General features: G+C 39.9%; 5 protein-coding genes, 1 long non-coding RNA gene and 3 pseudogenes across 18 annotated transcripts; 6 read left to right on the top strand and 3 right to left on the bottom strand.

Annotated features, from left to right (window-relative positions):
• Nucleotides 1-313: 313 nt before the first annotated feature.
• On the bottom strand, nt 314-3,599 carry LOC148847965 (putative arabinosyltransferase ARAD1). 2 transcript variants are annotated; one of them, XM_088950709.1, is made up of 5 exons: nt 2,954-3,599; nt 1,544-1,840; nt 1,349-1,444; nt 901-984; nt 314-818 (listed from the first exon to the last, which is right to left on the bottom strand). In XM_088950709.1, the coding sequence occupies exons 1-5, from the start codon at nt 3,428-3,430 to the stop codon at nt 726-728; spliced, it is 1,047 nt and encodes a 348-aa protein (XP_088806835.1). In that variant the 5' UTR covers nt 3,431-3,599; the 3' UTR covers nt 314-725. The 2 variants fall into 2 exon arrangements, with proteins under 2 accessions (XP_088806835.1, XP_088806834.1); XM_088950708.1 differs by having other exon boundaries at nt 314-984.
• Nucleotides 3,600-36,151: 32,552 nt separating this feature from the next.
• On the bottom strand, nt 36,152-37,053 carry LOC148847966 (short-chain dehydrogenase reductase 3b pseudogene; annotated as a pseudogene).
• A 5,163-nt stretch (nt 37,054-42,216) lies between these two features.
• Nucleotides 42,217-43,299, top strand: LOC148847967 (arogenate dehydratase 3 pseudogene; annotated as a pseudogene).
• Nucleotides 43,300-47,701: 4,402 nt separating this feature from the next.
• Nucleotides 47,702-51,691, top strand: RS41 (RNA-binding (RRM/RBD/RNP motifs) family protein). Of its 3 annotated transcripts, none has more exons than XM_088948131.1 (7): nt 47,718-47,911; nt 48,857-49,000; nt 49,771-50,114; nt 50,341-50,453; nt 50,560-50,795; nt 51,002-51,268; nt 51,442-51,691. In XM_088948131.1, the coding sequence occupies exons 4-7, from the start codon at nt 50,358-50,360 to the stop codon at nt 51,470-51,472; spliced, it is 630 nt and encodes a 209-aa protein (XP_088804257.1). In that variant the 5' UTR covers nt 47,718-47,911; nt 48,857-49,000; nt 49,771-50,114; nt 50,341-50,357; the 3' UTR covers nt 51,473-51,691. The 3 variants fall into 3 exon arrangements, with proteins under 3 accessions (XP_088804256.1, XP_088804257.1, XP_088804258.1); XM_088948132.1 differs by having other exon boundaries at nt 47,817-47,911; nt 49,555-50,114; XM_088948130.1 differs by lacking the exon at nt 49,771-50,114 and having other exon boundaries at nt 47,702-47,911.
• Nucleotides 51,692-56,389: 4,698 nt separating this feature from the next.
• Nucleotides 56,390-57,198, bottom strand: LOC148847969 (protein translation factor SUI1 homolog pseudogene; annotated as a pseudogene).
• Nucleotides 57,199-61,318: 4,120 nt separating this feature from the next.
• Nucleotides 61,319-64,812, top strand: LOC148847970 (uncharacterized). Of its 7 annotated transcripts, none has more exons than XM_088949253.1 (4): nt 61,319-61,450; nt 61,640-61,816; nt 62,039-62,095; nt 62,935-64,812. In XM_088949253.1, the coding sequence occupies exon 4, from the start codon at nt 62,980-62,982 to the stop codon at nt 64,657-64,659; it is 1,680 nt and encodes a 559-aa protein (XP_088805379.1). In that variant the 5' UTR covers nt 61,319-61,450; nt 61,640-61,816; nt 62,039-62,095; nt 62,935-62,979; the 3' UTR covers nt 64,660-64,812. The 7 variants fall into 7 exon arrangements, with proteins under 7 accessions (XP_088805379.1, XP_088805381.1, XP_088805382.1 ...); XM_088949251.1 differs by having other exon boundaries at nt 61,329-61,542; XM_088949255.1 differs by having other exon boundaries at nt 61,320-61,450; nt 61,640-62,095.
• Nucleotides 64,813-71,618: 6,806 nt separating this feature from the next.
• On the top strand, nt 71,619-72,714 carry LOC148847971 (uncharacterized). The gene is made up of 3 exons (XR_016100649.1): nt 71,619-71,845; nt 71,925-72,100; nt 72,178-72,714. It is a non-coding gene; the product is annotated as an uncharacterized LOC148847971 (long non-coding RNA).
• A 6,131-nt stretch (nt 72,715-78,845) lies between these two features.
• Nucleotides 78,846-85,335, top strand: LOC148847972 (peroxisomal membrane protein 11C). Of its 4 annotated transcripts, none has more exons than XM_088948983.1 (9): nt 78,846-78,929; nt 79,041-79,102; nt 83,634-83,843; nt 84,061-84,135; nt 84,227-84,301; nt 84,381-84,461; nt 84,582-84,656; nt 84,768-84,941; nt 85,100-85,335. In XM_088948983.1, exons 3-9 carry the CDS (start codon nt 83,652-83,654, stop codon nt 85,133-85,135), a joined length of 708 nt encoding a protein of 235 aa, XP_088805109.1. In that variant the 5' UTR covers nt 78,846-78,929; nt 79,041-79,102; nt 83,634-83,651; the 3' UTR covers nt 85,136-85,335. The 4 variants fall into 4 exon arrangements, with proteins under 4 accessions (XP_088805109.1, XP_088805110.1, XP_088805108.1 ...); XM_088948984.1 differs by having other exon boundaries at nt 78,924-78,960; XM_088948985.1 differs by lacking the exons at nt 78,846-78,929; nt 79,041-79,102 and adding exons at nt 79,126-79,287; nt 81,461-81,516.
• A 13,077-nt stretch (nt 85,336-98,412) lies between these two features.
• On the top strand, nt 98,413-100,481 carry LOC148847973 (protein DETOXIFICATION 49-like). The gene has a single exon (XM_088951913.1). The coding sequence runs from the start codon at nt 98,538-98,540 to the stop codon at nt 100,185-100,187; it is 1,650 nt and encodes a 549-aa protein (XP_088808039.1). The 5' UTR covers nt 98,413-98,537; the 3' UTR covers nt 100,188-100,481.
• The last annotated feature ends 21,415 nt before the right edge of the window (nt 100,482-121,896 follow it).

Raw genomic sequence — 121,896 nt, forward strand, 5'->3', positions numbered from 1 at the left:
TATTATATGGCATGTCTCCCTTCAGAAAACCATTTCTGCCAACTAAGATCCCTGCTCCTTATTGGTCATTCCAGACCTAAAAAATTCATCCTTTTGCATATGTGAAAACTCACTTCTAAAAAGGATAGCAGTGCACAAGGCTCCCACCAATGCAAGGCCTGGGGAGGGTAGGTATGCAGCCTTACCTCCACAGATACACAGAAAGGATGTTTCCAAGATCTGAACCCAAGTCACAATGGAGAAACCCAATTGTTGTGTTAAGGCCTACCCCCTCACTTCTGCATCATTAAAAAACAAGTAAAAAAAAAACAAATGAACCTGTCAAAGGATTATCAAGATTTGCCTCACTTTGAAAAACAATTGATGGTTACACTCAAGAGGTAATACATTTGAAAAATATATCATTGCGGAAAAACAAACTAGGTGGTACATGATTAGAAAATATTGACTGCTACTGCAATGTGATCTCTCCATGCAATTATTCCCCTTTGAAGGGTTGCTAAAATGATGAATGATAAATGTACAGTGTAATAAAAGCAGAACCAATGGTCACTGATGTCATCTCCTTCGGCCCCACCAATCTGGGATTTTCAGCCTTCGGTTTCTATGTTCTGCAAGCTTGGCTCCAGGAAGCTTGTGTCTAACTTGTCTCCACAACATGTTGACAGCATCCCCCCTCTTAGGGGGATACTGGAACTCATAGTGATGGGAGATGTTCTTCAGCCTCATCCACATCTTGATCCATCTCTCTTTTGGGATTTGGCGAAGCTGCTGGACCATGTAACCAGGTTGTAGTGCTTCTTGGATAGAGAAGAAAACTGAGAATTGGGTATAGTCAAGCTCGTCCTCATAAGGAAGTTCAATCCGGTCACTCACAATGACAGGAACACAATGACTTACAATGGCATCAAAGAGGCGGCAAGAGGAAGGGGTGTCTCCTGCAGGGTGCAGACAGAACTTCGACAAGCGCATCCCTTGTGAGGACTGTTACAACAGTGTAAGAGAAATAAAGGTAGCACAATATAAGTTTACAGTGTAAACACTACAAAAAGATACAGGTAATATACAAGACTCAATGTGCAAAAATTGCACACAACATGCTACTAAATATGTTTGTTGGTGACAAGTCAAAAGAGAATCTGAACTTCAAATGATAAGAGATTAGAGATTAGTAGATTACTAACATTACAGATTTTACAGCAAAATTAGGACAAGTGCATCCAAGGTCTAAATATTGCAAACAGTAATTACTGTGTAGATTGGAGAACAACATTCTCCTTGGTGGATGAAAAATATACCCCTGACAACTTAACTGAGAATATAACAATAATATTATATCACCACTTACTGCTTTTATGCTTTCTCCTGTCGCAAAGCTGTTTTCATAATGCACATCATCATAACCAGCTAGTACCTTAGCTAATTTTGCCCGGACAATTCCTTCCTATAATATTACAAGAGACATAGTCATTCCCCAAGATGATTTAAAAATAACAAGATTACATGGATGTTGTTAAGATATCAATAGGCTAAATATACATACATCTTTTCTGAATGTCCTCCCCCTAAAAAAGAGAAGTGTGGTACGAGATTCAAATGGATCTGGAGTGTCATCATCTATAAAGGAGTCAACAACATGTACATATGGGGCCACCACATCTTTGCTCAGATATGACATGCTTTTTGGATAGCGCCCAAAATCTGCAACAACAAGAATAGATGCATTCACCTGATCCCGAAGAAATCTGAAAGCATTTGGGTGATGCATAGGAATTACATGGTCTCGGCCCCCAGACTGCTGCCAATACTTGGATTTCCTCAGAAACTCCAGCAAGTCAATCTAGAACCACAAGCAAGTCTTATTTGGGTCCAAGAGAAAATCAGGGAAATGATTCAGAGAATTGGTATTACATAATATTTGCTAATCAAACAACTGCTCTATCCAGAATGATCAATGGATAAGAAAAACGTGAATAAAAGAAAATTATTATAAAAATAGGTTTGTAACGCACTATGTCAACCAAAAGAGACCCACGCTCTCCTTTCCCAGATGGCTGGGATCATATAACCACCAGCACTCTCCAGGGGCCATGCACAAGATATTTTTAATTTTTTATATAGCACAGACAAGCTTAGTAAGATGTTCGTTTTGAATTATCTGCCCTGTAGGTTAGATAACGTTGGTGTTTTCTCTTTTCCTTTTATAACTCCAGGTTGAATGCCACAAATTTCCCTACAAATGTAACTTAGGGTCCGTTTTGTTCGTGGAATAGGGGTCTGGAATCAGAATCGTAATGACCTATTCCAATTCCAACTGTTTGATTGTGCGGAATTGGGACCCATTCCCGTTCCTGCTAGAATGGCATTCCCCATTTGAGGGAATGGCCATTTCCTCCCCCTCCCTTGTGAATGAGAATCCATTCCAGCTGATTCCCATTCCGATTTCAATTCCCGTCTGAACCAAACAGGTGGGAGGAACAGACCATTCCGATTCCAACTGTGAACCAAACGGACCCTTAATTTGGAAGAAATTCAAACTGAATTAAAACTCAGTTGTCTGCGATTCTGAACTAGAGACAGATATCCTACTGGCAATACCAGCTTCCCCATTAAAATCTTAGTGTTATCCAACTTCACTTCAACAATACGCACTAGTAATTCGAAATTCAATATTTCAAGATTCTCCGGTTCAGAAAATGGGATCAAAAGGATATCAAGTTAATGGATTTAGAAGTAACAACATGTGGAACCTACAGATTAGTGTACTGAACTGAACCCATCCTATAATTCACACACAGACTCACACACCAAAAAGAAAAAAAAGGAAAGAAAAAAACACTCGTTCTAAAGTAAAGTTTTTTGCATCCAAGTTCAAACAATTCTCTAATCAAATCGTCACAACAATTAAAAAGAGTAAGAACGCTACGATGATGAGAATAAGAATAAGAAATACCTGAAGTTGTCGATCAATCTCTGTATCGGGATCCGTCATGTTATGCCCGTGCGTATTGAAACTCGTCGACGAGAAGAAGGGCACAAAGAAGACATCCGCCGAGTCAGGATCCAAAACCCTAACCGCCTCCCTCGACTCTTCATCTCCTTCCTCGTAGAGAAGCGACGCCATCATCCAGTATTCAACACTGTGCTGCCTTTTGAGGCCGGAACTAGACGGCCAGGAAGGCAAATTCTGGGCATTGACGGGCGTGTCGTCCGAACTCCGGCGGTCGATCATGCCAATATTGAATCGACGGGGGAGATCATACATGTAGACTCGGAGAGGAGGTGATCTGGTGTGGCAGGAAGGAAGTTGATGGTAAGGTGAGAGGGGCGGAGGTGGGAAGTAGGACCTGAAATCGACGGTTCCGATGAAGAAGAAGGTGACGAAGAGGAAAATGAAGAACACAAGGGACAGTAGAGCTTTCCCCAGCATTTCTCTTCTCAGATCTGTTCGTTTCTCTGCACTCTGCTTTTCTCTGTCTGTCCGTCTTGTCTTTGCTAGGTGGTTGTCAATTTGTCATTCATCAACCAACAACGGCGGCAACCAACCTGGCGTCTTACTTCGCGTACGTGAGAAAAAAAGAACTTCTGACTATTCTAATGCACTCGTCGTAGCTTCCGCTTAGATTGTACCCTTCACATCGTGATCACGTGCAGCATCTTACTAGATCAGCATCATTTCAACTCGGTCCGATCTAACGGCTTATAACAGGACACGTGTTGAATCATAAGAATTCATTTTATGTACTGACTACCAAAGCTATCTGCTTCTTTTTTACTTTTTAGGCTTTAGAGCAACCGGATATTTTAATTACATTTCCACGTGTTAAAATTCTATTGAACGTAGTTGTACAAAGGGGTCCATGTGAGTGAGGTGGATCAACCCACCGCCTTCTCATTAAATACAACCGACACACCCTGGGAATTTGGTATTTGGATCGTTGGATCGTGATATAAACTCTTGGATCGGGAGCTTTGTCCATCATCAGGCTATATATGGTTGATTCAAAAAACGGAAAATTAAGGATACGTAAAATGCAGATTTATGATTCTCACCGGAAAGCTATAAACATTTAGAAGTTCCAAAAACCACACTTTATGCATTCATATCTGCCCATAAATTGGTATCAATTGCGAGCTGGCACCTGTACTAAATGTATTTTGAGACCCTCGGATTATTAGTCATTCTCCCAATGGGGTATCGTTTGGGTGGTTGAGGGTTACCACAAAGCTAGGGCTGGGCTAAATCTTATAATTAATGGGTGCTAAGCCCAGTCCAGTCCATCCATGATCACTTTAGCCCGGCCCAAGCCCTGGATAGATTATAATAGATGCTAGGCCCAACCTCGAGCCTAGTCCAACCATCGGACCTAGATCTTGAGTTTGAGTCCGACATTATATAAAGCTTGAAATTCGGGCCCAAGCCTAAAGCCCGACTTTGATAGGCATTTTACAATGTATTAATTATATATTATTAACAATATGTTATATAATATTTTATATATTTAATAAAATCATACTTTTTTGCTATTAATTATACTATTATATAATATATATTATACATTATAACATTCATATTATATTTCTATTATAAATATAATATCATCAGGTCGAGCTTATTTGGGAAAGCTTGAGCCCGAGCCTATGGCTTGTCCAAATATAAAATAAAAACTTGAACTTTCAACAATTCAAAGAGTAAACGATAATGAGTGAAGACTAAATAGTAAAGATTAAAAAGTGGCAACTTCTAACAATACATAAATAATCCCAATTAGTCATGGCAATCGGGTCAAAGGTTGACCCATGACCCAAGCCAACCCAACCTAGTTTTTTTCAAGTTGGGTTGGGTCGGGTCATTCTCAAATTCGAGTAGCTAAATATGAAACCCTAACCCTGATTTTTCGGATTGGGTTGGATCGAGTTTACGAGTTGGATCAACTTTTTGCCAGGTATAATTTTATTATTTAATTATTTTATATACAAAGAGACAAAACAATAAGTGACTAACTCCTCCAATACTATCCTAAGTGAGAACCATGTTTTTTTTTTCTTTTTTTGAAAAGTAAAAAAAAAACATTAAAAGAAAAAGAAAATATAGAGGAAGGTAATAAGAAATCACCGACTTAAACACTTCATACACTAGATAATAGCCAACAAAAGACTCGGAAAATGAACAACTAACTAACTCCTCCAGCACCATCCTAGAACAATCATAAAGGTCAACTGCAACGCGAGCAAAGAAGAATCTAGCAGAAGAGAGAATTCCCCAACAAATAGCTCCTCTTAGATGTCACTATCTTCATCCCATCTCCCTCCTCCAAATACCATTTTTCTTAATATTTTTTCCTTTTTTTGTTCCTCTCAAACTCTTCTCATGAAAGAAGATTTGGCCCGACCTCGTAATCATGCAACACGTGGCAAAGGCAACAGCTTGGCACAATAGTATGCCTAAGGCGCGAGCACCAAAGGGAGGAACCAGCGGTCCGAACTCCCTATCAGCAGCCCGAACTCACTACTGGGAACCCAAACTCTCCCTTGGGCCCTAAGTCAAACCCGAACTGGCATGCCTTATAGCAGTTCGGGACACCTCACCAAATTAGCCTGCCTTATAGCAGTTCGGGACACCTCACCGAACTAGCCTGCCTTAGAACAGTTCGGGACAAGCCTCACCGAACTGGCCTGCCTTATAGCAGTTTGGGACACACCTCACCGAACTGGCCTGCCTTATAGCAGTTCGAGACTCACCTCACCAAACTGGCCTGCACTATGGCAACACAGGACATACCTCAGAACTCAAGACTTCACCTCGCTCACCACTCCAGCACTTCGCCTCTAGGACGCCAAACTGAACAAACCGTACCATGCCTGACACCGAGGAAGTTCGTACCCAGGGGCGGCGCACCTGACTAACTTGGGATCTGATACTTGACGGCCACACTTCAAACGGTCACCTGCCACCGCCACTTGACACCGCCATCTCCAGTTACAGAGATACGTCCAACAATGAGCAGTGGCGGTTCTATCCCGGCAGAAAGGGTGACACCCGAACTGGCAGAAACAGAGATAATCATACCCGATCTGTCAGAGGCCTCGGAGTGAGTGCGCGAAGTGGTTATAAAAGGCCCCCTACCCCCCAACAACAAGGTATGTGAACTTTGCGCCATCTGGCCTTTACTCTGCCTTTGAGAGAATACTAACTTGAGCTTCGGAGTTATCACATCGGGTTCCCCCCGGAGTTCCCTCATCTTCTCCGTTTCAAGCTCCCTGTTGCTCCAGTCAGAGGCAAAATCGTTGACAGCTAAGACCGGCCGGATTGCGCTCCATCAATTGGCGCCGTCTGTGGGAAAGCTTCCAAAAGCCTACCTCTAAATCTCTCTTACCTCTCTTACCTATTCTTCTTCCAAAAAACTCCAGCACCCATGGCTTCCTCCAACAATGCTGGACGTGGCACAGAAACGAACACCACCGGGGAACAACCCCAAATTCCCGTGGTGTGCATCGAGCAGTTCACCATCCCCCTTTCAATGAATGGGATCCCCAGCCTGAGTGCGCCACAAGCAGTGGCACCCCTGAACCTTCCTGCCTTGAACACCCCTCTGCCACTCCCTATTGAAACAAACTTCGTTGAACCAACTGTTGTCCCACTCACGACCCGCCAGAACCAGTTGGACGACCTAATGCAATGCATGTGGGCAATGCAAGCCCAAATGTAACAATTCCAATAGCATCAACTCCAGCAACACCAGGTACTACACCACCTCTCTCAACACCATTATCAGCAGCAGTTCCCTCAGCTACCCCTAAACCAGTCACTGCTTCCCCCTGGCACCCTGTCCCGAAACCGGTTAAGGCCTCCCCTCAAGGTGGACGCCCTCACCGAGGAGAAGCTTCCCAACTCCAGAAACCCCCTAATAGCCAGGCCTCATCCCCAAGCCGAAAGCAAAGAAAAATCACCCCTGCCTCGCAGCTCGCAAGTGGGTCGGGAACCTCGCCCACAAAGTCACCTCGGCGCTCCAAGCCTGAGTTCCCACTCACAGAGAACCGGTTCAACGCCCTAGCAACAGACTAACATTCCGAGCCCATCGAGCTCGGCAACACGGAGGCCAGCAGCGCTAGCACCAGGCCCGCTCAGCGAAGGTGCCGACGAAGTCGCCGAACTGCTACCCGTGTCCTACCTGAGCTCAAAGGCAAGGAAGAGACAAGCTCGAACGAGGTAAAAACTGTCCCAATTCTCTCAGTTCCTTCCCCCCTCGCATCGGAACTTCTGGCAGTCCCCATGCCCAAAGACTTCAAGCTTCCATCTCTGGACAAGTATGATGGGTCCTTTGACCCCCAACGACCACGTTGACGCTTTCCAGTCACAAATGCACCTCGCTAGGGCCAGTGAGTCATGCATGTGCGTGGCCTTCACCACCACCTTCAGGAGGTGGCCCGCACATGGTACCGGAACCTAGCTCTCGGGTCAATAAGAAGCTAGGCCCAGTTTGTGCAGATCTTCACCGCACACTTTGTTACCAGCAAGCAATGCCCCAGAACTGAGGAAAGTATCTTCGGGGTAATCCAGAGTGAAGGATAATCCATCCGGAGCTACATCAAGCGGTTCAATGAAGCATGCTTGCAGATACCGTGATTAGACCCTGCGGTACAGCTCGCGGTGGCCAAAAGAGGGGTAACACACAAAGAGTTCAAATGGCACATAGTGGCCAGCCAGCCAGCAGCCATGGCCGATTTCCTCAAGCCCGAGGTTTCAGGTCGGCTGACGAAGTGGGCCATCGACTTCAACGAGTACGACCTCCAGTACAAGCCACGAACTGCCATTAAGGCCCAAGCCTTGGCAGATTTTATCGCTGTGTGCACATTCAGTCTCGAAGCCCCTGAGCAAGTTGAGCCTGAGATCCCCAATTTGGGTGAACCCGGAGCTCCCAAGCCAATAGAGTCTGAACCCCGTGAAGTAGCAGCCAGTGTGGCATCTCTCCTGGTTAGGCCGAGCGCGAACTTGGATGAGGAGTCCTGGATCCTTCACGTAGTTGGCTCCTCGAACCAGCAGGGCAGTGGGGCTGGAATAGTCTTATGCGGCCCGGGTGGCACAAAATTGGGATACGCACTACGCTTTGAGTTCGCGGCATCCAACAACGAGGCAGAGTACGAGGCACTGATAAACGGGTTGAACCTAGCGCAAAAGGTAAGAGCAAAGCACATAGTCATCTGTAGCGATTACCAGCTCGTGGTCAACCAGGTTACGGGTGAGTACGAAGCATGCGAGCTCTCCATGATCGCATACTTAGCAAAAGTAAAAGAGGCCCTGCTCAACTTCCAGTTACACTTCATCAGGCAAATCCCGAGGTCAGAGAACACTGAGGTCGACGCTCTGTCCCAATTAGCCAGCACGAGTCACAACACCATGAGAACCGTGTACATAGAGGACTTACCTTGGCCTAGCATTCTCGGTGGGGCAGAGGAGGTCGCTCCCGTCCTTGAAGCAGAGCCGAGCTGGATTGACCCACTCGCGAGATTCTTGCTAGATGGAACCCTCCCAGCAGATCGCAATGCAGCTAAGAGGGTGCAACGCCAGGCAACCAAATACGTCATAATAGACGAACGGTTGTACCGACGGTCCTACACGCTCCCCTACTTGCGTTGCCTGCGACCTGCCGAAGTCGAGCTCGTACTCCGCGACACTCATGAAGGTCTGTGCGGCGGACACCTGGGGGGCAGAGCACTTGCCCAAAAGGCACTTAGACAAGGATACTACTGGCCAACGATGAAGGCAGAAGCCATCAAGCTCGTTAGAAAATGCGACAAGTGTCAAAAGCACGCCAATATCCACCATCAACCTGCTTCCGATCTCAAATACCTCACCAGCCCATGGCCCTTTGCACAATGGGGCATCGACCTGCTGGGACCACTCCCACCAGCAACAAGTGGGAGAAAGTTCCTAGTGGTGGCAGTAGATTACTTCACAAAGTGGGTAGAAGTTGAACCTCTGGCAACAGTTACAGCCCGAAACATACAGAACTTCTTTTGGAAGAACATAGTATGCCACTTCAGGTTACCTCGGGTACTGATCTCCAACAACGGCAAGCAGTTTGAGGATATCAAGTTCCAAGAATGGTGCTAGAATATGGGAATTCATCAGAACTTCACATCAGTCGCACACCCGTAGGCAAACGGTAAGACAGAAGTAATGAACAGAGTCATCATGCGCGGACTGAAAGCACGTCTAAACCGAGCTAAATGGTTGTGGGTGGACGAGCTACCAAGTGTTTTATGGGCTCACCGGACTACAGAAAAAACCACCACGGGAGAGACCCCCTCCAACCTCACCTACGGCACTGAAGCAGTAATCCCAGTGAAAGTCGAAATACCTACACTGCGACTAGAAGCATATGACGATTAGACAAACGGAGACGAGTTACTTACCAACCTCGACCTACTGGACGAGGTAAGAGACCTCGCGCACATCCGGACAGCGGCCTATCAGCAGTAGGTAGCTTGGTACTACAACGCCAGAGTAAAGAAGCGAAGCTTCCGAGTTGGCGACCTGGTTCTCCGTAAGATTATGGTACCCAAACCCGGCATGGGCAAACTTGGACCAAATTGGAAATGGCCCTATAGAGTAAAGAGAGAGCTTGAGGGGGCATACGAGCTCGAAACCTTAAAAGGCAAACAAGTACCTCGAGCGTGGAACATCGTTAACTTAAGGCGATACTACCTATAGACCGCCAATCAAAGCGGACTAAGTACTAAACACTGAAACAGATCGGGCATATTATCAGTTCGGCAAAATATCAGTCAAAAGACTAAGGCGAAGTAGAGACTAAGTATTAAACACTGAAACAAGTCGTGCAAGTGCAATAACCCGGGCAAGAAACAGATCGGGCATATTATCAGTTCGGAAAAATATTAGTTCGGGAAAAAGAACAACACTTAACCGGAGCTACTTCTTCCTCGTCAGAAGGCACTTCAACGACACCCGAAGGTACTGTCTCGCCCTCGGAATCCGGCTCGCCATCAGCAACGTTGGCCATCTCCTGAGTTATACGCGAAGTGGATATGACACTAATATTGAGCTCGAGGTATGTGTTCTGGATCATCCATCGGCTCAGTTTGAATCCCCTTCTGTAAGAATCCACCATCAGGTCGTCAAAGCACGGCAAAGCACGGCGAGGCGATGTAGTCATCAATGGCCTTCTTCTTGGCATCTTCGATACCTTGGGAAAAGATCTGTGTTTTCTCTCTTATGTCCTCCTGAAGATATTCGACCTGATGCTGCAGGTCCAGCCTCAGGTCCGCCATATGCTTCACAACCACCCCCATGGTCTCAGCATCCCTTTGAGACCTCGCCTGCCTGGCTATAGCAACGCGAGCATCCTCCTCGGTAGCATGAGCAGCCGCCTCAGTAGCTCGAGTAGTCGCCTCGGCGGCACGAAAAGCCTCTTCGGCAGCTCACGCCTGCCTCAATCTCCTCTCCACCTGAGCCACTAAGGCGTGAATAGAAGAGTTCACCTACCAAAAGGAACAAGTGATCAAGAGAACGATCACAAGAAGGATAAAAACAAAGAAGACTGATAAGAAATTTTGACTCACCACCATAGCATGAGTTGCGGCACGGCAGGCGATCTGGTTCAAGGGAAGATCGGTCCACGCCGCGATCTCCGCGGAAAAAGTGGCCTCCCTACTCTTCTAAAGAGTGTAGTTCGGCGATAGCACGCTTCTGAACTCCCCTTGAGCTCCCGAGCCCGAGGGCCCAGCTCGCGTATGAGCAGACCCAGAGTAAGCAGGAGCACTAGAGTAGGCGGGAGCACCCGTGTGAGTTGTCTCGGCATAAGGGGCCCCTGCCGCTTCCAGCATTGAATGAGCCACCTTGGGTTCCCTAGGAAGATCGGTCCACGCCGCGATCTCCGCGGAAAAAGTGGCCTCCCTACTCTTCTAAAGAGTGTAGTTCGGCGATAGCACGCTTCTGAACTCCCCTTGAGCTCCCGAGCCCGAGGGCCCAGCTCGCGTATGAGCAGACCCAGAGTAAGCAGGAGCACTAGAGTAGGCGGGAGCACCCGTGTGAGTTGTCTCGGCATAAGGGGCCCCTGCCGCTTCCAGCATTGAATGAGCCACCTTGGGTTCCCTAGGCAGATCTTCTGACGTGTAGTCTGGAACTTGAGGCTCCGCATCTTGGGGCAACTCGGTACGAGTTCGCTTGGCGACCCGCTTCCTCCTCTTCATGCCTTGGAACAGGCGCCCGCCACGAGTCCTCTCTAAGTCCATCACACCTGCAAAAAAGAGCTCGGCATCAGAAAAAATGGAAGAACAAAGCAAAACAAGAAACCTCTGAGCAAAGAACCTACCCGAACTCAGGCCAGCCGTAATAAGCTTGGCCTCCATTAGGTACTAATGACATTTTCTAGCCGTGCCCATTGTTAGATGCCCTTCACCATCTCTTTATCGAGAGTGACACCAGAATCAGGGGCGGCCTCCCCACACCTGGTCTGAAAAGGCCACCCTTGTGCACTTCACACCCCAAAGTAGTCTCGCTTCCACGTCAGGACTTTGTGTCGAAGTTCATGCAAGAACTTAAAACCCGGGCGAGGAGACAGGTAATACGCCCGCCTACCCCTGGGAAGAGAACCAGCTTGTTTCTTGAGCATTAAAATGGAGGAGAATATCTCCAAATCTGAAGGGAAGCCCTGTTCGCAAAAAAAGAGAGATTGTTCCCACCAAGTTACGAATAGAGTTCGGATGAAGCTGGCCAACGGTAACTCCGAAGTGGTTTATGACCTCGACGAGAAGGGGGTGGAAAGGCAATCGCAGCCCCGCAGCGAGCTGCTCCCGAAATATCACGTCTCATCAGGACCGTGTTCCCAAGGAAAGCTACCCGAATGAACGAAATAGGCGTACCCCCCAGGCAAATTGTAAGAGATAATAAGAGATTGGAGCCCCTCGGGCGTCATGGTCGAAGGACCAAACCTATCTAGCATCCGACCTCGACAAGAGGTAGACGCCAAATTGCCCGAAGCGGCTCGACCTACGGTTCGAAGTCATCCTCAAGTTCCACCTCAGGATCACTAAGGCCATCGGGGAACGCGACTCAGTTCGTAGAACCTACACCAGACCTACTTGAAGAATCGTCTGAGCTATCCAAGCTAGACATCGAGGAGAAAAGGTGGATTCAGGAAAGTACTCACTCGAAAAAAGTTTTGAAGGCTCCGGAAACTGGAACAAGCGAAAAACCTTGAAGGCGAAATAACAAGCCTAGATGCGAACTGAAAGGCTTGGACGCGAGCTGAAAAGTTGGACGCGAGCTCAAGAAGCAAAACGCATAAGTGACAAATCAACTGGGGTCCCCTACTATTTATACCCACAGTAACCGAGAATCAACAGTGTAGATCAGAGCCAATCCGATGGCCCGCATTCACACTGACCGCACGTCCCCTGAGACCGAGATGTGATTAGCGCATGTCTTTCCAAAATTGATGAAACATCGATGCACGTCTTTTTGAAACTGATGATGCACCGGCGCACGTCTTTCTGAAACTGACGATGTGCCGGTGCACGTCTTTCTGAAACTGATGATGCGCCATGCACGTCTTTCTGTAACTAACAACTGCCAGTGCATGTCTCCTCGCCTTTCAAACGGCAGCGGCGTGCTTTTTCCAAAATCAAAAGACATGCTGTCACGTCTCCCAACGGCGCGCTTTTTTGAAATTTGAAATAAGTGTGCGCCGCCACGTCTATCAGCATTTGTAAGCAGGTAGGCACGTCTCCCGCCTTTTGGACACTCGAGAAAACTAAAGAACCCCAACAATGCACCTCGCGCTATCAAGATCCGAAGTACGGGACAAATCCACCTACCACCTCGCGAAACTCCCTGCGCCAAGGCAGGACCCTTAGCACGAGGAGTGGGGGGCAATTGATGAAGGAAGATTTTGCCCGACCTCGTAATCACGCAACACGTGGCAAAGGCAACAACTCGGCACAACAGCACGCCTAAGGCGCGAGCACCAAAGGGAGGAACCAGCGGTCCGAACTCCCTACCAACAGCCCGAACTCACTACTAGGAACCCGAACTCTCTCTTAGGCCCCAAGGCAAACCCGAATTGGCCTGCTTTATAGCAGTTCGGGACACCTCACTGAACTAGCCTGCCTTAAAACAGTTCGGGACACGCCTCACCGAACTAGCCTGCCTTATAGCAGTTCGAGACTCACCTCACCGAACTGGCCTGCACTATGGCAACACAAGACATACCTCCGAACTCAAAACTTCACCTCGCTCACCACTCCAACACTTCGCCTCCAGTATGCCAAACTGAACAAACCGTACCATGCCTGACACCGAGGAAGTTCGTACCCAGGGGCGGTGCACCTGACTGACTTGGGATCTGATGCTTGATAGCCGCATTTCAAATGGCCACCTGGCACCGCCATCTCCAGTTACAGAGGGCTCCGACAAGGAGCAGTGGCGGTTTTGTCCTAGCAGAAAGGGTGACACCTGAACTGGCAGAAACAGAGATAATCATACCCGATCTGACAGAGGCCTCGGAGTGAGTGCGCGAAGTGGTTATAAAAGGCCCCCTACCCCCCAACAACAAGGTATGTGAACTTTGCGCCATCTGGTCTTTACTCTGCCTTTGAGAGAATACTAACTTGAGCTTCGGAGTTATCTCACCGGGTTCCCCCCGGAGTTCCCTCATCTTCTCCGTTTTAGGCTCCCCGTTGCTCCAATCAGAGGCAAAATCGTTGACAGCTAAGACCGGCTGGATTGCGCTCCATCATCTTCAAAGGCTGTTTTTGGTGAATTCCTCACCTCCCTAAAGGCTGCTTTTGGAAACAATGCAAATAAGTGTGAATGTAAATATGTAGAGTATAAAACTGTCCATATAAATTGTAAAGTTGGGTTAGGTTAGTTTTGCACTAACAAATTTACTTTCTTACCTTTTAGATATAATGGATGCAAACACAAATTTCAATAAAGCATGTTCCTTTTTACTTCTTTTTTATTGATGTACTTTTACATTTATTATCAATATAAATATGCATTGGTTTGTCATTTGTCAATGCAAAAATCAATGTTGCCAAAGTGAACCTAAGTGTAAATTTACCATGAACCGGGATCAAATGAAACCAAAAGAACAAACCCAAGCTTTTCCCAAAGGCTTTCTTCCTTCTTTTTCCTCTCAAACTCTTAAAAGGCTTTTCTAGCCACTGCCTCGAAAGAAAAACTACAATTTTTCTCTACCTTCTTTTAGAGACTTTTAGTAAGGTCTATTACAGTAGGAATGAAATCCTTCTCAGAAGCACCATATTGAGCAACATGTTCTTTTACAAATGCATGTGAGACCCATAGAAAAGATACATTCCCCCACATAAATAATTTAGTTGTTTACCTGGGAAAATCTTATCCACACCAAATGTGGGTAAATTACTTTCCCATCATGGAGAGAAATGGACCAACTTTAATCAGACAAAAATATCTCTAAAATATTATCAAATTGCATTTTTTTTTTAAATTAATGACTCAGCTAGTCTATTATGTGGCTGAAACTTGAAAAGGCTAAAATTGTTATGACATAGTTGCAAGCATAATGACAATAATCTTGAGGATTACTGCTATATTGGATAAGGTTTTATTTAGAATGGACTCATTATAAGCCATTAAATAGGTTTCTAAAACAAAAGGTCCAAAACCGTTTTGGGCTTAAACAATGATCACCTTACTCAGGACAGTGAGTGAGGCAAAATAACATGGGTAAGTTAGGGTGTCTCATTTATTTAGATAAATTTCAACAAAAAAAACATGGGAAAATAAACTTCACTCAATCCCTCAAAGTATGGGATCAAATCCACATGACTGTAAGCTCTCCATAATACATTAGTAGGGATGGCAGTTTTCCCCATCTCTGTCAAGTACCAGACCCCACCGGGTTAGGGATAGAGAATGAAGTCCCTGCTCCATCCTAATCCCAATTATATATATATATATATATATATATATGATATTTGTTATATTAATACATATATACCAAAATATATTTAAAATATTATTAATATGTTAAACTTTCTTTTATTTTACAAAAAGAGTCCCCGTGGAGGACCCTCCTCTGTCGGGGATTTGGGGTGGAGGACAATTTTATCCCCAACGGGGATTGGGATTGAAAACAGGGATTTATCTCTAAATCGTAATTGAGGACAAAGAATATGATCCCATTCCTGAACCTGCCCAATCGCCATTACTATACGTTAGTGGATCCACGTGCCCTCTACTCTGCCCATGGGTTGGCATGGCCCACAGTGCTACATTGCTGTGATGTACGAGGCACGGCCCACACCCCTGGGCTAGGCTGGGGGGGCTAGCGGTTGAGGCCCACTGTAATGCAGGTGGCATGACAAAAGTGGGCCGTAACCACATTATACCTATACATCTCTTTTAAAGTTTCCCATAAAAATGGCAAACAGAATGATAAAAAATTTGTATTAGCATTATCTTGTAACAACCTAGTCTAATATTTGGATCTTTGGAATGCCATTAGGGCAATGGACATCCGAATCAGTTTGCTTCATTGCTTCCATTATCTTGTAGTATACGAGTGTGACTATGATTAAAGCTGATGGATAGGGGTGTTTACGGTTTGGTTTCCGAACCGTGGGCATTTTTTTAACTGAATCGGTACAAACTTGTAATCGAAATTGAACAGAAGTCAACCGGTTGACTGGTTTGGTTAGCTATCGGTTTTTTGGTTTTTTAATTTTTATAATATATATTCTAAATATATATAATAAAAAATTATAAATATATATAAAATATTATATTTTAAATAATAAATAAAATATCTTATATTATAAATATATATTTATATAATGCATATTTATTAATTTATAATATATATATATATATAAAATATAGAAATATATATATCGGTTGGTTCGATTATCTGTTAGCTTTCTATATTGGTTAATCAAAACCAAACTGACTGGTTCAATTAATCGATTTTTCGTTTTAGTTTCAATTGGTTTGATTTTTTGATTTTTTTGCTCACCCCTACTAATGGATAAAAATGGATCAAATAGTATGGCATTAATTGCAGAACATATTGTTTTTGGAGAGGGAGAGAGATTGTTAAATGCCCTAGGAGTATATTTTACAAAAAAAAAAAAAAAGATGAAATGACATTGAGTTAAAGTCATTTTTATCATTTAAAAGCTATTTTTTATGGGACCAGAAGAACGCTTGATATAAAGAAATTATATCATCCATTAAAAAAAATCTAACAAGGCTCCCGTAGAGGTATCTAAAAAATCAAGAGAAGTTTTAGACATCGTCAATAAAGTTAGGGGAGGTTTTAGATAATCTTCCCTAGTTTGATAACGAAAGTGATTGATCAGGGTTGATTCAAACAAACCCAAAACTGTCAGAGGCTCAATTTATTGCAAAATGCAAAGCCTCAAGTATTACGGGATACATAGCTGCTTGATGACAGCTGAAATAACTGAACTGAATAAAACAATTCTATAATAAAATATTTGAGGATATAGTAATGAATCTAATTGAAGCCTCAAACCCTACTTAATAGCTAAATCACTAAAAGACAAAGCAACAAGTAATTCATCTCAGCCACTTCAGCTGTTATTAAACCAGCCCCTTAATATATTACTTGGTAATCATCCTTGGTTCCACAGCTCAGAGTATCCCTTTCACCTACCCCAACTACCATGCTATACAACGTGATATTCTGGTTCTGATGAGTAATTATCTACCCACGGTTAAAATGAAACTGCAGCTAGATTCATTTTTGTTTTGCTAAAAATATATTTTAATTGAGGTATAGGTAAATCTGACCCAGTAACATATATCGTAGATCTGATCGGGTCTTACAGGTGGTGATTCAATTCACATACGTTAAGAATGTTGGATATTCAAATATGATTTGATCCGATTTAATTTTTTGAAAATTTAATAAATTATAAAAAAGATAAAAAACAAAAAAAGTTAAGTATTTTTTCAACTATTTTTATTATATATTTATTTTTATAAAAAAGTTACAAAAAACACAATATATATATATATATATATATATATATATATATGTCAGATAAGATTAATTAAATTCTTTTGAATTGAATAGAGGGTGATCTGAATTGGATTCCATTTTTTCTATGGCATCCTATTATCCCATCTGATCTATTCAACGATCTGAAGGAGGAGGGGTATCCGACAAAATAAAATTAGAACTGGATCGAATCAGATCGTGATCCGGTTTATTTGCACCCATGTTACAAATAGAATAAGTGCAATTCATTTGTTATCTTTCACTTTCGCGTCCAAAATGAAAAAGTATATCTAGGAAACAAATCAAGTTCCACCTCTCAAACTAGTGATGGACTGTTTGGCAGGTAGCAAATTAGAACATCATAATCGATATGACATGCCAGTGGCTGAGAGGGAGAAGAATGTATAGAGCTTACATCCATAGAAAATAACATCAACCAGTACTGGATAAGGATCTCTTAGCCAGAACAACTCTTACCTTATCCCCATATCCTGTCCCGGAGTTCAATTTTGCTAATACGTGGTAAGGACTGTATTGGGTTCGGATTCGAATCGGATCTCTGTCTACGTCTTCATCTGCATCTGATTATCAAACTTTGCATCGGATTTAATCCACATCTGATTCCATTTACGTCTGCACTGCACCAGCATCCAAATTCAGGATTGTGGATAGGATCAGATTAAATCGGCATCCATAAAATGACAAAATAATTTTAAAATTTATTTATATAATTATATATAATATTTATATTGCATAAGATTAATCTGCATTAAATTCAATTATTAGTTAAATACAAATTATAAATGCAGCCTTTGATGCATTTCTCTGGCCACCGGTCTTATTTTTTAATTCAAGGTGGGGCCACTACAATACATCCAAGGCCCAGGTGGGCCCAAAGCCACCACGGAAAAGCCCTCCCAAGCGGGCAAAGAATATTCCCAAAAGAGGCCACATCTGTTGCGACGTCCTTGATGAGTTGATGTGGGATCTGTGATTAATTCCAACCCAATGGTTGAAGTAAAAAAAAAAAAATCCTACCCAATGATAATGGAATTTTCATTGGCGCCCCCACATACATCCCAACCGTGTAGGGGAATATTTTCAATAACAATTAGGGGTCAACCTGTGGGGCACACTCTATTGGGCACCAATGTGAACTCATGATAATGGGCCATACATCAAATCTCTTATTCTGTGTCCAATGACTGCTGGGCACACTCTATTGGGCATCAATTCAAAATTATAAACAGCTTCACCTATAACATTCAGAGACGATATCGGATCTGCTACTCACATTGGACGCCTCAACCCACCTCACATGCACATCTTACCATGCATTAGGAACATTTTTCATACTTATAAATTATTATTCACGGGAGATATTCCCAATGCACGGTAGATGTGCATATGAGGTGCCCCTGTGTGAGGAGCAAATCTCGTTCCTAAATCTATATTCGCTCGTAAATTGGCATCAATTCTGACCTGACACCTACCCCACCTGTATGGTAGAGCTGGGAATTCTAGGGGTGGACTAACCTAAATTCAATTCTAATCCAAATCATTTTTTCCCTCGTCTTAGACTCTAGGCTTAGTTTAGAAGGGGTACAAATCAAGGTCTTTGAACCATTGTTGACTTGGTCAGCAACTTGCTGACCTGGTCGAACTATGACCAATTCAATTTGGACAATAATTTTTGGCCATTTTTTATTTTAATTGTTTTAATTATTATTTTTTTAATTGCAACTAGCCATTCATTCAGACTAGACTAGACGGTTAAACTGCTGACCTGAAAATCGATGGCCAAAAGCGTTATGGTTTCAAGTAAAAAAAATAATTAGGATAAAATAGTAATATATTCAGATATTATTAATTGTCAACAATTATTAATAATTACTGTTAATATTTTTAGAAACAATTACTTTTAATTTCTACTAACAATATTTAATATTATTAATAGTTATAATTTGTTTAATATATTTTATAAAAAATATTAAAATAATTTATCGTGGGAATGATGGTAATATAATAACACTAATTATGGTGAATTATTATTATTTTCAGATATTATTATTAATAATTACTGTTAATATTAAATAGTTTTAATAATAAATATTAATTTATATTTATTAACAGTAATTTATAGTTTACTTATTATACTGTGTAATTATCCAAAACTTAAATGGATATGTATTCGGTTAAATCCATACCCATATCGTACCCGATTCATTTAACTTAATCCACATCACTGGTTAAATGGACAGGGTATAATATGGATATATGAGTATAGTCCGAACCGTACCCAATCCATTTTAATCACCATCTTTACCCGTTTTTGTGTCTACATGTTCGCTCTATAGATTCAAATGGGACTTAAACATCACCTATATACCTGATTCAATTCAGCCAGGTATAAGTTTGGAGCCCCCCAAATTTTTTTCTCTATCGGATTTACGCTTCCTAGAGCCCCCATAGGCTAGTGAGGTACTTCAGCTCAGCAGCGGGTTGGTGGTGGACGTTGGCGTGCCTTTGACACTTCTCGCATCTTTTGACGAGCTCAAGTGCATCTGCCTTCATCGCGGGCCAGTAGTACCCCTGTCGTAGCGCTTTCTGGGTGAGAGCCATGCCCCCCAAGTGTCCGCCACACAGGCCTTCATGAGTGTCACGGAGAACGAGCTCGGCTTCTGAGGGTCACAAGCAGCGTAAGTAGGGGAGTGTGTAGGATATTCGGTACAGTCGTTCGTCTATTATGACATACTTGGCTGTCTGTTGCTCTATCCTTCTAGCCGCAATGCAATATGCAGGGAGGGTCCCATGAAGCAGTTAGCTCGCGACTGGATCGATCCAGCTCGACTCTGCTTGTGCAACATGAGCGACCTCTTCTGCCCTCGATAAGGCTGGGCCGAGGTAGGTTCTCTATATACACGGTCCTCATGATGTTGTCGCTTGTGCTGGCTAACCGGGACAAGGCATCGGTCTCAGCGTTCTCGGACCACGGGATCTGCCCGATGAAGTAAGACTGGAAATCGCGCAGAGCTTCTCTGACCTTGGCTACGTAGGTAACCATGGTTGGCTCGTGAGCTTCATATTCGGCGGTGACCTAGTTGACCACGAGCTGGGAGTCACTACAGATAATGATGTGTTGGCTTGTACTTCGTTTGCTAAAGCAAGCCCAGCTATCAATGCTTCGTACTCCGCTTCATTATTGGACACGGTGAACTCGAATCGAAGCGCATACTCTAGCTTCACCCCGCTTGGCCCGTACATAATGATACCAGCTCCGCTACCTTGTTGATTTGATGAGTCATCCGCATGGAGGATCCAAGGCTCCTCATCCCAGGTTGGCATTGCTCTAACCAGGAGAGGTGTCACGCTGGTTGAAGCTTCCTCTCTGTGCTCGAGCTCAATCGATTCAGGGACGACAGTGCTGAAGGTACATTCCGTGACAAAATCGGTTAAGCCTTGGGCCTTGATAGCTATCCGAGGCTCGTACTAGATGTCGTACTCACTGAGCTCAATGGCCCACTTCGTCAATCTACCAGAAACCTCGGGCTTGAGCAAGACTTGCCTCAGAGGTTTGTTGGTGGGGATGACGACAGTATGGGCTTGGAAGTACGGTCGAAGCTTTCGAGCTATGGTGACTGATGAAGGAAGATTTGGCCCGACCTCATAGTTATGCGACATGTGGCAAAAGTAACAGCTCGGCACAAAAGCAAGCCTAAGGCGTGAGCACCAAGGGGAGAAACCAACGATCCGAACTCCCTACTAGGGCCCGAACTCACCCTTGGCCCCAAACCAGAAAGTAATCCGAACTGGCCCGCCTTGCAACAGTTCGGGACATACTTCGCCGAACTGGCCTGCCTTGTAACAGCTCGGAATACCCCTCGCTGAACTGACCGACCCTATACATACCTCCAAACTCAAGACTTCGCCTCGCTCACCACTCCACTACATCACCTTCAGGGCACCAAAACCAAACAAACCGTACTATGCTTGACACTGAGGAAGTCCGTACTCAAGGGCGCCGCCCCTGACTGACTTGGGATCTGACGCTTGACGGCCACACTCTAAACGGCCACCTGCCACCGACTCCGGGCACTGCCATCTCCCGTTAGAGAGACGGTTAGGCAGTGGCGGTTCTGTCCCAGCAGAAAGGACGACAGCCGAATTGACAAATGCAAGGGTAATCGTACCCGACCTGACAAGGGCCTCGGAGTGAGTGCGAGAAGTGGTTATAAAAGGCCCCCTGCCCCCAACAAACAAGGTATGTGAACTTTGCGCTATCTGGTCTACACTTTGCCTTTGAGAGATTACTGACTTGAGCTTCGGAGTTATCATACCGGGTTCCCCCCGGAGTTCTCTCATCTTTCCTGTTTCAGGCTCCCCGACGCTCTAGCTCAGAGGCGAATTCGTTGACAGCTAAGACCGATCGGATTGCGCTCCATCAATTGGCGCCGTCAGTGGGAAAGCTTCTAAAAGCCTCCCTCTAAATCTCTTTTACCTACCCTTCTTTCAAAAACTCCAACATCTAAATGGCCTCCTCCAGTAGTGCTGGACGTGGAACAGAAACAGCCACTACCGGAGAACAACTTCATGTTCCGGTGGTGTGCATTGGGCAGTTCACCATCCTCCTTTCAGTGGATGGGATCCCAAGTCTGAATGTGCCACAGGCGGTGGCACCTCTGAACACTCCCTCGTTGAACATTCCCCTTCCACTCCCCATCGAAACGAACTTCGCGGAACCAACTGTTGTCCCACTAGCAGCCCGCCAAAACCAGCTAGATGACCTCATGCAATGCATGCGGGCAATGCAGGCCCAAATGCAGCAATTCTAGCAGCACCAACTCCAGCAACACCAGGTGTTGCACCACCTCTCCCAACACCATTATCACCAATAGTTCCCTTAGCTACCCTTGAACCAACCACTGCTTCCACCCCGGCACCCCGTTTCAAAGCCGGTCAAGGCCTCCCCTCAAAGTGGACGACCTCACCAAGGAGAGGCTTCCCGACCACAGAACCCCCCTAATAGTCAGGCCTCGTCCCCGGGCCGTAAGCAAAGAAAGATCACCCCCGCCTCGCAGCTCGCGGGTGGGTCAGAAACCTCGCCCACGAAATCACCCCGGCGCTCCAAGCCCGAGTTCCCACTCACGGAGAACCGCTTTAGCACCTTAGCAGCAGGCCAACATTCCGGGCCCATCGAGCTCGGCAACACGGAGGCCAGCAGCGCCAGCACCAGGCCCACTTAAAGAAGGCGCCAGCGAAGTCACCGAATTGCTACCCGTGTGCTACCCGAGCTCAGAGGCAAGGAAGGAACGAGCTCGGGCGAGGTAAAAACCGTCCCCATTCTCTCAGTTCCTTCCCCCCTTTCAGTAGAACTTTTGGCAGTCCCTTGCCTAAAGATTTCAAACTCCCTTCTCTGGACAAGTATGATGGGTCCTTTGACCCCAACGACCACGTCGACGCGTTCCAGTCGCAAGCGAGTCGTGCATGTGCGTGGCGTTCACCACCACCTTCAGAGGGGTGGTCCGCACCTGGTACCGGAACCTAGCTTCCGGGTCAATAAGGAGCTAGCCCCAGTTCATGCAGATCTTCACTGCACACTTTGTTACCAGCAAAAGGTGTCCCAGAACCGAGGAAAGTATCTTCGGGGTAATCCAAAGAGAGGGAGAACCCATCCGGAGCTACATCAAACGGTTCAATGAAGCATGTTTGCAGATCCCTCGGTTAGACCCCGCGGTACAGCTCGCCGCGGCCAAAAGAGGGGTGACGCATAAAGAGTTCAAGTGGCACATGGTGGCCAGCCAGCCAGCAACCGTGGCCAACTTCCTTAAGCTCGCGGACAAGTTTATGAGAACAGAGGAAGAGATCAACCAGAGAAACGTAGGCGGGGTTGAAAAAAGAAAAAGAGAAGGCGAGCTCTCCAACCCCAGCGACAGAAGAGGCCAGAACCGAGAGGCGAAGCCAAGTCAGCCGTCCCGAGCTCCCTTAGCAGTTCGGACGGATTACACGCCATTGAACACAAGGCGGACCGAGATCCTGATGACGATCAAGGATGCCTCTTACGTAAAGTGGCCACCTCGCTCGAAGAGCAACCCCAACGAGAGGAACAAAAATTTATATTGTAGTTTTCATAAAGATCACGGTCATAGCATCGAGCAATGTAATAATCTCCGCGATGAGATAGAAGGACTCATCCGTTGCGGGTACTTAAGAAATTTTGTACATTATGAAAATAGTAATAAAGCAGGCCGACAAGGGGAACACGGGAAGGATGTCCCCGAACCGAGCAACAGGCCGGCTGAAGCCTTGCAGCGACCTCCCCCAGAAGAAAGGCCAGCCCGGGGAACCATCCACGTGATAGTTGGCGGTTCGGTGGTGGCAGGATGCACTTCGACGGCAGCAAGGACGTCAGTTCGCGAAGCAGCTCGAGAGGAGCAGAACCCTCCCAAGAGACTGAGGAAGGAAGAACCAATCTTTTTTACAGAAGACGATGCGCGAGGTGTTCACTACCCCCACAACAACGCGCTCGTCATAAAGCTAAGGATCAACGACTTCGAAGTTCGGCGCGTACTGGTAGACTCAGACAGTTTGGCAGACATCCTATTCAAATCGGAGTTCGACCAATTGCAGTTGCAGAAAAGCAAATTGAAACCCACGCACACTCCTCTGGTGGGTTTCAGTGGAGAGGAAGTCAGGCGGGAAGATAACAGTACCTGTGGAAGTCGGCACATGGCCATGCGCGGTAAGACTCAACCACGATTTTTTAGTGGTCGCGACCCCCTCCCCATACAACGCCATAATAGGGCGACCAATTACGCATATTTTGCGTGTTGTAGTCTCCACCTATTATCTGGCAATGAAGTTCCCAACGGACTTCGGTGTGGGGGTAGCGCGGGGCGATCAACTTGAGTCCCGCAAATGCTATGTCGCCGCCCTAAAGGGAAAAACCAAGGTAGCCGACAACCTCGAACTGGAGCAGCCTGCAGAGCAGGGCAAGGAACGAGCTTCGCCCACTGAGGAAATAGTCGCAGTCCCAACCTCGGCTACAGATCCGGTGCGAACACTCCAGATCGGTGCCTCCGTCAAGGTGCCTTTGCGAATTGAACTGTCAGACCCATTAGACAGAAGAAATGCAACTTAGCCCTGGAGCGCTGAAGGGCGATCGACGAAGAAGTCGAAAAGCTCATCGCAGTGGACTTCATAAGGGAAGTTCATTACCCGAGCTGGGTAGCCAACCCAGTGCTTGTGAAAAAAGCCAACGGCAAGTGGCGCATGTGCGTCGACTACACCGATCTGAACCGAGCTTGCCCAAAAGACTGCTTCCCCCTGCCCCAAATTGACCGCCTAGTGGACGCGACCTCGGGACATGAGCTGCTAAGCTTCCTGGACACCTACTCAGGCTACAACCACATCAAGATGGACCAGTCCGACCAAGAAAAAACCAGCTTCATTACCGAGTTCGGCCTGTACTGTTACAAGGTCATGCCCTTCGGGCTAAAGAATGCTGGTGCGACCTTTCAAAGACTTGTAAATCAACTTTTTCGGCCTTTAATTGGCATGAAAATCGAATGTTATGTAGACGACATGGTTGTCAAAACATAGTTTTTGCAAGAATTAATAAAAAACTTGGATTCTGTCTTTCAAATTCTGCGTCAATATAACATGAGAGTAAACCCAAACAAGTGTGTCTTCGGTGTCACCTCGGGTAAGTTTCTAGGGTACATTGTCAACCGGCGCGGTATTGAGGCCAACCCTGACAAAATAAAGGCCATCCTTGATATGAGACCACATCGGAAAGTAAAAGAAGTTCAAAGGCTAAACGGCCGCATAGCCGCTCTTAGCCGCTTCATGTCCAAGTCGGCAGACTACTGCCTGCCTTTCTTTAAGGCAATCAAAGGCAAAGGGTTCGAATGAACCCGAGATTGCCAGCTCACGTTCGATGAGCTAAAGACTTACCTCGCCACCGTACCAACCTTAGCTATACCCGAGGAGGGCGAGGTCTTAGAACTGTACCTCTTGGCCAGCGACGAGGTGGTCAGTTCGGTATTAGTAAAACAAGTAGACCGGGTCCAACGGCCTGTCTATTATGTTAGTAAAATCCTGCAGGGAGCAGAGACGAGGTACCCGCAAATAGAGAAGATAGCCTACGTACTGGTGATATCAGCTCGGAAACTCCGCCCGTACTTCCAAGCTCGTACAGTCATCGTCTTAACCGACAAACCCCTAAGGCAAGTCTTGCTAAAGCCCGAGGCCTCCGGTAGGCTGACGAAGTGGGCCATCGAACTCAGCGAGTACGATCTCCAATACAAACCACGGACCGCAATTAAAGCCCAAGCTTTGGCAGATTTTATCGTCGAGTGCACTTTCAGCCACGAAGCCTAACAGGTTGAGTCCGATGTCCCCAGTTTGGGCGAACCCGGAACTCCCGAGCCAATAGAGTCTAAACCCCGTGAAGTAGCAGCAAGGCAGCGGGGCTGGATCCTTCACGTAGATGGTTCCGAGCTAAGGAACCCTAGATCCTTCACGTAGATGGTTCCTCGAACCAGCAAGACAGCGGGGCTGGAATAGTCTTATGCGGACCGGACGGCAGAAAATTGGAATACGCACTACGCTTTGAGTTCGCGGCATCTAACACCGAGGCAGAGTACGAAGTACTGATAGCCGGGCTGAACTTAGCGCAAAAGGTAAGAGCAAAGCACTTGGTCATCTGCAGCGTTTCCCAGCTCGTGGTCAACCAAGTCACGGGCGAGTATGAAGCACGCGAGTTCTCTATGATCGCATACTTGGTGAAAGTAAAAGAGGCCCTGCTCAACTTCCAGTCACACTTCATCAGGCAAATCCCGAGGTCATAGAACACTGAGGCCGATTCTCTATCCCGGCTAGCCAGCATAAGTCACAACAACAACATGAGAACCATGTACATAGAGAATTTACCTCGGCCTAGTATTCTCGGGGGGCAGAGGAGGTCACTCCCGTCCTCGAAGCAGAACCGAGCTGGATCGACCCACTCGCGAGCTTCTTGATAGACGGAATCCTCCCTACAGAACGCAATGCAGCCAAGAGGGTGCAGCGCCAAGCAGCCAAATACATCATAATTGATGAACGGTTCTACCGACGGTCCTACATGCTCCCCTACTTGCGTTGCCTGCGACCTGTCGAAGTCGAGTTCGTACTTCGCGACACTCATGAAGGCCTATGTGGCGGGCACTTGGGTGGCAGAGCACTCGCACAAAAAGCACTTCGACAAGGATACTACTAGCCAATGATGAAGGCAGAATTCAGCTCTCCTTGGCCATCTTCTATGCGGCGGGCACCTGCCTCTCCTTCAGAATCTGGCTCGCCATCGGCAGCATTGGCCATCTTCTATACGCAAAGTGGATATGGCACTAACATCGAGGTCGGGGTACGTGTTCCGGATCATCCACTGGCTTAGCTTGAACCCCCTTCTGTAAGAACCCACCATCAGATCGTCAAAATGCGGAGAGGCAATATAGTCTTCAACGACCTTCTTCTTGGCGTCTTCAATGCCTTGGGAAAAAATCTGCGTTTTCTCCCTGATGTCCTCCTGAAGATATTCGGCTTGATGTTGCAAGTCCAACCTCAAGTCCGCCATGTGTTTGACGATTACCCCCATGGCCTCGGCATCATGCTGAGACATCGCCTACCTGGCCATTGCGACACGAGCAGATTCTTCGGCAGCATAAGCGACCACCTCAGCAACTCGGGTATTCGCCTCGGCGGCACGAAAAGCCTCTTTAGCAGCATGGGCGGCTGCCTCAGCAGCTCGCACCTGTCGCGAGCTCCTCTCCACTTGGGCTGCTAAGGCATGAATTGAAGAATTAACCTACCAAAAGAAACAAGTGAGCAACAACAGCAAAAGCGATAGAAAATGAAGGTAGACGAAATTTGACTTACCACCATAGCGTGTGTTACAGCGCGGCAGGTGACCTGATTCAAAGGAAGATCAGTCCACGCCGCGATCTCCTCAGGGAAAGTAGCCTCCCTACTCTTCGGAAGAGCGTAGTTTGGCGTCAATACGCTCCTGAACTCCCCTTGAGCTCCCGAGCCCGAGGGCCCAGCTTGCGTATGAGCGGACCCAGAGTAAGCAGGAGCACTGGAGTATGCAGGAGCACCCGTATGAATGGTCTCAGGGTAAGGCGCCCCGGTAGTTTCATGCATCGGCGGAGTCACCTCGGGCTCCCTGGGCAGATCCTCCGGCGTATGGCCTGGAACTTGAGGCTCCTCATCCGGGGGCAGCTCGGTACAAGTTCGCTTGGCGACCCACTTCTTCCTCTTCATGCCCTGGAATAGGCGCCCCCCACGAGTTCTCTCTACATCCATCACAACTGTAGAAACGAGTTCGACATCAGAAAAAATGAAGGAACAAAGAGCAAGAAACCGCAGAACTAGAAACCTACTCGAACTCAGGCCGGTCGCAATAAGCTTGGCCTTCGTCAAGTACTCATGGCACTTTAAACCTTGTCGTGCCCATTGCCGGAGGCCCTTCACCGTCTCTTTGTCGAGAGTGACACCAGAATCCGGAGCGACCTCACCCCACCCAGTCTGAAAGGGCCATCCTTGCGCACTTCGCACGCCGAAGTAGTTCCGCTTCCACGGCAAAACCTTATTAGGAAGATCGTGCAGAAGCTTAAAGCTCGAGCGAGGAGAAAGGTAATACGCCCATCTTCCCCCAGGAAGAGAACCCGCTTGTCTCTTGAGCATCAAGATGGAGGAGAATATCTCCAAGTCTAAAGGGAAATTCTGATCGCAAAAAAGGGAGACTGTCCCCACTAGGTTCCGAATAGAGTTCAGGTGAAGCTGGCCAATGGTAACACCAAAGTGGTTTATGACTTCGACTAAAAGGGGGTGGAAAGGTAGTCGCATCCCCGCGGCGAGCTGCTCTCGAAAAATCACAATCTCGTAAGGACCGTGTTCCCAAGGAAAACTACCCGAGGGAATGAAATATGTATACCCCCCAGGCAGATTGTAAGACATGAGTATAGATTGGAGCCCCTTGGGCATCATGGTCGAGGGACCAAACCTGTCTAGCATCCGACCTCGGCGAGAGGTAGATGCCAAACTGCCCGAAGCGGCTCGGCCTACGGGTTCATAGTCATCCTCAAGTTCCACCTCGGGATCACTAAGGCAGTCGGGGGATACAGCTCGGTTTGTAGAACCTGCATCAGTCCTACTTGATGAGTCGTTTGAGCTATCAAAGCTAGACATCGAGAAAAAGAGGTGGATTCAGGAAGGTACTCATCGAAAAGTCTTGAAGGCTCCGGAGACGGGAACAAGCCAAAAAAACGTGGAAGGCTAAGTAACCAGCCTAGACGCGAGCTGAAAAACCTGGATGCGAGCTTAAAAGTTGGACGCAAGCTCAAGAGGCAAACCGTAGAAGTGACAAATCGACTGGGGTCCCCCACTTTTTATAGATACAGTAACCAAGAACCGACCGTGCAGATCAAAGATGATCCGATGACCCACATTCGCGTTGACCGCACGTCCCCTGAGGTCGAGACGTGATTGGCGCACGTCTTTACGAAAAGAACGAAACATCAACGCACGTCTTTTTGAAACCGACGTTGCGCCGGTGCACGTCTTTCTGAAACTGACTGCGCCGCATGTCTCCCTGCAACTGACAAAACCGCCAGTGCACGTCCCTTCAAAATGACAGTGGCGTGCTTTTTTCAAATTTAAATGACCCGCTGTCACGTCCTAGCGGCGCGACTTTTTGAAATTTAAATGCCTGCGGTCACGACCGTCAACATTTATGAACAGTAGGCACATTTCCTGCCTTCTCGGAACCGAAGAACCCTAGCAAAAGCAACTCACGCAGTCAAGATTCGAAGAACGGGACAAATCCACCTACCACCTCGCAAAACTCCCCGCACCAGGGCAAGACCCTTGGCGCGAGGAGTGGGGGGGCAATTGATGAAGGAAGATTTGGCCCGACCTCACAGTTATGCGACACGTGGCAAAAGCAACAGCTCGGCACAAAAACAAGCCTAAGGCGCGAGCACCAAGGGGAGAAACCAGCGGTCCGAACTCCCTACTAGGGGCCCGAACTCACCCTTGGCCCCAAACCAGAAAGTAATCCGAGCTGGCCCGCCTTGCAACAGTTCGGGACATACTTCGCCGAACTGGCCTGCCTTGTAACAGCTCGGGATACCCCTCGCCGAACTGACCGGCCCTATACATACCTCCGAACTCAAGACTCTGCCTCGCTCACCACTCCACTACAACACCTTCAGGGCACCAAAACCAAACAAACCGTACTATGCCTGACACTGAGGAAGTCTGTACTCGAGGGCGCCGCCCCTAACTGACTTGGGATCTGACGCTTGACGGCCGCACTCTAAACGACTACCTGCCACTACCTCCGGGCACCGCCATCTCCCGTTAAAGAGACAGTTAGGCAGTGGCGATTCTGTCCCAACAGAAAACTTGGCTATGAAGGCCATTTTTTCTTCATTGGTAGGGTCCATCTTGATCTGGTTGTAGCCTGAGTATGCGTCTAGAAAACTCAGCAACTCGTACCCTGAGTTTGCGTCCACTAGACGATCGATCTTGGGAAGTGGGAAATAATCCTTTGGGCAAGCTCGATTTAGGTCAGTATAGTCGGCGCACATGCGCCATTTACCGTTGGCCTTTTTTACCAAAACGGGGTTAGCCACCCAGCTCGGGTAATGGACATCCCTGATGAAATCGGCTACAAGAAGCTTCTCAACTTCCTCGTCGACTACTCTCCAACGCTCTGGGGCTAACTTCTTTTGGAGGAGCATAGTATGTCGCTTCGGACTACCTCGAGTGTTTATCTCTGACAACAACAAGCAATTCAAGGATATCAAGTTTCAGAACTAGTGCAATGAGATGGGGATACAGTAGAATTTCACCTCGATGGCACACCCTCAAGCAAATGTTCAAGCAGAAGTCATGAACAGGGTCATCCTTCGTAGACTGAAAGCACACTTAGCTCGAGCTAAAGGACTATGGGTAGATGAGCTGCCCAATGTACTATGGACTTATCGAATCACTGTGAAGACCGCCACAGGTGAAACCCCCTTCAACCTCACCTACGACACGGAGGCAGTAATCCCATCTAAGATCGAGGTGCCTACGCTATGCCTGGAGGCATACGACGAAGAGACAAATGATAACGAGCTATGCACCAACCTCGATCTAGTAGAAGAGGTACGGGACCTCGCGTACATCCGGACTGCGGCCTACCAGCAGACAGTGGCTTGGCACTATAACGCCCGGGTCAAGAAGCGGAACTTCCGCGTTGGAGACATGGTTCTCTGCAAAGTCATGGTGCCTGAGCCCGGTGTTGGTAAGCTCAGACCAAATTGGGAAGGCCCTAACTAGTAAAGCGGGTGCTTGGGGAAGGTACGTAAAAGCTCGAAACCTTAGAAGGAAAACAGGTACCTCGAGCATGGAACATCGGCAATCTAAGATGATATTATCTGTGATCATCTAACTGGAGAGTGGAAAACAGGTACCTCGAGCATGGAAAACAGGTACTATGAGTCACTCCTAGAGCCTAAGGGCCAAAATACCAAACTAGCGAAGACCTCCTCACCATATAAGTCCCAGTCGCCTCTTCGGCATGGGCAAGATTAAGGAGGGTGGATTGCAAGTCACTCCTAGGAGTCTAAGGACTAAAAGTGCCAAGCTGATAAAAGACATCGGCATTATATAAGCCCCAGTCGCCTCCTCGGCATGGGTGTATAAATCCCAATCGCCTCTTTGACTTGGGTGATGAAGTCCCAGTCGCCTACTTGGCATGGGCACATAAGACCCAATTGCCTCTTCGGCATGGGCATATAAGTCCTAGTCGCCTCCTCGGCATGGGTGTATAAATCCCAATCGTCTCTTCGACTTGGGTAATGAAGTCCCAATCGCCTACTTAGCATGGGCACATAAGACCCAATCGCCTCTTCGACATGGGCATATAAGTCCTAGTCGCCTCTTCGGCATAGGAAAAGTTCTTCTAATGCCTAAAGTGCAGACAACTCGAGTGTGGGCCCTACGATGTTCAATCCACTTCGGCATATATCAACAGGTTGGGCCCATTAGGGACAACCGACACTTAACGAATAGCTCGTGCGCGGATAGTCCAGGGTAACAAACACTTAGATAACCTTTTGCTTTGGTTACCCTTACTTGTTGTCCAATTCAGCAGCTCGACAATTCGGGTAACCTATATATTAGTTGCATAGACCGGGGCTCACTCATAGTTAGAATTATTTTGCACACAGGTTACTTAGAAACATTGTATTTCATTGATGAAAGAGAAGGCAAGTACAGAAATTTTGTCATAACCCAAGCTCAGTGGCTTCGAGGTGTACATCCATGATTCAAAAAAGGAAGAGAAAAAGAAGAAGAAGCTATCACGCAGGAGGACTGCCAACCATATCCGAGGGGTCCACCATTTTGACCTCCTCATCGCTCTCCTCCCCTAACAAGTCGGGCTCCTTGTTCGCCGCCTTGGCCACTCTGGGGGCTAAGCTCGACATCGTGATGGCACCGAGGTTGAGATCGGGGAACTTTTGTCGGACCATATACCTATACAGCTTGAACCTGGAGCGATAGGAGCTTCATCCATATTCAACTTGGAGAGCATGAAACTCCAAGGACTCCTTGAAGCACTCAATGTCCTGGTTCCTTTCTTCTGTTTGCGCCTCCTGGATGGCGGTCTCGAAGATCTAGGTACACTCTTGGACCATCGCCTCGAGGTTTTCGACTTCTTGTTGAAGCCATGCATTCTCCTCGATCATTGTTGAGATCAACTCCTTTTGCTTTGCGTTCTCCTCGGTCAGCGTGGAGGTCTGCCCCTCCTGGACCAAGATCAGTTGCTTCTAGCACTCGACTCCCTTTTTAGCCTGAAGTGCCTCGCCCCGAGCTAGGTCCATCTCATGATGGAGCTTCCATACCTCCACCTTGGCGTCCCGAGCCTCCTTTGAGCGGATCGCAGACTGGCAGGCCATTGCGTGAAGGGCATAATTGACCTATCAAAAGAAAATCGAGGTAAGTAAAAAAAAAAAGAGCGAAACTGAAGGTAGAATACTTACCACCATGTAGTGGCTGGAAGCTAATCCCAAGAGTCGGGCCAAAGACATATCAGGCCATCGCGCGACCTCGTCTGGAAAGATGACGTCCCGGCTCTTGCACATCGCGAGCACGTGAGTCATGATGCTTTCTCTCTCGCTCACGGGGGCGCTCTCTGGCTCGACGACTGGCCCCTCTGACGCAGACGTGTCCTCTAGTTCCTGAGGATGAGTATCCTCCTCGCGACCCTCGTCCACGACCACTTCTGGCCACGCTGGTCGGGCCTCCTCCCTAGGGGGCTCAATGGAGATCGGCTCCACGACCAGGGCCTCAGTTGGTCCAGAGTTTGAAGGCCCAACTTCCCGGCGAAGTCTCTTTGCGGCCTTCCGCTTCTTTCCCTTCTGGGAGCTTCTCAGAAGGCTCTCCATGTTGACCTCTGGCATTGTAACTGCAAAAATTGGGACTGTTAGTCAAGAACTTAAAGGGCATTTTAAATAAATATCCGAAAGCAAACCTACTGGGAGGGCTCAAACCAGCTCGCACAAGCGCGTCGTCGGCCAAGAAGTTTTTCATCTTGAGGCCGAGGTCTCTCCACGAGTTGATCACCGCCCTGATCTTTGCGTCCAAGCTCACCATGGGGTCTTGAGTAGCCACCCTTCCGAGTTACGGGCGATAAAATATCGCCTTTTCCAAGTCGGAACCTTGTTCGGGTAGCCGAGCATAATTTTGAATCCGGGCCTGGGAGAGATGTAATAGCTCTGTCTGACGTCCCCACGCAAACAAGCTGAGTTTCGCTTGATCTCACAGATCGAGCTAAAGATATCTAGGGTCAAGGGTTGGCCGTAGGCATGGAACAGGGAAATGGTGCCAACAATGTTCCTAATAGAATTTGAATGAAGGTAGTTAATGGTAATATTGTAAAACCTAACTATTTCTACTAGGAAAGGGTGAAGTGGGAAGCGCAGCCCTGCCACAAGCTGCTCCTCAAAAATAGCAAGCTCATTGTGATCATGAACCCAAGGGTATTGACCTAAATGTAGGCTAAAGACCAAGCTATCAGGGAGATGATAGTGGGACACTAAGTACAACAATCTGTCCGAAGACAGTGTGGAAGGACCGAAGTCATCAGGATCCCGACCTCAGGAAGAAGATGGGGCCCCCGATCTGGAGGACAGACCCTCTTCTTGAGCTTTGGTCTCCCCAAGCCGAAATGGCTCGACTTCAGGGTTAGAGGTTCCCTCTAAAGGCCGGAGAGGGGAGGCACCTTGCTGCGAGCTGACTTCCCCGGAAGGAATAACAGCACCCTCCACCTCGCTAGCACTATCTAAGAGCCTATCTACACTAGGACTCAACATGATTGAAAAGCATGAAAAAACTAAGGAACAAGGACTCACCGAAAAGGAAAGATGAAGTGGAAAACAGAAAGAAGACCGAGTTGGAAGACTCTGACGTGACCTCGGGAGAGCTCAATCACAGAATTTGTGGCAAGAAAAATGAATCGCAGACCCCCTATTTATAGCTGCTATGTTCGAGAACTAACGGTCGAGATTGAAGCAATCCAACGGCTCCTAGGAAAATCGGTTGCGCGACCCCCGAGGATAAAATCGGTTTAGCGTGTTTTTTGACGTCCGCAGAGTTTATAAATTGTGTGACATCCGCACGTAAGCCAGACGCAACCTACGTTTTCTTGGTTGAGCTGGGTGGCTGAACAAGTCCGACCCGTGATTCATCTGGTTAGCTGCCCGAACCTCGGACCAAATTCACTTGGCTCGTCGTGAACTCCCTGCACTAGGTCAGGACCCCTAGCTCGAGGAGTGGGGGGCAATTGATGTAGGGTGATTTGACCCGACCTAGTAATAGGGGGACACGTGGACACGACCAAACTGACAGGATGACAACTCACTTCGATGCATCAAGTCTGCAATGGACCAAGCTCGGATAACTGAACCACCTCGGGGCAAGTCCACCTCGGAACACGATCGCATCAGGACCACCTCGGTTCCAGGGCACTTCGGCATTCGTATCAGGTCGGATCCAAAGGGCACTAGCTTGGGTAATATTGACCGACCTCTGCATAACAACCCCGAAGATCTTGCCACCAGATTCCACACTTTACGGGATCACGCCTCGTATCCCCATCCTATTCGAGCAGTAGTGATAAGCCTTATCGGCTAGCAGCGTTATCTCCTGTTAATACGGAAACGGGCCTTATCATGGCAAGAATCCCGGAACCACTCTGAAAAACCCGCGAGGACTCCAGTATATAAAGACCCCAACTCTCCAGGGGCGAAGGTATGCGTAATCTCTGCCCTCTAGCTCTCTTGCCTTCTTAAGCTCTCATAAACTCACAACTAGATACTGACTTAAGCATCGGAGTGACCTCACCTGGCAAGTCATTCCGGGTTCTCTGATTCTCTTTGTGCAGATTAGCCAAATCCGTCGTCTACTGAAAGCCAAGTTATCACCAACTAAGAGCAGTCGGTCGGATTCAAGTACATTTAATTAGGTAAATCATTTAACAAGATGTGAACGAGGCTTTAGGTCCCCAAGCTTTCATTTATTTAAGAGACAAATGACGGTTGAAAGAAATAGAACATGTACCATTGTTGGTTCTAAACAATTCTAAAAACTGACTCCATTCTACCTAATTCTTCTATAATGGATCTGGGAGCCCAAGTATTGGTTTGGGGGTGGGGGCAAAGAGAAAGAGTATGTTCTCTAAGCTGGTTAGAACCAATAATGACAGACACTCTACATCTTTCTTTCGTCTCTCCTTTTTCTTTAACAAATAAAAATAAATAAAAAGATAGGGAAAAACTAAAACTTGGATTTTATTTTAGAGAGATGTAATAAAAGAGAGGGAGTCTTATAAAAATTCAAAACTAAAACAATGCTAAGGCATGAGCAGAGTGTTGGAATTTGAAAGTATATGTTAATTTTCCATTCCTAATCAAAATTCAAGGAGCTAAGTGTCATACCCTAGAGTACAAAATAGTTCTTTATATTTTACTAAAAAACGAGAGAGAAATACAATATGATGGGTATGATAAAGGAGAAAAAGAAATAAAATATAAAGAATTAGAATAAATGTTCTCTATTAATTCAATGAATCATCACAACTCGTCCTTAATCAAGTAGATCTATAGCAAACCTTTGATCACAACAGAAACAAATTAATAACAAGAGAACAGTGGTGATCATGCCTACTAGTATACATCCTGGATTTGGTTCGAGGTTGCTTGTAGGTCAGCCAATGTATCTGTTCGCAACAATGACGATTCTAATAGAAGAGGAGAGGGGCTGAGAGAATACATCTGCTAAGAACGTTATCACACAACTCTCTTCTGACCCAATGAAACATAACATTACGTCAAATGCTTTTTACTTTCCATCGACGGCATTCCAGTGTTTGATTTGGGGAGTGCTGCCACGATAGTCGCAATAGATTTGGGTTAAAAATGTTAATTGTCATAGTGAATTCACGGAGATTGGATTAATGGGTTACATGTATTTTATGACTAGTATGGGACATTATCATTGATTCCATAATCTGCTACATGACCATCATATTCATCTAGTCCATATACACCTAAAAGGGTTTTAAAACAAATGAGAGGAATGTAAGCAATTGCCATTGATTTGCCACAAACCCCACATCTAACTAACATGGTGTTTGGTTCGAGTCTGGATCTCCTGTCCACACAAACTCTGCCCATGTTTATCCCACTCACACATGGAGAACATCTCATCCTCTGCATAGTATTATGCAGGGGGAGATGTTCCCAATCAAGGTTTTTAAGAACGAACTGAAAACAGAATTGGTCAGGGGATAGGTTTTTGGTTAAACGGTTTAACCATTTGGGTCGAACAGTTCGACCCGTGATATCATAAATAAATTAAAAATAAAAAATATATTTATAAATAATAAAATAGCATAAAATTAAATAAAATACAGAAAATAAAACTATATAAATAAAAATAATACAGTACAAAACACAGAAAATATAAAAACAGAATACAGAAAATTTCTAAAAATAAAGAAAAAAACACAAAAAAAAAAATACAGAAAAACTTCAACAATAAGTGGAGTAGCTATGACTAACGACTGTGAATCCTCCTTCTACAGCCAAGTTATGCCCACTGGCATAAACTGATTCGTCTGAAGCAAGAAATAGAGCAGCCTCTGCTATATGGGCGGGCTTTAACATAGTGCCTTTCAAGTTGGCTGCAGCACAAGTGACAACTTCCATGCTATCTGGGTCCAGATTGTAGGCATTGCAGGCCAATGCGACTCCGAAAGGGGAGATGCAGTTGACCCTGACGCCATGAACCCCCAACTCACTACAGGCTGACCAGACCAGCCCCACCATTGCGTGCTTAGAAGTGGTGTATGCATGAGGAACAGAGCCACCCAAGGCCACTGCCACACTTGTAGTGCAGATGATTGAGTCACGTATCTTTCTCTCCACCACAGCCCGACCTGCGTGCTTAATCGTCGATGCCACCCTCGCACATTGGTGAGCATGGTGTTGTCGAACTCTTCCATGTCCATCCTTAGAATGCTGCTCAGAGGACCCAAGGTCCCTGCTGACTGTCACAGGTGATTGCTGCTACAAGTGCTGCTGCAACCGTTACTGCCGCTAGAAACCCCTGCCCACCGCTGCAAACTCGTCAGCCACCCAACCTGTTATTGCCGCAACTGTTACTGCTGGAGTAAATGAAGCTTACCACTGTCGCGGGTTGCTGTCGGACACCGTAGGTCGTGGCCGCCGCAGGTGGTTGGTTGGGTGTGAGGACTGAGAGGAAGGAAGGGTTAGAACGAAAATGGGAGTTCTAATATTGGTCAAACGGTTTAGTGGTCCGACTGCCCTGGTCAGCGGTTTTTTGACTTTTTCAACGGATTTTAATGCCTTATCGGTTTATAGTATAACTGAACCTTAAGGGCCTGACCAATTACCACTTTTTCCAATCCCATCATCTGGTCCAATCCAATTTTGAAAAACCATATTCATAATTTACAAGAATAATGTGTGTTATCATATACAAGAGATCCGGAGTCGTTTGGTTCTACCTTATACGCAAGCTTGTATTGGGGTATATAAACTAATAAACACAAGTTCATAATTTACATCCATGTATTTAATGCCAATATCTAAAGATGCAACGAAGAGAATTGGTTTGACTACCTATATCGGAATTGTGTACAGTAATTTAGGGATCTTTAATAATTTGTAGGATTGTCAATGTACTCGATCAATTAAATTGAATCAATCATATTTGTTTTGACCCAATTATTAGTTAATAATCTATTACAATATACTAAAATAAGGATGGTTATTAGTTAATAATCCATTACAATAGATGGTCATGTACAACGGCCTCTTCTTACTCTATTACAATATATTCAAATAAGGATGATCATGTCGAATGGCCTCTCATTATTTTATTACCGCAATCCTGTAATTCTAATTCTAGAGGAGTAGAGGAGGTTCACTATTTACTTTCAAAACTAGGAAGTTGCCACCATGAAAATCTTCTCTGTTTTGTCACAAAAAAAGAAAGAAAGAAAGGAAAATATCATGACAGAATATGAAAGAAAGTTCATCACGTTTCACAATCATGATAAAATAGGAAACAAGGGACAACTATATATATTCTCTATATTTTCTGATGGAGCACAACTCGACCGGTCTTAACTATCACGAATTCGTCTCTGAGCTGGAGCGTCGGGGAGCCTGAAACGAGAAAAATGAGAGAACTCCGGGGGGAACCCGGTGTAATAGTTCCGAAGCTCAAGTCAGTAATCTCTCAAAGGCAAAGTGTAGACCAGATAGCGCAAAGTTCACATACCTTGTTTGCTGGGGGCAGGGGGCTTTTATAATCACTTCGCGCACTCGCTCTGAGTCCCTTGTCAGGTCGGGTATGATTACCCTTGCGTCTGTCAACTCGGGCGTCGTCCTTTCTGCTGGGACAGAACTATCACTGCCTAACCATCTCTCTAACTGGAGATGGCAGTGTTAGGAGGCGGTGGCAGGTGGCCGTTTAGAGTGCGGCCGTCAAGCGTTAGATCCCAAGTCAGTTAGGTGCGGTGCCTTCGGGTATGGACTTCCTCGGTGTCAGGCATAGTGCGGTTTACTTGGTTTTGGTGCCCTGATGGCGATGTGGAGTGGTGAGCGAGGCGAAGTCTTGAGTTCGGAGGTATGTATAGGGCAGGTCAGCTCGGTGAGGTGTATCCCGAGCTGTTACAAGGAAGGCCAGTTCGGCGAGGGGTATCCCAAACTGTTACAAGGCAGGCCAGTTCGGCGAAGTATGTCCCGAACTGTTACAAGGTAGGCCAGTTCGGCGAAGTATGTCCCGAACTGTTATATGCAGGCCAGTTCGGATTACTTTTCTGGTTTGGGACCAAGGGTGAGTTCGGGCCCCTAGTAGGGAGTTTTGACCGCTCGCGCCTTAGGCTTGCTTTTGTGCCGAGTTGTTGCCTTTGCCACGTGTCGCATAACTGTGAGGTCGGGCCAAATCATCCTTCATCAATTGCCCCCCACTCCTCGCGCCAAGGGTCTTGCCTTGGTGCGGGGAGTTTTGTGAGGTGGTAGGTGGATTTGTCCCGTTCTTCGAATCTTTACTGCGCGAGTTGTTTTTGCCAGGGTTCTTCGGTTTTCTGGAGTGTCCGAGAAGGCGGGAGACGTGCCTACTGCTCATAAATGTTGACGGACGAGGCAACACACGTTTATTTTAAATTTCAAAAATTTGCGCCGCTGGGACGAGACAGCGGGTCATTCAATTTTGAAAAAAGCGCGCCATTGCCGTTCTGAAGGGGCATGCGCTGGTGGTTGTTAGTTGCAGGGAGACGTGCGGCACGTTTGTCAATTTCAGAAAGACGTGCGCCGATGCGGCGTCGGTTTCAAAAAGACATGCGCTGACGTTTCGCTCTTTTCGGAAAGACGTGCGCCAATCACGTCTCGATCTCAGGGGACGTGCGGTCAGCGCGAATGCGGGCCGTCGGATCGTCTTTGATCTGCACTGCCGATTCTTGGTTATTGTAGCTATAAATAGTGGGGGACCCCAGTCGATTTATCACTTCTGCGGTTTGCCTCTTGAGCTCGCGTCCAACTTTTCAGCTCGCGCCCAAGTTTTTTCAGCTCGCGTCTAGGCTGGTTACTTAGCCTTCAAGGCTTTTGGCTTGTTCCCGTCTCTAGAGCCTTCAAAACTTTCTTCCGGTGAGTACCTTTCTGAATCCACCTCTTTTCCTCGATGTCTAGCTTTGATAGCTCAGACGACTCTTCAAGTATGACTGACGTAGGTTCTACAAACCGAGCCGTATCCCCCGACTGCCTTAGTGATCCTGAGGTGGAACTCGAGGATGACTATGAACCCGTAGGCCGCGCCGCTTCGGGCTGTTTGGCGTCTACCTCTTGTCGAGGTCGGATGCTAGACAGGTTTGGTCCCTCGACCATGACGCCCGAGAGGCTTCAATCTATACTTATGTCTTACAATCTGCCTGAGGGGTATACGTATTCCATTCCTTCGGGTACCTTTCCTTGGGAACACGGTCCCGATGAGATCGTGATTTTTCGAGAGCAACTCGCTGCGGGGTTGCGACTGCCTTTCCACCCCCTTCTCGTCGAAGTCATAAACCACTTCGGTGTCACCATTGGCCAACTTCATCCGAACTTTATTCGGAACCTGGTGGGGACAGTCTCCCTCTTTTGTGAACACAACTTCCCTTTAGACTTTGAGATTTTCTCCTCTATCTTGATGCTCAAGAAGCAAGCGGGTTCTCTTCTTGGGGGAAGACGAGCGTATTACCTTTCTCCTCGCCCGGGCTTTAAGCTTCTACACGATCTTCCTAATAAGGTCCCGGCGTGGAAGCGGGATCTTCCTAATAAAATTATAGAAAATGATATATATAATAAAAATATTATAATTCTTAATTTTTTACATATCAAATAAAAAGTATTTTTATATATAATTTTTTATTTTTATAAAATATTTTTTCTCAAAATCGAGCTCGAGCTTATGAATTTTTTACTCGAACTGAGCTCGAGCCTTGTAGAACAATCTCGAGCTAAGCTCAAGCCTTGTACTATTTGGCTCGGCTCGGCTTAGCTCTATTCCTTGTTAATAAATATAATTAGTGTTAATAATAAATACTGTTATTTTTTTAATATTTAAAGTATTTTTGTAAAATTTTAAAGTAAATAATGTTAATAAATATAAATCATAATAAGATTGTTAATTAACAATAAAATTTACCAAAAATTATCATCACTACTTATTGTAAAGGTAAGTGCCAAATTTGCCAAAAAGTACCATAAATAGTATAACATTATTTATTTTAGCTTCTTTTTAAATAATTTTTGGTTGTGTTAAGTAATTTTGGTGATAATTTTTAAATTAAATACGGTTAATAGTTTAAAATCCAATGAATATTGTCTATTAATAGTAAGGGATTACCAAAAATATTTTATTTAATAAAAAATGTTAATAAATATTATTAATAAAAATTACCAAAAATATTATAATTTTGGAAAATTTTTATTTAATAAATAATATAACTGTATATTTATGATTATTTCTATATTGTTTTGAGTGACTTTTTGTACCTTTTGGTATTATGTGAAGTATTTTTGGTAATTACTAAATACTGTTAATAATTATAAATTTATTTATAAATACTGCTAATAAATAGAAATTTAATAAATATTGTTAATTAATATTGCTAATTTTTAAGTAAAATTACCAAAAATGTGAGTAAAATTACCAGATGGGTGGTGAGCTTAATGCATATATTTATAAAAAATTATCATAAATTTGTAGACATTTTCAGAAATTAGCACAAATTTTCTTGTACATCACACGGGCCCTCTGGTTTTCTAGTTTTTTGTAACTTTTATTTTATTTTATGTCTAAAAGGACAAACTTTGATAATTTTGATTAAAAATATTTGATTTTTTAACATACAAATAATTTTGCATAAATAATTATAAATGTCATGATTATAATTCTGTCTAAGTGGATTAGATTAGGGGTGATCATTTCAGCCTAGCCCGGCCGCAAATTTTAGGGCTGGGCTTGAGCTTAATACTTGAAGCCCAGCTTGGCCCGCATGTATTTAAACTTACAATTTTGTGTATAAAGTATACATATGTATACATGTTATTTTACATTATATTATATATTTTATATATAAATATTATAACATGACATGTATAATTTAAATTATATGTAATATTTTATATTATATAATGTATAAAATAAGTTTATATGCATGTTATGTCATTTAATATATAGATATGTAATGTTTTATATATGAGTGACATTGGCCCAGAATCAGCCTGGCTCGGCTTGGGCGGGTATATACCCAGGGTAGGTCTTATATTTCAGGCCTAGAACCCTGGACCTAAACTATAACCCTTATCATAAGTGCAAATCCCGGCCCGTCCCATGAGTACCCCTAGATCAGACCCAATTAACTTGATTAATAAATATTCGGTTTTAGTGTATGATTTTGTTGTCCCGATTAATAATCAGCTCAAAACGAATACAAGTTGACCCGAACCAAACCCGACCCATTTATATCATAGCCCAAACTTTATCCCCAGCACCAATAATGGGGAATCAGAAATTAATATCAACTCAGCACCCATCATGGGATTTATCGAATTCAGCCTCACATCCAATCCAATTGAACTTTGAACGTGATAACAAGTTGGGAGCCAAGTAGGTGAGCTGAATCAGATTTAATTGGTTCATGTACGATTCAAGGTGATGTGCACAATACAAGTCCTCAGCCTATAATATCTATGAAATAATGCATAGGATATTGGAAAATGAACAATTGAACATCAGCGTGGGGGGTAAGCAACACGCTCATTTATTGTTTGATTAAATGACGCACAGAGCACCAAGCAAGGGAGCAAAAACAATCCCTCTGAGATGTGGGCAACCTCTTATTAACTCTTTCAAAATTAGAAAGCTCTCAAACAAAACCTCCCTAGTTGTGTTATTGATGGTAATTGCTTCATATGGATAGCATGAATAAACAGCCTAGACCTAACCGACTGGTTATCTATTTATTTGATCACTATAAAAACCTGAACAGATACAACCCACCGCCCCAATTACCATCTCCTCCCACATGCTTCTCTCTTCTTCTTCCCTACCTTCTAAGCAGGACTCATGGCCTGTGCTTCCCCATTTAAACAGGTTGACCAGCATAGCAAGGAGAAACAAGTTACGGGTTTCCCTAGCTCAGATCAAGAAACAGCAGACACAACATGTTTTGATTCTGAACTCACTAAGTGGAGCAGTAAGCACCACCACAAGTACAGGAAAACTCCGGGTGGCATACCAAGGTGTTCCTGGGGCATACAGCGAGTTTGCAGCTAAAACTGCTTGGCCTGATTGCATCACTGTCCCTTGCAGGGTTCTCACTGATGCCATAGCAGCTGTTGAGACCGGCCGAGCGGACGGAGCTGTTCTTCCGGCCGAGAGCACCAAGGAAGGGACTGCTCTTCAGAACTATGGTCTCTTGTTACGCCATGATGTGTCCATAGTGCAAGAATTGAACCTTTTTGTCCATTATTGCCTGCTGGCAATACCTGGTGTGAAGAAAGGAGAGCTTAAGAGGGTGATCAGCCACCCCATGGCACTAGCTCAGTGTAATAGGACCTTGGCACGGCTTGGACTTGACTGTGAGTCTGTAGAGGACACAGCTGGTGCAGTTAAGCTTCTCCTCTCTCACAAGATGCTTGACACAGCTGCCATTGCCAGCTCACGAGCAGCGTCACTTTATGGCCTCAACATCCTTGCTCATGGATTGCAGGATGAATCATGGAATGTAACCCGGTTCCTAATTCTGTCCAGAGTCCCCAGAATTCTGTGGGAGAACAGATTTAGAGTTAAAACCAGCATGGCTGTTGCCCACCACAATGAGACTCTAACTCTGCTTCTTAAGGTTCTTTCTGCTTTCTCTTCACGCAATATCAATCTCACCAAGCTGGAAGTGAATAATCCCTCCAAGGATGATGGGCTTGTCATGATGTTGGATGTTCAAGGAGGATTCTATAAGGAATTCCCCTGTGTTCTTTATGTTGATTTTGAAGGATCAATGGCTGATCAGAAGGTGAAAGATGCCATAGCTGAAATCTCTAAGTCACCTGTTTTCATTAGGATATTGGGTTGCTATGCTGCTGATCCTAATATCTATGGTCTTCAGTAATCCTATTATATGTGCCCTTTTCCTTCAATGATTTATTTCGATTAGATCTGATTTGGAATTTATTAATATAGGCTAGAAAATTTGTGTTTTGGTTTCAGAATCATATATTTTTCTGTCAGCAGAAGTTAACTCCTAAAATAGTCTTCATATATTTGAAGGATCAATAGCTGATCAAAAAGTGAAAGATGCCATAGCTGAGAACTCTCATGAGTTACCTGTTTTCATTCGGATATTGGGTTGCTCTACACTGCTGATCCTAATATCTATGGCCTTCACTAATCTTATTATATGTGCTCCTTTTCTTTCCATAATTTATTTCAATAAAATCAGATTTGGAATTATAGACTACTATGCAAATACCATTATTGTGGTATATACCTATAATGGTATTTTATAATTATAGATTACCATTATTGTGGTTTCAAAATAATCTATATATATGCTATCTATACTATCTATACAAAGCAAGGTGGTCCACGCCACATAACCTCTCCTTTCTCTAAACCCCTCCTTGCTCTCTCCTTTCTCCATTATTACCCCCTTCCTGCCCTGTTATATGTTAAACTTTGCAAAATTAATTAGTTAGTTAATTAATGTTAGAAATTCATAATACTATTCATTTAATTACCATTTATAATAAATTACTAATTTTCAATTTTAACAATAATAACTGTAAAATTAATTACAAGAATATTATACTTAATTTATAATAACAAATTATAACATTATTAAAAATCTTAAACAATAGTAAGCTTAGCATAACATCATAACTTAAATTAAACATCAATAGCAATTTGCTAAATACATTAAAATTGATTTAAATTCAATTTTAAAATAATGAAAAATAAACGCAATAAGCTGGGTTCAATATGGGTTTGCCTTCACACTTATTTTTAATAACAAATTCTAACATTATTAAAAAATTTAAACAATATTATATTTAGCATAATATCGTAATTTGAATTACACATCAGTAACAACTTACTAAATAAATTAAAATTTAATAAAGGTAAAAATTACTGATTTGAAAATGATTTAAATTCAATTTTAAAATAATGAACAATAAACACAAATCGGATTCAGTATGAGTTTGCCTTAACCCTAACCAGACCCTCCCATGCTTCTACTTGAACCCAACAGAATGACATACAATTTCTGAACCTGACCCAACCCTATAGGGGTTCAACTCTGTACCTACCTGACTTTCATCCGTTTCAATTGCATTTTTCTATAATACATTTAAAAACCCAAGTAAAGATGACAATCTAACCTGCCCCCACCCTATCGAGGCAATTGTTTTAACAGTTTATCGGGTTTAGGATGGATTTCAGGGAAGCCCAAAACTTGGTAACCAAGGGTAGGGTGGGGTGGTATTTGCCCCAATGTATTAAAACTGACTTAGACCAAAACCGTTTTGGGTCTTTTGGCCACCAATTTTTGGATCAATGATTCGACCATCTTATCTAAACGAATGACCCATTGTAATTTAAAAAATAAAAACAACTAAAAACCATTGTTTGGGTTTAATAAGTTGATGGTTTGACTGCTCGGGTCAATGGTTGCTGACTAAGTCAACAGTTTTTGACAAAGGAATATTTTCAGGGGTGAAACATAATTGGTTGCCTGGATGTTTTCTAGGTTGATGGTTCGATTGTTCGAGTCAACAACAGTTCTGAAACCATGATTAATCTAACTCACCCTGAGCTTGACACTAACCTCCAAATAAATAATGTTTGTGATATATTAGTTTATATTGTCTTTTATATTGTATATATAAATATTATAAAATGACAACTATAATATACATTTGTATATAATATTTTATATTTCTTGTCATAAACTATAATATTTTATATTATGTATTGTATGAAATAGACTTTATACAATACACAATCATGTATAATCCATGGTTTTTGAACCATCATTAACTTGGACAATCAGACAATTTGGCCCGAAAATCATCTAGACAACTAGTTCCATTTCACCCCTGAATCGTTCCTTTGCCAAAAAAACGTTGACTTGGTCAGCGACTCACTGACTCGTATAATCGAACTATCAACCCATTTCAACTCGAACAATGGTTTTTGGTCATTTTTTGCTTTTTATTTTATTTTTTTAATTACAATAGGCCATTTCTTCGGATTTGATGATTTAATCATCGACTTGGAAAACTAGTGGCCAAAACAGTTCTGGTTCCATGTTGATTTTTAAAACATCGGTATAATCAACCTCAATAAATATTTAATGAAATTCAATACAGCTTTATCAAACAATGCATACCACAAAAATAATGTTTTCGATGGATTTAGTGTGACTTAACCCAATAAGGAATAAGACTCCTAGCTCAACTTCTTATAACAAAACTATGTGAGTCCTTACTAGTTTATAAATATTTACATGGTGTGTATCTTATAATTTTTATATATTTTTATAACTTATTAATTAATTTTTTAAATTACACTGAATAACAAACACATTTATTATTCAAAAAATAAAATTTTGTTTACAAAATAGTTGAAAATATAACATTAACGTGAATCTATCAAGTACACTAATCTACATTTATATACAAAATGGTTTCTTATTTCAGAAAATTTATAAAAATATGTGTTAATAAGGAAATAATTATTTAGCAATTAAAAATTATGAATTTGTTTGTGATATGTATCTTAGAAATTTTAACAGATTTGTTATATTTTAAGTTAAGATTATATATTTTTATATACTATTAATTGATATTTTATAATAACACATTTATTGTTTTGAAAAAAAATAAAATATTGCTTAGTTTAGTTAACATTTTATTAATGTTGAAAAGTAAAAATCATAAAATAAAAAATTGATATAATAATTAAAATATAAAAATTGCATATGTTTTGTATCTTGGAGTTACATAGAATGGCTTTGAGCATGCATTAATTGTAAAAATCTATATAATATGAGTATTGGAGTCTTGAATGATTCATTATTGATAAAATTGTATATCTATGCACTCAACTATATTAATTACAATATATTTCTTTATATATATTAATATTATTTATATTTTTGTGACTATTTTGACCTTAACTTTGTGTTATTTATATATTTACATTTAAGTATTTCCATATTTTTTTATCAATAACAATATATTTCAATATTAATACGTAGACTGTGTTTGGTTACAGTATATTAATCTTATTTGCACTACTAAAAATACATGGGAATGAAAATTCTGTTTTAGGTTTTACATCATTGTATTTTACATGGTTTTCAAAATCGGACCAAACCAGAAAATTGGGAATCAGTGACCGGTTCCGTTTTACCCTAGAACCATTATTTCCCTAAAAACCATTGATTTGGTCAGCAAACTGATGACTTGGGCGATCAAACCATTCAACAGTTTGTTTGGTTTTAATTTTTTTATTCATTTTTTACCTTTTTATTATTTTGTCAAAACAGATCATCCGTTCAGTTTGAATGGTCGAACTATTCGACTTGAGAACTAGACCCCTAACCGATCATTGACCAATTCGATTTTAAAAACTTTGGTATTTTAGGTTGTATTACCTCATTTGTGCTGCAATCAAATAAAATAATTAAAAATTGAAAGAAAAATAAATCAGAATTTATACCTAAATCGTTTTCTTTTTTTTTAATGGAAAAAGGTGAGCTACATAAGCCGAGGGGTAGCTGTTCCCCTTACATCTGCTTCACAAATAAAAATAAAATCACATGTCCCTAATGATACATATGCTTGAATCTGATATTAAGGTTAAGAAACTCAACAAAATTTCGACATTCCCTAATGATACTAATTAATCTCCATGGGTGAGATATGACCATTGAAACAATCAATAACTAGTTTAGAGTCTCCTTTGATGGTGATTTGATGGTCCCTATTGTGATATTAATAGCCTCCCATGCAGACCACACTTTCTCAAGGTTGATTGTCATGATATCAATCCCAATTGTGCATGGGTCTTGAGGATATAACCTTGACGGTTCCTTGGATTATAAATCCAAATATCTAGAGTACAAAACCTCATATTTTATATCTATTTGCACTGTTCATACTTGCATTTGTACTCTTGCCAATACATATTCATTTGAATATATTTTTTTGCGCCCTTCCTCTAAATTATTTACTCAAAGAAAAACTCACATGCGTATTTGTCGGATAAAGAAAAGTCTTGCATGCGGAGGCGCTTCAGATTCGTCTAGGCTGTAATGCTACACGTGTGGTTTTGCAGTGATACGGTTCTAGTATCAGGCAACACGTGGGCACCCGAATTAATCGACATTTAATCTAACCAACGGTAAGAACAGGCGACGCGTCGGTTTCGGTTCTTACCCACCTTGCATCCATACCCGATTCAATGGACTCACCGTGACAGGAACAGGACCCTCTAGTAGGAAATCCGGCCGTTCAAAACTGTGCTGCACGTGAGAAGACCTTGACTCCAAAACAATCCGGTCATTTCATTTCCATTTCCTCGGAATTATTTATTTACATGTTTCACGCCAAATCTTCTTTTGCTCTGTTTCTCTCCTAAAACTTTCCTACTTCTTATTCTTCACTCTCATTTTGGGGCTTTTAGGGTTTCTAAATCTCTGGTGACTAGCCTTTGAGGTAAGATATGTGAATCGAAATCCTTTTTATTTGCGATCTTGAATATAATAGCGGTTGTTACTTGCAGATCTGACGTACAGCTTTCTCATCTTGCTCTGAGATTTCGCTTTCCTTGATGTTAGATCTACTTTTTACGCTTTTGTTCTTGATTCGACATGTTTCTGGAATTGGTTTTTTGGTTTTGATTCCATGTTCTTCTGGAAAGCGTTTTGTTGCTCTTCTATTTTTCCTCTTTTCATTTCGTCGTGGAAAGAAAAATCCTTCCATCTAGTTCCCAGTTTGTGAAAATTTTGGCTATTATCTTAGGAAATTTAATCTTTTACATATACAGACTGTTAAAAACAAATATGTTCTTCCTTCTAAAGCGAAATTGTTCTGGTCGGAATCATCCTTGTCTCGACCTCATGGCTATGGTGATCTAACTTGGGCTTTTTAACCTCGAAAGTAAATTATTTGTGATTCTTCTCTTGTTTTTCTCTGGTACTTGCCTTACTGGTTTATTTGGTTGATAAACTTTACTTACTTTACTTGCTTACTGATAACCCTGTAATAGATGATGAAAGCAAACTCCTTGTCTTGGTTTGAGTTATCTATCTGGGCAATCTTTGTTAAATTCCCTGAACAATAGCCTAAATTGAAATATACCTGGTTATAGTTCTTTTTTTTTTTTTTTTTGTATTGAGGTCCAAGTTACTTTTGTTATTTTAGAATAAACTCTAAAGATGGGTGTTTTTACTATTTTATACTGTTTTTTCCCATCTTTGATTAAAAATATGGCAACGAGTTATGCAGAACCTTATTGAACATTCCTTTATCTCCATTTGTAATACAGTGTGTGTGTGTATATATATATATATATATATATATATACACCTTCCCATATTTACCTTTCATTGATCTTCAATTCTTAAATTTACCTTTTTTATTCTTTCTGCTACATTGAAGGTCCTAGAAAAACATCTGTTCTTTTGCGCTTTGGGAAAATGAGGCCCATTTTCTGTGGCAACTTTGAGTATGATGCACGCCAATCGGATCTTGAGCGACTGTTTGGCAAATATGGGAAGGTCGAGAGGGTGGATATGAAGTCTGGTTAGTTGATCTACCATTTACATCTCTCTCCCTTTCTGAAGGCCATTGTTCTCCAGAAGCTATTATTTTGCATTGTTTTGCTGTTTGAGATTCGTTTGTTTATTTATTGGTCATTCTTTGTTGCTCCTCCCCTGCCTCCTTCCTTCTCTTGTCGTGGTTTTGATGTTGAAATTATTTTGTTACTTTTGTAACAACTAAAGAAATATCAATGAGTATAGTTGAATCCCTTTGTAATACATGTACTTAGACCTTTGAGGTATGATACTTGGATACCATGTGGATTTGGCATTGATACAGCAGAGAGATACACTTACACTAGAAATACTGGACATGGATATGCAAGTGATGATCATTTTGAAGAACTGTGGTATCATATGCACTCATGCTTATAGTGAATTGATTTATTTGGTCTTTAGTGGTAGTGTTCATGCGTTAGTTGAATTGCAACCAAAACTGCCTATAATACATGCATTTGACATGCAAATTGAGGGAAGGCCATTTCATGTACTACCATAATTTTATATTCCAATTCTACGTGGCGGTGGGTCCTACAGAAACAAAGTGATTCTGCGGTGGATAAACTGTCAGAAAGGTGGTAGCTTCTTGCTGCATTGATTCTTCAGTTACAAGGGTGCAACATTGTCTGGACTTTACACACGGCAACGGCAATCCTCTTTTCGAGATCTAGTGGGGGTTCAGGATATATTTAAGAAAAGCAAGTCTGTTTTTTGAAGTGTAGGCCCCCATACTCAGCAATTTCTTTGGCGCAGGATTATCTTCGAACATCCATGCTCTTCCTGGATGATGGATGGGCTCTTCTGCATTTTCTTTCCTGCCCGTGCCCGAGCTTCATCTTATTGTGTTTTTCAGAACTGCCGACCTGATCTGCAATGGCACAACCACTCTACATTTCCCCGAGACACCATTGCCTTTCATCCCTCATGACCTTGGCCCAGTCTTCAATTTCAGAAATGTCTCAAGGTATAACCCTTGCCGAACTCGAGGTCAGAAGCAGCAGAATGGATGGAGATGGCACTCTCTGTTCGGTGACCTACCATGAGAACACCCACTTTTGGATTCTTGTTCATTGACATCATTTAATTCACCACACAAGGTCTGTTTCTGAATTTTCTGAGTCACTTAGTTTGTAGCTTTCACAGAGATGTGCAGATGTTACTTTTATATTTCTTGACAACACTTTCATATAATTCCTGGAGCCGGCGAAGCCATCAGATTTTCGGGAATCCTTTGACGGGAGGATTCATAAAATTGTCTTAACGTTTGGTTGGTATATGTGATATCCTTGAGATCTTATTATTCATTATGGTTGTGGGATTTAGGGTTTGCTTTCATCTATATGGATGATGAACGAGATGCTGAGGATGCTATTCGAGGACTTGACCGGTCAGAATTTGGCAGACAGGGGCGCCGCCTTCGTGTTGAGTGGACAAAGGTTGTGAGCTTATTCTCGTTTCTGTGTTAGCATTAGTTTAGGAAAATCTGTTGAACCTGTTAGGTTAAGACATCTAATGTAAAGCTCTTTCAAATTTGCATTGCAGCATGAGCGTGGTATTAGAAGGCCAGGTGGTTCAAGAAGACCTGCAGCCAATTTGAGGCCAACAAAGACCTTATTTGTTATAAATTTTGATCCAATACGCACTAGGACAAGAGATCTAGAGAGACACTTTGATCCATATGGAAAAATATTGAATATAAGGATCAGAAGAAACTTTGCATTTATTCAGTTTGAATCACAGGATGATGCTACCAAAGCATTGGATGCAACAAACATGAGGTCTTTTCTCCCTCTTTGTTCCTGCATTTGCATCAAATAAGGTCTTTGTTCTGCTTAGAAGATATATTTAGAATCTTAATTGCCATCTTGGCTTTTCCATATTTGATTTCTGGAGTCTTATAAAAAAAATTGTGATTTGCCTTGGAAATAATACATTACTTGGCTTGACCCCCGGTAACATTTGTCTGTTTAATTTGGGTGCACAGCAAATTGATGGATCGGGTTATTTCGGTAGAATACGCAGTCCGAGATGACGACGAAAGAAGAAATGGCTACAGCCCTGATCGTAGAGGTCGTGATAGGTCTCCTACTAGGAGCCGAGATCGGGGGCGATCACCGAGTCCTTATCGAAAAGAAAGGGGTAGCCCTGATTATGGCCGTGGCCCCAGCCCCAGCCCATATGCCAGGCCTGAACCAAGGGGCAGTCCTGATTATGGTCGAGCAGAGAGCCCAGCGTATGAGAGATACCGCAGGTATGTATTGTTGTCAGGAAAATCCCTCTGCTGTGCCAGTTTATTCTTTTATATATATGATATGAAATTCTTATCTTTTGATGCCTTTTTCTGCGTTCTTTCGCTTTCTGGTTTTTACTACTTGAAAAGAACACAGAAAGATCATTATTTGATCTATTCTGCTTGTTTTTCAGTCGGTCGCTCCCAGCAGAGGAGAGATCATGATCTCAAGAAGCAATGCAGTAGAGTGGCTACAAGGATTTTGTGGGATATTGTTTTCTTTACGCATCTTCTGATAGGGAACTTAGCATTTTCATTTTTATTCTGACTATTGTTGTAGGAGTGAACTGTGAAATATACATCTAAAACTGCTGAAATAGGTGCTAGGCTGAAGGAATACTTTTTTCTATTTTTGGCAAGAAGACTGCAGATTATGTTGCTCTTTTTCTTGTGTGGTTAATTTATGCCTTTGTGAAGGGTCTAGATTGTTGACTACAAATACCTCAATTGATCCGGGTTTGAGTGCATTTGAGTCCCGTTTAAAACAGGGTTGGGATTTCAAGGAAAAGGTAGAGAAACCTATACAAGGTTTGTAAGGAACGGGATCTCACACTTGGGCTCCTCACATGCACATCCACTGTGCATTGGGAACAATTCTCGTTAAAAATAACTTATAAGCAAGGTTCAAAATATTGATACGCCTAACGGGCGAATCGATACTCCTTTTGGTGGTTTTTTTTTCAACTGGTTCAGGGGAGTTGGAGGTCTTTGCCAATCGGTCTGACCATAGATGCTCATTGTAGATGCGTATGGTGCGGTATCGGGATCAGTCGATACGTGTTGATACTTTGAACGATGCATGGTAGGATGTGCGTGTGAGGTGCCTTATGTAAGGAGCAATTCAGTCTTGTTTTTTTACTTTTTTTTTTTTTTTTTTTTAATTTTTTCCCTAAAATCAAATACAATCGTAAGGTCTATCAAATTTGAGGCTTTATTGGGTAGTGCTTATTTTATTAGTGCTTAGAAGCAAATGTTTAAAAAATTGTTATGTATCGACTTATACGAATTGTATCAGGAGCACCCTGATGTGCCCCTATAGAAAGTGTATTGGGGTTTTGACCGGCTTAGAGGTGGAGGAACCCCTTGATTTGGATTTGAAATAAAAAGTAAAAAAATAGTATCAATATTGTTCGATATGCCTCTACCTAGGGGGTGAGCAAGAACAATTGAAAAATCAAATTGATTGAAAAAATATATTGAAATTGAACAAAAAAAATTGGTTAATTGAATCAGTCGGTTTGATTTTGGTTAACCAATATAAAAAATCAGTGGTTAATTAAACCGACCGGTATATATTTATATTTATATATTATATATATTTATGTATATTATATATATTTTATATATCATAAATTAATATATAAAATTTATAATTTATATATAAATATATATTTATGATTTTTATTATATATATATATATATTTATTTTTATATTATATATTATAAAAATTAAAAAACCAATAAACTGACGAACCGAATTGATGTACTAAACTAGTCACCCAATTAACCAATTGGCTTTGTTTTGGTTTTAGATACTGATTTTTCAATAATTAGTACTATTGGTTTGGTTCCAAAAAATATCCACGGTCCGTGAGCACCCCTATTGGCGTATTGGTATTTAGAACCTTGTTTTGGAGGTGTTTTTTTCAACTCTTTATTCTTAAAATAAGCAATTAAGAACTTTAATTATCACTTTAATTTTTTTTCAACTTTTTATTCTTAAAACACATTTAATATTCGGGGCATTATGTTGTAGGGTTTTTATCGTGTTTTGATATATGGGTATTACCTAATAATAGGTCAAATGATGGGGGACATATTTATAATTAAGAAAAACCCAAAACAAGTGCTTATTTCATAAACACTAAGGCCATGCTTGAGAGTGCTTAAGAACAAGTGTTTATTTGGGCAATTAAGCATTTATTGGTATTTGAGAAAAAAGCCTAAAATAAGTGTTTATTTTAAAAATAAGGGTTTATTTTAAAAATAAGGGTTATTTTTTAAGCCTGATTTTCCAATTTTTTTAAGTGTTTATATAATAAGCATTTATTCATATTTTTCTTCCAAAATTATCCCTAGTTAAATTTTAAAATACCACTTATAAAATTATCCCTAGTTGAAATTTATAAAAATACTTTTATGAAAGTACATTTAAAGTAATTTTCTGAAAACATTTTTACAAAAGCACTTTTAGAAATATACTTTTATGAAAGTACTTTTATGAAAACACTTACAAAAGTACTTTTGTTAAATCACTTTTACAAAAGTACTTTTATGAAAGTATTTTCATAAATGTACTTTCTTAAAAGTGATTTCAAAGAGTAAATTTTGAAAATTTGAAAGAAAATGAAGGACAAAATAGTCACCAAAACTTATTTAAGTGATAATTAGAGAAAAAGACTACCAAACGCCTAATATAAAATAAGTACTTATTTTTTAAAATAAGCATTTGAAAAAGTTGGATGCTTAATGCAAATAAGTGTTTATTTGAATAAGCACTTATTTTTAACTTAGGCACTCCCAAATATTGCCTTAGACTTATTTTTAAAACACTCATTTTTAAATGCTTATTTTCGGCTATTTGTGGTTAACAGAGATTTCCTTCCCATTCCAAACTTTTTTGATATTTTTATTAAAAGAAAATCGACACTTGGAGTTTATGAAATTAATTTTGCTGTGTGGAGAAATTCCATTATCATTTCAACTATCCAAATATTGTATATCAACCATGTTTTCGTTCTTCTCGAGCTGAAGATTATTCATCGGTGGAGGAATAATCTATTGTCATTGCAGATGAAAAGATTACTCACGGTAAAACTGAACAGTAGGGGAAAGGCTGAACATCGGTGGTTGTAGGATATTGGATTGAACGAGGGAGGAGAAGTGAGAAAGAGGCCTAAATGAAAACAAAAAGAAAACTGGATTTGGAGTCAAACTGGTAAATGGGACCAATGACGTGTTCAATTATTATTGGTGGGAACAACGATGTGAGCTCCTCATTTATGGTGTCTTGTAGAGAGTTGTTCCTATGTTTAATTAAAATAACACAAAGAGAATCAGAATAGTCAAACCAGCCTCATCTTTGGCAAGTGATTTGATTAATATTTAGAGAAATTGTGAAAGAGAGAGTTTAAATACAATTGTGAGAGTAGTACACAAAGAATTCAAATACAGCTTGACGGAGTTCAAGTTGGACTGTAACATGGTATTTGCTGACTTTGTACAGGTGTCCGAATGTTATTGAAGACGTTATCTTGCCAATGGGGTGGGAAGCTAGTTGCAGAGGACCAACACAAGAACAAATGTTCAGATTACATCTCTGTAGCAACTAAACTGATATACTAACAAAGCTGATCAATTGATTCTTTTCGATACCATTCAATCTCTGCATCTGGCAAAAGTTTTCAATCAAGTCTCATTGAAATAGACCTTTATGCCCCCTTAGTTTTTCATTAAGTCATTTACCCACACTGGGTATGGGTAAATGTATTTACTTGGATAAGTGTTTTTCAGGAAAGATTTATGTGGATAAATGCATTTATTCATGTTCTTTTATTTTCCATGTAAATAAGGCAATGATAATCTTATCCGTAAAAATTCTATTAAAAAGGGTATTTTCAACTTTCACTAGTTCTCACATAAATCTAAAAAAAAAACATGAGTTTCTTAATAAACGCCATTGCTGAAAGGACTAAAAGCCCTTTTGAAAGACTGATTGTCCGTGGCCCATGTTTGAATAGAGTTGGCAACGCCACTGCTGCTCGAATCTAAGCTTCTTTTGAAAAAAGGACAAAAAATCATTTTATCTTCTAGACTTGGGCGTTGACTGCCGTTTAAAGAGATTGAGTAGCAGAGGTAAAATAAGCTGATTGTTTAATAGGATTTACCCAATCAACTGGGAACAACTTTGTTGGTTCATGGAGGGGATTGGCGATGCTCTGTTGGGTGGACAGTGGTTGAGCATAGCTTAGTTCTTTTGTCTTCATCGGCTGAAGTGGAGGAGAAGAAAGAGAGAGAAAGTGGGGAAGGGAGGAAGAAGAAGGAATAAAAAGAAAAAAAATGGAAAAGTGAAGTTTTTGACTTTTTATGATTCAAATAACCAGTTTCTGTGGCACAAAGAGAACTTGGTTTTTGAGGATATAATAAATTGCTACTTACTCATTAGTTATAAATTCAGGACACCCACAGAAGCGTTATTTAGGACACGCTATTTCACCATGAGCCTACAATTCCTCCTCTGCAACTCCACCGTGCTATTCTTTTTTTTGTATGGATTTTTGCGTGGAAAGGTGTTTTGAAAATTTGAAGAATAATAAAGGATAATTTAGACAATTTAACCATTAATGGGTGACATAATACTATGCTAATATTCTTCATGTATGGCTATGATAAACGTTGAACAGAATTCTGATGAACAGGAGACCCGGACTCACTGAAAGGAGCACTACCTACCCATAACCACAAGACATTGCAGCTGTACGTCGGATACATCTCCCATGTTATTCCTGGGAGGTATTCCTAAGAGGTATGGAGAGTTGTTCTCTTATTGGTAGAGTCTGCGAGTAGCAGATGCGGAGTCGTCACTCAATGATTGTCAGATTCACTCAAGGATTTGCTGTGTTCTACACGCATGGCACCCGAATCATAAAAATCTCTCCTATATTTTTATTTTAGCAAAAGCTTCCGCTAGATTTTTAAAACAAAAACCTCCCTTCCATCAATGTCCAAGATGAAAAATACTAAACGGAAAAACCATTTTTTTCCAAATACCTAGTTTACCCTTTTTAAATTAGTTTGCATATATTTTTACTGAAATAATAACGTTACTGACATATACTCTTTCCTCTCCCGTCGACCTTTTTACCCTTGAACTCCATCGTCTGAAGAATATAGGAACACAACATTGATTTCACCAATCCAAATCCATTATACAGCTCTCTTTTCTTCTCCTCCCTCCTCACCGTCCCTACACAACACACCAAACCGCCATTGGAACCCCCTCTATGTGGAGGCAGTTCCTTGTTGTATTCCAACGCATAAAATTAATCCATCTCTCTCTTTTAACTCCGAGAACATGAAATTAATCCAGCCGTATTCCAACTGAATAGAACATGTAATCTGATGAATCTTTGATTGAGATTTGAGGGACCATACACTACTATACTGGAAAAGCGGAGGTTGCAGGTTAATCATCAGTTTTCTTGCAAACTGCAATGAAGATTGAAGAATGATCATAACTCATAACATAACATAACCTTTCTCTTTCTCTCTCTCCTTTTGGTGTTTGAATCTGACCAACGGTTGTCACCATCGATCTGAGTGCAAACTTGACAGCTTGTCTTCTTCTTTAGGTGACGCTTGGTTGGGAATGGCGACCACTGTGATTCTGACGGTGGTATTGTATTTACGGTGGAGATTCGGGCTGTATGGGGGCAGTTCGATGCTATGTAGGGATAGTGGTGAAATCAATGTTGCGTCCCTCCTCTTCGGACAGTGGAATTCTCTGCTGACATGCGTAAAGTTTGATAACAGAGGGACTGGTCTGTTGCTGCTCAAAAACCATGAATCTTGATATGTTCCTTCTTCACAATTCCGACCTGAACGAGGAATGTCGACACATTCTTCTATTGATCACCTTGAAGTTGAATAACTTGGCCTAGCTTTGGGTCCTAGACAATAGTACCATTGCATCAAAATTCCTTCTTCAAATCCTTGAGTATTTTGAAGTAACTGAATTCCTTCCTCAAACCTTGCACTATTAGGATTTTCTGACCATTTCTCTATTGTATACGCACATGCACATACTCCTTTGCCCCAACGACCAAGTACTTAGCATTTGCTTTTGTAAAGGGATGGAAGGTTGTAGTAATCTAGATGTTGAGTTCAGACATGAACCTTGGATGCTGAAAGTGGAGGACTACAAATGGAGTTTCTAAGGTATGGCCAGTTGAAGAAGAAAGAGATCGACGGGAGAGGAAAAGGGGATAACATGCTGATAGGGGTAAAATAGGTACTTAGAAAAAATGATTAATCAATATAATAATTTTCGTTTTGGTCATTGACAGAAGGGAGGATTTTGTCAAATTCTTTAAAAATCTAAGGGAGGGTTATGCTAAAATAAAACTATAAGGGAGGTTTTTGTATTTTACCCTATTTTAAAATGAATTGTTATCACCACTTTTGGAATTCCCCGAACTGAAACTGAACCAAATCAAGTGATTAACTGGTTGTTCGGCTTTTGTTTTTGATTGGTTTAGTTCTTTGATTTTTTTTTTATTTTATCTATTGATCTCGGAAACCGTTTATTCAATTAGTTCTGTTTTATCTAAAACCTGAAATATGGTAAAAAATCGTTGAAAAAGTCAATATATCGTTGACTTGAGTGGTCAAACCGTTAATCCATTCAATGATTTTTAATTATTTTTAAATTTTCTATTAAAATGAGCCATTCGAATAGAACGATTGGACCATTAACCTAAATGCCGATGTCTAGAATGATTCCATTTCCAGATGATTTTTTAAAATGTTGATGCAAAACACTGTACAAACGATGTGAACACGGTCTGGTAAGGAATAAATCCGATTTTATCTCGGACCTGGCATGGACGTGGAAGTAGAGGTTGGGCTGTAACAGTGTAACCTGCAAGTCGGGTTACATGGTTTCGGGTTAGGGTTTGGGCCATGAAAAAAGTAACAAATTCCCGACCCAAGTTGCATCCGTAGGCAGATCCACCGACACCCTTTTCAATTTTTGCAATTGCAAGAGATGCCGTTGTTGGATTAAAGACGATGCAACTCCGTTTAACAAAAGCATGAGTAAAAATAACACTTTTAAGGAACATATCTAATCTTTACTTTTAAATTTGATTTGATAACAAACTCACTTTACAACTGATTCTATCTCCACCAACAGGAAAGGGAGATGAACCGCCATGTTTGAAACTTGGAACCATCAACTAACAATCCCTTGTCCCCTGTCATCATCATCTCTAATTAAATTTGACTATTATTTGCTTTATTCCTTAGGTGGAGTGGATTAACAATTTTACCTTTTTTAAGCGCACCCCTCCCTCCCTCCTTTCCTCTACTTTTGGTTCTTTTATTTCTCAACCTTTCTCTTGGAATATTTTTCTTTTTAATATATGTAAAATAATGAATATATATTGCTGTTTGGTAGAGTTCAACTAATCTGTATTTATTAATATTAATAGTACATTAAATCTAAATCTCAACCAAGGTTATAACCATTGATACAGGTTGATACACCAGATGGGGTGAATTGGCCTTTATCTTTTTCTACTTTTTATTTTTTATTTTTTTTCCAAATCGATTCAGGGGTTGGTATAAGGAACTAGGTCAAACCCCAAAATGGTTATTATAGGGACATATCAGCCTGTATCTTTGGCTGCTTTTATTTGCCGCCACGTTTTAGATTCCAGTTTATTGGTCTATTGTTTTTTTGGATACCATTTTTTTTTTTAATATAGTAGTCGAACTCATTTTCATATGATTGCTGTAGGGGTGCATCGGAGGGTTACCAATACAATACATGTCAATCAATAGGTTGTAAAATTTTAATCCTTAATTTCAATCAAACATGTTAAAGACATCTTATTTTTCATTTCATTACTTCACGCTTTCACAAAATATACTTTTATGTCAAATGATATATTCTTCAATTCTAGGGTATTAAGTGGAATATTTTATAAAATTTTATCTTTTACAAAAAATTAATGCTATATATATATATATTTTAATAAAAATATAAATTATAGTGGAGGATGTTAGTAATAATGATAATAGCATTACCTATATAGATATAATAAATAGGGGTTGAAATCTGTGTTCAGGGTTGAGACTCGATCATCATTCACCTACCGAGTATCAACTACCACCCTCCAATATTCCAATATCATCCCCTCTTTTTATTAAAATGGACAAAAGACAAAACATTTCTTGGTGGGGCAGTTGAGGTTTGTGATTTTGCTGTGACGCGACGCCTGACCTACCATATCACATTCACCCACACATGGAGCTTCAGAAAGCTTTGCTGATGCTGATGTATTAATTTAACACCCCAAATCACCATCACACTGCAGTGCGAAGCCCTGGCTCCATCCTGTAGTGTAGCCACCCCTTCACGCCATTACACCATTACGCTTGACGATTGCTTGTGGGAGCTCAACCCACTTCTTTATCCATCTCATTCATCATCATCGTTCATGCCTTATCTTAGTTACATGGAGTTTGTTATAAAAATTTTATTTTGTTAATATGTTCTATTTAAAATTATATCTATTGATCAAGTTTCAAAATATTGAATTGTCCGATATGTTGGTAGGGGTGTATCAGACAAATTGAAATTGTTTTTTTTTTTTTTTTTTTTTCTGAAACCGGTTCAAGGGAGCCGGTTTAGGGCTCCTCCACACCCTAAATCGGTCAGACCTCTGATACACTCACTATAGAAACGTACCGAAGGGGTCTCAGAATAATACGTATCGGCCGATACAGACCGATACGTGTCGATATTTTGAACCTTGTTATTGATAAATTAAAAGTGATTAAAGGGGTGGACAGGCTTTATACCGCCCCCACCCGAACAGGTTTGAAAAAATTTAAAAAATAAAAAACTCCCAAAAATACATGCCGATGTAGCCCATCCGACATATCGGCTTATATAAATATAAACTTACTTTTAGTTAGCCCTATCGATTTGTAAAAATCACTTCTTCTAATGGGTGTTGTTGATAGTCTTCTTTTAGCTGTCTCATTGCAATTATTAATTCTAATGGCCAATATTGAAAGAACCGGGTTAAAATTGAGCTTGCAAATGTCAAGACTCAAGAGAGAGAGAGATTTCCTTATCGTCTGAAGCTCAGTGGACGATCCATACAGTCCAAGAAACACTCGGGCCGCCTCTGGATCTGCTTGCTCTCATTATTTATTTCCATCGTACATGTCAGCTCTGTCTCGGACTCTCGGACTCGGAGGGAGTTGTGTTTGAATTTTTGGGCCGCCTTGCTAAGTTATACATGCCTTTTCCTCCGAGTCAATACCATAACGGTTCAACCATTTGGCCCAACCCCGTGATATAATAACTACAGAAAAATTCAAAAAGCTGACAACCTAAAATGATCTAACCATCTGAATTAATAATGGCCCCGATTTGTAACCAGGGTGAGGGGTTAATGGTCCACCAACAAAATTCTTGGATCGTTTGAGCTGAACCACCAGAATTTCCAACCAATCGACCCGATCCCAAAATATGGAACACAAAGTGGCAGAGATGGTGGTAGGTAGACCAATTTAACTTTGGCACGGTCTCAAATTAGAACTCATCTCTGCTTAAAAAATGAATAAATCAGGGCTCAGGATTCAAGAAATTGGCCTTGGATTCGGTTCGTTCCTGGTCCTACTTTTTGAACCTTGTCATTTGCGCGGCCGACACAACCAACCCAACGGCCCCCCTCTCCAAAGTCCAAACCTATTCTGCTATCCTTCCTTCGCAGGGACTGCGTTTGGAATGGTTACATTCAATTTATTTCATTTCTGGGGGGAGAGCTCATTTTTCAAATATTGATTCTTTGGGCCAAACGTATCCTAAGACTGATGGGCTTGTTTTGGTTACAAACAGAACAATCGCCCTTTCGAATTATAAACGCAGTGGCATTTTCGTATTTCATCACTGCGTCCGGCGCTTTTACGGATTTCAGAGCCCTCCTCCCAGGCCCAGCTCCTGCAGCCATTGTCCGACATTTCCACGTGGCAACTATATCGGCCGTAAATGACTTTATTTCCCGTTTTGAAAAGCAACAGTGGTTTCCACTTTTCACCACTCCCGAAATCCCACGTGGCTTTTATCCACCGTGGGGCCCGCAGTAACGTAAACATTTTCAAAATAATTACTTTCAAATTTTAACCTTTTCCTGCTCCGAACGGTCGGATCCTCTGTTGCCTCCCCATTTACTGCCGTCCGATCTATGATCATGTTCAACATTTAACCCTTGTACTACACAAACATAAGCAACGCTCTCTCTCTAAAGCTTGACGAGAGAGAAGGAGAGAGAGAGAGAAAGAATCTTCTGACAGGCTGAACTTTCCTTCTAGAGAGAGAGGGAGAGAGAGAGAGGAGATATGAAGAAGGTTTGATTTTTGAATGCGATTGTTTTTGTGCAGTTGTGCTTATTATTATTTTTTTATCCTGTATTGATCTGTCCTCTTGCGTTAATGCCCGGGTACTTACCTCCATTTCAAAAACTTCGTCGCTTCTGAGATGATTCTGCTCTCTGATGTATGCTTATTTTAATCAATCCGACCGTTTGATGTCTTCAGGGAAGAAAAGGGGGAGCTTTCTTTCGCGTTTCTGCTGGTACTACTCATGAAACAAAAGCTATCTGCGTCGCCGACTTGATCGAATGAGAAATGATGAGTGACGGAGTGGAGGAGAGTTGAACATCAATCCACCAAGTTGCTTTCCAGAAAAGAGAACGGATTCCTGGGCATCTAAAGGTTGGTCTTTGGAGCTACCCATCGTGCTTTCCTTGGTTGGTTGCTGTTTCGGAAAAGGATTTCCTTTTCTCCTTTCTTTCTTTCCCTTTCTCCCTTTCTTTCCCTCTCTCCGGCCTTCTTTTGCAAAAATGTTTCTCTCTTTCCTTTTCTTCTTTCTCTCTCACGTTAAGGGTTTCTGTATTTTGGGACTTTGGGTGTTTTTACCATGCAATCGTCTTGCAGACCAGAAAGCAGTTCGGTGCCCTAACCTTTGATGTTTGAAAAGGATAGTTATTTCAGGTATATACTTATTTTTATATTTGTTCTTCCTTTTTTTTATGGCTTTAGAGTTGCAGTAAGCTTCTATATTTCACACTTATAACCCATTCAACTGCAGAAAATAGGGTATTATCTTCCCTTTAAAGCAAATTCTCCATCTCTATTTGTCTCTGGAGAAAATTAATAAGAAAAATGGCGAATTTACAGTAAAGAAATGGCAATCCAAGTAGATTCGAACTTGACAGAGTCTTTTTTAAGAAATCTGTTCGTCAGATCCTTACGTTGATGGTTTCCTTCTGGGCGTGGTGACAAAATTTAGAAGAGTAAAGGTACTAGGCCTTGTCTTGGTAGAGAGAGACCAGATACGACATCACGACTGAAACCATTAGAAGGACTATTTTGCCCTTGAATATGTTCAACAACTTTTGACATGAGCGATGAAGAGTGAGTTTTAAAAGGGTGTTTATGTATTTTCACAATGGAAGTATTTGTTCCATCCTTTTCCATTTTCACCAACTGTTAATGGTGATTTCTCTTCTTCTGGAAATCTGGACTACTCTGGATGACTCTTCGTTTAACTTTTCGACAACACCCGTGTGTCATAATGGTACTTGGATTTCGTGGGTCGTAGCCTGATTTCACCAACGATCTATCTGTGATTTCCAAAGATGCTCTGAAACTCCGGATCTTGGCCCCTTCTCCACTGTGCTCTAGCTTTTTAGAATTTATTTCTTATGATTGCAACTGCTCTTCTTATTTATGTACGATCAACCTCCTGCTTTTCCCTTTTTATCTAGCAAAACAGCTTTCTCTTCCTCAACTTAGCATCTTCTTGAAGCTTTGGTTTCTCTGAATTTCAGCTCTGTGGCTCCCGTAATACATAGATCAGTATCCACATAGTAGTCATGGTGGAAGATGGAGGAGAAGATGTTTCAGTCGATACCCTGTCGACTGAAGAGTGGTTATCGCGTGCCCAGGAGCTTGTGCCGACAGCCTTGGACAAAGCCAAGGCAATCAAGAGGTTCCCAGGCCGCTGGAAGATGATAATTTCCAAACTCGAGCAGGTCCCTTCTCGGTTATCTGATTTGTCGAGCCATCCTTTCTTCTCAAAGAATGCACTTTGTAAGGAGCAATTGCAGGCTGTGACAAAGACACTAGCTGAGACGATTGAACTGGCGGAGGTCTGCGTGCAAGAGAAATATGGGGGAAAGCTTCAGATGCAGAGTGATCTTGATGCCTTGTCCGCGAAGTTGGATTTGAATCTAAGGGATTGTGGGCTGCTTATCAAGACTGGGGTACTTGGTGAGGCCACTTTGTCTTCGTCCACTGCTGCTAATTCTTCTACAGAACCAGACACTGCATGGAATTTAAGAGAATTGCTGGCCCGTCTTCAGATTGGACACTTGGAGGCTAAGCACAGAGCACTGGATAAGCTTGTTGAATTCATGAAAGAGGATGAGAAAAATGTGCTGGCTGTGTTGGGCCGAGGCAATATCTCAGCTTTGGTCCAGTTGCTAACTGCAACATCACCTAGAATTCGGGAGAAGACAGTCACGGTGATCTGCTCACTTGCAGAGTCAGGGAGCTGTGAGAATTTGCTTGTTTCTGAAGGTGTGCTCCCCCCTCTAATCAGGCTGGCTGAATCTGGGAGTGCAATTGGAAAGGAGAAGGCTACCATTTCCCTACAGAGATTGTCAATGTCTGCGGACACTGCTCGTTCCATTGTTGGTCATGGTGGTGTTCGCCCATTGATTGAAATTTGTCGGACTGGAGAATCGGTTTCACAGGCTGCAGCTGCAGGTACATTGAAGAATTTGTCGGCTGTGCCCGAGGTGAGGCAGAATCTTGCTGATGAAGGGACCATAAGAACCATGATTAACCTCCTTGATTGCGGATTGTTGTTGGGTTCCAAAGAGTATGCTGCTGAGTGCTTGCAGAATCTCACTGCTAGCAATGATACTCTTAGAAAGTCAGTTATATCAGAAGGTGGAGTTAGGAGTCTGTTGGCTTATCTTGATGGTCCATTACCCCAGGAATCTGCGGTAGGAGCACTGCGGAATTTGGTGGCTTTGCTATCAATGGAGGAAATGGTTTCACTTAGTTTTCTCCCATGTTTGGTTCATGTGCTTAAAGCTGGATCCTTGGGTGCAAAGCAGGCTGCTGCTTCTGCTATTTGCCGAATTTGTAGCTCAGTAGAGATGAAGCGATTTGTGGGTGAAGCTGGATGTACTCCTCTTCTTGTGAAGCTGCTCGAGGCAAAGACATATAGTGCACGAGAGGTTGCTGCACAAGCAATATCCAGCTTGGTGGCACTTGCACAGAATTGCAGAGAGGTCAAAAGGGATGAGAAGAGTGTGCCGAATCTTGTTCAGTTGCTTGATCCAAGCCCTCAGAACACAGCGAAGAAGTATGCTATTTGCTGTCTCTCATATCTGTCCTCAAGCAAGAAGTGCAAGAGGTTGATGATCTCATATGGTGGTATTGGGTATCTCAAGAAACTTTCTGAGATGGAAGTCCCAGGGGCCAAAAAATTGCTTGAACGTTTGGAAAGAGGAAAGCTAAGAAGTTTGTTTAGCAGAAAGTAGAGACATAAGTTTCCCGTGTAATGGAGTTCTAATATGTAACTTCTACTTGGTGTTTCATCATCTGTATGAAGCAAAGTAATTATAACTAATCTTATTAATGGATGCCAACATGCAACATATCAAAGTAATTATTAAACTTATCTATTATGGTCACTTAGAAACCACCAAGAAAGTGAGTTATGTCCTGCTTCATCGTTATCTATCGAACCAAAGTAATAATTAACTTGTGAAATAGATCCAATCCTTGTCCATCCTGAAATGAAATTACTTCTTTTTCATTGCTGTTTAGATAATGAGTTTTCTGCTTCCAGTTAGTAGGCAGGAAAGTTTGAGCATTGCAGAATTTCAAGAGATCAATACATTCTGCATCCATTTTTAACATCCAGAAATGATTCCCTTTTAGGTGAAAGACTATTCCAAGTTAAATGCTTTGAGAACCGAAATGAAATGATTTTGCTCCACCTGGCATCCAAAAATTCTCACGTCTTGTTTCAAGGCCTCAAAACTCCTTTTTTTTTTTTTTTTAATGAGAACCATCCTTTGGAAAATAACATATTCTCCAAATGAATATATGACGTAAAGATGAAAGTTCTCTTTATATCTTGTTAGCATAGATAACATATCTCTTTATATCTGTTTGTTTCACTTCTTCAATGACCATGATCAGTATTAGAAATTTACTTCATTTCCTTTTTGAAATTTTTGTTCTCATGTGCTTACTAGAAAATATTTCTTCTGAAATATGTTATATAGTGTCATTTAAGAAATAGATATGTTATCTATGCTATTCTAATTTTATAGTTTTCTATCTGATCAGCTCATTCATTTTTTTAAACAAATTTTCCATGTTATATTTGTCTAGTTAGTCTCTTCAGATAGAAATTTACATGCGTATTTGTTGGATTCTGATATCTGATTTTTATAGCTAATTTTAAGCCTTACCCATATTTCTTTCTTTTGTTGTATCTGTTTGCCATTGCAACATTTGTTTCCAAAAGTCGTAAACCATATGATGTCTTAGACATTGTTTGTTGTAGGAATTGTCAGAAGACTGATCCATTATTTGGTGTGAGATTATTTCCAAATGCTATGTTCACTGTTGTAGGAGTAGAAGCAATTTGAGAAACCAGTTGCTGATTTCTTGCTCTGGGAGTCATAAGATACAATTGGTGATCAGTTGTCTTATAGCTGGTGTAAACAATTGTTTATTCTATTTTTTTCTAGTCATAAGTATATGAAGCAACAAATCCAAGCTCTAGAGAAACAGTGGTTCCATGGAGATTATTATTATTGTAAATTTACTGTCTATAAAATAACCCGACATGGGTGGTTATCACTGCAAAAATCTTAATGTATTTTAGTCACTTTGTTCTGGTGATTTTCCATTAAACTGTACCAAATGATATTTACTGCTCACAATGTTAATGCCGTGAAATTTCAGTATTTCGCAAGCTTGGTCTCCGCCTCATATAGTAGAGAATTAAGGAGGAAAGGCCCAGCATAAATTTTACCCCACCCTCCAGTTGTAAAGGTGCTTGGAAAACAAACAGGGGAAAATGGACAGGGTGCAATATTTACCTGTTCTGCATTTACACTTCAAATAACTACAGCTTAAAGTTCCAAAAAAATTTGTAATTAACAAAGATGGAAAAGAAAAAAAAATGGTGTCATAGTAAAGCCTGTATTTTGCTACTAGTTGGGGCGTCTAGAATTTATGTTGGCCCTATTTTCAGGAGAATTGTGGTGATGGGATGGGAATTTAGGATAAATTTAGATCATTGTAAATCACAAGATGAATAATCAACAGGATTTATTTTCTTGGTGCAAGTATAAGTGGCCACTAGTGATCCATGTCTTTCTCATTGCCAGATAAAAAAATATGGACTGCTTGTTCTTGAGCTGTCAAGGATGTCAGTTAGCTGTGCCTAGATAAAACCATCCTTCATCCATTTCCATGGCATATAATAACTGTACACTCCAAACTTTGCAGCTGTTAGGGTTTTGGACCTTTTGGTCAGTTCTAACTTTCAGATCAGTAATTTGGAGCCCTTTAACTGAACTAAAATGGCTTATGCACAGAGGAAAGGATGATGATTTGGGTTCACAGTTTATGTTTGTTCAGATCCACCAGTTCCTTACCCACAGTACACCAGTCGTTGGTCCTGACTCAGATGTCATTGTCAGGCCAATTTGTTAAAGGTTGGCCCAACAGATTCCAATTGAGTGTTCAATCAATGAGCCATCCTAGGTTTGTTTATTGCCTTAAAGAATGGACCCATGCACATGCACAGTGCAAATGGTGGTACTCATTCGTCCCTTTAATGCCCCATGACTAATGAATTTGATAATAAGTTAGCTCAATGGCAACATCCTGGATCTGGTATAGCAGGGCCTGTCAAAACAGCATCAGATCAGCTAGATAACCATCAAACTGCACCCTATTATTTACAGATGGGGAACCCAATATTCCAGGATCTCACGGTCAAGATTAATTAATGATCTGTCAATTTGGCCAGTACCAGTAGATTTAAATGATCTCTCTGCTTTTAAACCCCAAACAAGTCAGGCAATTCAATTAGGAGTCACTAGACACAGTTAGAAAGGTTATTTCTTCAATTTGTTCTCTTTTTGTAATTTCCATCAATGTCTTTTTCTGGTAATCCTCTGATAATTGACCCCTAGAAAACACTGTTCTTACACAGTCAGCTAGCACATGGTTTATACAGACCAAAAGGAAATAAAGAAATCCATTAAAGATCAACCCAAAACGTTTCAGGTAGAAACAACAATTGTACCAAACACAACCTGAGACCATCTTTAACAACTTTCGAGTCTCTTTGGATGATTACAGTTCTGCTGCACCGGAGGTCTCTAGCTAGTGGAATGCATTTTCTTGCTGTTAATTCTTCCCCTATCAAGATGGGTACCTCTCCTGTGACATCCTATAGCCTGTTCACCAGATTTTATTTTCACAACAACATTAAAGTTGTCTTTCATACACAACATTGGTCATGGATTTGGATAACCCTTTTATCAGCAGTACCATGGCCAGCTAGTATCACATTCACTCTTTATTTTCTCATTGAATTCGTTGACAGCTATACAATTTTATTAATCTTTATATATGAGTTGTCCTATTTCCAAAAAAAAACTTGTTCACTTCTGTTAATCCAAATGGACCATAGTGTAAAAGTCACTTTTTGGCTAACAATCTTAGAACTTCTGTTCTCTATTTCATATATCGGATGCAAATTGACATTTGAAAAAAAAGGTGGCTTACTGTTTCCTTCTGAACCAAGCATATTATATATGAAGGGTGAATATTCATTCCTTTTTTTTGTCAATAGGTCTCACTGTAGGAACTTATTCTGAACTAGAAGACAAAGAAAGACCAGAATTTTGGACCAATTCTACTTTCCATACTTTCTCTAGTAATTTCTCTACATGATTTTGTTCTGTTCTGCTCTACTCATCAACATTGGGTAACTGGAACCCATCATAATCCATAGTTTGTCTTTGTGGGGTGTTATTGATATAGGGGTGTATTTTATTTGTTTTCATAACTGCTAGAGGTAGCCGATTCCTTAGCTGGTTATGGGATCCATCTACAATGTTATCTCTTTTTCAATTTGATTAATATCTTGGATTCTAGTGAAATTCCAGAGAGGTTTATCAATTACCCACTTGTCCAAGTTATAAAATTTCATTTCCCGATCATTCCCTATCTGCCATCTCATCACTTTCGTCATGACATCTTCACATTTAAGAATAACTTTCCGTCTCCATCACTTTCGTCATCACTTTATTTTTCAAAACAAATTACACTAACAAAATTAATTAATATATTTCTGATGTAGAAGTTGTTTTTTGTTTTGATAAACAGAAACCTTGCATGTTGGTGAATGCCCATTAAATAACCAGATGAAAACATGTTCGTTTTTAGCCAATATGGCAGTTAATTTTGGAAAAAAATACATATATAAAACCAAGAAAATGTTTTCTGTATATATTATTTTAAGAATCAATTTATTTTCAAATCAGCTGCTTTTGTTTTGTCTTTGGGACTCACAAGAAGAAAAACAATTCACATTGGTGAACACCCCCCTAAGTTGTTTCTACTAAGCCAACATACCTTAAAGAAATGGCAATTCTATGAAGAGATGTTGTGAGTCTTGTTTGAAGAAGTTCCCTCTAAAAATATTCAGAAGAAAGTTGCTTGTTCATCCAATTTTTGTTGTAGGCCCCCAGTCAGCAACTATAAGTATTGTGATCACTACTCATTCCAAGTAAATGTTTATAAATTGGGCATTTGTTTTGTGATGCTTGTATTTTAGGCTCTGTTGTGCCCTTAGATTTGGCATAGAATTAAAAATTCCTTGTGGAGGGCTGGAAGTAGGGATTCTGAATTCCACTTTTTGCCTATTGTTGGGGGCTTCATAACAATCATCTATAGGATAAAACCACAAGGTATTTGAAACAAGGGAAATCCAATAACAACAGAAATAATAAAATTTAAGCAATGACAAATAAAAACAAACACCACAAAGAACACAAAGATTTACGCGGTTTGGCATTATTGTCTACGTCCACAGGAGAGACAAAACATGTTCTTCACTATGAAAGAAAATTGAGAAACAATACAAGTACTTCGTGGCTTTCAACCCAAACCAATTCTTAACCCTTGTACATCCGTTCTCCCTTTTCTCTCAACTCAAAGAACAAAAAATAAGAGAAGAGAAAAACAATATTACACTAATAACACATTATCTCTTTTTTTCATTCTCTCACTCTCTCTCACTAAAAAACTACATACAAAAGAAAGCTTTTATATGTAAAATCTCTTTAATCTAAAGAGAGACCACACCAATTATTAAATTAAAAGGCAATCCAATGGTTGTAAAAAAAAGACACGATCCCAACAATCGCTACCTTGGCTTATTTTTCAACCACTTTGGAGATCTACCGTTTGCACTTCCACCTATTTGCAAATACCGCAAACCTCTATTAACCTTGTAAAACATCACCAGTTACACATAACCTAAATCATTAAGTTTTGATTCCACTTGATTCAAACAAAACGACCAATGTACCTGTGTTCAGGCTAACAATCCTAGTTAACTCCAGAGAGGGATTTGGATCATTCTCTTCATGCAAGAATCTTTCTCTCACCATCATCTGTACCTTGGATACTTGCAATACGTGTCTCCTCTCTATCCATAAAAGAGATTCTCCGTGTGACGATACTACCTTGCACACTCCATTTCTACATCCCATTGAGGTATTGGGAACCACTGTACTCCCAACCAAATGATATAGACCCTTGCATTTTCTCCTTTCATCAGGACCATACCGTCACGTGTGATTTTCATTGCTCCACCTGCAACAAAGACTTTGCAGCCCTGGAATCTAACCAGTTTAGTGATATTAGATTCCTACTCATTTTTTAAACATTCGCAACACCATCCAAACTGTGAACCACTCCATCAAACATTTCGATTTTCACTGTCCCAACACCCGTGATGTCACATGTACATCCAACATCCAAGGAGACAAAATCTATCTTGCTCTCTTGAAACGTAACAAAATATTCCTTCATGGAGCAAATATGCATAGAATATTCAAAATCTAAAACCCACTTATTTGGAGAAAAATTGCACATACTTTCGGAGACCATGAGAACGTCACCATCATCATTCGATGCAATTGCCACATTTCAGATTCATCCCCACTCATGTTTCATGAAGGATAGTCTCTCTTTATGTGACCAAATTCCTTGAATCTGTAACACTGTAGTTTGCTCTTTTCCCTAGCCTTAGATCTCTACTGCTCTCAAATCCTTTGTCAAACGACCTTTCCCTTCTGATCCATTCCCTGCATAACCAATGCAGAATCTTGCCCATTCTCATACTTGGGCTTCTTCTTAACCTCATTAGATAGAAGAAATATGGTGACATCTTCAAATTTCATTATATATTTTCCGTACAACAATGTTGTCACCATGTTTTCATACGAATCGAAAAATGAGATAATAAGCAAAATGGCATTGTCTTCTTCCTCCACCTTGATATCAACTTTCCCTAGTTGATCTAAGATACTATTGAACACATTTAGGTGTTTTAGGAGATTCCCACCTTCTTCTATCTTCACCCCACACAACTGCTACTTCAGATATAGTTTTGTGGTTAAGTTTTTGCCCAAATAGAGTTTCTCCAACTTGTCCCACAACTCTGGTGCAAAATCTTCCTTCATACATTATCAACCAAGAATAGTCAAATCTTACTAACACAACTTGACTCGATATCCTCCCAATCAAACCTTTCATGTCTTCTAGTTTCCCATCATTTTCCTTCAATGCTCTAACCAAACCTTGTTGAACCAGGATGTCCTTTACCCTCCTATTTCGTAGGGTAAAGTTGCCTTTGCTATCAAACCTCTCAATCTAATAAGAACTTGTGCCTTTTGTTGCCTCACAAACACCTTATAAACACAAATATCGAAGCTTTGATACAACTTTGTCGGGAGCCTGACAACAACCACTCATAGGATAAAACTACAAGGTATTTGAAATAACAACCAAGGGAAATCCAATAGCAATAAAAATATTGAGATTTAAGTAAAGGCAAATAAAAACAAGTACCACATAGAACAAGGGCTTATGTGGTTCGTTCTTACTGCTTACGTCCATGGGAGAGACGAAATATGTTTTTCACTATGAAAGAAAATTGAAAAACAATACAAGTACCTTGTGGCTTGTAACCCAAATTGACCCTTAACCCTTATACACCCTTTCTCCTTTTCCCTCTCAACTCAAAGAACAAAAAATAAGAGAAAAACACTCTTACACCAAAATCACCTCCTCTCTTTTTCGGCTTTGACATAAGATCATATTTTTATAAAATAAGAAAAATAAGCTAACTATTTTTTTGAAAATATCAAAAAAGGGCAATGACATCCTTTGTATTCATCCTCCCTTATCTGCTAGAACCCCACAAATGAAGAAGGTCTAGCAGAATCCCTTTTCGTCTCCCTTTCCTCCGCCTCCTCTTACCCGTATGCGTCGCCGCTACCGTCACCACCCTCGTCAGCGGAACCGACCACATTGTCAGAGCCAACCGCGGCTGGAACCCTGGAATCAACTATACACTCTGGGCCAACAACCACGCCTTCTATATCGGCGACCTCATCTGTAAGTGCCTCCCCCCCTCCTCGCAATCCCCGATAAAACCCCTAAAACCCCATCTTCAGATCTCACATTCTCACAACAGCTTTTAGGTACCAGAAGAATTAGTACAATGCGTTCGAAGTGAACGAGACTGATTATGACAACTGCACCACTTATGGAGTTGTTGAGAATTGGAGCAGCGGCAAGGACTTCATCCCACTTGACAAGGCGAAACGTTATTACTTCATCTGCCCCAACGGTTGCTATAACGGCATGAAGGTCTCCGTCCTCGTTCACCCTCTCCCTTCGTTGCCGACAGTTGCCGTTTCTCCTAACCATTCATCATCCCATGACAGATCCAGCCAAGATGTCTTCCGGCCGGGATTGTGGATTCTGGGGGCTCTGCGGTTTCGTTTGCCTCCATCTGGGTCTGAATCTAACTGGGTCCAGCTGGTTTAACTTCACAGGAATTCTCAGAAGCGCAAGCCACCAGGAGGCGACGGCTATGCGCGGAGGTGGTCGGGAATTCACCTGATCGATCGTTGTTGCAGTCATTGAAAGCTGAAGATGAATCACCAGATCTGAAGAGGGAATTCCGGCCTCCATCACCAGAGCTCAGCTACTTCATCAAATGTTCGGTCGGCTACAGAGAATTCGAGAATCGGGATTCCTTCAACTTAAAATGAAGTTGAAGATTCTTTAGAGCGACCTATTCAAGCAAAGACGCTTCCGTCGCCCAGTAGTTGGAAAGGGAGATAATTGAGAGCGAGAGAGAAAAGAACGAAGGGGCATAGGAAGACGATGAACAGTGTCATTGCCCTTTGTTTATATTTTTCAGAAAAGAAAACCTGATTTTGATTATTTTATAAAAATATTTTCAATCTTGCTGAAAACAGTGTCATTGCCCTTTGTTTATATTTTTCAGAAAAGAAAACCTGATTTTGATTATTTTATAAAAATATTTTCAATCTTGCTGAATGATATTGGATAAAATAAAAGAAGCCACCGTTTGAACAAAGTTTTTCTCAATGAAACAAAAATCGTAACCCTATAAAACGTCAAGGAAATTATTTCCCTTTTTAAAGAAATAAAAAAGAAATCGGCCTAGCGTTTCTTGTCTCATTTGGTAGACTAAAGATCAACCGGACAAGTTGGTTGATTTTAGTGGGCCTCACATGAATATTTTTAGGCCCATGGGCACTCCCCACTACGTTATTGCACTCGTCCATGAAGTCCTCACTCCTCGCCTGTATATTCATGAAAACAACTAGCATTTCTAAAGAGGGTAATGATTTTTGAGGCCCATGGGCTTCGTAACTGACAATTCCAATAGCTCGATACAAGTATAGCAAAGAGTTCTCATTCTTTTGAAATCTCAGTATTTTGAATGTTTTCTCTAGGAGTTTGGGGGTTCCTTTTTCAACTACAGTAGATTTCATGAGGGAGGACATAATGCAAGTGGATTTTTTGCACCTCCATTTGGTATTAATGCATTGACATGAATGCAAATTTGTTCAAATAGGAGGATGCAAACTCGGTTCAGTTTTGCACTGAGAAATTTATCGCGTCTTGTTTGATTGTGATGGGTGCAAAGTGCAAACATGAATCTTAACTCCAGAACCCATCTATTTTACATTGACAGACTTTGAATGCAAAATTTTGTTCCCACCTTTTGGAGCTAAAATTCTGTTCCCTTTTTGAATGCTAAAATGGTTGAAAAAATAAATTTATTTTACATTTGCACTCTTACCAAATGCAGCTCAGCCTCCATTTGGGAAGAGTGCAAATACAGTGTTTAGAAATAGTGTATGCAAGGTCTTGCACTGAACATATTTGTATTTGCATTACTTTAATTTCATATTTTGAAATGTTATTGCAGGTATCCACATTTGAATTGATATCCCGTGAGCTTTTACATCCCAAACCATATAGTACTGCACCTAGCAAATTCATAACCAACCAAAGGGTATTTTTTATTTAAATTTGTATGAGGATTTGATTGGTTATAATGTTGTAATACGTAGAGTATATATGTATCCTTTTAAATTTGTCAAGGGGGAAAAGGAAAAGCTTTTAATTTTGCATCCAAATCCCATCACTTTGACTGAAATTTCTGTTATAAGCATTCGTTGGTGATGAGGGGTGATTTGGCCTGAGTTGATAAGTAAAGGACACGTGGGCATGACGTACCTATTAGGTGATGACTCAGTGCCTTCGACCACCTCGGTGGATTGGGCCACCTCGGATAGCACCTAAGCCTGGGAACCTCGGATGACCAAATCTGTCGAAGTGACATGTAGCATATTCTAGGAGCTCGCCAACTGTCTCTGAGCCTTTCGGATCATACCGCGCAACCGTAGGCCTCATCCTCATCCCGCCCGAATCGGATGGAAGCGATGAGCCTTATCAGCCAGCACGTTATCCACCTTCCAAAGCGAAACAGACTCCTGCTGCTCGGGCCGAAGATCTCGAAGAGGTTTTGTAAGGCTTACGACAATTTAACTATATAAGGGCATCAACCCCTAAGACTCGGGTACGTGTGATTAAGTACATTCTAGCTCTTAAGTATACTGATTTCCAACTTGCAATTCACTACTAAGTAATGACTTAAGCATCAGAGTGACCTCATCGGATTAGCCACCTCGGGTATTCTGATCCATCTCTCTTGCAGTTCGATCGATCCACTTGGCAAATGACATCGGGCTAGCCTTCCAACTAAGAGCATTTAGATCACGCTCCATCAATTGGTATTCTTGTTTTTTTTTTTAAATTGTCATTTGATTGCTGCCATGAATTTAAAAGAACGAGAAGAAGAAGAAGAAGAAGAAGAAGAAGAAGAAGAAGAATTCTGAGCATTGAATTCCTTGACTCGTCAACGGAGACCACCTTCGAAGCGGTTGGGATGCATAGGAGGGAAATGTGAAACGAACACTTTGTGAATCTGAAAATCAAGCTTGTATTGAGCTAATTAAGCTTCCTCCCGCTTATGAGGTGCCAATGGATCATGTTTGGGTTGTTCAAATCAAAATTAATTTGAACAGTTGGATAGACATAAGAGATTAAATTAGACCAGTCTAGAGTTAATAAATAATAGTCCAAAGTATTTTATTGGATTGGACCTGGTCAGTTTGTAATGGATTTATATTAGATTGGTCGGATTGAATCAAGGTTCAAAGTATTAACACGTATCGGCCGATACGTATCATTTCGAGACCCCTCCGATACGCCCCTACAGTGGGTGTATCAGAGGTCCGACCAGTTTAGGGGATGGAGGTGCCCTAAACCGGCCCCCCTGAACCAATTGCGAAAAAAAAAACAGGTATCAAAAGCTGTATCTATTTGCCCGATACGCAGGTATGGACGTATCAGGCATATCGATATTTTGAAACTTGGATTGAACGAATATCTGTTCCATTGACAGAAGATAAGAGTATGGGTGTCAATGAAATGGCTTGTATTGGACCTAATCTAAAATTAAAACCAATTTGTACAAATTGAATGGCCCAAACATTGAATTGGAATATCTGGTCCGTTGACAGCTCTACTCCCATCTAGAAAGCTCTAACTTTGTTAGCTTCCACGAGTGGTACGTTTTTCACCATGGTATCCACAAGGGCTCCGCATTGTTGATCACATCACCGTGTCTCATCACGATCATGTTTGACGGCAAGGAAAGAAATGGATCTTGGTGTTGGTGGTGGCTAACTTGACCAAAGGGCTCAACAATGAGGTCATCATATTAACCAAGGTTCATAGTGTCCATACACCCTGTGTATCGGTAGACGTGTATAAGATTTGATACGATACGTCCTGTATCAAAATTTTGATGTTTGATATTGACTCAACTGTGGTGAAGAGGGGACAAAATGATTTGTGTTGCAGGTTGCAAGTCAAGGAAGAGATAAAGGAAAGAAAAGAAAAAAACAAAAAGACCAAAAAGAAGAAAGGAAAGAGAATGAGAAAAGGGTGGGGATAGCAATTGTATGTATTTACGCTTTACATATTTGCATTTGTACTCTTTCCAAAAAGACTTATGTATTAATATAAAATCAAGTGTAAGATTTACAAAGAATATCGAAGAGGCAACTTAAAAAAAAATGTTCAGATACACTTTGAATATGAATGTGTATGGATATCCATACACACAAAAAAAAGGAAGAATAATATATATGGATATACTAGAAAATTAAGATATTCAAAGTTGGTGTGATTATGGCTTGAAACCTAAACATAACTAAAATTTCAAACTTTGGCATTTGCAAATGAATTTTCCATACATTAATATGCATGAATATAATATGATTTCTTTTCAATGCTAATTTAGCAAGATATTATAGATTTATCCAATGGCTATATGTTACCAATTACATATTAATTTTATATAGGAGTGGTTTTAAATAGATTTAAATGAAATTAATTGAGTTAATGGAGATAATTAATAGAGGTAATTGATGGTATAAGAGGTGTTAAATAATGTTATGAGCATTAAGTTTAAGATAAATGGTGAAAAATGAAGGGGGGTTTTAAGATAATAACCATTGCCTTTTCCATCTTGCTTGTTCCTTTTATTTTTTTTAGTTATTGTTTGTATCTCTTAAGAAAGGGGTTGTCTCTCTTTCCTTCTTTCTACTATCATTTTTTTCCTTTTATTTGTCTTATTAGAAAATAAAATTTAAAAAATTCCTAGGAATGACAATTTTTCCCATCACGGTTGGATATTGGATTGGGAATGTTGATTGTCTTGTTGGGAATGAGGGCATATAATATATACATTCACACATACGTACATACATACATACATATATATTAAAAAATTAAGAAATTTAGATTCCAACGAGAAACCGAAATATAGTGGTGGCATCATCATTCATAATGAGCATGGTTCCATGCTCTACTTGAGAGCTTAAAGTTCACTCTTTCTTTGGATAATTCTTCTGCAATCTTTGAAGGCGATGCTGCTACATTGATCAACCTCTTGTTGGAGGATCATTTGACTCTTCCATGGAGCATTCTTATGTTGATAAATATCTACAAGAGTATCTCTTGTCACGCCTTCCTCAGGTCCTGTATTCATGTTGCTCATAAAATTGCTCCGTGTGTTATATTTTGTACCCATGTACAGACCTGGTCACCACCAGATTTCCTATCTCTTGTTTTATTCTCTGATGTAACTGAGGGAATTAGTTGATGAATGCATTAGCCTTCTGGCTTATTTCGTTGGTTTTGATCATTTAAACATTCAAGACTTGGTAGGCTACGAGGTTCTTAAGCCTGTGTTTGGTTGTAATGCAAATAAATTTGCACTGATGCAAACTTTATCATTTATTTTCGTTTGATCACACTACAAATGAATTAATTTAGACATGAAGCAGAATAAAGTAAAATCCAAAATTAAATTAAACAAGAATTTGCATTTTTTTACATTTGTATTCCCAAGCATTTGTACTAGTGCAAATAAATTTTCACTGCAACCAAACACAGCCTAAAGCTTGATTAATTCTCAAGGGTTAATTGGTTTAATTGGTCGGACTGATCTCGTTGAAGCCAACTTCAAACCATCTTTGCTACCTCATTATGCTTAATTTGAAAAGAGTACAAATACAAATATATACAATACAAATACATATAAAATAATATAAAATATAAGGTTTTCACTCTACAAAATAATACAATACAAATACTTCGGTAGGATCAGTTTGGACGGAGTACAAATACAAATATGTACAATGCAACTACATACAAAATAATACAAAATACAAGGTTTTGCACTCTACATATTTGTATTTGTATTCCTTCCAAACTGGGCCTTAAGTGTTTAAGTCTAGGTAGGGCTGCAACTTGGGCAGGCTTGAGTTGAGAATTTGTTAAAATTTGAAAGAATTGGTACCATCACCCTCATCCAGCCCAATCCAATTCACCTAAACCGGATAGATGTGGATTTTGAACCCATATACAACCAAGTAAACGAGCTTGATGGGTGATGCGAGTTAAGGGCTGTTTAATATTGTTATTGGTAGGGGTGGTAATTTGTATTCTGATATCATATTCATGTCTAACCTAAATTAACACAAAATCAATCCAATTAATTATTTTTTTTAAATTAAATAATAAATAGATCTGAAGAAAAATAAACATTCAATAATTCATTATCTAAACAAATTCATAAAAATCAATCAATGTCATACTTATCACTTATATACCATAATGGTATTTCATCTAAATATACATGCATGACCTTCTACTTAAAGCTTAGGGTCATAAACATATCTTTTTAGAGTTAAGTGAATCATTTCAAAATTAATACATTCATTAATTTTGTTAAACGGGTTAATACTACTTCAACATGGACATGATGAAGGTAAACCTAAATATACTAATTTCTTATTATATTCACGTATCATGTCAAATATTACTAACTCTAGTCAATCGAGGATCTAAAGAATTTTAGGTTTCATGTGGATCTAGTGTAAAACGTTTTTAGTGTAAAAGTACATTGATGATGTTTTATACTGAACCATATAATAAGTAACCGTTGCATTTTGAAAATCGTTATAAAAAAGTATAAAGTTTTACATTGATAAAATCGATATAGTATTTATATCGATAATCGATATAAAACTTTATGCTTGATGATGTTTTACATCGATTCATGATATAAAACTTCACTCATCCAAATGCCAACAAATCTAAACAGGAGTGGAGTTTTACATCGATCTTTATTTACACTCATTCCAAATGCTAACAAATATAAATTTTTATATTATTCTTAATTTACACTGATTCCAAAAGCAACCTTAGGGTCATCAAGCTATAATCGTTGGTTTTTCCTAGTTTACAAAAAATATAAATATAATATACATAAAAAAATATAAAATACAAGGTTTCTTAATCTAAATAAAAAATTCTATTTGTACTCCTTTTCAAACTGAGACTTTATATCATAGTTGAACACGTGGTCAACAATCATTTTATCTTTTCCTCGCGTATTATTATTTATCAAGAGTGCCGAGTCTCGATAGCAATTTCATCCGTACCCTATAATGTCCCGCATTACATCCCACCTTGTATTGAAAACATCTTCTAGGAGAGATGATAAGACATCATCTGGGTAAGTTTCCGATATATTGTGGGGCGCAGATGTTAAGTCCAATTTCATTTTTCCTCTATTTTATTTTTAAACCTTAATATTTATTAATTAATTATTTTGTTTGTTTTTCAGAGCACACCTCGACCCAACAAGCCCTTATCAAATCCGTGACGACTTCTCGAGCACAAATGCCGGTAAAATCCGATAGAATTAAAAAACAATATATTTTCATTTCTAGTTTTGTACATATCGTCTGCGAGTGCCAATATCTTCCCCCCTCTTCTCTCCTTCTCTTCTGATAATTTCTTTCATTTTGGTTGTCTGTCTCCAAAATTCGGAATTCAAACCCTAAATCTTCTTTTAGTGGTTGCAGGATATCGTAAGAAGCTCTCTCTCTCTTTCTTTCTCTATCATTATCTTCATCTCTATTCAATCTCTTATATTTGTTTTCATTTATTCTATGTTAAGAGAATTTCAGTTCAATTCTTAATGGTGTTCATTTATGTATTACCGGATAACTCTGGATTCGCCTTTCCTGTTCGGTATTTATTTTATTTTATGTTGCTTAATTTGATTTGATTGTTTTGAGTTTTATCTCTGCCTTCTATTTATTGTTATTTTTCTTAGAGCATTTAATTGCGAGGTCTTAGTTTTTCAAAAAAAAAAAAAAGTGCGAGTTCTTAGTATAACTTAAGCTTATTGGCTAGTTATTTTCGTCGTCTAGAATATGAATAGACTCTGATTATCAACTTCGAGTGTTGATTATTGAGTAGTGGTGGTGCTGGGGCATCTCACTTTCTCACGGTCTTGTGTCCTCGAAGGGAATTCATGGTTGTGCGTCATGCTGCTTGTGGTTCCCGTTGCATGACCTCAAACTTGCAAAAGTTCAATTTGTACTCCATTCTTTTTTAAGCTTCCAGAGCTTAGCCCATTTGTGCTCCTTTGTTCCACCTAGAATTTCCTTCTATATTTCGGAAGCTCTTTTCAGGAGAATAAACACTTCTAACTCGAGTAAGAGAAAAAATTATTAGATGCTCTTACATCCCCCTTCATGTGTTCATTATTCGTCTTTTGAATGGGGAATCAACCACTCATCTGCCCTTTCATTGTGCTGACAATAAGCATACGCTTGGAAGATATTAATTGGATGGCCTTAGGCAGTTCTGTAGAGTGTAGACGTGTTTTTTCCTGTGTAAAGACCAAAGGTTGGCTTTACAAGGGAAGGTCTATTAGAAAGCTATCGTTCATGCAGTGATATGGTGATGCAGGGCCAGGTGAAAGTGGTTATTTCAATGGGAAGGTCTATTAGAAGGTTCTATATATGTGCTTCTCCAAGTTTGGATGGGCCTCAAAGTGGTTATTTCAATGAGATAGCAATTCAGTTTTTAACAAACCTGTTTGAAATTGGCCATATTTTCAATGGGCTTACACGGATAAACCTATAGGCCCAAGTCCAAAATGATCAATGAAGAATTTTCTCGTGTTTGGTTCTGACTCTCAAAAAGGAATCTAGTGGTCTTGACTCCATTAAGTTCTATATTATTCTAACAATAGGTACTATTCTATTGGTTGCATATTCCATTACTGAATGTGTTAACAGTTTTGGATCAGATCCCATTAGGTTCTATAGGAGGGAGGTTTCTTTTACTTTTTAAACCATGAGTTGGGAGTTTGATATCACCTCTAGAGGGTTTGGGGAGTTTAAAATGTTTGGAGGCTTGGTGTTCATTAATGAAGAAGAGGGAAACAAGATGTTGTACGCCAGATGAATAAAAAATGGATCTTGTCATAAAGGAAAGGGATTGTGAGTTTTACACACAAGAAACAACATGAAAAATGTGAAATAGATGATGTGGTAAGACTAGGAGAATAGGAGTCTGGCATCAACATTACATCACATAGATTCTTTAACCAGGTGAGACGTCATCCTCATGGCTCTGCCCCTCCCCCCTGCCCCAAGAAAAAAAAAATCCACCATGCAGCAAATTTATGCTCAATTTTGATGACTGTTCTTTAGAATCTATTTATTTCTTGGTAAATGGGGAAGAAACAAACACAACCTTGGGGAGTCTCATGATTTTGGTATCAATGGTTTTTCCCCTTGTGACCATGGAGGAGCTATTTTCCCCTCTGGAAAATCTGTTGACACCTAACTGGGATTTTGGGTTCCGTAGAGGCTTAAGGGAGGAGGAAATTGATTGCCTACCTAATCTACTAAGCCTCCTTGATAAAGTTTGGTTGGACCCTTCTAAACTAGATAAGCATCTTTGGACACCTTGGCCGATTGGGTCTTTTTTTTGTGCTTCTTTATTCAGGTCCCGTTCTCAATCCCCTTCGAACAAACCCTTCCCTTTTAAGGAAATTTGGTGTGAGCCTATTCCCCCGTAAGGTTATGGCTTTTTGTTGGGAAATGTATTATGGGAAAATAAACACCTTGGATATTCTACAAAAGAGAAGACCTTTCCTTTCTATCTCACCTAACTGGTGTATCCTTTGTACATCTCATGGCGAGAATTGCTGCCATGTACTAATATCTTGTTCCCTTACTGCAGAGTTATGGGAGTGGCTCTTCTTGATGTTCGGGTGCAGGTGGAATAGGCCAGCAGAAGTAAGTTTGCTTTTGATCCTTCCCATGGCGTCAGAAAAGAGGAAGAATCATGTGGAGGTGTGCTAGAGCGGCGCTGAAATGGACAGTTTGGGAAGAAAGAAATGCAAAATTCTAGAATCTTCCAAGAGAAGGAGAGGAAAATACAAGAATTGAAGGAGTGCATTTTATATAGGGTGATATGGTGGCTAACGAGTAAAGACCCTGGATTTATTCCACCAATTCTCCTTTAATGATATATGTAGGAATTGGTCAGCAGTAGCAAGCTGCTCCTCTTTAAAGACTAGAATCAATATGAGTTTGGAACCCCCCTGAAGGTTTTTTGAAGATGAATTTCGGTGGCAGCGGTCAAGGTAATCCAGGCCCTTCTGGAATGGGAGGGGTGCTGTGGAATGAATTTGGAAATGTGGTCCTTCTTTACTCGGGTCCTCTAGGGGCTGGGAACTCTACTAGGGCAGAATTGCTTGTTGCCATCCAGTGTCCAGATTGTAGTTCAGCTAGGTGTGGAACAACTAGTAATTCAAGGGGATTCCAAGGTGGTAGTGGGCTGGCTATAGAACTCATGTGGAGCTTTAAGAATGAAACTAAAAAAATTTAAGTGGCTGATGAGGAACTTGGCTGTAAGTACACAATGGGTGGGGAGATCAGCAAATGCTTTGGCTGATTGTCTAGCAAAGCAAGGGGGCAAACGGGGAATAGTTGTACTGGGCTCATTTGTAGTTTGAATTAGTGCTTTAAAAGGCGTGGGAGGCGTATGCCTGGAGGCACACCTCTAGGTGAGGTGCTCCCAAAACACCTTGAGGCGTATGCCAAAGGCACTGACACATCTGAGGCGTATGCCAAAGGCACTGACACCTCTGAGGCGTATGCCTCAGGTGCAAGAGGCGTATGCCTCATGTGCCTCATGCACATCTTATATAAAAAGACAGAGAAAAAAGGAAAGGAAAAGAAAAGAAAGGGAAGGGAAAGAAAAAGAAAGAGAAGAAAAAAAAAAGAGAAAAGGAAAGGGAAGGGAAGAAAATATAAGGGGAAAGAAAGTGGTTATCTTTCCAGTTAGGGGGGTCTTGCTCCGCTTTGGCAGGACCCCCCTTTCAACCAATGTTATGCATCTTTATTCTTCTTAATATAAAAGATTTTTATTTAAAAAAAGAAAAATTGAGATCCCCCCTTCCTCTTCATCTTCTTCCCCTTCCTCCTCCTAACCCCCCTCCCCCTTACACCTCACGCATCTAGGTAGTGGAACACCTCATGTCACGCCTCCACGTTTTAAAACATTGGTTTAATTTGTTCTTCTGTTTTCTGTTTCTTCTTGTTCTTTAGAGAGGGTGCAGCTCGTGCCTCTTCACGGAAAGCTTGCATCTCCAGTTCTCTTTCTATTAGTGAACTCTTAAATTATTTATCAAAAAAAGTTATTAGCACAGAGATTTTATCTCTTCTAAGGTCTATGCTTGATTGACTCTCTAGAGTTCTCATTAATGGAGGCTTAGTATTTGATAGGATGGATTAGGGATGGAGATGGGGACATGTGGGTGCTACATCATTATTAGTGAGGCTAAATCTGTTGCTTTTAGGGAGGAGTGGACAGGGGTTAGCTTTATTGTGGATCATCCCTTTGGGGATGCTGAATTATGAACTGTACACTTGTCACCATGTTGGATAGGGTCTTTTTTGTTGATGGTCTTATCTTGTGTTCAATATTTAGTCTTCCTTTGTACTAGGTTTTCTTTGGCATTATGATACAGTTTTTTTTTTTTTTTTTTTGCTGTTTACAATAGAAGATGTATAGATAGGTGGAAATGTAGGTGAAATAACAAAGTGCGAGGAAGAGAAGATAAAAACATGAAAAAAGGAGGAAAGAAAAAGGAAATAGAGTATCCGTGGGAAAGAAGACATTTTCCATGACTGATTTTCACATATGAATGTTATTTTCAATTTTGCATTTGAAGTTTAACTTTCATGGATTTTTATGCTTCTTCAAAAAACTTACAAAATAATTGTAGTTTAGACAATTACACTGCTGCAGTTTTTATGGACCTGATTAGCCATAATGCTGGCTATTTCTCATTGTTGTTGCTTACCGAGCTACTTGCATTTGATCATCTACTACCTTACCTGAACAGATATATTGAGGAAAAAAGATGAGTACATTAGACACAACCAGAGCAGAGCTTGCCCTTGTTGTCTTGTATTTGAACAAAGCTGAAGCCAGGGATAAGATTTGCAGGGCAATACAATATGGTTCAAAATTCTTGAGCAATGGAGAGCCTGGTACAGCTCAAAATGTTGACAAATCAACTAGCTTGGCTCGTAAAGTTTTCCGTCTTTTTAAGGTAGGTTTTTTCTTATAAATTTATTGGGTGCATTAAGAAGTTGCTTGGTCTTCTTGTTGTACAACTGGTTTCTTTGGTTGGTCGTCCATTTCTTTGATGTGTATGAGGTGTCATATGCTGCAATTGCTTCCATTTTTGAAGATTTGTCTGAGAATGATTGCATATTCTTACATACTTATTTATTGGGAGTTTATCTAATTATTTCTTGAATTTGCAGTTTGTCAATGATTTACATACTCTTATAAGCCCAACGCCTAAAGGAACTCCACTTCCAATCATTTTACTTGGAAAGGTAAATATTCACTACAGATTGAATTATTTAATGTACTTTGGAGTTTCTGTCCTTCATCTTTGGTTACTTTCTTAACTGATACTTCTTTCAGTCCAAAAATGCTTTGTTGTCAACTTTCTTGTTTCTGGATCAAATTGTCTGGCTTGGAAGAACAGGCATCTATAAGGTAAGGTTTTATTTTCTTTTTCTATATCTAACAAGGTATTAGAAAATGTAATCTTAACCAACTAATGGGTTGTTTCTAGAACAAAGAACGTGCTGAGCTGATTGGCAGTATTTCTCTTTTCTGTTGGATGGGTTCTTCAATTTGTAGTTCTCTGGTTGAGGTTTGTCATCTCTTCTTCCAATTAGGAGATAATTGATATACTTCCTTCTTTTTCTTTTTGAACTATAGGCATAAAAATTCCAAAAGTGGGGTTGTAACTTCTCTCCTTTTTCTTTTCAAGCTTGCGGAGCTTGGAAGGCTGTCTGCATCAATAAAGAAGTTGGAGAAGGAGCTTAAGAACACTGATAAATATCAAGTATGTTTTACTTAACGGTACAAACTTGTTGAAGGAACCGACCTTATAAGTCCTCCTCATGTTTCCTTTCATCCTGAAAAATTTCTCCTCTTTTTCTGTTGGTGAATGCAGAACGAGCAGTACTGTAACAAGCTCAAACAGTCAAATGATAGGTCACTAGCGCTTGTAAAAGCACTCATGGATATAGTGGTTGCAGTTGGGTTGCTTCAACTTGCACCTAAGAAGGTCACTCCTCGTGTGACAGGAGGCTTTGGATTTGTCAGCTCTCTCATCTCTTGTTATCAGGTGCTTACTGATTTTATAAAATTATTGGGAATGAAGGCCCATTATATTCTTGGATAATGATCTCTATTTCTTTAATAAAAGATCTATAATTTGAGAGCACAGCTAGGTTTTATGGCTGATGATTTTCTTTTTTTTGTCCTTTTCCCTCTGTTCTGCAGTTGCTTCCTTCTGCACCAAAGAGTAAAGCAGCCTGAGGAACAAAACCTATTTTGCTTGGCATGCATGTGGAATCATAATAACATTCCAGATTGGTAGGGATAAATCCCATGTTAGTGTATGCTACTGTACAAGCTGTTGAATGGTAGAAAGAAATTCATGTTTCACCACTTACATAGATGGTCATGATTCATTCATGCTTTCTTATATATCATAGTTAATATTATCTTGTTGGTTATGTTGATTGGATGATTATATAGGCTATGTTTGATTCTGTGGGCATTTATTGGAAAAACGCCACCACATCAGCACCACTTAGGCATTGGTGTTTATTGTGCATGAAACCACTGTTTGGTTTCAACGTTTATCAAATAAACATTATAAAACAGAAATACTTGGATTTATGTGCATGAAGTGTTTATTGAAATGAAATGCTTACCTGGAGGGGTTAGCCTTGGCTGTTGGGGCCCAACAGCATAGGCTGTTGAGACAGTTTCTGGGCTGGGCACGTTCTGGGCAGTTCACCCACTCACGCCCATGCTTTGGTTTTTAGTAAAAATAAAGCAATGTTAATCATGCATTTTTGCATGTGGATACATTTAAAGCAATGTTTTTCAATTAAACATTTATCTGAGAAACACCCCATCTATAAACACCCGTGGAACCAAACACATACATAATCATGCATTTTTGCATGTGGATACATAATTTAGAGAAGAAATTGCCTCTCTCCATGCTTCTGGACATTAGCATGTCCATGTTCTAATACAAGGGGCAGCAGTCAAACTTCAAGAAGCACTCGATTGGATATGAGTATGACAGACAGATCAATAGTCAACAGAAACAATGTTAGTGATGTTAAAAGTTCAGTCTATAGTGTTTCTTGGGGTAGCATATGATCTCAAATAGTTTTTACTTTAGTTATCATACAATGTGGACTGAATGGGTGCAACCTACATGTTGAGTTTCCATTTCAATGTGGATTATTTTATGTAGATCAACCCTGAAGCCCTTTCAAGGGATATATATTACTGTTGGTTTCAAATTTTTTGTGATTCAGTTCTTGTTCTTTCTGTAAGACAACCTAATTTACTCGTTGAGTTTCAGACACAATAATAGCTATAGTTTGAAGTAGGTCCAGGTTTAGGAATTAAATTTGGTAGAATGCTAGTTGATTACACCAATAAAAAAAAGCTAGTTGACTAGGGATTAGAGTTTAACCAAAATGAAGTGTAACTGAAGTTAATGCTTCAATTTTGAGTGCCTACAGATCAAATTCAAGAACAATAAGAAATGAGAGATCAAACTTCCACTCAAAGAAGACTTGGCATTAAATCTATCCTTACTGGTGGATGGTATTACATCAACCTAGGTGACTGCTAGGAATCACAAAAGATCAAAATACATGAGGATTCAATGAGACTTTTGTAGGCTGATGGAACTGTAAAATTAGGCCAGTAAAGACTCTAAAATTTACATTTTTGGTGTTAATAAAGTTTGACTAAACTATTGAGGCATTTTGGTGTTAATAAATTTGGCCCCAAACTAGGCTCAATTTTATTTTTATCCTTTTCTGAAAACTGCTTTATGCCTAGTTAGATTCAAATTTGAAATAAAAGTCAACAGACCTATAGTAATAAGTGACTCCGATAGTTTTTCCTATTTAACAAAATTCAGTATTAGATTTTTAACTGACATGGTTTAGGCCAAACCAAAAAGGACTTGGGTGGAAATAATAAGAAATGACTCAAGTGCAGATATGGCACTGAACAGAATGGGATGGCGAAACAGGATACATGTAGCTGACCCATATGCGATGACGATGAATAATGAACTAAGGCTGTGTTTGGTTGCAGTGCAATTTTATTTGCATTAATACAAATGTATAGGAGCGCAAATGAAAAAAATGCAAATTTTGATTTAATTTTGTTTTGGGTTTTAATCTGCTCTGCTTTATGTCTTTTTTTATTTTCATTTAGACTGTAATTAAACAAAATAAGATAAAATTTGAAACAAAAATAAACCAGAGTTTGCACCCAAATCATTTGCACTGCCAATGTTTTGCAATGGTACAAATAAATTTGCCCTGCAACCAAACACAGCCTTATTATTTCTGTTTGGAGCCAGAGATTTGATAATACGTCGCAATTGTTTTCATTACATAGAAACTATTCCAAAACTCCATGAACAGAGGTTGAAGAATAAATCCAACCAACCTAAGAATGGTGGATCTGTATGCCATCTGTATTTATGTTTATGATGTGCATGGTCAGACATGAATTTTATTATGACAAGAGAGGAAAGATGGGAAATTGGATTGTCCTCACAGCCCCGTGGAGTTGTGCATCGGAAATATCTCTCCATCACAAAAACCGTATAACTATAAAGATGTTCCTAAGGCTCAATTTGGAAAGAGTATAAATACAAATATGTAGAGCATAAAATCTTGGACTCAGTTTGGAAAAAGAGTATAAATACAAATATGTACAGTGAAAATACATACAAAATACAAGGTTTTACACTTTATTTGTATTTGTCATTCTTCCAAACTAAGTCTAATGCATCGCTGTAAAGGGCTGTGAGGATGAAATACAAATTTGAAAGATGGTAACGACAATCTCAAACAATAGAGAAATGATTATTATCATCATCATCATCATCAAGTTTTGGTCATTTTCAAACCTATAGTAAGGTTCTCTCTTCATTTCTGTGGGAGGTTTATATAATTCAATGATACATAACACTGAACAACAATGGAATGGTGAAACAAGATTCATAAAGGTTCAAAGTATCGACACGTATAAACCAATAAATATCATTTCAGGAGCTCTGCCCCTATAGAAAATGTATCAAAGTTCTGACTGGTTCAAGGAATGGAAGAATCTTAAACCGGTTTTAACAAGTCAACGCAATGAATGAGGCATAATGGCTTCACGAACAGCTTTAATGTATCGGCTTTGTATCATATGTATCAGACGGTTTATTAGTATTTCTATCTATCTACATTGGCCAATACAAAATATGTACTTTTGAAATTCAAATTCAATTTTTTGGTAATTAAATTTAAATTCAGGTTGATGCTTCGATTTTATTCCACCATTCATGCCCGTTAATTGGGATTTTTCAAATTATGCCATTTAGTTCATTTTCTCATTAAATATGTAATCCGAATTTCAAAATTTTCGTTAATGCTTCATTTATTGTGATTCTCACCATTGAAGTGATAATGATTAAGGATCAAGGGCCATATATTGTTCCGTTGCCGCAATTGTTAGGGACCATTTGGGGAAGGTCTTGGGTTTCAAATGCTCAACTCTTGACACTATTTCTATTAATGCAGCTGAGGTTTGGGCTGCATGGGAAGCTCATAATCTGGCCCTCAACTTTAATGACTGTTCAATTACACTTGAGGGGGACTTGACAATTGTTATTGATTGTTTAAAAGGGCAGATTTTTTCCCATGGAATCTTAGGAATATCATCTTGGGTTACTTGAAAATGAAGGAGTGGCTAGAGAGAGGTGTATGATACAGGCATGTGTTTAGAGAGGCAAATCAGGCGGTGGATTGGCTCACTCACAATGCAATGTCTTCTTCTCTTTCTGCTTTTTCTTTTAACTATTGTAATCTTTCTAGAGACCTTTATTTTATTTGTTTTAATGACTTCTGGGGTCGTGCTTCCCCCTCTCTTGTGTAGCACATTTTCTTTCATATAAAAAAATGGCCATATATATAATTCAATAAGTGTTATATACGAATGTTCAACCTGAAAATTAAAAAATAAAGAAAATGATCATTAAAATGAGTATTTTATAAATATTAATAAAAAGAATCATTTATTGTAGTAATTAAATTTTACTAATTGCAAATGAGATGTATCTTTGAAGTTCTAATGGATTTGATATTCTTTTTAAATTAAGATTATAAATTTCTATAAATTATTGATTAACGATATAGTTTACAATAAATAATAGCATACTTGTCATTTGCATAAAATAATTATATATATATATATATATTTATATATATTTATATAAATAGAATAACTTTTTAGCAATTAAAATCTAATAATTACTTAATGAGTTATGTCTTGGGTTCTTGAATTTATTGATCTTTTACATTCTTATAGTTCTAATACATACTTAGAGTTATATATACTATATATAATGATAATTATTAATTAATAATTTAACATGGATAAATAATAATATATTAATGGCCTTATACATATAGTAATTTGTAAATCAATACATTGTCTTGAATTCTCGTGTGATGTTATTCTACCAAAAATATCTCGTTGATGCATCATTATTAGGAAGGGTGCAAGTTGGGCTGGATTTAAGCTCAACCCAAGCACAATTCTAAGAATTAGGCCTAAGATTCAAGCCTGAGTGTCCAATTCAGGCTCATATATAAATGTGTTTCTGTGTGTGTGATTTATAAAAAAAAAAAAAAAATGCATGTGTTTGTATATGCATATAAGTATGGCCAGGCTTGGGTTGGGCTGGGGTCGGATTAGAATAAGGTAGAGTCGGGGTCACGCCAGGTTTTGACTATCTAAGGTCTAGGTACGGCCCCAGCCTGAAAAATTCAAAAACCCAAACTTATGGGCCCGGGCCCAGCCTTATGCCTTAAAATAAAAGTCCGGCCCATGTAAAATTACGGATTGAGTTGGGCCCGCCCAATTTGCACCCCTAATTATTAGAAAATTCATATGCTGTATTCTGTTATTTGTAATTAATCTTCATATTAACTTGTGTGTATGTAGTCCTATTGGCCGGATATGGAAGGGTCGGATCCATCTGTACCTAAAAGATTATGAGTTAAATTCTCAATTAAATAATTAAGTAAGGGTATATTGATTCATTTCAAATGGATATTTAAGTTGAATTCTATTAAATATCCAAATATTGGATTCAAATTTGATTCATTAATTATTTTAGATAATTAATAAATATATAAAATAAAGAATCAATTGAATTCGACTTAGAGCATTGATAGAATTCGACTATTTGGATATTTAATAGAATTCAAGTTCGACTTAAAGTATTGATAGAATTCAAAATCAATACTCAGGGTCGGGGCAAGGTGGGGAATTCACTCCCCATCCCCGTGTGTTACTAACAATCCCCGTCCCCACCTCTGTCCCCTTTAAGGCAATCTCCATCCTCAATCCACAGAGAAAATCATGATCCCTAGGATTAGGTTATAGAAAGAGATCAAATTGTCATATAGGCTCAATTTAGAAAAATTACGAATACAAATATATAGATTACAAAACCTTATATTTTGTATGCATTGTGTTTGTATTACCAAACTAGGCCCTATTGAAACCCAAAAGCAATGGGATCGCTTGAGCTTTGTCTAGACTAGAAATATCCTATATGACAAAATACACAGGATGGCCCAGCCGCCCAGCATTCATCACTCATTCAACTTGTAAATCCTGCTTTTTTTTTGGGAAAGAATAAGCTAGTTGTATAAGTTTGGATGACTCCTTAAAGCTCTCAAAACCAAATTTGCATTCGATAATGATAATTATAAAGTCTGGATTAGCTGCACACTTAATGGTTATGTTAGGTGCTTTTTATTCAATAATAACAACCGATGAAGTGTATATGCCCCACAACCACTATGCATGGCTGACCTGATGAATTGGAATCTCTTACTGTCTCACCACATTTTCAAAACTGCGGATATGGATCAAATTGGAACGTATTGGAATGATTTTTTATTGGGAGGAGACCCGGACCGTTGATGGATGTGGGTTCGGATAAACAACCTCTATGACAAACATCCACTCCATGGTTAACCCAAATTCATAGTACTAACCTCAGAGTTAATAGTTTCCAGGGGAAGTCACAAGTCCTCCAAATATAATACAAGTAAGTCCTCCAAATATAATACAAGTTCGACTATGATTCTGTCATGTGGGTTTTCATCAAAATTCATGACTTTTCGATATCATGTTTTCTGGTATCATAGATTTTTTTTATATAGCTACTGTAAAAATATATTTTTGTAGGATATTTTAACTTCAATAAATTCAAATTCAGAAGAGCTTAAACTTCTGGATGGCGTGTTACCCCTCATCTTGTGTAGTCCCTTCCTGTTTCCTCCGGAAAAAAAAAAAAAAAAAAAAATCAGAGGAGCTTCCTAGCACTAAGCTAACCGGAAGATTCATTCTAGGATGCCAAACCCATGGTTCATAGTATCAAGTATCAACATGTGCAACACAAAAATTGCATATAACACAATTTAAAGGGCCAATACTGCATGATTTTTTAGTTTTTCAGTCTGAGCCTTTTAAGATAAACATGTTACAAGGGGTTCTAATGTTTTAACACAACACCCCTTAAAACCCTATCAGTGTTTCAATGGGTTCAAAAATCGATATGTATTATATGATATGCACAGATAGATTGCAACTTTTACATCACTATTAAGAATAAAGTTTAGTTGAACGCTTTAGCTGTTCAACAGGCTGTAGAACCAATGATAAGGTTCAACACCAGTATTAAATACATGGGTCATTGGGAAAAATCATAACAAAAAATAAATGGTCAAAACTCACAACTTTTACATCACTATTGCAGAAACACATGAAAGGTCAAATTTGATTACTCATATTGATACGGTTTTCTTTCATGCTATAGTTTAATTTTGAATAACCTAGATTAGAACCCAGATCAATACTAAGATTAGAACTTCTTACTCGGTCCTAATCCAACCCGAGGTCAAGCCCAAGTTTATCAATCCAATGCCAACACAGACCGGGCTGGGCTTTGACTCTGGTTCGGGCTGATGTAGTTGGGTTTGGGGAGATGGTCAGGTTTGGAAATTATCTCTCATATTGTGCACTGCTATATATGTTTCTTCCATTTGTCTTTTATTTGTGTCTGATAATAGCATTGTTGAAGCCACTTGAGATTTCTTACTCATTTTCTCTACCCGCCGTGAATTGGAGCCAAACATCTCTATTATGAATTGAGAGATGTATAGCTGCAATGCACAGCGAGTAGAGAGTGGGTAAGAAAAGTGAATAGGAAATCTGGGCTCTGTTGAAGCCCAAGAGTATCACTTTTTAAATTATATCATACCACAGAGAAATGCAGCAGAAACCTAGTAAGATGATGCCAGGAAGACTGAAAGGTGTAAGAGTAAAACACAAAGTGTAATTCAAACCAAGGGCAAGTTCCGAGAATCGTTTTTAGATTCTGAGATGAGCTTTTTCCTGTTCTGATTGGACTCTTGACTTTTTTTTTCTTCTTCTGATGGATTAAGCTTCTGGGTTGGGTAAAGGGTAATGTTGGGCCCATCCAAGCTGCAGGCTTAAAATCCCACTAGTTATAAGAACCTGCCTCACAGTTTCTTGATGTTTTCTTTGAAATAAATAAGGGTTTAATTAATAAAACATGGTGTGTAGTTCTTTGTTTCATAATTGAGATGTTGGCAATGTAAAGAGTGATAATATGACATCTAAACTAAAGAAGCATTAGCTAAGCAAAACACACCCAGATTTAGCTAATAAGCCAGCTTGACTTTGGATCTTCAGTTGTAGAGGGTTTGAACAGACAAACATGCGGAGCTCGGATGGGCCTGGGCATAATCTATCAAAGGATCTTGGTTTACTGGTGTGGACAGACTTCTCCATCCATCAATCAAATCCATGAAAAAGAGAAATTCTCTGGCCATGGCAATGGCAACAACATTGGGCAGTGTTCAAAGGCAAAACAGTTGAAATGAAAGGCTGGAATTTACATCCAAAGCTTATTAGTTTCTTGGGCCCACTTCTTATTCTCTTAGATGGGCCCCAGATCCCAATCCCCTTGGACGTTGGACATGGGTGAGTTGTAGAGGGTGACCAGGGCAGGGGCTAAATGTTTAATGTTGGTTGTATTATTTTTGGATGAGGATTGGATTGGTGGTTTCTTGGGATGGACGGAACGAACAACCAAGTTGTTTCTGCATTGTAGCCAAACAGTGGCACAAACTGGTACAGCGAACCCAACACTAATTCATGGACCTCTACTTGCTTGACAGACTGACCCTGATCTTTATTCTTTATAAGAATGAGGAGATGATTTGTGATGGCCTAACTGCACTTGTTTGTCGAGTCCCCACGGTCCCTTCCTGTAATGTGACAAGCACAAGGGAACTGATGTGCCAGTTGCCTAAGTGGGGACGTTACAAATTACAGTGGATTAATGGGGTTCGACCCAGGAGCTCAACTAACCTAGTTTGGCTTCCATGTACTGAACCCAAAAACAAAGAGTAAGAAGAAAGCTTGATTACCCAGAAATTTGTTGAAATTGGGTTGGGTTTGTCGAGGAATAGATAACTTCCCAAGTTTCAGAAATTTGTTGAATTTGGGTTGGTCGAGGAACAGATAATTTCCCAAGTTTCAGAAATTTGTTGAAATTGGGTTGATCAAGGAACAGAAATATCCCAAGTTCCAGAAATTTGTTGAAATTGGGTTGGTCAAAGAACAGATAATATCCCAAGTTCCAGAAATTTGTTGAAATTGGTATTCCTATAGACCCATAACAAGCAAAATATTTTCACAACTTATGAAATTCCATTAGGGGAATTTGGTCATTTCACTGAAGGTTTAAAACTAATAACAAGCATAGAAACTGTAGCTAGCCTAACATTACAGACTCCTCAAACAGCAGTATCTTATTATTAGAAAAATAAGCAAAAAAAAAAGGTATTACTGGGACATGTATAATGTTTGGGGGATTGCATGCAATCTACAGGAGTTTCGGTAGCATGTCTCTTGGTAGAAATACATAGAAATCTTGGTCAAGAGTTCAGTCAAAAGTCAGCTGAGAATGCAAGTAATGTGAGTTCTCATCCCTAAGCTCAAAATTATTTGAGCCATGATTTCATGATATCCAAAGCTGGTTTCAAGAATTTGATACTCAAAAGAAGTGGCCTCAACAGCTTTACATTAGCTAAAAGCTAGGTTGCTTTTCTTAAAGGGAGGAGGGCCATGAAAGCTGTGCTTGAATAAATTCCACCAAAGGGGAAGAAGGCACAAAAACCAAACTCTCTACAATTGGAATTGGGGTCCTCAGTCCTCACAAAAGAAAAAAAGAAACTTCTGCAATTGCTCCTCCATTTTCTGGTCAAGCTCATCTCCTTCCTGGTCAATCTGGAACTTAGAGCCACACCCTGCACTAAATTTGTACAGGAACGAGGTGCTATTAGGTGGAGGGAGGGGAAAACAATGTATGGATTCACAGCTTCTTAATTAACAAAGAACCAATTCATCTTCTTCTCTGATTGATGTTCAGCAATTTATTTCATCAGTCTTTGGTCAAACTTGGTAAAAGAGGATTCTAGCTTCATTCCTACTTTTTTCTTTTATTTATTATATTATATTAAACAAAATTTAATAATGATTTTTAGTTATCTTCATCTATATATATATATATATATATATATATATATTTTTTTTTTTTTTTCTTTTTGAACAAACACTCTTCCTTCTAAAGGTGTGTCTCCCTGAGAATTTGTTGTCAACCAGAGATGAGAGACCATTTTTTTGTAAATAATCCTCTACTTGGGGTTGGGGAGAAGGAACTAGGAAAAGGATTGGAGATTTACAGATCCATTCTCAGCCTTTTTCACTTTACACATTTCTAGGGTACAGATCTCTGTTCCCACTCCCAAGAAGCCGAGAGTAGTTGGGACTGAGGATTAATTCCTGGTTTCAATAAAATAAAACTACTCAAGACAGATGTAGACAAACCGGTTACCTGTTGAACCGGTTCAACCTCGGAGCTGACACCTGACACCATTCTATGCCATTTCAGTCCATACTGCCAAACAGGTCATCAGGGATTGGAACTTGGAAATAATTGCTACATGGAACGAGGAGGGATGAGTATATGGAAGCGCTCCCGCTGATTAAACCCATGAGAGCCCTACTCTCCTTATCAGGAACTGGTTCAAAAAGTCAGACATTAATTAATTTTGAAATTTAAGCCACCCCTTTGATAATCTTTTATATATATATATATATATATATATATATATATATATATATTAATTCTAACAAGAATATCCCTGCATTCACAGCCATGCGAACAACCAATCAAGATGACCTGTTCAACTCCTGACAGAAAATGGGTTTCTATTATATTATTTCATCAATTAAATACTATTTTTTTATTTTTTGGTAAAAAACAATTAATTTAATTTAATCCAATTAATACATTTTTATTAATTGGCGCAGAGCAGGGGGACTTAATCCCAAAAGTCACTCAATTCATGAAATTTAATATAAACAATGTTGGTCAATCGATCGTTCATCCTCTGATACTCTATGTATTTTATAAGCTTCAATGCTTCGAGTTTATATCTATGTATGTATATAAAAGTATTCGAGAGACAATTATAAGTTATAAATTTTGGGCTGGTTAAAAAGAAAATGGGTAATGGTTAATGGGTCCAGTCAATAATTTGAAAGAGGCAACAAGCAGCCCATTTACTATTGTAGTAGGGCTTGATTGTGACCCATTCCCAGATGTTAGGCGTCTGTGCTTGACAAAGGCAACCCACGAGGGGGTAGCTGGCAAGTCTTATTGCACTTACATTCATCACCTCGTCAAATGGCCAACCCATTGGGCTCACTGCCCAATTGGATTTTAGTGGGGGCCCGAGACTGTAGCTTGCTTCATCATCAATCTTTTCCTTCTTCTGTATATGTAGATATATCACTTGATGTTCAATCAGCAGCTACTCTACTTTTTCTCTTTTTTTTTTTAATATTTTTCTTTCTTTTTCTTTTTTTTCATTTTGTTGTTGGGGGGAAGAAGGGGAAGGTGAGTGGGGATTAAGAAGGCCCCAACCATACCCCAAAAGTTGACCAACCAAACCACTATTAACTCCTCTTCCTTAACTGGATAGACCACATAATGGCCTAACCTAGGGCCTCTTAACTAATGGGCCTTAACCCTTCAGGCCCACGAACATGATGTGCCCTTGGGTAGTGTCAATGGCCCCATTTTCTCTCACCTGCCCTAGTCTATTCTATATTCCTATATCAACATGTCAATTATTAGGGCATTTGTTAATTGTTAATAGTAGATTACTCGGGTAGGTTGTGTAGAGAGACCGTAGTAGGTATAGATAGGTTTAGGGCAAGGATCTCTCTCATCAGTGATTTCATTTCATTCATTGGCTCCTATCATTGGGCCCACCTGCAACAAAAATCTACCGTACGCGTGTCACAGTCAAGGCTCGCCATCCAGAGACATTACTTCATTTCTGTCTCCCATCCACGTACCGGTGTAGGGTGCACTGAATCTCCTCCTCCTCCTCCTCCTCCTCGATACCCGAGTTCCCACAACTTCATCATCTCCATCATCTAAGGGACTCTGGAACGCTGTGACATCTGAATTGTGAACTCTGAAACTCTGAACTGATCGTTACCAAGTCAGCGTCTCAGAGAGTGCCACCATCTCTGCAACTCCCATGTCGGTACCACTCAACAGCACCCAGATAATCACATGTGGCACGTGCGTATAAGTCCACTTGTGAGGCTTGACGTTTGGTTTGACAAAAAGGAGAAAAAAAATTGTTTTTGAAGCTTTCAAAGAAAACGGGCTTTTGATTGAGGTTAATTGCAGAGTTGAACGACAGCAGAAGATTGAAAGATTGACAATTGTATTTAGACCGAGAGATTGACAATAATATGATTAGACTCGTACCCAGCTCTCAAATCTTGACGAAGTTCATTGAAATGGCTGGTTGAGGTTTGAATCTGTTCTGTTCAGGTCATCGCTGGGTAACTGTAGCCTAATTGTAACAACAGTTGGAAGCTAACTACCTATTTTATTTTAGATTAGAGTTGTAGACTTCATTACTTGAGACCCAATTGATGGAAGTTAGTTCCTGAACGACCCTAGTGGGAACCCAGATGCAGGGGGTCAAGTTAAGAGACTGGAATTTCAGAAACTTTGTACAGATTAAAGATTTTCCGCATCTGTGACCTAAGACTATGCCTGTGTATGGTTTTTGAGTCGAAATGGTGTCCCTCTTCCATTGGGTTGGGCACTTGTTGCCCCACTTGTGGAGAGCTCTGGACAAATTTGGCAATCAAGAAAGAACAAGCCGAGGCCGAGCAACTCTGCCAATCTAGACATGTTGGGATCAAAGTGCAGGAGGAATATCCAAGAAGAGGAAAACACCAACAGGCAAGAACAGAAAAGTGGCCATTGTTTACCTTATTCAGAATGACTAAATCAAAAGTTCCACTTTTGGTGGAACCAAATGGACCCCTCAACAAAGGGCACACTCAATTATTTCTAAATGGATTGATTTCACGGGCTCCAAAAGATCGATATCATTTGTAACTACTGCACTCCTTTTATTACTTATTACTTGTTTGAATCCCAAAGAATATCTTCAACATGTGAAAGTGATCATGGTCGTGAATTCTTCCCCACCACATAGAACAACACCTTTAACTGTGAAAAATGAAAAATGTAGCTAGCTAGAAACTTGTACTTCTCTGCATCAATTGATTTTTAATAATGTTTATACTTGGCTAGATTTTTCTTTTAAAGTTTTGTTCTTTGTCTGATAACAGAAGAGGAGAGACGAGCACACAGACAAACAACATTAGCCAATAGAGACCATATTGGAGGGGCCATAACCATAACCCACAACCCATGCTTCTTTCTTCTTCTTCTTCTTCTTCTTCTTCTTCTTCTTCTTCTTCTTCTTCTTCTGCTGCTGCTACTTTCCCATTCAAAATCTTTTCTATTTCTCTAGTTTTAAGTGGAACCACGAGAAGATAGGCATCCACCCTCTCCTGCCGACATCAAATACAGAATGTGTCAAATCCAAAAACTGTGTAAATCGATTTAAAAACCATTCAAAACTATATTTGAGCCAAAATCTCCTGCGACAACTTGCCTGTTAGAGGTATCAGAATAAACTACGTTGCATAATAATAACAGTACTCATTGTAATGCATACATACGTACACAAATACATACATATGTATAATTCTGCAATGACCTCTCTTCAAAGCAACATGAATCTTTAGTATCTTACCACTCTTTGACGTGGGATGATCATCCCAAAGTGAAATTCTGTTCACTTCACCCCAAAAAAAAACATCACAATTACATCATCATCAAATAACTTTATTTTGGGAAATTAACATTAGCAAATTATATACTAAGCAAAAAAAGGGGATATTCTTATATTTTAATTCGAAAATCCTCCATTTAAACAAGTCGAATTCCCACCTCCCTCCCAAACTGAATTCCCCTCTCTCTCTCTCTCTCTCTCTCTCTCTCTGTGCGTGGCTTCCTTCCTCCTCCCAAGTCCTATCGAGTATCGATCAACCCTTATAACTTTCTCATCTTTTCCGCCCTCTCTCTCTGTTTCTGCTCTCTTTCTGAAAAGCAGAGGCCACAGAGATGTGTCGATTAACTTCCTCCCCCGGTTCCTGTAAATGTATCACAAACCAAGCTTACGGTCCTTTGACCAAAGACCCAAACAATATGGCTGCTCCCCTCATCTCCAAACACCCAACGGCTCAACCACCACAACAAGAACAAATTCAACAGCAGAAACAAGAACAAGTTCAGAAACCCAATAAAACTCACCTGTCTCTCGCCATTACAGAAGTCAAGTTCATAGCTAATATCGCTCTCCCCATGGTACTCACAGGTCTATTGCTCTACTCTCGCTCTATGATCTCTATGCTCTTTCTGGGCCGCCTCGGCGAGCTGGCTTTGGCCGGCGGTGCTCTTGCCATTGGCTTTGCTAACATTACTGGATATTCCATACTATCTGGCCTCGCAATGGGTATGGAACCAATCTGTGGCCAGGCCTTTGGCGCCAAAAGATACAAACTTCTGGGTCTCTCCTTGCAGAGAATGGTCCTTCTGCTTCTCTTAATTTCAGTCCCCATATCTCTTCTGTGGATAAATATGGAGCGAATTCTGGTGTTTTTCGGCCAAGACGAAGATATAGCGAGAGAAGCACAATCTTACATCCTGTTTTCTCTTCCTGACCTCTTCTTACAATCCCTGCTACACCCATTACGAATCTATCTCCGGAGTCAATCAATAACACTGCCATTAACTTACTGTGCCGCTCTTGCCATTCTTCTGCACATTCCCATCAATTACCTCCTTGTTTGCGTTCTCAATCTCGGAATTAGAGGCGTAGCTTTTAGTGGCATCTGGACTAACTTTAACCTGGTAGGTTCTTTGATCATCTATATCTGTATCTCAGGCATTTACAGGAAAACTTGGGCAGGTATTTCCTCGGAATGCCTGAAAGGCTGGAAATCTCTGTTGAGCTTAGCCATTCCGAGCTGCATTTCGGTCTGTCTAGAATGGTGGTGGTATGAAATCATGATTTTGCTCTGTGGGTTGCTACTGAATCCCAGAGCAACCGTAGCTTCCATGGGTATTCTGATTCAAACCACCTCCTTAATCTACATTTTCCCGTCATCTCTGAGCTTCGGTGTGTCCACAAGGGTTGGTAATGAGCTGGGTGCGAACCAGCCGGCGAAAGCGAAGCTAGCAGCAATCGTCGGCCTTTGTTGCAGCTTCCTGTTAGGCTTCACAGCGTTAACCTTTGCAGTAAGTGTGCGGGGAGTTTGGGCGCGCATGTTCACCCGCGACGCCGAGATTATCGCATTAACCTCGCTCGTTCTTCCAATAATCGGAATGTGCGAGCTGGGGAACTGCCCACAGACAACAGGTTGCGGGGTGTTGAGAGGAACAGCTCGGCCGAGGGTGGGTGCCAACATTAATTTAACTTCGTTTTATCTCGTCGGAATGCCAGTGGCAGTGGGTTTGGGGTTCTTCGCCGAGTGGGACTTCGAAGGGCTATGGCTCGGTCTCTTGGCCGCCCAGGGCTCCTGCGTGCTCATCATGCTATTCGTTTTGGGTCGAACAGATTGGAATTCTGAAGCCCAGAGAGCTCAAGCGCTGACCGGGGCCGTCCCTGCTGTTGGCAGCAAAGAGGAAGAGGAGGAGGCACTGAAACAAGACGGAGAGAAGGATTCTTCAACTACATTTTCAGATACAAAACCCGATCAATCACCTGTATGAATATGATATTTGGTCGACCCTCTTCGTTTCTGTAAATAAAGAGTCATAGTTGTATTAGTTGTTGACTTGTTGTTTAGTTACAACTCTTACAGACGACACCATTAGGCGTGAGGCAACCATCCATGCATCCATCCATGAAGAGATCTAGCTAGCTTGAAGCTTTCTCTGTTCTGTTTTGTTCAATTCACCGTTTTTAGTTGTAGAGGAGGATATCAGATCGTTGGTATTTTTTTGTTCCTTCCGTTTGTAATTTTATATATATGTATAATAGAATAATTAATTTTTTTTTTTAAAGCAGTGGGTCGTGACTTTGTGTTTGTCTGGATTCCAACATACAAAAAGAGGTCGGCGGTTCAACGGCCGGCTGCGTAAAAGACCTGTTCTCTGACTCCCCATATAAATAATTATTAATTTATTATTCAAAAAGAGAGGACGAAATTTTACATTTTTACATTTATTAAATGGATGAGTGTTGCGTATTTGGAAACTGGAAGGATTTGGGACCCGCATAACTTGCCACTTGTCACATGTTTGAAGCATCACTAGTTGGTTGTTGCTTGTTGGTCCTACTACCTCATATATAAATCAGCTAGCTAGTTCAATTCAAAGAAAGAGAATGTCAAAACGAAAACCACAATCCAGTCAGTATCCACATCGTAAATAGGAGATTTGCCCAAGTCAGATAAACTAAGGAAAACCTCCTCCCTCATCCTTGAGTCCTTGGTTGACAGGTGGCAAGAACCCCAAGAGGAAAAGAGGCTCTCCCACCTGAAAAAAAAAAAAAAACAACTTTGACTTTGGTTTACGGTTTGGGAATATGGGTTTGGGTTGTATCTTTTTGTTTTGTTCATGCAGGCTTCAGGTTCAGGCCTCACAGCTCTCCACAGTCTAACCATGAAATGGAGATACAGAATAGAGGTCTATTTCGACAACCTGTGAGTTCTACTTCTCTACGGAGCCCGATTTGGTTACAAAACGAGGGCCAAATGCAGTGAGAATCTTTCGTTGGGACTGGGATGTAGGTGGTGGGCTTTAATTCGATCCGTGCATCCATCCATCATCATCATGGAACCGGTCTGCATTGAAACAAACAATAATCAGTCCTCCACGGCAACACAGAAGAAGATGCGGGGTCAATAAGATTCAGATATCAGCCTGACGTGTGGGGGCAGGTCTGGTTCATAGAATCATAGTTGGCTACTATCGTTAATTACCGAACCTTGTGGAAATTGCCTACAATCAAAATCCATTAATTTCTTCACTTTTCAGAGCATGCATTTAAATCAATGGGAATTTTCATTTCTTGAATTACCCTTTTATTTTGTGATTATATTCGTCGTCATTTTGGCTGATTTTGCTGTTTCATCGTGGAATGACCGGAAAAATTTTCCGGCTGGAATATTTGGCAGACGAGACTTGCTTTTTCATCCCTTTTGAATTTGCTTTGATTTGATGCAAATAACAACAACAGATAAACCAGCAAATTGATCAGGGGGAGTTGACCTTCATTTTTTAAGGTGAGCTGCAGTTGAAAATAGCGGCCGCGACAGACAAGATTTCCAGAGAAACAGAATAAGCAATGCATCTTCTCAGCTGTGTATTCTTCTTCTTCTTCTATTGATCAATGAGGAACCTCCACCCGTTCCAAGCCCACACCAGAAGTCACCCGAGAATGTACGAATCACTGCTTACGTGAGAGCTAACTAATCTAACCGTCGTAGATTCTAGCAGGCACTGAGTTGGATACTTGAATCATATTTCTTAATTTAATGGCTGACAAGTGCAGAGACATCATTTGTTTTGTTCCTCAACGCTTATATAGAATTACAGAAATGAAATATTGAAGCGTACGAACTGTTTGCTTTTTTAATTTTATAATGATTCAAGGGACAAGGAATGAGATCCACTTCAGATGAGAAGGCGTGATGGGCTTATTAGCGTGGTTTTTGAGGGTGGAAGAAAGCCGCTAGCAAAGAAGCCATTAATTTGTGTCTCTGACCGAATAAAATAGACCATTCCGCGGCATTGCGAGGCCGTGCGATCCAGCTATTATTTATATATTACAGTTTACTCTTTATACGTACAATTAACACATACAGAAGTCATACACAGAACAAGAGGCGCCGTGCCGCATGGCAGCTGGGTGGCTCTGTCCACCGGCGGCACGCTTCGTGCCCAGCGGTGATGTGTTAATCAACGACCAACGATTTGACCGGCAACCCATGAACTCGCCACCACTCTAGCTACCTTAGTTTCCTTCAGTCTCCAGCAAAACAGATCAATTGATGAGTGCTTCTGAAACAAAAGGAAAGAAGGTGGTTCGAGACTCGTAATATATAATTCAACCTCTGAGTCTGAAACTCTGAGGTCGGTGTGGCTGCATTCTTGGTGCCTCGATCCCACTGTGTCAACTGGTTTGGCCTGGGCTGGGGACCCGCAGAATCCTTCACTTTTTCCCTTTTTCCTTTTTTTTTTTTTTAACTCGACGCATGCCCCAACACCAAGTATCTATACCTTTAATCCTACGTAAATATCCTCCGCATTTTAATCCATGAAGGTCAATTAATGACCTCTTCTTCAGATGGGTTGAAGGTGTTTGATCAGTTTCATCCTTGAGCTTTACCATTCGCACCATGAAGCAATTAATTGCTTGAAAATCAAGGCGGAAAAGGGTACAAGTATTTTGAGAAGCTAGAGCTGATTATACAAATACATACAGTAGCACAGCTTTTCCTCAAAACCCATATAATGAAAATTCGTCATCTCATCTCTATACTCTATTCAGTTGTTAATAATTCATTAATTCTGAAGATGGAGCAAATTACAAGTTGCTGAAAACTGGGTTCATTCATCGATCCTATGTCATATAGAGAAGTGATCACCAGTTCAATTGATCTTTCTCCCTGAGCCCTCCACTCCTACAATACGAAAGCAATGAGATCAGGCAAGGAGGGAGGGAGGGATAACACACTTAGAATAAAGCAACAGACCCTTTCAAAGGAGAATTTCAGATGGCAACCGATGTACAACAATCTGTTCTATCAGTGATTTACAAATTAAATGCCTTAACATATATAAGACCAAGTTCAATCAATGCATGTGATTGGCTTCTCCCAGCGCTGGGAGAATTGTCTTCCCATTTCAATTTGTTTCGTGCTTTATTCTATCAGTTCTTTTTCTAGCTAGTGTAATCAGTAGGTAACCCATGCTGGAGGTACGCCACATCTTGTGCAATATAAATCATGCCCCTTACATATTGGACTTTGTATGATTCAACGCCTATTATAATTGTTTGCCTAATTAGCTCAATATATATATTTATATATATAATAGAGTAAAGAATCAAGTAATGTAGTACATATCCGAAACATATTCGAGTAGATAAGCACTCTAATTAATGTACATGAATATTTGCTTCCAATGTTGAACCGTACTGGGATATAGTACTTATATCAAACAAGAACATTTGCTTTGCTATTTGAATTGTTTCGAGTAAAATATTGTTTGACTTTGCATTAACCGTTATAAAAAATGTTTTTACTTTATTAATTTAAGCATGGAGCAACGGCCACTACAACATTGAACTAGTAACTGTAAATGTTTCTTTTCCTATATTGTGAGGTATAGAATTAATGAAGCTACAAGCTACTTAACAAAGAAGAAGAAGAACATTTGGTTGACATTAAAACCTTTAAAAAAAAATTGTTTGAACCAGTAACTATAAACATCCCCCATACATTACATTAGGCTTCTGGAGCCTTTCTTTTAATTTTTGTTTGGAAGAAGAAGGAAAGACAGTTATTTTCTCTGATATCTTGGGAATATTCTTGATGGATCCCACGGTTTTTCATATAGTAAATGTTTGAAGGAGAGAGGATAGGCTTGAGCATGGCATATGGTCGACTTAAGTAGAGAGGAATGAACTTAGACTAAACAAAGCTGGGGAGGGGATTATGTATAATGTGGGTCGCACAGGTCACATTACCAAATTAGACGCTAAAACAAACAGCAAGTGATCTTAATTATAAAAACATTCATCCCTGCAGTTGACATTGCCCGAATTGGCCAGACTAAGGAATGTGAGGAAAATTCTCTATGATTCAATCTCAAAAGTCAACTACCCATATATGTTTTTGTTATTTTTAAGGTCATCACATACGTCATACATCATGGAGAGAGAGAGAGAGAGAGAGAGAGAGAGAGGAAACACAGCTCACCACATCTGGGGCTCAGGGACTATCTTGTTCTCATGTTTTTAATTAATAAATTTTTGTTGTTTTCTTCCCCCCTCCTCAGTCCTCACCCATTCAGATATTCTTAGAGCTAGGTATTGTTGCAGCTGTTACCAATTATTCTATAGAAGATTCTAAGTCACAAGTACTGTTAATTGTATATATGATTACAAGGAGTGTGTTTGGATGGACCAGGTCCAATCCAATTTTATATATATTTTGGACCAATTTGTACCGGTCCATTTCAATGTCTGGACAATCCAATTCTTTGATTTAGATTGATTTCAACTCAAAACTGATCATTGACACCTGTATTCTTATCCACTATCAATGAATTGTATATCGGTTCAATCCGACCCAATCCAATATAAATACATTTTGGGTGGACCATGTCCAATCCAATCCAATAAATATTTTGGACAGTTAAGTTTAGACTTATCCAATCGAATGTCTTATTGGTCTGTCTATACCGTTCAAATTGATTTTGATTTAGACGACTATTCCATTGACACCCGTAAACACAATGCCCTATTATTTGTGCAATGAGCCAACGATGCTGTAAAAAACGAGTTCCTGAATGTCACTGCACTTGCAAAAAAAATGTTGAAATGTGTAAGTATTTTTTCAATTCAAAAAAAAAAAAAAAAAAAAAAAATCTGGAAGACAGCCTTTTTTTTCTTTTAGAAATTGGAAAAATAAGATGTTTTGGCACAAAACACAATGCATGATAATTTATTATAGTTTCAAACATATAAGACAATCAAAGTGGGAATATCCACCAAACCCCCCCCCCTCCCCCCTCCTACCAATTGTACATAAACCAATGTCATTGGTATAACCATTTGAAGTTTAATCTGCCCAACCAAATAAGGTTTTGGTATGCTAAAGTGAAATCACCTATATGATGCTTATATACAGAGTTTATACTTTAGATGGGAATACAACGTCATGGGTTTCAAATAGAAAACACTTTGCTCCTGAAGGACATGTGTCTTATTATGGCCATTTTATATATTGATTTTAAGATTTAGGGTTTAAAATTTAAGAGATAGGACAAGAGTTTAGAGTTTAAAGATTTAGATTTTAGATTTTAGGGTTAGCATTTAAGGGCTTAGGATTTAAGATTTAAAATATACAATTTAGAATTTAGGGTTTAAATCTAAAAGTTGTGATAGGACACATGTTCCCCAACGTAGTAGGAGCCAAATATCACCCGGTTTGAAACACCACCAAAATTTCCATTTCATCTCACCCCTTTCCAGTTATCACCAAAGTCACCAAAGTCATGGTTCTTTTGTTGATGACCCACCCGATGCAATCAATAACCACAACCTTAAAAGCCCTACAAACCCAAACGGGAAATCACTACAAAACTCCAAAATCAAATTCCAATGTATAGATATTTAAAGAAGAAGATACGAGAAACATTACATCTGCAAGTTGCAACACAGGGGGCTAAATAGAGCCAAATACACCAAAATTGACCAAGAAAATTAGAAATCATGCATGTGTAAAAAAACTATATATTTTGATACAACAATGTAGAAATCATACAGAAACAAAAATAGAAAGAGACCTAGTTGGATTTTAGACTGTGAAACCCAAGACCCTTCAACCATGGTATCAACATTGGAAGGTAGAAAAAGATTTAGATTGTAATTGATATCATTGTTGTTTCTACCTCAACTATTTTGGGTTGATCAAACGTCAAGGAGTTCGGTAAACTTCAATGACCAGTGTCACACATGCATTAAGTACCAAAACTTACAAAAAGACAAAAAAAAAAGGTAAAAGAATTCAACCTCCCCCCACATTTCACCAAAATACTGGAACATCCCCTAATTTTTCAAAATGAATCGACTTAGACCTCCCTTATATGTTGACATCAGTGGATAAAAGCCTCCCTTCCGTTAAATTTTCACTCATATTTGTTACACTCATGATTTTCAAAATCGGACTGGATTGAACGGTCAGACTGGAAACGGGAATCGGTTAGATGACCTGTTCCGTTTTCCCCAAAAACCAGATTTTCCTCCAAAACCATTGATTTTGATCAGCGAACCACTGAATTGGGTGGTTAACCATTTGAATGGTTTTGACTATTTTTTTTTTATTTTTTTGTCAGAAAGGGCCGAGCGTAACCAGACCCCTAACCGGTTTACTCACCGATTCAATTTTAAAAATCATGGTTACACTTGACATAATTTGCAATTTAAGTCTTGAAAAACTCAAATTTTCCCTTATAGGATAAAAATACATTTACATCAATCATTATTTTTCAAATTTTCTAGGACAATATACTAATTTTACACGAGCTTTCTCAATACAGAATTGACCCTATTAATTAACAATCCATCCTCCATTTCCTATTGCATCCCACCTTACAACCCAAAGGTGATGTAAATGACTATCAAAATGGATAATTTCTAGCATTTTGGATCAACAGTTTACACATTACAATGTAATCACAGAACCATTCCAAAAGCCACCTTCTGATCCTCTTACTAGAGCTCCCTAGGAGGCCAGGACTTCAGTAGCAATACTTCATTGTTCAATAAAATCCATCTCAGTGGGGGGTTTCAATCCAATTCAAAACCCGCGATCGTGGTCCGCCAATAGTCTCGAGTTCAAGATTTACTTCTTTCTAATTTTAAAAGTCCAATGGACTTTCAGTGAATGGCTCAAGAGCTTTCTCTAACAGAGATGAAGAACAAGGAAAGCTTGAGAGAAAGATTTTTCTTTTTATCTTTCTTGTTGTTTTTCTTAGATGTACAATCATATATATATATATATATATATATATATAGAGAGAGAGAGAGAGAGAGAGAGAGAGAGAGAGAAGTTAGTTATTGCAACCAACTCTCCAGCTCAGCCGATGTAAATAATTCTTCAATTACAATTTGTATTACCCCCTCCCCCCCTCAAGATGAATATGGATATTGAGCATGTTCATATTGCCTATTAAGCGCTGAAAATGTGAAGGTTGCAAAGCCTTGGTCAATGCATATGCCACCTGATTAGAACAGGGCAAATGCAGTAAATGTAGGAAACCATTCTGAACTTGATCCCAGACAAAATGGCAATCCACCTCAATGTGTTTACTCCGCTCGTGAAACACAAGATTACGAGAAAAATAGATCGCAGAATGATTATCACAATATAACGAGAATCGGTGAGCAAATAAGAAAGCCACATCAATTCACAAGTAGTGGCTGCAATAGCGCGATACTCCGCCTCAGTTGAACTTCGTGCTACCAAATTCTGTTCTTAGACTTCCATGTGATCAAAGAATCACCCAAGAAAATACAGAAGCTAGAAACGGATCTCCTTGTATCTGGGCAACCAGCCCAGTCACTGTCCGAGAAAGCCCTCAATTGTGTAGAATAACCTGTAGAGAAGAACATGCCAGCTCTAGGGGAAGATTTCAAGTATCTCAATACACGATGTGCAGCTTGTAAGTGAAGATCAGTATGTTTATTCATGTATTGAGATAAAATCAACACAACATAAGAGATGTCGGAACGAGTGGAAGTGACATAAATCAACTTCCCAACCAACTGTCTGTAATATGAAGCCTCAACAAGAATAGTATCACTATCCTTGGCCAACTTATGATTAGGATCAATGGGAGTAGAGATAGGTTTGTAGCCTAATTTCCCATGGTCATTCAACAGGTTCAACACATATTTTCTTTGGCAGACTACAATCCCCTTGTCAAATCTTGCAATTTCAATACCTAAGAAGTACTTCAATGAACCCAGATCCTTAAGCATAAACTTGGAGCTAAGGAATATTTTGATATCAGCAATGAGTGCAATGGAGTTACTAGCTATAGCAATGTCATCAACATAAACTAACAATGCAATAAATCCTTCAGTAGTGGACCTTGTAAACAAAGAGTAATCAGCTTTTGATTGAACAAAACCATACTCAAACAATGTTGCAGAAAAGTTAGTGTTCAATTGCCTTGATGCTTGTTTAAGACCATACAATGATTTATTTAGTTTGCACACTAATCTGAATCCTGCTAGACAGTGAAGAAGTTTATCAACTGCATAGCCCAAAGGAAGATCCATATAAACATTTTCCTCCAAATCACCATATAAGAAAGCATTGTTAATATCAAGTTGAGCTAGATACCAACCAAAATGAACTACCAAAGCAAGAAACACCCTCACAGTAGTTTCTTTTGCAACAGGGCTAAAAGTCTCCTGATAATCAAATCCTTCTTGTTGGCTATGACCTTTAGCCACTAATCTAGCTTTATGTCTTTCTATGCTTCCATCAGATTTTAACTTCACCTTGTATACCCATTTACAACCCACAGCATGCTAGTCTAGAGGTAAGGGAACAATTGACTAAGTGTTGTTCTCTTCCAAGGCAAGCAATTCAGCTCGCATGGCTTCTTGCCAATGGTTGTGATCCATAACTTGAGAATAGGATTTTGGTTCATCAAGAAGGGACAAAGCAACAGTAAAAGGGGAATGAGAATCAGAAAGTTTGGATGCTGAGAGGAAATTCTGAATAGGATGTGCTATAGACAGATGTAATGATTTAACAGGTAAGTCATGATGATATGCAGTAAGATACTGTGGTGGTTTAGTCACTCTTGTACTCCTTCTTAGAGGTACAGAATCAGAACAAACCTTTGGCTGTAGATGAGAAGCAGTAGGGGGATGTGTATCAACAGGAGAAGTAGGAAGATTATCAGACACATGAGTGGATGAGTTAGGATTGGAAGGAACAGAAGCTGATGGGGAAGAAGCATTGTCAGCAGGAATTTGAGGTTGTGGTAAAGGATGAATGGTAGAGAAGTCAAATAAGGAGGATTGTGCATCATGAGTATGCATAGAGGATGTAGCAGAGGATGGAGAAAAGGGAAATTCAGATTCAAAAAATACTACATCCCTAGAGATGAAAATAGAATGATCATCAAGATTATAGAGTTTGTAAAGTGCTATAAAAACATAATGAGCCATAAACTCTGAAATGGCCATGCTGGGGAGCTTTATGAAACAAACACTCAAATGGTGTAAGGTTATTCAGAACAACAGTTGGGAGTCTGTTAATGATATATGTAGTAGTTAAAACTGTTGTTCCCTAGAATTTCATTGGCATGGAAGCTTGAAACATTAAGGACCTGGCAACAACCAATAAATGTTGATGTTTACGTTCAACAACGACATTTTGTTGTGGGGTACCAACATAGGACAATTGATGCACAATACCCTTAGAAGAATAGAATTCATAGAGATTGAACTCAGGTCCATTATCTGTACGAATTTGTTTGATAGAGCAATTAAATTGAGTACTAACCATATTGTAAAACATTGGAATAATGGAAATAGCATCAGACAATGCTCTCATTAAGAATACCCAAGTAAATCTAGTGAAATCATCAACAATAGTAAGGAAATAGTGATAACCACCAATAGCTGTAGTAGAATATGGTCCCCATATATTCATATGAATGAGTTCAAAAGGAGATACAATGTTCTTGACATGAAGGGGAAAGGGAAGCCTCCTTTGCTTAGCAAGAGGACAAATATAGCAGTTTGTAAAGTCAGCAGGGCAAACATCATTATTACATTGATGTATCTTATTTATTACATCTTTAGAACTATGCCCTAGCCTAAAATGCCAAAGATGAAAAGGAGTAGTAGACTGTGTAGTAGCAGAAGTGTTGAAGCATGAGAAAAAATGATGTCTAGACTTGAATGATGGTTGAAGAAGATATAGGCCAGGTTTTGCTTTAGCAAAGCCAATCATTATCCTTGAAGATTGATCCTATAAAACGTAGGAATCAGCAGTGAAAATAACAGAAGAATTAGAATCCTTGGCAAGTTTTTGGACCGAAATAAGGTTGAATGAAAAGGAAGGGACAAAGAGCACATCGTTCAGAATAATAGCAGAAGCCAGAGTAATTGTTCCAATATGTGTGGCTTGAACCTTAGTTCCATTTGGCAGAGTGACAAACAAACCATGAATAGTGGTGTAAGAATCAAAGTATTTGAGAGAATTAGCAATATGATCTGTGGCCCCTGTGTCTACAATCCATATATCAGTGGGAGATAATTGAGATGAAGAGCAGTGAGAGTTAACAGAACGTGTATGATCCAATATACCTGCAAAGGCAGTGTTGGTAGGAGATTATGGTTGAGAAATGGGGCTGCTATGAGAGTCACAACCATTGAGAAGAGTCAGCAACCTTCTTGTCTGTTCAGGAGTGAGTGATAATGCTGGTGATGTCTCAGAAACATTTGACTGAATGCCAGTGCCTTGAGTCACATTATTAGCAGAAGGTGTACCACCACTTGTAGATTTTCCTTTAGTAAATTTGAAATTGGGAGGAAAACCTGTTATCCTATAGCATTTATTCTTTAAGTGACCCTTTTTACCGCAATGACTGCAAGTAACACTTGACTTCTTCTTCTGATTTTCAGAACGGATTGCCATCGTACTGACTTCAGGTAAGGGAGAAACATTCATCCTGCTATTTCTCTGAGATTTTTCCCTTAAGGCAAGATTATACACCTCATCGAGATTGGGGAAGGGCTTTATGACCATAACTTGTGATCTCAAGGCAGAAAATGATTCATTTAAACCATTGATGAATTTGAACACAGTCCTTTTGTTGCGCTTCAGAAAAAATCTTGAAACAGTCCTTGTTACATTTTTCACACTGGCAGTGAGGCAGAGGTCGATAACTCCTCAATTCTTCCCATATTCCTGTCAATTCAGTGAAATAGGCATCAACAGTTCTTGTTCCCTAAGTAATTGTACCGAGCGACAACTGCAAATTACAAATTCTTGAATCATCCGGTTGTGAGAATCTCTTCTTCAAGATCTCCCATATCCGTGACGCCAAATTGATATAGAACACAGTGGATGCTATTGGAGGAGAAATTGAACGAAGAAGCCATGCAACAATTAAGTTGTTGCATCTCATCCAAGCACCGTTAAGAGTATCATCCAGAGCAGGTTCTTTAATGGTCTCATCCATGAAACCGGTTTTATTTATGATTGACAAGGCTAGAAGGAAAGATCTGCTCCATGAATCGTAATTAGAGCTTCTAAGTTCCGGCGAAACCATGACTGATGCATGATGATCCGAATGATGAATATAATATGGTGAAGCAGGATCCAACAAAAATCAACAGTGAATTTACGGAATATACCCCCGAGCTACTGAGTACAGGATGCAAGACTGTTCAGCTTTGGAGAATGGCAAGGCAAACCGTGTTCTTTCCAGAATACGTAACCAAATTTGTCAACCAAATTGCTGTTTGTCAACCAAACAACTCCGAAATGCTGTTTCCAGAACACGTAGTTGGGGAAGACGGCTTCTTCCCCAAATGGACTCAGTACGTCTGCAAGTTCCTCTAGTCTGTCCAAATTTCGGGTTCCCTTGCCACAGATAACAGAGATGAAGAGAGGAATCTGCGACTATGCGATAGGCAGAAATAGCGGAAGAGCAAGAACGCGAAAACAGAGCAAGAAATATCGGCGAAGCTTTTTCCAGTTTTGGAGGAACCACGAACGAATTCCGATTTGTAGGGAAGAAAAATGAAAATCACGTCTCTTCTGGTTCTGAAATGCAGCTCTGAATCACGTATCTTCTGGTTCTGAAATGCAGTTCTGAAAATCACGTCTCGCCAACTTCTCTGATGTCAGCAAGTTCGGGTACAGAAGAACTTTGGAGAATCTTGGAGATGATCTTGATGCAGCGGATGAGAAATCTTGGAGGTGATCCTGATGCGGCAAATCTTGGACCTGATCTTGATCGAAGAAATAGCGATCTTGGACTTGATCGAAGAAGATTGCAGACTGAGAAATTTTCTTCTCAAGGACTGCCGAACCCCCAGCTCTCTTCTTGGTTTCAACGAAGCCAGGGACGAGCTCTGACAAATGGAAGTAAAGAGATCGCCGGTGAGAAACATTGTGAAATGCTCAGAGATAATCGCTTTGTACATGCGGCTCAGAAATGGAAATTGTAAATAGACAGAATGATCTGCTCCACTAAGAGAGATCAAGAAGGGTCGAAGAATATTGTAGCGAAGGTTGAAAACCGGGCTCTGATACCATAACAGAGATGAAGAACGAGGAAAACTTGAGAGAAAGATTTTTCTTTTTTTCTTTCTTGTTGTTTTTCTTAGATGTACAATTATAGAGAAGTTAGTTATTGCAACCAACTCTCCGGCTTAGCCGATGTAAATAATTCTTCAATTACAATTTGTATTATCCTCCGTTAACCCAATGGGTAGGCGTTGAAACCTAAAAATTCAAGAATCAAGACTCTTGTGTTGCTTATAAATAAGTAGAACGTATAACATTGTTTATTTTCAAGTGATATGCCTTCAAGTTCAAGATGATCTTTTTGGAAATCAATAGGAGTAGGGCTTGAAGGAAGCTCTATATAACTACTTCAATGAAGAGAGAGTTCCACAAGCCATCACATCCCATTTCTTCCCTGACTTTACAGTTTTAGTGGTTTTATTTGAAAATTTAAAGAGTTATGAAGGGTGAAAATGTCTTTTAATGTATTCTGTCAAATATAACGGCATGTTATTGTAACGAGGGGTGTTTAAGTCCAATAAAGTATTAAAGGGGAGGTTTAAGTCTTTTATAAAAAAAAAATAAAAAAAAGAATCAATAGACAACTACATTTGCTCATTGTTACTATGATATTTAGTAAGATTGGCAACTTGTAATTTGGGATTGATTAATCTATTGAATGGGTCCTTTAGATCTTTCAACCTTCTTCTTATTGAATTTCAGATGTATGTGGATATAAATTTATCGTTTTTAAATACAAAATGTTATTCAAATAAACCTTAATTGAACTTATCCTTGAGGTGAAAAACAATCTATTTTTAGCAACTTTTAAGATTCTAATACAATAAAATCTCGGAATGGTATCAAACTTTATTCATGTACAAAATGTGATGTATATATAGAGAGAGAGATACAATGATTGTCAACTTGTCCACTTATATAACTCAAATAGTCGAGAATATTTAAATAATTTATGCCCTCATGGTCCAATATATGATGTAGACTGTATTTATTATGAATATAAATTCAGTTTATTAATTTCTGTGTTATTAGGTGTGTTTTTTCTGTAATAGCCCCTAATCAACATTACAAAATCATGATTAAAGTCATTCATATATTACCTAAGGATGGAAATACTTAGTCTCAACTGCTAGGGTTAGACAGTGTTTGCAAAATACTAAATTGGACCATTTCCAATGTACTTTTGGACCTTTCTCCGATTAATAGAGAAATTTAGTTGTTGCTTGTAGCCCCAATTTTGATAATGGTACTATCTCAACTGCCATTAATATATGGGTTACAAGGTTCAAAATATCGATACGTTCGATACATCGATAGAGGCATATCGAGGCAGAATCAGCAGTTTTTCTTTTATTATTATTTTTTTTCCAAATCCGATTTAAGGTCCGTCTACCTTCTGAACTGGTCAAAACTCAAAACCTCGACACACTCTCTGTAAGGACGTATCGAAAAGCTCTCAATATGATACGTATATATATTTTAAACCTTATAAGGGCATATTGAAGTAGATCTGGATGATATTTGGGATTGTGATTATTGTGATAGGATATATCACTTTGTAAAACAAATTGTAATATATATATATATATATATATATATATATATATAATTTATTTTAAAAAGTATTTGCAAAATAATTTTTTTAGGTTCCATCATTAAAAAGAATGTCCCATTGGGGTTTGAAATTAGAGGAGGTCATTTTCCCAAATCCCAATATTAAATATTATTTATAGTGAGCCCACACTGTAAATATTAATATAAGCCCTTTTTATCCAATGTGTATGTTTTAAAATATTCATATAAGCCTTTTTTATCTAATGGATATGTTTTCATGTGGACCATTGGAGCCAAGTTCTTAGGGTGGTAGGTAGACTTGGTTGATTTGTGCTAGACATAACTGGGCAGACTTTGAGGCCCAATTACCTAGGCGATCTCTCCTTGCTCCCTACTTCCTTGGTGAAGCAAGAGAAATCAGCTTAGGCGGATTCCATCCTGCTATCTTGGAGAGAAGAGGACTTAGTTGGTTCAACATGAAAGCCTGTGAGTCCCACGCCACACAAGCCACTGACCATTGATAAAATGATGAGTGAACCAACAAAATCAAAGCTTCCCCACGATTTTCTGCCACAGGTCCTATTCTTGACAGGATATTCTTGAATTTTTTTCTTGTCAGATCACATCACAGAAGGCCTCCACAAGCGCTCTACTTGTACATCTCAGCATGCCTCTCAAAGTTGTTAGTGAAAAATATTCTCAATACACGGTTGACATATACTGTGGGACGTTGCTAGAACACCCTTCATGAGACATATATGTAAATTATCACAACACTGCACCTGGAATCAGATGGCACAATCATTTACCTTTTTTGCTAATTAATTATATTTTCCTTTTATTATATGTAGACTGATTAATTTATTTACTAATAGGAAAAATTACAGTCAAATACAAATGGGTTGGTCGATGTACTATCAAACAAACACAATTATATATCATCTACCGTCCTCATTATTAGTGGTCAACAGCAAAATAAAATCACAGCACTTGAACAGACACTCAGACAGATTGTTCAAACCGTATTTTCACATGGTTGATGTTTAATTAGTACTTGGTTCACGGCCACTATAACCTTCATTTGATACTAGGTTGACGGTATTATTTAATTTGTTGACACCACACCATGGTTTTCGAACCACGGCTACTATAACCTTCATTTGATATCAAGTTTTTGAATCGCCATTAATCTGGATAGTCGGACCATTTGACCCGGAATCCATTCAGGCAATTGATTCCCTTTTATCTTAAATTTGAATTTTGACAAAAAAATCGTTGAATTAATCAACTATGAAACGGGTTTGAGGATTTTTCACATTAGGTCTTCTATAATTCATTCTCATTCTGGTTTATTCTTATTGTAAAATATCTTACGGGTCCCACATATTACGAAGAACATGTTATCAATTAGATAATAATGCCACATTTCTTTTTGATTCTCATGGCTTTTGCGTAGTAAGGACAATATGACGGGGAAGGTTGTTTTTCGTGGACCTCTTAGAAAAGATGTTACTTTTTGTCATACTTGTACTTTACGCAAGAGTCACACACTTCCGTCCTTTCCTAGTCATACAATAGCTAAAGCACCTTTGGAAATTATTTATTCTCATCAGTTAAGGCTTTTGTTTCTATTTGTATGGATTTTTCCTATCAAGTCTAAATCCCTCTTTATTTGTTGCTTTCAAAATTTATTCAATACTAAAATCAAGATTCTGAGTACAGCCCTTTGCGTCCTTTATTTGTGGACTCTGGTATTTCACATCATAAATCATGCTCTCACATTCATCAGCGGAATGGAGCGGCTGAATGTAAATATCGTCAATGGCTGAGTTTACAAGATCAAGCGCAAACCTGACGATTCCCTTTTTCAGCGACGTTATAATGCCTTTGAAAAAATTTATATGAAGCAATCATTAGGATTTATTGACCTTCGTCATTTTTATTATATGTGCAAACCGAATCGCTCCTTGTATGGATTAAAGCAAGCTCCCCGTGCATTGGTTCACACGGTTACGAGCCTATCTACTGTCCTTGGGCTTTCATGAGTCCCGGGCTGATACTTCTCTTTTCTTCAAGCGTGACAAGAGTGACATTTCGGAACTCTTTGCTTTCTTCTTTCATTACCCAATTATCCTCCCAATTTGCTTTAAAGGATCTTGGCGCGGCCCGTTATTTTCTTGGGTTGGAAGTGCATCCTACTACCACCGGATTTCACTTATCTCAGCACAAATATATAAAAGATCTCTTGACGCGCACTCATCTACATGAAGCTAACAACACACTCTCTATACAGTTCACTCCCACCTCTGAGCAGAGCAGATAGCTGACATGCTTACCAAACCTATTGCTGCACCCCGGTTTCTTACCTTTCTTCCCAAGCTCAACATGTGCAAACCCCTGTTTCGCTTGGGGGGGGGGGGGGGGGGGGATTAGAGATAAGGACCTCATGCAACTCAATCCTCAGAGTCCCGAGTTTCTTGGATAGCCACGTCAGCTCTACTTAAGAAAAATAAGCCATATCTAGTTTTGTTTTTGGTTAACTGTATTCATTCGGTTGTAACCTTCTTTCAAATACTCAAATGTTTGTATCTATCTTATCTTGTAAATAGAAACAGTCACAGTGAATCAAGGTTGTATTCCTATCCTATTCAAAACCTTTTAGATACCTCTTAAAATTCAAGACACTTGAAGCCCTTCAACAACGCATTTGAATGTCGTTCTGTGGGCTAGCTTTTAATTATTTTTCAATAGCTTTTGCTGCTTTATATTGTCTTTCAGCTCGCGTTAATTAAGATGTTGATATCACTTCCCATTACGCAGATGAAGATGAGGCAAATATGGTGGTTTTAAAATACAATTGATGCAACCACATTTCAACCACCAATCAGAAAGTGCTACATGGGCTGAGTCAAGGATAATGTGGGAAGTTTATCGACCTAACCGGGTAAGTGACCACTGACAAGGAATCAACAATGGAAGGGCAGGGCATTTAATCATTTATTGTAGAAACCAACTAAGGGTTCCGTGCCGGGTCCGGATGTAATAGCACGTTAAATAAATACAATGAATGAGCATGTAATAACTGTGTAATGCAGGTCCCAATTAATATGTCTTTCATAGTTTTTTTTTTTATTTTTAATTATTTTAATAAAAATAATAAAATAATGAATAATCTCTATATAATAGAACAAAAAGACGCATTAACTAGAACATGTGTTACACAGCATTCACTCGTTGTAATTACTTAATGTGGCTACTACATCCGAACCCGTCAGTGCCACTCAAGTCAAGGCTAGCTGAAGCCTGAAGTCTTAAAAGTGCTCCATACAAAAAATACCACTTTAACGCTCTATGTTTAATGTTCAGCTTTAATGCATTATCATTACACATTAGGGCTGTACACGGGTTAATTTAACTTGGTTTTATTTATATGTACCAACCAAACCAAGAGTATGGGTTTATTTATTTAATTAACCAAAACCGAAACCGATCAGTATGCGCATAAAACCATTAAACTGATTTTATATGCATTCAGTCGGTTTACTACATTAATCGAAATTAAAAAAAATCAAATAATACCATAAATTTCTTATACATGTCAGAAATGAAATTGATATGATGGGACTACTAGATTAGGGCAATTAGTGTCTAGACCTATTCATGGGCCGGGTAGCCCGACGGCCCGGCCTGCACCCCGGTCGAGCTTGGTCATATAATTAGGCCAACGGGCTTAACCTCGGGCCTAACACAGTAAGCCCGACTGTGTTTCGGGCCGGGCTCAGAATTTGTCAAAAAAGCCCGGCCCGACTCAACATTATATATTTTATAAAATATATAATATGTATTTTATATATTATATAAAATATATAAATAATATAATATTTATTAAAATATATATTTATAAATTAATATATACATTTTTTATTTTTTTCTTTATAATCTCTCTCTCTCTCTCTCTCTCTCTCTCTCTCTCTCTCTCTCTCTCTCTCTCTCTCTCTATATATATATATATATATATATATATATATATATATATATTCAGCCACTAACAATATGGGCTAAATTTTGGGCTCAGGCCTAGGCCCGGGCTTCGGGTTTTTTATGAGGGCCGGGCTTGGGCCCAAGTTATAGGCTCGATGGTCGGGCCAGGCTCGGGCTCGGGCCTTAGAAAATTCTATTAATGCATAGTGAAAGCCCAACCCGACCTGCCCCATGAACAGGTCTATTAGTGTCATAATATAGGGATTAAGAACACAAGATCATAGCTATAATTGGATATTAGGGGACTTGCTTTTATTTTCTAGGAAACGATGAGGACTTGATTTGACACCATGGGGCCTGTTGGGATCCAGTGTTAATTATGATTGTCATCCCATTAAGTTATTTATTTAGGTAAACCCAATTATCTGGTAAGTTTTTTTTTTGGAAAATATTTATATGGGTAAGTGCATTTATCTATGTTCTTTTATTTTTCATGTAAATAAGGCAATGACCATTTTAGCCATAAAAATCCATTATTAAAAAGGGTATTTTCGTCTCATTCAAGTGCTAGCAACCTTCCCCCTAGGTGGGAAAGTTATTTACTCACCTAGGGGATGAGTATTACTTACACAGGTAAGTCGTATCCAGTAAAATAAATTTGCCCTGGTTCCCACATAAATCTAAAAAAATGAACATGGGATTCTTGGTCAATGGAAACCAAAATCTCATTGACCAACTTCCCCCCTCTCAAAATCCGAAAAAAAAAAATTGCCCCCTAAATATGTTGGATATGCAAGTTATAAGTTTAGTCAATTTTACACTGGTTTATAATATATTAAGGGGGTGTTATTTATTTATTTATTTATTTATTTATTTTTGAAATGGGGAAAGTTGGTTCCCATTGACCAAGAATTGCATGTTCTTTTTTCAGCTTTATGTGGGGATCAAGGAAAGTTTATTTTTTTTTTGTATCACTTACCCAGGAAAGTGATACACATCTCCTAGATGGATAAATAACTTTCCCACAAAGGGGGAAAGTTGCCAACACTTGATTGGGACAAAAAAGCCCCTTTTAATAATGAATTTCTATGTCTGAAATGGGCATTTGCCTCATTTACCTAGGAAATAAAAGAACATGAACAAATGCATTTACCCATTTAAGTGTTTCTCAGGAAAAAATGGCCCAGGTAAATGCAATTACCTGGATAAGTAACTTACTAGAAAGTGAATGGGGCCTAAATCGTAGCCGAACCAAAGAATCAGTTTCTACATTTTTCTAATTGATCATTTTTCAGAAGTCAGAACCAATCAAATCGGGTGGATTCGAGCCAGTTTGATCGGTTTCATAGCTTCTAACTATTATGTGAACAATCCTATTATACACCTATTTATATCTTTGTAATGGAAGGCAGTTACAGTATCTGGTATTGGTTGTAATGTTTGAGGCTCTGTCATCTTTTGCGGATCTACCCCAACCATGCTATTACCAACTCTTTGCAATATCTTTTGAGAACCTCTCTTGTCTTTTCTCTCGTCGTTTGTGGTGGATTGGAATTGTACTTTTCTACTTCTGTTGGTGATTTAAATTCACCTTTGTTTGATTGCAGAATTTCATTTATTCTCTTACATCCATTTATATATTTTGTTCTTCTTGAGAAATTGTATTTGGGTTCTGATTGGCTTTGTTGACCATTCTATATATTTGTATCAATTTCTTAAATGAATGAAATATGTTTTAAGACTTCAAAAAAAAATATATTTGTTTTTATTTTCCAAAAATACCCTAAAACCCCTTTTATATGGCTTGTGTAAGGGCACATAACCTAAGCTACGACATGAGAACACCTTAGTTCATGCTTACTTTGCTAATCTCTTTGACCTCTGGCTTTCTTTATGCCCTCATCATCTAATTTGAGTGTTCGGGGTCTTTGACATTTTTTTAATTGCAAATCATTAGAATCCAAAGTCTCTTGATATTCTTCTCCTTTTTTTACAACAGTCGTCATCATATGTGGGAATAACAACTTAGGGTTCATAGCACAAGAAGGCAGAATACTCAAACGAACATTCAAACCAAAAGAGAGTCATAGATATCTCAAAACATCTCTACTCCTTGGAGGCCACCCAAGGATATGAATGGCAATGGGGTGGGGCAGGGACGGGAAACCTCTCCCCATCCCCGTCCCCGCTAACAGGGACAAGGCTATCCTCATCCTCATCCCCAAGGGAATCCCCATTTCCCGTGATTTTTTCTAATGTTAACCATTTTATTTTTGTTTTTTATTTTATTTTAAAAAATAAAATTAAAATAATTAAAACTTACAATCCTATTAGAAAAAATTCAACCATATTTTTAAAAATATTAATACCTTTTTTCTTCAAACCAAACATAGCCTAAGTGTTAGGCTCGGTAGGGAATATCGGTAAAAAACATCCTAGTTTACTACGAACCAACACTAAGTCTACTAGTTACCTAGTCAAAGCAACTTGAAGACCTAAGGCTATGCTTGGTTTGAAGTACAAATATTGTATAGGTTTCCCTACATTGCCTACCTTTTCCTTCAAACCGAACATAGCCTAAGTGTAGGCTTGACAAAGAATAGCGACAAAATTGACCTTGGTCATAGCCGACCAACACTAACTCTATCGATTACATGGTTAAATTGATCGTATGCCTAAAAAGAAAAGGCACAGTATCTCAACTTGGCAAAAGAAAATAGGGGTGTAAATGGATCGAATTTGAATTGAATCAAGCAATATCCGAATTCGAATTCAATTAGAAATTTTGATTCAATATCCGACAGATATTGGAAATTAATATTCGAATTTGACCAATTAATTATTTTAGGTAATTAAAAAATATATACAATAAATTTGTATTTGTATAAAGTATAAAAATATATAAGTTATTTACATAATTTAATTATTATATATATATATATATATATATTATAAAATATTTAAATGGTTTGTATATTATATATAAAAATTAAATAATCAGTCGAATTCGGATATTTATCAAATCAAATAAGATCATATCCGAATTCAAATTCAACTAACTATTCAATATAAATAAAATATCTAAATTCAATTCGATTATATTGAATCTTGAATTTAAAATTATATCAACCTATATCCTCATTCATACAATGCTCTTCGACCCTCTTATTTCATCTCAGCGAAAAATAAATGAGTTAACATAATGAAAAATGAGCAAGGAATTGCGAAAATTTTGACTAATGGTAATTACTAAATGCATTGCTGAATTGGCCCACCTTTGCACTCCAATCTCCAAAAGTCTACCAAATATCCAAATGCTTGTAATAGAAAGTTGACCCGAAGAATTAAGGATACCCTAACACTTCCTTTCAGTCAAGTTGAATTGGCGACAATTTCATCCTCAAAAGTGGGGTGCATGTGATACGATCATCTTTCCACCACCAAGCAAAAGGTGCCACATGGACCAAGCCATGAGTAAAGTGGAAATTTTATTTGAGTCGGGATCTCCTGCTTACAAGAACTCTGCCCATGTCTACTCATATAACATCGCAGCTATACCTGAAGAACATTCCATGCTCCTATGTAGTATTATGCACAAGGAAATATTCCCAATACACGGGGATAGTAAGCATGTTGTGGGTAGATAGTGAATAAAATTCTCGTGGGAAGGAAATCCAGAATCAATTCATTGGCATAGTTGGTGAGGAGGGATATAGAATCAAAAAAGAAAGAGCATTTATTGCGGAAACTGACGAGTAAAGAGATTTTTTTAGATAGGATACCGAAGCTAACCAAAGAGACCGTTACTCCCTCGACTAAGGCCTCTCCTCTATATAAGGAGTTCGGCTTCTATCAGGGCAAATTGG

This window comes from Nelumbo lutea, chromosome 6, assembly GCF_056320005.1.
Source record: "Nelumbo lutea isolate HS-2025 chromosome 6, American lotus-T2T, whole genome shotgun sequence".
Taxonomy (NCBI): Eukaryota; Viridiplantae; Streptophyta; class Magnoliopsida; order Proteales; family Nelumbonaceae; genus Nelumbo; species Nelumbo lutea.

Coding starts and splice junctions, on each gene's coding strand:
- LOC148847970 (XM_088949253.1), top strand. CDS start 62,980: ATGGTGGAAGATGGAGGAGAAGATGTTTCAGTCGATACCCTGTCGACT.
- RS41 (XM_088948130.1), top strand. CDS start 48,895: ATGAGGCCCATTTTCTGTGGCAACTTTGAGTATGATGCACGCCAATCG. Junction 50,796..51,001: donor TTGGATGCAACAAACATGAG/GTCTTTTCTCCC, acceptor TTGGGTGCACAG/CAAATTGATGGATCGGGTTA. Junction 51,269..51,441: donor GCGTATGAGAGATACCGCAG/GTATGTATTGTT, acceptor CTTGTTTTTCAG/TCGGTCGCTCCCAGCAGAGG.
- LOC148847972 (XM_088948983.1), top strand. CDS start 83,652: ATGAGTACATTAGACACAACCAGAGCAGAGCTTGCCCTTGTTGTCTTG. Junction 84,302..84,380: donor GAAGAACAGGCATCTATAAG/GTAAGGTTTTAT, acceptor GGTTGTTTCTAG/AACAAAGAACGTGCTGAGCT. Junction 84,942..85,099: donor CTCTCATCTCTTGTTATCAG/GTGCTTACTGAT, acceptor TCTGTTCTGCAG/TTGCTTCCTTCTGCACCAAA.
- LOC148847973 (XM_088951913.1), top strand. CDS start 98,538: ATGTGTCGATTAACTTCCTCCCCCGGTTCCTGTAAATGTATCACAAAC.
- LOC148847965 (XM_088950708.1), bottom strand. CDS start 3,430: ATGCTGGGGAAAGCTCTACTGTCCCTTGTGTTCTTCATTTTCCTCTTC. Junction 1,841..2,953: donor AGATTGATCGACAACTTCAG/GTATTTCTTATT, acceptor TTGTGGTTCTAG/ATTGACTTGCTGGAGTTTCT. Junction 985..1,348: donor CAGGAGAAAGCATAAAAGCA/GTAAGTGGTGAT, acceptor CTGTTGTAACAG/TCCTCACAAGGGATGCGCTT.